At 39.2% G+C, this 144,179-nt stretch overlaps 1 protein-coding gene across 1 annotated transcript; it reads left to right on the top strand.

Moving 5' to 3' along the window:
• The first annotated feature begins 35,082 nt into the window (after positions 1 to 35,082).
• Positions 35,083 to 114,806, top strand: SPINK5 (serine peptidase inhibitor Kazal type 5). The gene is made up of 33 exons (XM_036749763.1): positions 35,083 to 35,191; positions 39,596 to 39,621; positions 50,325 to 50,455; positions 51,374 to 51,437; positions 54,451 to 54,578; positions 56,172 to 56,259; positions 57,668 to 57,795; positions 60,150 to 60,231; positions 61,515 to 61,642; positions 63,392 to 63,458; positions 64,502 to 64,629; positions 66,656 to 66,740; positions 67,414 to 67,541; positions 70,334 to 70,400; positions 70,609 to 70,736; positions 72,956 to 73,022; positions 77,649 to 77,776; positions 78,167 to 78,233; positions 82,216 to 82,343; positions 84,101 to 84,203; positions 84,608 to 84,735; positions 85,221 to 85,267; positions 86,511 to 86,673; positions 88,820 to 88,874; positions 91,419 to 91,546; positions 93,753 to 93,828; positions 98,033 to 98,121; positions 99,172 to 99,274; positions 99,481 to 99,608; positions 99,972 to 100,062; positions 100,688 to 100,818; positions 102,527 to 102,614; positions 114,627 to 114,806. The coding sequence occupies exons 1-33, from the start codon at positions 35,083 to 35,085 to the stop codon at positions 114,804 to 114,806; spliced, it is 3,387 nt and encodes a 1,128-aa protein (XP_036605658.1).
• Positions 114,807 to 144,179: the final 29,373 nt, after the last annotated feature.

Here is a 144,179-nt window from a genome sequence, read left to right as displayed (position 1 = left end):
CACCAGGACTGTAAGACCTTACTGCTGGTCTGCTGTGGCTATGGAGCCTCACCACTGAACTGCACCAGGACTTGGGGCTTCACTGCTGACTTGCACCTGCACTGGACTGTGCTCCTCTTTTATTTGAGTGAGACAGAATTTTCCTCCTGACCTTCTAAGTTGTCTTCAGTTAGAAAATTATTTCCCCCTGTCGTTTTATTGGTTCTGCCACTCCAGAATTCATTTTGAGGCATTATTTTGTAGTTGTTTGGAGGTGTGCATGGGAGAATTCAGGCAAGTTCCTGCCTTACTCAGCCAAGTTGGCACCACCCTCATCATCAACATTACTTAATCATCTGCCACCATACAATACTCATAATTTGCATTGACAGGGGCCAAAGGCGGAATTCCCATTTTCCACTTTGGTGGTTAGATAGGGGACCATATCATACATAGCTCTGAATCAGATATTAGAAACCAAAAAGTACAACAATATATCATTAAAGTAATTAAGCTATTACTTGGCAAAAGGTGGAAATATAGTGCTAGAGATAGCTATGTATGAAATATAAAGGGTTGAACCTTGTCTCATGTAAAAAGTCTCATAATGTCAAGGTCCTGAGAATATGGCAATAAATCCTTCAACAACCATTTTTTAAGTGCCAGTCACGTAGGCCTGTTAGGTGGTACAGTGGACAGAGTGCAGGGCCTTGAGTTAGGAAGATTTTAGTTCAAATCTGGCCTCAGATACTTAATAGCTGTGTGACCCTGGGCAAGTCACTTAATCCTATTTGCCTCAGTTTCCTCATCTGTACAATGAACTGGAGAAGGAGATGGCAAATAACTTCAGTATCTTTGCCAACAAAACCCCAACTGGGGTCAACAAACAACAAACAAAATAATTCAGGTACTATCCTATGCAGTAGCTCATAGAGGGCATTCTGAGGGGCATAAAAGTCCTACATCCTAGTCTCTTCTCTTCCACTTATTAACCATGTGTTAGAGCATGGCCAAGACAATTTGTCTCTCTGGGCCTCAGTTTCTCCATCTTTAAAATGGAGATAATGAAATTGAATCATTCATGTATTAAATAGAAACTATGTGTAGTGAACTATGCCATGTTCTATCTACTCTAAACAGGAATGCCCACTACATTATCCTTGATGGGAACAGGAGAGGTGTCCTTTAGACTGTACTTGAACACTTCTAATGATTAAAAATTTGCTACCTCACAAGGCAATCTAAAACATTATTAGACAACTCTGATTTGTAGGACATTCATCCTTATTCTGAGGCTGTTGTAGCTGTATCTGATTCAGATTGGTCTACTTCTTCAGATTTGGAAATAGAACAAAATAGACCCGTGTAGACCCTCCAACAGTTAACAAGAAGGAGGTTTACTTAACCATGTCATGGAAAGGATATTTAGCAAGAATACAACATTGATTCAGTTGAAAAAAGCTTCCCCACTTTTGTGTTGGCCATGCTGGTATGCTGGTCCCAAGCTTGATGGAGAAGCTACCTCTGCCTCCATGTAGGATGCCTGTTGTCCTAAAGACAATAAGAAGTTGTACAGAAAAGCTTAGCCTTACTCCTGTGAACCAATTAAGTCTTAAGGACTGTTTCAATAACTTTTAAGGAAAAGTAACTTAGCCTATATGACAGGTATTGGTTTTTCCACATTCCAGTCCTTACTGGAAAGGTTCCAAGATCTTCTGCAGTATCTTCTACTGTGTCTGTGTTCTTATTTAACTACTATTCCCAGAGATATGAGAAGCCTGGTATACGCCTTTTAGCTAGGCCTTCTCCTTCCATGGGATCTGTATTGTGGATGGGGGGATTAAAAATCTTCATCCCCTTAGAAGCCTCTGTTGAGGAACTGCTTGCCCTCTTTTTTTTTTAAAAGGTACTCTATGGACAGTTTCTTGTTGCCAAAAATCAAGCCACTTTCCAATACCATCCTCCCCCATGGTTATCCAAGTTCTCCCTTCAGTCAATAAACATTTATTCAGTGCCAGTTATGTATTAGGCACTATGCTAAGTGTTGGAGATATAAAGAAAGGCAAAACGACATTCCTGCTGTCAAGAAGTTCACAATCTAAGAGGGGGGAGAAAATATGTGAACAACTATGTACAAATAAGATACATACAAGATAAAGTGTGATAATCACTATGGGGAAGGCACTAGCATTAAGGGAGATCAAGAATGGCTTCTTGTATAAGGTAGGATTTTAGCTGAAACTTGAAGGAGATCAGAGAAGCAGGATTGAGATGAGGCAGGAGGGAATTCACTTCCTTGGAAGGAGCTATCCAAAGATCACTGGGTTCTGTACTGGTAGAAATGGAGAGGAATCTGATGAATTTTCCAGATTATTTTAAGGAAAGGCTTATCAGGGACCTTTCTTTGCCTCTGCTCATGCCAGGGACCACTTGGGATCCCACATGGCTGCCCATTCTGCTGACACCAGCGCTTGTACCACTGCTTGTTGGGGCCCATGCTGTTGCCCACTCTGCTGCCTGTGCACCTGATTCATACTGCTCCCCTGTGCTAAGCTAGGTGCTTGTCATGGGTTCTGCTGCTACCCCCTCCTCCATTCTATAGCCTGAACTGGGGTTCACTCCCCAGTGACCCCCCTCACATACTTCTTACTACAAGTTCCAGAAGAAAAGTCACAGTTGACAGGAAGAAGAGTATAAGGTACCTTTCCCTCTTGGCTCTGCTTCTGACTCTGCCTTTCCAGTCTTGGATACCATGTCTCAGCTGCCATCTCATTCTGAAACTTCCCTTAAAGTCTGAGGCCTCCTCACCCAGAAATATCCATATTTTTCTGCAGCCTTGTCACCCTGAAACATGCCCACCTCCTCCCATTGATTAGTTTCACCATGGTGTCTTTGATTTTGGGGAGGAGCTTAGCATAGCCAACCTTCATTCTCCTTCCTGTTCTCCCTCACTTTTTCAACTCCCTTTCATGTATTATCTTCCTCCATAATGATGTAAGCTCCTTGAGGACATGGAATGTCATTCTTTTTTTTTTACTTTTGTTTATATCCCCAGTACTTAACACAGTGCCTGACATATTGTTCAGTCCTTTAGTTTGTCAGACTCTAAATGACCCCATGGACTTTTGTCCATGGAGTTTTCTTGGCAGAAATACTAGAGTACCATTTCCTTTCCCTGGTGTCTTCATTTTATAGATGAGAAACCAAGGCAAGTAAGTGTTAAGTGACTTACCCAGGGTCATATATTTAGTAAACATCTGAGGCCAGATTTGAACTCAGTTTTTTCTGACTCTATGCCTGGTGCTCTATCTACTGCACCACCTTGCTGCTCTACCTGACATGTGGTAAGCTCTTAATAAATGCTGGTTGTCTTACCTTGCCCCTCCTTTAAAACTTTTAAAACTAATGTTACCCCTCCTCCTTCCCATCAACTCAATTAACTAGGATGTATTTGTCACATTAGCCTCAATTCTATAAAGATCTCTAGGGTGGTGTGACCTATGCTTAGTAAAACTAGAATGGTTTCTTGATGTTCTCTCTCATCCTATCATGAATTAAGGACTATGGCCTTATTCTGAGAGCACTGGGTTGGGGGTAAGTTTATATAGAATCTCTATCTAGTTCAGTCATTTACACACCAGTATATACAATATTCTTGACTAAGCTCATAGGAATCAGAGGATTTAGGGATAGCATGGACCTCTGAGATGACTTAGTCCAACACCCTAATTTTATAGATTAGGAAGCTGAAGACCAGAGAGTGTAAATGTTACAAAGGAGTCAATAGCAGAGCTGGGATTGAAATGAAGTTCATTTGATTCCAAAACCAGTGCTCGGGCCATTATAATTTAGCTGACTTCATTTGGTGCATTAAGTGTTAAAGAAAAACAAAGTCATCAGAAGTGGTGATCCATTATGACAGTGGAATTCCAGGAAGTAGAACATTAGATATTTAGGAGAAAGGGAGGACTTCATGAATTTATTTTTCGTTATCTTGATGTAAGAGTTTTGTAGGTGGGACACTAATATGTGGAAATGTAGAGAGACACACTACTATGAATTAATATGTGTGGTAGCTCTAACAATCTTGGGAAGTAGCCTAAAGGAATGGAAATAGGCTTGAACATGGAGCAAAAAGATATGGGTTCTCGTTATGTCTCTGTCACTAATTTTGAGACTTAAGCCAAGTCCTTTCCCTTCTCAGGGTCTCAATTTCTACATTTATAAATTGAGGATGTTGGACTACATTATCCTTAAGGTCCCTTTAAGGAGACATTCTATGTTTTAAGGTCCTTCCTTCCAGCTCTTACATTCTGTGTTCCAGTGTTCTAAGGTGCTATTGATGTTCTGTTTTTCTAAAGATAGATGTTCTGATGTTCTATCTTTTAATATTCTGTGTTCCAAGGGCCCTTGAAGAGCACATATTTTATGTTTAAAGTCCCTTCCATCTTTGACATTCTCTGTTTTGTGTTCAAAGGTACTTTTTCAACTCTAATATTCTCTGTTTCATCCTATAAGGTACTTTTCATCGCTGCCATTCTATGTTCTATGTTCTAAGGTCCTCCCCAGCTCACATTCTAAGATCCTTCCCTGACCACATGTATTCTGAGGATTCATGTAGTTATAACATTCTAGGTTTCAAGAACACTTGACAATCTAGAATTGTGTTCTAAAGCCCTCTTTGACATTCCATGTTCTAAACTTTCTTTCATAGTTTACACTCTATATTTTCTTTTCTAAGTCCCCTTTCAGCTTTGATATTATTTTTTTTTCTATCTTCTAAGGTTCTTTCCATATCTGGCATTCTATTTTCTATATTCTGAAGTCCCTTTTAGCTCTGGTAGTCTATGTTTCACATTCTTATGCTTTATGCTTTAAAAATCTTAGGAGTTCTGACAACCTGTGTTTTAAAGTTCTTTCTATCTTTTGACTTTTTAGGTTCTAAGGTTCCTTTTAGCTTCGACAGTCAATGTTCTTGGGTCTAACATTTTATGTTCTAGGAGTGCTTACAACTCCAAGGTTCTATGATTTTATAAAAATTAAATATATAATGTTTTTCTCCATTATCATGACTCTGAAAAAGCCTTATCACAGCTTCTAGCTCCCGCTTAATCCAGGATAAGCAACTTCAAAGCCTGTTTGCATTGACAACATTCTGCCACTGTTTTATCAATATCTGGGTCTCATTTACCTCATTCCTAAAAATGTTGCGTTTAACTCCAAGGGCCTTCTGAGCACAGAGTTTCTGTGTGTGTGTTCTACCACAATTTGTTAGAATTAAAGTGTAAGAGTTTTGACCTACATCTGTTGCTATGGGATGACAACAAAGCCAGGACCTACAACTTCATGTAACACAGTGAGAGAGTTTACATGACAAGTCTAGGCAAATTGCATTTTATAATGGGATTGCATAACTAAAGAAGCAGAAGGTGTTTCTTTTTCCTCCCCTAAGGCAAGCTCACTGTATAGTAGACCCTCCCACCTCCAGAATTCTTCTTGCTTGAGTGAGAGGTGTTACTCACCTGGGTCACAGTTCATAACTTATTGACAGAGAAATTTAAAATAGGACTCTCGCCTGTTTTGAAGATTCACTCTACCTTTCTGTATTGTTTCATTGCTTGGTCTTGGTAGGTCCTGCGATGATCAACTCACTGATTCATAAAATGTTAGAGCTGGAAGGGACCTTCAGACCTAGGATGATAGAGCTGCAAAAGGTTTTGAAAACATAGTGCATTGGAAGAGGCCCTACAACATACAATAAATGCCAGAGATCTCAAGGCCTCAGAATATATAACATGAAGGAGAAGATTCTTTAGAACACAGAATGGTACGGTCAGATGACAAACAATTTTAGAATGTAGAATGTTAGAGTTTCGAGGGACCTAAGAGGTAATTAAGTCCAATCCCATCATTATACAGTAGAGGTAACTGAATCTCAGAGAGGAAAAGTGATTTATCCAAGGTCATGAGTATCGCTGAGTGAATTACCTTTCAGTCTCTTGTTCTTTCTCCTAGAATAATCTAACTTCACTTGCCCTCCTTCGTATTTTCTCATTCTCCTGAGGATCAAAGTATTTTCCCTCTGATGTTTGTATTTCTACTTTCTTATCTTCAATTAATAGTAACTGACACTTATACAGTATTTTGAGGTTTGCAAAGTGCTTTATGAAAACTATCTCATTTAAGCTTCATAACTACCCTATTAGGCAGATGTAACAAATTTATTGTTCCCATTTATAGATGAGGAAGTGGAGTCTAAGAGAGGTTAAATGACTTGGCCATGGCCATATAGGCAGTGGGATTTGAGTTACTCTCTTGACTCCAAATCCTATTCATTAGCCTAGATGCCATTACATACAGTTACTGCTGCACCAGTCCCAGCTATTGTTCATGGATTGACAGCTAGAAAAGTGCTCCTCTAAAATCTTCCTCTTCGCAGACATCTGTTTTGCAAGATATCTTGTCTATAGTAGTCACCTTTTATGCGTTTTAGATTTGGCTCAAATCCCCTGGGGCCTAGGAAAGTGGAAACTGGGAAGCTGTCCTGTCAGGAGCTTGGAAGCTAGACACTGGGGAAAAGAAATTTAATGTGAGAGAACAGAATGAGAATTTTCAGAAATAGCTCTGAGCTGTAAATCAAGGGCATTGAATTCTAATTGAGGACCTGCTTCTAAGTTGCCATGTGAACAAGAGCAACCAACTTTCATACTCTGGGCTCGTTTTTCCATGCTGTCTTTGAAAATCTATGGTACCTTGGTCAACTCATTCAACCCCATTGTGCCTCAGTAAAGTGAGGAGGTTGGGCTATATTTAATTCGATTCAACAAACATTAAGTGTCTAAGATGTACAAGGCACAGTGCTAGGTGCTGATGATGTCAAGACAAAAAAGAAATGGTCCCTGTCCTCAGAATGATTCTACTTAAGGCTAGGGGATGGGAAAGGAGAGCCACAATATGTGCTTAAGTAAGGGAATATAAAATATGTATATCCATACCAATATCTATATTTCCATCTATGTATCTATTTCTAATCTCTGTCAATCTACAAAGCACTAATAAGTGATATCAAGAGGGAAAGGGGGCTAATGACTGGGGAGATCAGAAGAGGTCTCATGGAGTTGTGAGAGGACCTAAACTCTACTTAAGAAAGCTGGGGATTCTAATCAGTCAGTTGATAAGCATTTATTAAGTGCCTACTATGTGCCAGGAGCTGTGCTAAACTCTGGTATGGAGAGAGGCAAAAGATAGTCCTGCCCTCAAGGAGCTTCTGACGGGCAGAGATGAAGATCAAGACTTTTCTAGATATGGGTGGAGGGACACTGTGCGTGAAGGCAGAGTTGGGAGATGGAATTCTCTGCTCAGAGAACAGTAGGTCAGTTTGACTGGAATAGGGAATGTATGAGGGGACTAGCATGAAATGAAAGTGGAAAATTTGGTGGGGACCAGATTGTGGAGAGGTTTTTAAAAAAATTATTATTTTAATGGTCTAGGCTTAAGAAAGTGATGAAAAAGAGTAATAATTAAATGTAAAACTATGTCATGCATACATTTCCTCCCAGAGTGCTGATTTAACTAGCACACCATTGATTCTCCATCACTGGACATCTTCAAGTAAAAGCTGGTTTATCACTTGGCGCATATATGGTGGGAATTCTTTTTCAAGAGCTGATCAGACCAGATGGCCTTTGAGGTATTTCCCAACCTGAGAAAACTTGAAAACTCTTTCTTAGAAGGAAATGCTAATAAAGTAGATTTTTATAATTGAGGAATAGTTCTGTTTTGCAGATGGCTTTTGTACAGTGCACATGTCTATGTGTATGTACGTCAAGGAAAAAAAAAACCTGAAACACTTGGCACTAATGGTGATGAATGTATGAAACTGATCAAAGGAAATTACTCCATTTCCTTAAAGCCAAGGAATAGATATTTATCATCATATGCTTATAGCTCTATTGGCAATAGCTGGATGATGTTACCAAGAACTGAATTGGCATCTTCCCTTTCTTTCACAGTCCTGAAGATACGCTAATATTCCAAGTTAGGCAAATGCTAAGTGGGCAGCTGGACACTTCTGACAGTAGCTGTAGATCTGATATATTTAGTTTAGTGATACGAACTAATAGGACCATAAATCAGTCAGTAGTGAGAATTACAAAATGAATATTTATGGAGAATTTTAAGTATAAGGCTAAGGATTTTGTATTTAAAATGATATGAGCATTAATTTAGAAATGGAACGGACCTTTGGGATCAGCTAGTTCAGTCCCCTTATTTTACAGGTGGAGAAACTGAGACAGAGATTTGCCCAAGGACACAAAGATAAAAAGTAGCAGAACCAGAATTTGAACTCAGTTCTAACTCCAAATCCAGCTCTCTTTTCACTACAACATTGCTTTCCTAGAGTCAATAGAGAAGTACTGAAGATTGTTCAGTAAAAAAAAAAAAATGGTGCAGTCAGTGTTGTGTTTTAGGAATAACAATTTGGCAGCTATGTGAGGGATGAATTGGAGAAGGAAAGACTGGAGGCAGAGAGGCCAATTATGAGGTTATTGCAATAGTCCAGGCAAGAGGTGATAAGAGCTTGAACTGCAGAAGGGGCCATGTGAGAAGAGAGAAGGGGACAAATGTGAGAAATGTGGAGATCCAGTCCATAAGACTTGGTAAAATTTTAGATGTAGTAACTGAGAGGAAAGAGCCAAGGATGACTATAAGATTGGGAACCTGCATGAAAGGAAAGACTATAATAAATGACTTCCTAGCTTCCTTCCAGTGATAAAAACTTGGTCCTATAATTTTTATTATGGGGAAGGAATGGTTTTAAAATTGGAATAAACCAGACATGCAACAGATGGAATATTAGTTTTACAAAATCACCTAAGAGAGCTATTGAAGATTCTTGAAGTGGGGTGGGCTGTGATCAGAACTGTGTATGATGATGTCTCTGGCACTGTATGTAAAATATGTAGGAACATTTACAGATTAGAGAGAGGCTGATCAGGAAAGCTGGCATTTATTGTTTATGCCTATTTTACATATGAAAAAACTGATTCATTTCCCTAGTATTACAAGTTTGTTAATGTTTATCTTTTAAACACCTCACTGTCTATTTTCCCTTATCATGTGCATTGTTGTAAGAAGGTAAAATTGGGTTTTTGAATTGTGTGCAACCAGAACACAAACTATGATAGTTCATACTGAATTAGAAAGACTTTGAGAATGGTGGCTGGTAGAAGGCTGTGTCTGTTCTGCAAGATTCAGCCTATCTGTCTGTCTATCTGTCTGTCTATCTGTCTATCTATCTATCTATCTATCTATCTATCTATCTATCTATCTATCTATCTATCTATCTGTCTGTCTGTCTGTCTGTCTATCTGTCTATCTGTCTATCTATCTATCTATCTATCTATCTATCTATCTATCTATCTATCTATCTATCTATCTTTGGCCATAGCAATAGAGACTATTTGTTAAGATCTGGTGATGGGCTGGCATTATCTTTGCCAATGGAGAAAATGTGGATCTTTCAAAGTATTAAGGTCAAGAAATGGGTTTAAGAGCTGTGAATTGTCATGGGTAATATAAAGCATCAATTTATTTTTCCTATTAAATATTTCATAATTTTATGGTATTGAGGACTAAAAAGAAAAGAAAGGTAATCTAGGTAATAGGAAGAGTTTTAGGCTTGAATTCCAGATACCTAGGTTTTTAGTCTTTGCTCTGTAACTTATTAACCCTATGACCTTGGTTAAGTCACTATATTTTATGGAAATAATTTTATTTATAAAATGGAGGTAATTTAGTACCGATGGTTAGCAAGTATCCTCTCTAAGAAAGGTACCATGCCAGATGCTGATGCTATGGAGATTTTTAAAAATGACAAAGCCCCTGTGATAACGGAGTGTACATAAGATATACAAAGATCATGTGGTATTGTAATAAATGCACTATATTTGAAATCAAAAAACCTGGATTCCATTCTTGGTTCTTTGACTTACTATCTATATGACCTTGGGCAATCATTACAACTCCTAAGGACTACATCCACATATTAAAAAAAATAGAGGAGTTGGATTAGACAGTTTTGAATGTTTCTTCAGAGCAGCTGGGTTGCACAACTGATTTCTTATGGGTTCCTAGGGTCAGGACGATTCCTCTTTCTGAGTTCAAATCTGGCCTCTTGTGGTGATAATGTCAGTGAAGATCTTTCCCACCCATTGAATAGGCCTCAGGTGGGGGCTGTTAAGAGAGGCAGGCCTATACCTTTGTGATGCCAATCAGTGATTAAAGATCTTTCCCACACTCTTTTGCCTGTTGGGCATGAAGTCCTTGGGCCCTGAAAAGAACATATACACCCAGAAGGTAGCTATTGAGAATCAAGAATTCAGAAGTCAGAAGAGAAGCTAGACTTCAGAATTCAGACCAACAAGGAGTAAGAACTCCAAGTCCACAGAGCTGCAGAAGAGAGTGCTGAGGGGAGAGTGGAAACCAGAGAGCTGCAGACCAGAGGACTGAGGGAGTAGAGGACACAGGCAAGCAAACAGCTAGGATTCATGAGTGATTGTTTATGGGAAGGCCCTAGCAGGGGGGAAGGTTACAGGATGACTTGGCTCTTTCCTGTAATACTGTGTTTTAATCTCCTTGTTGCTACATTGATGTGGGCTTGCTGGTTTTGGAATACAATTACTGCTATATCAAATTGGAATTACTGGTTCTGGGATCTGATTCTTTGGTGCCTAAATAAATGTTATGCTTCCTCTGTCTTCTACCTAGAGAGTTTTATATACTTTGCGATTCTGAACCATACAGGCATGTTCATGGTCACCCTCCAGGTCATGAATCTTGCCTTACTGATATGTTTGGTGACTAGGATGGGATCGCAGGGTATAAAATCTCTATTTAGAAGCAGAAGGAATTCAGAGGAAGAGGTGGCTATTCCAGGGTGGGAGGACCCATCTTATTCCTCCCTAACAAAGGAGAAGGCTGAAGGAGCTGTACTCTGTGAAAACTGGGAACCAAGGCTACAGAGGGGAGACCCTAGGGATTTGGAAAGGTGCCTGCGAGAGATTAGAATTGAGCCAGGGGAAGAATTGCCAGCATCACAATCTAGGCAAAGCTGGATGATGTTATCAGCCTACTGGCTGTTATAGGAAAGATTGAAACTAAGTGAAAGAAATGGGGGTACTGCTATACCACAGCAAGATGGGGAATCTCAGGCAGTGGGAGAACAGGTTATTGCTCAAGAGTCTACCGACTCAAATGAGAATTTTGCCATTAATATGGCTAGAAGAAACAGGAGGCCAATGGGTCAAGAGTGCATCTCAACTCAGCCCAGGTCGAGTCTGACTGCCAGCCTTGTCCTTGCCATAGTGACAACGGAAGGGAGTCTGGAGAAAATGAAACAATATCAGGAGCTGAGGTCTGAAATGCTACTATCGTGCATAATGTTCCTCACACAGAGAATGAGAGATTGTTACATATTCAGACAGAAGTGTGTTCCATACTGTGAGGGAGGACGGAAATCCAGGATGGTAATTCAGTTACAAGGGAAGTCTTGGAAGATTTTTCAGAGCAAGAAATCACAGACATTTTGAGTAGATTCACCCAAAGAATGGGAGAATCATTAATATCTTGGATAGTGAGAATCAGTGATCAAGGGACCACAGGAGTATCTGTTGATTATGCGGATTGTATGAGATTCATAGATATCAGCCAGAATCCTTTTATTCAGCAAGCTTTTAGGGATTATCATCTGCAAGGACATGGCAACAGTATGACTAACCTGTTAGCTTTAGTAGCTGAGAGATGTAATAAAAAATATCCTGTTGATTCTATGTGGCCCACTGGAAATAAACCTTGGTATTCACTTAGGGACTGTACCATCAAACTAAAGGAGGAGGTAATGAAGACTGCTATTATGACAGGAATCGCAGATACATACTATGATGCTCCCTTGGGAGTCTCCCATAGAAATTTAATAGTTAAGACAGCTCCTTCAGCTTATAAACACCTGATGTTGACTCTGCTATTTGGGGAAGTAGGGAAGCTTCTTTCAGAGATGATAGATAAGATTTCACAGTTAAATGACTTTGGAGACCGGGGAAGAGATAGATTTCCTCGAGAGAGAAAAGTGAATAGCCAGCAAATTCGGAGTCAAAATAAAGTGACAAGAAAAGAAATGTTCACAGCTCTTTTGAGAACAGGGGCAGATTTTGAAATGATAGATGATATTCCAAGCGATGAACTGTATAGAACGTACCGAGATAAGGGGCTTGATAACAGATGGAATAGAGAATTAAGAACCGCCCCTATAGATGCCACAGATCCTGAACCCTCATACCCAAGTGAATCACATCTTCAGGAAAACTAGGAAATTCATCAAGCCCCAGTCCAAATTAAAGAAATACACAGACTGGATTACAGACTCCACATTAATCTGACCATATATTGGATAAATGGTTCAAGTATGGTAACCAGGGCATTAATATACACTGGGATAGAGGGCATCCTTATCTATGGAAATCCTGACGAGTTCAGGCGTGGAACTCCTATTACCATCACAGGATTAGGAGGGGCTGACATATCAGTCAGACAAGTTAAACTGATTATGAAAATTGGACAATTGCCCAAGAAAGAATATACTGTGGTTATTGTGCCTATTCCTGAATACATCATTGGAACAGATATATTGAATTGTATGACCTTGAATTTACCTGAAGATAAATACCAATTTGCCATGAGAAAAATAGGAGTTTATGCGGTTTTAGTGGGGAAAATAAAGATGGATCCAATCACTTTGCCTGAACCTTCTGAAGTACTTACTTTGAGGCAGTATCGTGTGCCAGGTGGGCAAGATGAAATTGCTAATACTATAAAAGAATATATTGAAGCAGAAGTGTTAGTCCCTACAACCACTCGATGGAACAACCCTGTCTGGCCAGTTCAAAAGTCAGATAGAATGTGGAGGATGACAGTGGACTATAGACAGTTGAACAAAGTGACTCTTCCCTTGTATGCTACTGTTCCAGATACTGTTACTTTAATAGAGACAATCCAGAAACATGGGGGGACTTGGTGTACAGTTATTGATTTGGCCAATGCCTTCTTCACCATTCCAATAGACTCCAAGCAATGGGACCAGTTTGCTTTCACTTGGCAAGGCCGACAGTATACGTTTACATGCCAGCCACAAGGATATCTTCATAGCCCAACTTATTTGCCACAGGATTGTAGCTGAACATTTAGATGAATTAAAGTTACCTGGTATACAGCTTACCCACTACATAGATGACATCATGATACAGGGAGAAAATGTAAAAGAAGAGAAGAGTTTGACACTATTAATTGACCATATGAAAAGTAAAGGATGGGAAATTAACCCTGCAAAGGTTCAAGGGCCAGATCAAATTGTAAAATTTTGGGGAATACAGTGGAAAAAAGGACTGTGAGAAATTCTCCCACAAGCTCAACAAAAAATCTAGGATTTTCCCACCGCTACTAATAAGAAAGAGGCCCAAAAGTTCATAGGGCTATTTGGTTATTAGAGACACCACATCCCACACTTAGAACAGATTTTGAAACATTTGCATAAAGTTACCAGGAAGAAATATGAATTTTATTGGGGACTTGAACAAAGCAGAGCTTTTGAAGAAGCAAAGGCTGCTATACAATTAGCCCTAGATTTATGGCCTATGCAAAATGGACCAGTGGAATTACAAGTGACTGTGCAAGATGGCTATATAAATTGGAGTTTATGGCAAAAACAACAAAGACGAAATGTACCTTTAGGATTTTGGTCGAGGAAACTACCTTCATCTGGGATGCAATGTACGCCTTTTGAGAAGCAGTTGTTAGCTGCATATTGGGCTTTGGTGGAAACTGAGCAACTGACTCTGGGCCATGAAATGGTATTAAGGCCTGGCATTCTGATTATGACTTAGGTAATGAGTACCCCAGCTTCCCACAGAATTGGACATGCGCAAGAGGTGAGCATAATCAGATGGAAGTGGTATATAGAATAGGCAAAAGTGGAGTTTCTTCTCTACATGAATCTGTGGCGAACATCAACACTGAGGGGAATGAAAAACCCCCTGAACCAAAGTAACAGTTGGTACAAGCCTCGGTAAAATGGAATGATGCATATGATGGCCTGAGGAACAGAAGAAACATGCTTGGTTTACTGATGGGACAGCAAAATATTTGGGACATAAGAGACATCGGAAAGCAGTAGCCTATAACCCATGTACTAGACGAACTTTGGAAAGCACTGAAATAGGTGGAAGTAGTCAATATGCTGAACTGATGGCAGTACACCAGGCCATCAAAACAGAGAAAGGAGGACAGAGTTACATATTTACTGATTCATGGGCAGTAGCTAATGGGTTAGCTACATGGATGCCTATGTGGAAAAATCAGAATTGGGAGATTCATGGCAAACAGGTTTGGCGTAAAGAATTATGGAAGATATGTGGGACATATCTCTGTTTACGAATTTGTCAATTTTTAACGTTGATGCTCAAGTGACCCTCACCACATCATAACGTGACTACAATGCACATACCGATAAGGTAGCAGAGATTGCTATTGAATGTACTTTCCCTACTCCGACCCCAACTGATGATCCAGTTTTAGCAAAATGGGTCCACCAATCAGCCGGCCATTTAGGGATCCAGGCCACACATCGGTGGGCACAGGTTTGAGGTATTAGTATCTCTCATGCATTGTTAAATAACAGAGGAGGGTTTTATATGCCAATTAGAAAAAGAAAGAACTGTTCCTAGGATAGTAACTGGTGAAATAGCAAGGGGAAAAGTTCCAGCCCAAATCTGGCAGATAGATTATATTGGACCACTACCCCAAGATACAGGATGTAAATATATGTATATGTGTTGACACCTACTCAGGTGTGCTAGTGGCTTGTCCCCAGAAGAATGCAACTCAGAAAAACACCTGTAAAATCCTAGATATTGTAAGTCTATATTATGGAACTCCAACGCAGATTCAAAGTACAATGGGTCACATTTCAAGGGTAATGAAATGAAGAGATATTGTGTATCGAATAATATAGAGTGGGTGTATCATATTCCATATTACCCACAAGCATCTGGGTTAATTGAAAGAATGAATGGATTGTTGAAAAAACAGTTGAGAAAGTTAAGCTCTAATAATTCATAGCAACATTGGAAGGATAATTTATTTACTTCCCTATGTAACTTGAATAATAGGCCTTTTGGAGGAAGTACACCTCTAGCCAGAATGACGACCCCAAATCTGCAGATTAGAAAAGAGCAAACACATGAGATCGAAAATACTGAATTTTGGACTGTGAGGGAAGATGTCCCACTACCATGTCCAGGAACATCTGATTCAGCAGGATATGATTTACATCGTATAGAGAACTTTAGGTTGAGTAGAAAAGAGATTAGAAAAACCTCTACTGGGATACGTGTGAGAATCCCTAAGAGTCACTTTGGACAGATATTACCTAAACCAGAATTAGCAGGTCAAGGAATACATATATTGGCTGGAGTGATTGGTTCTAATTATCAAAGAGAAATTGTTGTGACACTCCAGAATTTGGGTGAAGAACCTGTACAGTTTTGTAGAAATGGTAGGATAGTTCATGTGATCATTATTCCTTGTAAAAAAAATACCCATTGTGAAAACTGACTCTCCTTCCAAAATAACTAGTAGAGGAACAGAAGGGTTTGGTTCTATTGATAGAATAAAATTGAGAGCTAAGGTTTGGGTAAAACAGAAGCCAGATGATGTTCCAAAAGCTACAGAAATTGGTAGCCTATGGGAAGGATGGTACTGTAACAGTTGTTTATTCAGGAGAAGATAATTACCAAATTGTGCCTTTGACTCATATATTTTACCATGCATAGGGCTATGATAGTGGGCTCATGGACTCCAGAAGCATGGCTAATGCCAACAAATGCCACAAGTCACTCAGAGGGAATGTGATGTTGTACTATTAAGAAGTGGAAGTTTGCATCTGGGGGAGAAAAGCCATGAGGACAATCCTAGTCTGTATCTAGGATGGGATCCTCCTAGCTTCATTTTCCCATTGTGTTCCCTTGTACATCTGGGGAAAGGCTGTGAGGACAATCTTAGTCTCTATCTAGGATGGAATCCTCCAGGATTAGTTTCTTCATTGTTTTCCTTTTGAAAAGAAACATTTCCCAACTGAGTTTGGCTATGAGGTTGAATTGACATTGCATAGTTGGAGTCTCAATAAAAATGGAGGTGGCCTTATTTGAAGGATAATAGCCCATATTTGCCTACTCTTTTTGGCCTTTGTTTTGTTTAACCTTTTTTGCCAGTTCTGTCTCCTCCAGGATTAAGTATGCTATGCCTGTGGAGGAATGATTGCTTAAGCTGGACATTACTCACTGTCCATGACTGTGCTGTGTCATTCCTGGACCTGGCATCAATCAAGTTCCAGGTGCTAGCTTGCTAAAGAACTGACCTCTTGAATGGGACTCTTGACCTCTTGGGGCAGGGACAGCTCAACACCCAATTTCAGCAGGAAGAAGCTATGGAAGACAAGACCTTTACCCCTTAGCCCAAGATTTTGAGCCCCATTCGATTGAGGAGGAAATGATGATATTGTTCTGTATACTTATTTTTTGTACTATCCTCATTGTATTGTCATACTGTTATGGTATTTTGGCACCAGTTTCCCTTTGACCTATGTAATGGATACAAAGATATAGGGGACAACAGCGAGCTGTGTATCCACTCTGGTGAGGAGATGTTATGTTAAGTGTTTTGCAAATGGGATGTGTTTGTTGTTAGGGGATTTTGTCATACTTAAGAAATGTTAATGCCTATTCAGACACAAGTGGCCTATGTACTGAATGTGAAAGATCTTGGGGCCAAATGTGATAATAATGTGAGTAAAGATCTTTCCCACCCGTTGAATAGGCCTCAGGTGGGGGCTGTTAAGAGAGGCAGGCCTATTCATTTGTGATGTCAATCAGTGATTACAGATCTTTCCCACTCTCTTTGGACTATTGGGAGTGAAGCACTCAGACCCTAAAAAGAACATATACACCCAGAATGTAGCTATTGGAACCAAGAATTCAGAAGTCTGAAGAGAAGCCAGACTTCAGAATGCTGCCCAATAAGAAGAAGTAAAGAACTCCAAGTCCACAGAGCTGCAGAAGAGAGTGCTGAAGGGAGAGTGGAGATCAGAGAGCTGCAGACCAGAGGACTGAGGGGGGAGAGGACACAGAAAGAAAAACAGTTAGGATTCATGAGTGATTGTTTATGGAAGGCCCTAGCAGAGAGGAAGGTTACAGGATGACTTGGCTCTTTGCATGTATACTGTGTTTTAATCTCCTTGTTGCTACATTGGCATGGGCTTACTGGTTTTGGAATACAATTACTGCTATATCAAATTGGAATTACTGGTTCTGGGATCTGATTCTTTGGTGCCTAAATAAATGTTATGCTTCCTCTGTCTTCTACCTAGAGAGTTTTATATACTTTGCGATTCTGAACCATACAGGCATGTTCATGGTCACCCTCCAGGTCATGAATCTTGCCTTACTGATATACCTCAGACATTTACTACCTTGTGACCCTGGGCAAATCACTTAATCCCATTTACCTCTGTTTTCCTATCTGCAATACGAGCTAGAAAAGAAAAAGGCAAATTGCTAACTATAATAGTATTCTACCCAAGAAAATGCCAAATGGGTTTTATGACAATAAATGACAAAGAGTTTGATATGACCGAAAAACAACTGAACAACAATAACAATGTTCCTTCTAAATCTAAGACTTGTGATTCTGTGAATCCTATAAAGATTAGGAAAAATGGTGATGTATATACAAAAGGTTAGAGTCGCCTTTGAAATTTCATCTATGGAAGTGGAATGAGTGAGGGAACCAGAATACTATTTATGGAAAAGGAGCCACCTAAATTGCCCCTAAAAGGAGGTAAGGGTTCAATCAAGTAGAAATAAGGTGAGATTGGGGAAAAGACATTTTGATTCACAAGAGTGCCTATAAAAAGCCATAAAATTAGAATAAGATTGGGAAATGACTAGTAGTTGAGCTTTCCAGTAGTGAAGGAAGAGTAATAGATGATAAGCCTAGAAAAAGTAAATTGGGGCCAGATTCCTGAGGGTCTTGAATAAATGATGCATTGTTGTTTTACAGTATAAGAAATGGGAAGCCATAGAAAGTTTCTGAGCCAGTAGTCAAAGCTGTATATTATGTGAAGCTAATGTATATTATATTGAAATGTGGTACAGTTGAATGAGTATTGAATTTGAGTTACAGGACTTGGGTTCAAAACAAATCAAATCATTTAATCTCTTTAGGCCTCCCTTAACTCATCTGTAAAACTAGGAGGTTGGACCACCTGCTCTAGCCAAGCTTTTCATCACTCTCCCATCAGAACTTGACTCTGACATGAACTTTTGCCTTATTTTGCCCAGAACCAAAACATCATATTACTTCCAAACCATGCTGCTACATGTGCGCTCTACTTCCCACCCTCTTCTTAATCTCCTTTATGTGTTTTAGTCATTGTTCAGTTGTGTCCAACTCTTTGTGACCTCATTTGGTCTTTTTTTGGCAAAGGTATTGGGGTAGTTTGCCATTTCCTTCTCCAGTTCATTTTACATATGAGGAAATTGAGGCAAATGGGATTAAGTCATTTGCTCAATGTCACACAGCTAGTAAGTATCTGAGGCCAGATTTGAACTCAGTTCTTCCTGACTCCAGGCCTGACACTCTATCCAAAGCACCACCTTGCTGCCCATGAGGTGATGTTTATAAACTCCTTAAGGAAAGAGGTATGCTTTTTTCCCTGAATTTGTACCACTTGCTGGTACAAATAGAAGAATGCTGGGCACATAAATGGTTTTTCATACTTTTTTTGAGCTGAAATTTACTACTCTGGAACTTTCAATCATAGTTCCCTTGGGGACCACACAGAAGTTTAATCACCCCTCCACTTGACAATCTTTTAGACACATACTTCAAGGCACTATTCATTGTTATCAACGTTGTGCTGGAGCCACCTTGAACCAGCTTGCTTGAACCCATGATTAAATTTTTCAGATTGAGCATTTATAACTTGGAAATCATCAAATGTTAAAATTCAGAGATTGAATTATTGCCTTGTTGGTTGTATAAAGTTATTAGAAAATGATGAAGAAAATGTTAACAATGTAGATTAAACTCAGAAGTGTGTCATGGGTACATTTTTCCCCCCAGAGAGCTGGATGTTGAATGTTTACCAGAACACCACTCATCACCATTTTGCCTACTCCTTCCCTCCCTCTCAAGTTTTCTCTTCTCCACATTAAATGTCCTCATTTACTCCTAGTCTTTTTGCTCTGGGCATCCTTTAACTTGCCAACTCTTTTCCTAAAATGTGGAACTAAGAAATGATTTATTTTGAATGAAATGTGACATAACCAGGACTGGGGACAACAGAAATTTCATTTCCCTCAGAAATTATACCTCTATGTATCTTTAAAGTCTCATGAAAAGTATCATTACATAGTAGATAGAGTTAATTTAGGAATCAGGAAGACTTGGATCTAAGTCCTATCCCCAAACACAGTTTGAATAAGTCATTTAACTTGTGGTTGTATGGCTGTGGTGGTTTGTCCTTCATTCTCAAAGAGGACCATGACATCAGGGAGATGATGACATGACTTGCAATTGACTTCGATTTATTGAGGGAGGCTGTGCAAAGTCACCAGCCTCATTTTCTCCTCCAGAGCCATCTAGATCCAGTGGCCAGATATTGATCAGGACAACTGTCCCTGGTAACTCTCTTAAGATTCAAAGTTGCATATTGGTTGCAGATTTGCATTGGTAGAGGAAGTTTCCTCATTGTCAGTTTCCTACACCAATGAAGGAAGGATATATTTGGAAATAAGGGTGATGTAAAAACAAAATAGCAATGATAAAAATGTGTATATATATATATATATATATATATATGTATATATATATATGTTTATCATCATATGTATTAAATAAAAATAAAGGATTGGATGCAAAAAATGTTGCAGACATGGAATCTTCAGGACTTGGTAATGACTTTAATATGAGAAATGGAGAAGGGGGAAGAGCAAAAGAGAATGTTGTTTTGCAGTGTGGGAGACTAGATAAATGGGAAGTACCATGGGGGAAAAAAACAGCAACAGTGAAATCAGGTGGAAGAGACAGTTTAGAAAGAAGGAGCAAAATGTCAGATTTGAGTTGAATGTTTGAATGTTGAGTCTGAGGTATCAGTGAGACATTCAGGCTGAGATGGTCCATAGGTCATTGGAGATTTTAGTCTGGAACAAAGAGTTGTTGTAATGGCTAGAGAAAAAAAAACTTGGACATGATCTATGCAGAGGTACTATTTAAATCAGTCAAAAAATTTGTTAACTGCCTACTATGTGCCAGGAAGTGTGCTGAATTCTGTTGATACAAAATCAAAAATGAAACAGTCTCTGCACCCAAGGTGTTTCAATTCTATTGGGAGAAGCTGGGCAGGTATAGGGAGGATTAAGAAAGGCTTCATCTAGGAAGAGGTTCTTGAGCAGAGCTTTGAAGGAAGCTAGAGCTTCTAGGAAGCAGAGGTGAGGAGGGAGAACACTCCATGCATGAATGACAAACTTTGCAAAGCCATAGAAATCTATCAGTCAACCAGTAGTAATAATTCTTAAAATTTAAATCTCACTTTTTAATTAACAACCATCTGCCCTCTCTACAACCTACCTTTTCTCTGCCAGAAACAACAACGGACAACAGCAACAACAAAACAACTCTAACAAATAAGTATAGTCAAGCAACTCATATTCCCACATTGGCCAGGACCCCAAATTTGTATCCCACTCTATGTGTCTAGTCTATCACCTCTCTGTCAATAGGTGAGCAGTATTCTAAATCATCGGTTATCTGGAAATCCTTATTCTATCTAAAAGTCTGATGGGTAATATGTTCCATGTTCTTCTAATTTATTTATATCTCCCTATATAGGTAAATCGATCATATATCCATTTTGACCTTATCTTGGTAAATGGTGTAAGATTTTGGCCTATGCCAAATTTCTACCTGGCTGCTTTCCAGTTATCCCAACAATTATTTTAACCAAATGGTCAATTCTCATTCCACAAGCTTAAATCTTTACATTTTTCAAGCACAAGGTTACTATAATCATTTACTTCTGTGTACTGTATGTCTACTCTATTCCACTGATCTGTTTTCTATTTCTTAGCCAGTACCAAATAGTTTTAATAATTACCACCTCATAATACAGTTTAAGATCTGATACTGCTAAACTTCCTTCCTTTATGTTTTTTATGAATTCCTTTGATATTCTTGACATTTTTTCTTCCAAATGAATTTTATTGTTATTTTCTCTAGCTCAATAAAGTAATTTTTTTGGTAATTTAATTGGGATGGCATTGAATAAATAGATCACTTTAGGTAGGTTTGTCATTTTATGTAAACAGTATTTCATTTTTCCAATTACATGTAGAATAGGTTTTTTTTGTAAAAATAGTTTTTAACATATATTTTTATAAGATTTTTGAGTTCCAAATTTTTTATCCCTCTCCTTTCTCTCTCCCCTTCTCAAGACAGCAAACAATCTGATATAGGTTATACATGTACAATCATCTTAAACATATTTCCCCATTAGTCATGTTGTAAAAGAAGAAACAGAACAAAAGGGGAAAAACCATAAAAAACCTAAAGAAAGTGAAAATAGTATGCTTTGATCTGTATTCAGACTCTATCAGTGCTTTCTCTGAATGTGGATAGTATTTTCCATCATGAGTCTTTTGCAGTTGGTTTGGATCACTGTATTGATGAGAAGAGCTAAGACTATCATAGTTGATTATGGCATTATGTTGCTGTTATACAATGTTCTCCCATTTCTGATTACTTCACTCAGCATCTATTCATGCAAATCTTTCCAGGTTTTTCTGAAATCTACTTGCTCATTGTTTCTTATAGCACAATAATATTCCATTACATTCATATACCACATCTTGTTCAGCCATTCCCCAACTGATGGGCATTCCTTCAATTTCCAATTCTTTGCCATCACAAAAAGAGCTGCTATAAATATTTTTGTATGTGTAGGTCCTTTTCCCATTTTATGATCTCTTTGAGATACAGACCTAGTGGTGGTAATGTTAGGACAAAGGATATACACACTTTTATAATCTTTTTGGTCATAGTTCCAAATTGCTCTGCAGAATGGTTGGATCATTTCACAACTCCACCAGCAGTTTATTAGTATGGCCTTCTTTCCATAACCCTGACAATATTGATTTTATCTCTTTTGTCATTTTTATATAGTCATTCCTCTCTCCCCTAAGAAATTTAGTAGTATATAAGAAGAGAGACAGAAAGGATAGCAGCTGGATAGAGTGGAACTGGGAATATTTGTATGCAGATGGAAAGGAGCTGAGATAGTGGCAAATAAAGAACATTCATGACAGAGGGTAGATGTCAGGTAGAGAAAAGACTTGAGGGAGGCAAGAGGGGGAGTCATCAGGTTAGAGGGTTTTGCCTTAGTTAGGATTAAATATATCACTTAGTCTGTAACTAGAGGCAAGACAAGCTTGAGTGATGCTGGTGAGACATTTAAGGAATTGAGGAACTTGTGTTATTTAGCTCCTGATTCATACAGTGAAATAAGAGGCCATTAAGATGACCTGGTCTGCTGTATGTGGAACTGGGAGTGAGGATAAAGGTAGGGAAGGACAGGTTTAGAATAGACAGTTTGGGAGAATTAATGGAAAATTGAATGAAAAAGCATTTTAAAGCTGCTTTTTTGTGTGCCTGGCACTGTGTTACATGTTAGGAATACAAAGAAAAAAAATGAGACCATCACTGTTTCAAGGAACTTAATTTTTTTTGCTTGTTTATTTGTTTGTTTGTTTTTTGGCAGGACAGTTAGGGTTAAGTGACTTGCCCAGGGTCTCACAGCTAGTACATGTGTCAAGTGTCTGAGGCCAGATTTGAACTCAGGTCCTCCTGACTCCAGGGCCGGTGCTCTACTCACCACACCACCTAGATGCTCCAAGGAACTTAATTATAATAAGGAGAGATAACATATATAGTGAAATGGTAATCAAGGAAGGCTGTTTTGGTATAGGAAGTAACAGAATGGTGAGGGGAACAGTAGTGCAGTCAATTGATGATTCTTTTATAGAAGTAATTGTTATAGTGATTGTACTACTTTTTCTAAAGCAAGAGGTAGGTAGAGGAGTTTGGGGAAGAGTACCCATGATAAAATAGAACATGACCAGGGTGAAGAAGGATGGTTGGGTATGGGGCTGGATCAAGACAATAAGATATGACCCTGAGATAACATGGTAGCATAGAAAGGGTATTGCTCTGGATACAGAGTACCTGGGTTTAAATCTTCCTCTGACACTACTTGTCTGACCTTGGCTAAATCATTTAACCTCTTTGGGGCTCATCTTACTCATCTGTAAAATTAGGTGATTAGACTAGATGGCCTCTGAGATCCCTATCATCTTTAGACCTATGAATGCATGAACCTCAGAATAGAGTTCTAGTTTGGAGGGTACAGATCAGAGTGAAATGTATGTTTGTTATATGACCAGGGAATTGGTGAGGATTGAGTACTTGTCAAACAATCCAGTAAAGTTATAGGCCATGAATTTATAGTGGGTGAATTTATCTCAATTTTGTGATTTTTATCAATTGGATGTTCTTATTCACCCTGGAGTAGATAGAAGTGGAGAAATCAAATTGCAGGAAGTTATTCAGAGATAATGATTTATAGGCAGGAAATAGTGGAAGATTGAGAGTTAAGAGAATCTAGGTAGGATGGTAGCTGGTGAAGAACCAAAATGGCAGACAGTAGAATTAAGGCTGGGTAGAGAGTCCAGAGAAACAGGGCAGCTAGGAGAGGGAGGAGGATAGGAGAACTGTAGTTGAAGACTGAAATTTCAAGCTTACTGATTTTGGAGGAAGCTTTTCTCAGAGATCATGTATTCTTAGGTTTGATAGGGCTAGTTGTAGCTGAAGTGGAAAAGGAGGTCAGAAGAAGTTGAGGAATTAGGTGGTCAGGTTGTTATAGGGTTCATCAGTGTAAATACATGAGTCCTTGAGGATGAGGTGAGGCAGTAGATTTTGAACCATTTGGAGGTTTATGATGATGATCCAAGGAGGTTCACCAGTAAATAATTATAAATAATATTAAACTATATGGTGAATTCACAATATACTTTTTGTTGCTGTTGAATGGAGTTTCAAGAACAAAGAGAAATGTTGGGAACCATTGAGGTAGGAAATAAAGGATAGAAATGCCATGAGGAATTGAGAATACCCCTTCAGGAATACCAGCTCAATCTCTGAGAAGGTTGGGAAAGTGACTTAGAGCTTGGTAGATGACTGCAGTAGAAATGAGGAGATCTTATATAAATGAATTGTACAGACTTCAAAAGAGGAAAGACAACTAGAGCCTGGTAGCAGAATCATACCCTAGAAGTAGTAACGGGAAGAAAAGAATATGCTTACCCTGTTTTCTAGACTTCTGATTTGCGGGAAGTAGAAGAAAGTTGCCTCAGGAGAGAGATTTATAAGGGATGTGATGATATTCTATTTTCTGTATTTTAAGGTTCTTTTCAGCTTTGACATTCTATATTCTAAGACCCTTTCCAATTCTGACATTCTATATTCTATGTTCTAAGATCTCTTCCTGCCACGAAATATAGGATTCTAATCTCTTCTGCATAATACATAGTACCAAATGCATAGAGCATAGCACATAAGGAATGGAGGGAGGAGAGGATGCCCATCGAATGGTAGAAATTCCAGTCCTATTAGTGACAATAATACTGTGTGTGTCTGGGAGAGGCCTAATACCGTGGGAACTGACTATTGGCTCTGGTAGTACTCCATGCTATAGCCCAGCACTGAAAAGGGAGATGAAGGAGGCATTAGAGAGGGGACTCTCTCTTGGTGTAAAGCAGTCCTTCCCACCCCATCTCCTATTCCCTACCCCTCAATTGTGGTCTTCCTCATCAGACTCCTCTTCCTAACAGGGTAGGGGAGGGGATCATGCTTAAAGCAAGGTGGCCCAGTTCAGTTTCACCGCACACCAATTAATTAGGCACTGAGACACACTGGGGTGTGGTGATACTGGAGTCTGATTCCCCCCACACCCTGAGTGAGCATTGGCTTGGCCTTCTGCCTTCAACCACTCTAACAGCCCTGGCATCTCATATTGCAACCCCACCCATAAAACAATTCTCTGTCTCTGTATCTCTCTGTCACAGGATCTCTGGATATATCTCTCTGTCTCTGCCTCCCTCTCTTCTCTTCTCTTCTCTTCTCTTCTCTTCTCTTCTCTTCTCTTCTCTTCTCTTCTCTTCTCTTCTCTTCTCTTCTCTTCTCTTCTCTCTCTCTCTCTCTCTCTCTCTCTCTCTCTCTCTCTCTCTCTCTCTCTCTCTCTCTCTTCCTCCCCCCTCTCTCTCTTTCTCCCTCACTCCCTCTCTTAGTTTTTGCTAAAAAAAAATGATCACAAATGAAAATTTGGCAGAGAGTTTTCCAGCCAGGTTTCTTTCAGTTCCAGTTGCTGCAGCAGAGTGAGCTGGTCTGACAGTGGGAGAGTATACATGTTTATGTAGGGGGAGGTAGAAGAATGCAGAAGAATGAATTTGCTCCAAATACATAAGGGATTTACAAAAATGTAACTAGCTTGAAGTCAGGGATTTAAATAGAACTTGGGGAGAATCAGGATGGTTCATGAAAGGTGGCATTATACAGTGGAAAAAATACTGTTTGAAATTAGAGGATCTGGGTGGTGGCTCTGCTACTTAACATCTGTGTGATCTTGGGCAAATTAACTCTCCTGGGCTTTAGTTTCCTCGTCTGTTAAATGAATGTATTCCACTAGATAACCTTTGAGGTCCCTTCTGGGTATAAATCTATGATTTATGCAAGGGGAAGAGGACTCATCTGGGAGTCGGTATACTCGTATTTTAATCCAAGGTCTGCCAATATTTGTATAATCTTAGCTACATCTCTTTTTCTCTGTGCATCTTGGTTTCCTTGTCTGGAAGATAAATAAATTGGGCTCGATGGTCTCTAAAGACCCTTTGTGGACTAACATTTTGTGATTCTGTATTCTGCTCAGATTTGGAAAGAGGACAAGGCAACTATTGCCCCCCTCCCTCTTCTGGATGTTCTGCATCTTTTAACACCGATGAAATCATGTTAGGTTTGTTTGGGCTATGAGGTCATGCTGTATACAGTTACTATTTCTAACAGTTATTAGCTCAGAGTTCTAGAGTACTTTAAAGTTGATACAATGATTTCTTCACAATATCCCTCTGAGGGAGGCAGTGCCAGTCTTTTTCTTTTACAGAAAAGGAAAATAAGGCGATATACTTGCTCATGATTTTCACTTAAGTATTGGGTCTTGCACTGGGATTGTGTCATTATTTCATGGATTGTCATGTTGGAAGTATCTGCATATCTGCATATTGTAATTCATTGTTACTGACAATGATGTTGACTTTCTTTTCAAATCATTTTTTGGAAACATACTGATCAGTTGGTCATCAATTAGCATTATTAAGGGCTTACTATGTGCCAGGCACTGCGCCAAGCACTGTGGACACAAAGTAAGGCACAGACACAGTCCCTGGCTTCAAGAAGCTCACATTCTAATGGGGTGGGGGACCACATGTAAATAACTGTATATTCAAATATTTATATTGAGTAGATAGAAAGTAATGGGGTTGGGGAATGGGGAGGGCAGGAAAAGATCTCCTGAAAACGATAGGATTTTAGTTGAGTTCTGAAGGAAGTCCAGGAAGCTAAGAAGGTCAGTATAGCTGGATCACAGAAAATGTGGAGGGGAGTAAAGTGTAAGAAGACTGGAAAGGTAGGAATGGACCAGATTATGAAGAGCTTTTTAAAGCCAAACAGGACTTTGCATTTTATTCTAGAGGTAATAAGAGGCCAATTAATTGGGGCAGAGTATGTGCCATGGTTATGCCTGTGCACTAGGAAAACAGCTTTGGCAGCTAAGTGTAGTAAGGATTAGAGTAGGGAGAAACTCGAGGTGGGAAGACCCACCAGAAGGCTATTTGCAGTAGTACACATGAGAGATAATGAGATTGATGAGGTGGTCATGTGATCAGAGAGAAGGTAATATAGATAAGTTAGAGATGTTGTGGAGCTATGTAGAAATAGCAAGATTTGATGACACATCATCCCAACAGCAATTCTCCTGTTGACAGCTTCTGGAAGGACTTTTCAGCAGTGTGAAGACACTACATTATCACAGTAGAGGTTGACATACTTGGATCTCCTTCCTACTTGGCCCAGCCAAGTTCATGTCTCTAAAAATCAATCAGTGAAACTCTCCTCTTATGATTTCTTGTGATGACTAGCCACCTAATAAAAATAATAATAACCATAAATAGCTCTGGCCACATAATCAACAACTGTTGTAATATCATTCCATTCTATTCTAAGGGCAGCCCATGGAATTGCTTATCTCTTTAGCTTTTGGGCCTGTGCCATAAACACAGTCGATTGCATAAGAAGGGGCTGAAGAATCAAGTTGTGAGAAGAGCATTACAAGGAGATGGTGGTAAGGCAAGACCTGATCTACCCAGTGCTTTACAAATGAGAAAATAGATTGGTATGTGTTTAGAAGGGAATAGAATCAACAAACTCTATGAATGGAAAAGGACCTCAAAGGTCTATATGTCCAAACCATTCCTGAACAGGTATTCTTTCTGCCTACCTTTTTCTGGATAAGTGGTTATCCAATCTCTACTTGAAGACCGTTGAATGATGGTGAACCCACTACTTCCATTCCACTTTGGGATGGCTCTGGTTGTTCGGGATATTCTGTCTTTATATTGAACTAAAGTTTGCCTTTTCACCGCTCTATCCTGAATTCCTCCTGGGTCTGTCTCCTGGAGCCAAGCAGAACAAGGTGAATCCTTCCCTAAACACTACAAATGCTTGAAGATAGTTAATTCTTGAAGTAGCTAATTCTTCTCTTCTCTAGGCAAAACATGTCTAGTTCCTCTGTTAGATCCTTGTATGGTAAATATTCCAGTTTTTTTTTCTTTTACTACCTTGGTTATTCTCTTCTGAGCACACTTCAGATTGTCTGTGCACTTATAAAAATGTATCACCCATCATTGGACACGATCTTCTGTTAGGATTGCAGCAGAAGGCACTATGACTACTACTTCCCTAATTCTGCACACTATTTAAATTAACACAGCTCAATCCCCAGCATATTAGCTTTTGGGACTACAATGTCACACTGCTGACTCAACTGAGTATATAGCCTACTGGAATATAGTGATATGGAGGAACAGTAGAGAGGAGATGTCAGAGAGGGCAAGAGAAGAAAAAGGACAGATAAATTCCATGTTGACAAGTCATTTAAGGCTATGTTGCAAGCACAGCTTTTCTGGCCCTGATGGCTGTGTGTGTATGTAAAGAAAGTCTCCTGTAATGGAATCACAGGATCTCAGAGTTAAAAGGGACCTTACAGGTCAACCATTACCTGGAAAGGAATATCTTCTATAATGTCCTTAACAATTAATAATCTAGCCTCTACTTGGAAACCTCTAGCAGTATAGAACCCATTCCTTCCCAAGATTATCCCTTCCATTTGGGGAAACCCTTAATTATTAAATAGTTTTTCCTTACGTGAAATACAAATCTGCCTTTCTGCAGCTTCTGCTTACTGCTCCTCTGGGTCCTGACAGAACAGGTGTTTTTCATATGAGAAGCTTTTAAATACTTCAAGATAAGTATTATGTCCCATTCCTTTAGTGTTGTTCTCTTTTTCTATATCAGAAGATTATTCATCCCCGTGCTTATTACTTACAAAGAGCTGTTTCGTTTATTTTTAGAATTGTTAAGATCATTACCTCATATCTCTTTTTTTGTATTGACTTGGCCTACATTATTTGTGATTTGGGACCATTTCATATAAGATTGGGATTTCTGGAGTAAATGAGATATTGATAATGATGATGGTAGTGGTGGTGGTGGTAGACATGAAAACATTTAACTACTCAGCTTTGCTTAAACATATTCTTTGCCCAGGGGAGTGTTTTCTTTCCTTTTCTATTTTTTGTCTGGGAAGGGAAGGGCATTCATTCAATTAATAAATCAAGAAGCATTTATTAAGTGTTTACTATGTGCCGGTCACCAGCAGCTGGAGGACTGGGAAAAACCGCCTTTAGCAGAGAGAACTTGAGCTAAGTCTTAAAAGAAGGGAGGGAATCAGAGGCAGAAGTTAAGATGGAAGGCTTTCCAGGCATGGAAGCCAGCCAATGCCAAGGCTTGGAGATGGAATATGGAACATAATGAATAATGAATAATGTCACTATGGTTGGACATTAGAATATAGGGAGTAATGTCTAATAAGCCTGGAAAGATAGAAAGGGTCAAGATTGTGTAGATAAAGATATTACTAGAGGTCTCCAAGCACAGGCTCAATAATGAATACTTGTTGAGAATTCTTTCATTCATTCAACAAACACTTAATAAGCATCTACTACATGTAAGGAAGGCACCACACCCTCTTCTGGAAATACCAAAAAATGTTCTAAAAGATATAATTCTTGCCCTCAAGAAGCTTATAATCTATTGGCAGCAGGGTGTCTGTGGGATAGATATGACATGTTCATAGGTAAATATCATGCAAATTGGTAATGATGGGGGCAAAAGGAAAGGTCCAGACAAAATGTTTTTAAAAAATTTAGGAGACAAAGAACACAGTGTAGGGGAACAGGAAAGACTCACCAGAGGAGGTGGTCTCTGAGCTGAGCCTAGAGGAAATACAGTAAACAAACAAACAAATAAATAAACATATAATGAACAACTTTTTTAGAGAAAACCTTAAACAGCTTAAAAAAAATCCTACAGAAATACTCTTGGAACAAACTAGCAGTACTTCATTAAACAATAGTAAAGGTTGATAATGGGAATATGATAGCAGATTTTTCAAATATAATAGAAAAGTCTTTTACATACAGATGGAGCTTATAAAATGTCTAGGATCCAATAATGGAATCAAAAAACCCTCCATAGGTGATATATACATATATATTTATATATATATATATATATATATATATATATATATACACACACACACACACACACACACACACATATATATATATATATATATATATATATATGAAATGCACCAACAATATGTCAATAAAGAAGCATCTAACCAGTACCTAAGTCATGTGGATTTGTTTGTGCAAATGGAGTTTAGGATAGGAATTTAAGACATGGTGATCAATGTAGGTTATGGAAGGAAATTGGAGAAACTGCGCAACATAATATTGCAGCCTATACTATTAGGTATATACTAAATACATAGCAAAAAGTGACCTAGTGGCTAGAATCGTACACCAGAAGTTTGGTATCAGTTTGGCTGAATTATAGAACATATGGAGGGCAGAAAGTGCAACAAGGTTTGAAAGGTAGCTTGATATTGAGTTGTGGGGGTCTTTTAAAACCAGATTAATGAGTTTGTGCTTTATCCTAGAGGCAATGGGGATATGCTTCAAGTTTTTGATCAGAGGAATGACATGGTCAGACTGGTGCCTTAGCAAATTATTTTGGCAGCTGTGTAAAGGGGAGATTAGAGAGGAGAGAGATGAGAGGCAAGGAGGCAAGCCTCCAATAAGAAGGCTATATCAATGGTCCAGGAGAGAGGTAATAAGGGCCTGATAGGAGTGGCAGCAGTGTGAGAGAGATAAGAGAGAACATGTGAAAGATGAGGAGGTAGAATCAATAGGATTTCACAACTAATGGGACTTGATGGGTGAAGGTGAGGAAAGAATTGATGACTAGGGTTTTGAATCTAAATGGGAGGAAAGATGCTAGTACAATCACTAGAAATAAAGAATTGGAGGGGGGCAGATTTTTTCTTGAGAGGAAGTAGGATTTGAGGGAGATGATGAGTTCAGTTCTGAATATATTGAGTTGGGTGGGGTTGGTGGGAAAATCAAGTGAAGATGTTCAGTAGTCTATTGGATATGTGGGTTGCTGTAGCTCAAATGAGAAATTAGTGCTGGAGATGATTCTATTTATATGCATATTTACATACACATGCAAATATACATACATATGTGACTATATGTGTATATGTATATGTATAAGTATACATGCGTACATATATAGGGATAGGGATTGGAGACACTAATTAGGCTTGTGAACTCATTTATATAGGAAACTTCCTTTGTGAGAACACTCTTACCAATGCCAATTGGTACTTTCTTTGCAATTTACAGTCTTAGAGAGTTGCCTCGAGAACTGAGAAGTATACATATGTGTGCTTAGATGCATGAAGCAGTATGAGCCAGGCAAGCCAATCACCGTCTTAACCACCATTTCTCCCTTAAACCCTGATGGAGACAGCTCAGTACTCAGAATCCAAGAGCCTTGGAAAAAGCAATGCTTTTGATCCATTGCATGTAGCCATCATCTTGGGAAGCGACTCCTCTGGACATGCAGCCTGGCAACCAGACACATATATTGAAGATTCAGAAAAGAAAGTTCTTGCATCCAAAATCCTTGGCATTGTCAAATGGTTCATCAGAAACTGATATGATTTTATCAGTAGAAATGATATTAAAGGAGACACATTGCCATGTTCTTTGCTGCTGCACTGTAAGGACCATAGGCTTTTCTATATGATTGAAACTGAAACCTTCCACATATGTTTTCTGCTCTTTTGGAACATGAGGTCCTTGAGAGCAGGGTATGTCACACTTTTCTATTTGTGTCCCTAGCATTTAGCAAAGTGCTTTGCTTATAGTAGGTATTTAATAAATGCTTCATTCATTCATTCATTTGTTCATTCCTTCATTCATTCATGTATATATGTGTGTTTGTGTACATATATATATATATATATATATACATATATATATGATGGAGAAATGAGACAAGCACAGTCATGATATGTACTAAGCACACATAGATATATATTCATATTTGTAGATAGATAGATAGATGAAGGCTGTGATTTAGTTGAGTTAGGAACTTCTGAATAAGGTAACTCCTCTCTACTAATGCTGATTGGCATCTTTTCTGCAACTTATATCTTAGATAGTTACTAAGAACATGGAAAGGTTATGTGATTGACCCAGTGTCACACAGCTAGTATGTGTTAGAAGTAGGATCTGATCTCAGGTCTTCTCGGTTCCAAGGCTAGCTCTATCCATTATGCCGTGCTTTCTCTGGAAATAGAAGGCAAGATCATCTGCTGAGAGATAAGGAGTGAGGATAGAGTTGGAAGCATCTGGCTTAGAATAGCCATTATGGAGAACTTGACAGAGCCACTCAGAGATAAATAGGATTCCTATGTAGCAAGGAGGGTTCAGCTGAGATTGGACAATACAGATTTGTAGTAGACCCAGTCAGCAATTTCATGTGTTACTGCAGTAATGTCATTGATTCAGAGTAGGGACAGGAATAATTGGGGTTGAGAAATAGTAAGGAGTGAACAGTGGGAAGGACAAAGGGGCAAGGGATTCAGGGGTGGAGGACAGTTCTTTTTTAATGCTTAACTGTAAGGTCAAAACTGGGGCATGGCAACATAAAGATCACTGGACTTATAGTTAAAGGAAGGACCAATTCAAATCCTGTCTATAGAACTTTGGGTAAGTTACCTAACTTCTCTGGGCCTCAGTTTCTTCATCTTGTAAAGTGAAGGGGTTGGATTAGATAACTTCTCAGGTTCCTTCTAGCTATGATCCTTTGATTATGACGATGAAGGAAGGAAGGCAAGATCAGAACAGGGGTGAAGGGACTAGGAAACACATAGAGACTGTGGTATCAGAGGACTATGATGAAATGTCAGGAATTTTGTAGAGAAGGTTGTGTTAGCCATGCTTGAAGGTCTTTTCTGGCTCTGAGACACTACGATTCTGTAATTTACCTTTTCCCTCTCTTTAATGAGACAAAGGGGATCTTGCTCAGTATCCAGTCATTTAACATCTGCCATGGCTACTCCCTAAACCTGACCTTGATTTTGACCCCAACCACCTCCCCAACCCTCCAGAGCCTCCATCCCATCCCTGGGATTTCCAGACTCACAAAAAGATTAGCCCAGTGCTAAGTGATTCACCTCTGGATCCACAGCATTCCTGAGCTAAAATGGAAAGAACCCCAGAAGTATGGTCCATCTGGAACATTCTTCTAATAGGCAGATTCTCTAAGCATTCTCTTCTCTGAGAAAAATGTCTTAGTTTGGTCTGTCTTAAAACAAAAAAAATTGTTCACTTTTGGAATTTTAAAAGGCATTTACACCCTCTATTCCAGTCAGAAGAAAAGCAGCTCCCACAATCTTTCCTCATAACTTAGATTCTTCAGTCAACCAATCACCTTACAGACATCGACTCTGCTCTCCTCTTAGGCATGGCTTCCCTCATTGGAAGTGAATTGCTGTGTGCACATCTTGGTGGTGGTGAGGAGGGTCTAAATAGCAGATTCAACCAGTCCCAAAGGGAAAATTAATTTCACAAGCATTCAACAGTTACCATTTAAGAAACAAGATATATTTGTTCTACCAAACATCAAAAAATTCTGTTCAGGACTGAAAGAAGGGGCTTTAGGATAAAGATCTGCTGTTTTAGGGTTTAGAAAATATAATCAGAGAAACATAGCAGTGAAAATCCTGTTGCTTCTTACCTATCCGTATGCAGAGTGACTGATTCAGTCACCAGTGACTGAAAATTGGAAATGATCTCAGAGGTTATAAAAATACAATTATAGAACACAGACTGTCAGAGCTAGAAAAGATATTGGAACATCAAATGTGAGAGCTGGAGGGGACACTGAAAGATAGAATATCAGAGACTGAAAGAGACTATTCAGCTGAAAGTCTTCATTTTACAGTGGAAGAAAAGGGAGAAAACAGAAATCCAGGGAATAGTACTGACTCTAGGATACGTAACAAAATTAATGACAGAGACAAGGCTCCAACCTCTGTCTCCTAACTCCCAGACTGGTATCTTTCCCTTATGCCAACCTAAGTTTCAATAGTAATTTCACTGATGTCCTTCAGGCACTGGTTTAGTGGAATCAGGCTGGCAACAAAGTGATAAGAATCTTGTCATTTGAGCAATATCCTATTTAAAGAGGGCAGATGTTTCAAGTCCATGAGAGTCCTTTTTAATGAAATAAAATCATGTGTTTTAAAAAAGAGAAAGACACTATGGCATAGTGGGAAGAGACCTATCCTCTGAATCTGGAGATTTGGGTTCTAGTGCCACACCTGCTGTGGTATTAATCTGGGCAAGTCTTTCCTTCTTGCTGACAATTATTTAATCACTAGGGCCATTTCCAACTCTGACATCCTGTTTTCTCATTTCTCTTCCAGAACCGACAATGTTCTGAGGCTCTTTCGAAACATAGCATTCTGACATTGTATATTCTAAGGCCCCTTCTAGCTGTGACATTCTATGGTCTCAGATCCCTTTCAGGTCTTACATTCTCTGCTCAAAGGCCCCTTCCAGCTCTCACATTCTCTGATTCTCACAATGAATGGTAGGTAGAGTCAATGGCATACATTGACTAACTTTATTCTTTCTCTTGATTTCTAGGATTTTCTCTTGCTCAAAGTCAGGGCCCCAAAGACCTTTACATAGGTGAAATTTAAGCCATTGAGCATCCCTTCATTTTAGATATGAGGAAATTGGATCTCAAAGAGGAACAGTGGTTTGCTCTAACACTTGTCCAGTTGATGGGAAATGTGGGACTAGAATCCAGGTCTCCTGACTCCCAATTCAGGCCTCTTTCCTACTATATTTATATTGCTGTCCAACAGCACAAAACCCCTCCATTATAGGGAAGTTGCCACTATCTGTTCGGGATCTGCTATTTGGGCATGATCTCAAATATGTTCTATGCCATGGAAACTACTGTGCACATTCATCAGCAGTGCTCTCAACAAACTGGTTTATATTGTTAATGATGGCTTTCAGAGGAAGGATGGTGCAACCCTAAGGGGGTGGAGCTCCTCTTGTATAAAATAATTGACTCCCCATCTGCCTTGTTCTCTGTCAGAGCATCCGGTTAGCGATGCAATGTGCCAAGTCGACTCATAGACGCTGCCTTGCGAGACCTGTCTTGACAATGAAGAGTTGTGCTGTTTTTGTTCTACTCATCCTTGCCTTGGGCTTCATCTCAGGTAAGTGCCTTTTTGCCTGCCACCTGTAGCTCTATCTACCTAGGATAGGGGTTCCATCCATAGTGCCGCCCACAGAAGGGACTTTATAGGATCATAGGACAAAGAGTGGGAAAATATTAAGGCTTGTTGTGAAGATCCAATGAGCTCATTCACCTAAAAACATCTTGCAAACTTCAAGGTGCTATACAAATGCCAACAGTTGCTATTATTTGAGGCATATCTAGTCAAGCCCCTTAACTTGACAGAGGAGCAAGCAGGGACCCAGGGAGGAGAAACTGTTGGTTGAATTGAATTACCCAAGCTCAATCAGTTAGCCAGCAACAAAGCCAGAACTAGACCCTGGATTTTCAGAGCTTGGATTCAGTATATTTTATCCTGTCCTACAAGGTCATTCATTCCTCTAAGGTCATTTACTGGTACTCCAAAGCTCTTGAGTTCCTTTTTCAAATTTGTCTAACTCTTAAGTAAATATTGAATTTAATTCAGTCAGAAACTTGGAGATAAAAAAACAAAGAGTATTTTTTATTTTTGTTTGTTTTTGGCAGGGAAGGTGAAGGGGGAGATGTGGCATTCCTTTTCCCTTCCCTTCCCTTCCCTTCCCTTCCCTTCCCTTCCCTTCCCTTCCCTTCCCTTCCCTTCCCTTCCCTTCCCTTCCCTTCCCTTCCTTTCCCTTCTATTTTTTTCCTTCCCTTTCCTTCTCTTGTTTTTCCTTCCCTTTCCATGATTTTTCTTTAGACCTTGTATACCACATTCTGCTTACTCTCAAATACCTTTTCAGTTTTCTTCATGTTATTGCCCTCTCCTTGGCTATCTTTGCTGCCATGAGGAAAATAAAAGATCATCAAATGGTTCTAGGATTAGGTCTGGCTCAGAGATTATTGGTGGTCAGGGAGAAGGTCTTTGAGTTGCCCATACCTTGAACTGGATGTTGAATCATGTCCATTGATTTTACAGGAGGTGGGGTGTGGGGGGTGGGGAGGGTGGGGTAGGATGGTGGCTCTCCTTTTGAAAGATCATCCTGGGAATAGGACAGATTGGTCTAGAGGAAAGGGGATGGACAAAGTAGGAGGTGCCAGAACCTTTGGCACTGGGAAAGTGTGAAGCATTGTGCTGAAATATAGTGAGCCCTATATAAAAATGATGCCTCTCTTGGGGCAGCATTGCAATCTCCCACTCTGGAAAGAATGGAGGACCAAAGGAAAGTATTGAATCCCTGACCATCTTTGAAAACTGAGCTTAAATGCTATTAACCATCTTCAGGAAGCCTTTGTTGATCCCTAGTGGTAGTAATAATAGTTACTCACATAGCTCTAACATTTTAGAGGCTACAAAGTACTTTCTCTGTCACAATCCTGAGGAAAGACTAGTGCAAGTATTCTTATGAAATGGAGGTCAGGGTGATGGATTAAAGTACTAGGTTTGACATCAGTCCAATATGTAAATCCAGAAATGTAAAAATCATCGTAACAGTTTGTAGAACTCTCATAACAATGCAGGGTAAGACCTGGGAAAGAAGCCAGCACTTCAGCTCCTATTAAGGGGCTAGATCGGGGTGGGAAACCTGAAGCCTCACAGTTCTCACTGTTCTGTGAAGTTTGGATTTAGTCAAAGGGCCACACTTGAGGATCTAGTGGGCTACATGTGGCCTGGAGGCCGCAGGTTCCCTACCCTTGGGCCAGAGTGTCCTGGGAACACCTCTGTCTCCCCATTTTGTATAACTTTTCCTTCTTTTGAAGTTCTGCCCTCCTTGGCTTTTCAAACTTTCTTGCCAATAAGAGTGTGAGAAAGCATGGGGATGGGGCTCATCTGGAGGGCCCTCTTCTAAGCTCAATTGCTTGTGTTGAGATATGAGACCAGAGGCAGCTGTTCTAAAAAATTTGGTTCCCCCAAGGAAAGCCAGATTTCATCAGCCTGGCTGAAAGAGAACTGGACTGAGAGTTAAGATGCACAGGTTCTAGGCCCTGCTCCAACACCCCATTCTGGACCTTTGTTTCCTCTATAGTGATGATGATGAGGATGATAGCAAGCACTTATGTAGTGCTTTAATCTTTGCCAAGTGTATTACAAATATTATTTAATCCTCACAACAACTCTAAGAGGGAAATGCTGTTATTATCCCCATTTTAAAGTTGGGGAAACTGAGGTGGACAGCAATGAAGTGGATGACACGTTCTCTGGGACACAGCTCTGATAATTCTACTCCTTACTAGCCTTGTAACTGTAGGGAAAGCCACTTAGTAGAGAGGAGACAAGAATACTCACAGGGAGTTATGAAAAAGTATTCTGTGAGCCCTAAATTAAAGCATTAAGGAAAGGGGAGCCATTACTGTTATTCCACATTTATACAAGAGCAAGCAGAAACAAGGTATAATCTTCTCAAGGGAGAAACTGAGGCCCAGAGTGGGAGTAGTACTCACTTGCCCAAGGTAACTTAAGCTATCAATGGTAAACTCAGAAATAGAACTCGAGTTCTTGAACTCCAACTCCGATACGCTTTACTCAAATAAAGGACAAACAAACCTCGTGCTTTGTAGTGACCTTATTTAATAATTACCCTCTTTATCTGGTATTTTAGGTTTTACAAGGCTTAATAAGTATATAGTACAAGTATCATCATTTCCTTTTTATAGATGAGGAAATTAAATGACTTGTCCAAGTCTACTGGACTAGGGAGTTCCGGAATAGGACTTGGACCTAGGATCTCTGTGCCACACTATGTTGTTTAGCTGTGGATAGGTCTGGGATTGATGAATCTGCCATTAGGACACAGGTCCAGATAGAGTTTAGAATGCATATCCTAACTGAAACAGAAGCTATCTTATGCCTAGGTTTTGTTGTTCAGTTGTTTTCAGTCGTGCCTGACTCTTCATGACCCCATTTTGGATTTTCTTGGCAAAGATACTGGAGTAGTTTGCCATTCCCTTCTCCAGCTTGTTTTACACATGAGGAAACTGAGGCAATTGGGAATAAGTGACCCACCCAGAGTCATATAGCTAGTAAGTGTCTGATACTGGATTTGAACTCAGGAAGATGAGTTTTCCTGACTCCAGGTCTGGCACTCTGTCTGCTGTGCTATATAGCTGCCCCTTATGAATAGGTGGGAAGCAGATATTTTGAGTGATCTGTGAGCTTCGAGCCTACAAGTCAGTCATGAACTTTGAAAAAGAAAAAAAAATGACATAGTGGAGAGGGTACTGTAATAGAATTAGGAAGAACCAGGTTTGTGTCCCAACTATGTATTATATCTGTGACCTTATTCAAGTCTCAAGGTCATATACTTAGAGCTGGAAGGGACTTTAGAAATCTCTTTTATTTTATAGATGAGGAAAGTGAGGCCAAAATGTTATGTGACTTGTTCAAGGTCACGAAGCTGGCAAATGACAGGATGTGAGTTTCAAAGTTGGTTACTCATACTCCAGATCCAAGGCTCTTTACATTGCCATTATGGGCCATAGTTTTCTCCTTTATAAAAATAGTGGCTTGAAGTCATAGATGTACAAAGTCCTTTCCAAATTTAGAAATCTATAAGTTGTTAGACTGCCTTAGGAATAAGACTAATCTCTTGGAATAGTGCTTACATTTTAAAGTTCCATGGAAAGAGGGTATTATATGTTCACAGATATTTCTGGGCCATACATTCATTCTTTTAGCACCTACTAGCTAGAAGACACTGCTCACTACCCAGGGAGTATATACACACATATTAGGTTTACAGTATATATATATACATATGCATACACATATATAAATATATATGTACATATATGTATGAGACTCCTGTCTGACCTCAGGAGATAATTTTGCTTTTATTAAGGTTTACAGAGCATTATCCTCACAATAACTTTGGTGGAAAGTGGTATAAATATCATCATGCCTATTTTACTGATGGGAAAACTGAGACTTAGAGGAGAATACTGATTTGCTCAAGGTTACACAGCCAGGAAGTATCAGAGCTAGGACTCAAATTTGGGTCTTTTGATCCCAGGTCTAGGGCTCTTTGTACCATGTTACAGTGTCTCTTGAGAGGATAGAAAATTTGAAGTATAGATACAGATTACTGTAATAGAAATTTGAGTATGAGAAATTCTTAAGAAGAATATGAAGTGCTCTGAAGTTGGATGAGGGAAAGATCACTTGAGATAGGTGGGGGAGTTGGAAGGAGTGAGGAGAAGCAGCATGGAACTGGGCCTTGAAGGTCGGTTAGGTATAGTTTCAACAACCAGAGAAAAGGGAGGGGAAGAGAATAGGAGGAAATGCTAAGGGGTTATCTGAGAGTTCTTGCTATACTGGCAATACTCACTTTGGGGGAGTGGTTGGCTGTGTTCAGAAGCTATACTGTCTGTGAATTATGTGCTTTTGATGATTTAATTACCTTATCTTCTGCATCTCTGCTTTTTTTCCCAGATGTTGCCAGTGAAGATGAAATTCAGGTTAGTCCAGCTTTTCCTCTGTTCATTGATTCTATTCCCAGCTCCCTGAAGACGAATGATTGGTGATGGACACCTGGGTGTTAGCACTATTCATCCTACTGAGAGGTGCTAATGGCCTGCATCAGAAACATAAACACAGATCCTTCACGAATGATTCATGAACATACCTACACAGGGCAAGAAGGGTGTCTGCAAGGGTTAGGTCATAGGTCTGAGAACACAAAGTGTTAAAACTAGAAGGGAACCTGGTACATAGAATCTAGAATATTAGAGCGTGATGGAAACTTACCATGCAGACAAAAGACATTAAAGCAGGGTATATACAGCCTTAAGACACACAGTATAAAGTATCAAAGAAAGATGGAGTCCTAGAACATAGAACATAAACCTAACACTTCAGAGGTAATAAGGTTTTCAGAATATAGAATGTCATAGTTAAGAGGGATCTTAGAACATAGAATGTCAGAACAGGGAAGGACCTTACTATATAAAATGTTAAAGTTGGAAGGGACTTTAGGAAATAAAATGTCAGAGGTGGAAGGGACCTTAGAATATAGCACATAGAATGTTAGAACTGGGAGGGACCTTAGAACACAGACTCTCAGAGCTGGAAGATATTTCAAAACACAATTCCCATTTCTATAATGATTTCAGGTTTATAAAATGGTTTCTTCACAATGGCCCTTTTCAGGTAGATATTAGCATCTTCATTTTACACATAACGAAAGGAGGAAGTTCAGTTACTTGCTTGGGATTATACAGTTTGTAAGTTTCAGAACCAGGATTTGAATCAACTTCTCTCCCTTGAGTCCACACTCTACTCCCAAGATCACAAACCCTCTTAGAACATACAATATTTTATCATACAACCCAGAATGTTAGAATGGAAAGCAACCTTGAAAACAAGGTGCTAGAAATGATAAAGATCTTAGAATATTAGAGTTAATAAATGGCTATTGTTGAACTGAGTTAGAATCCTTTGACTGATCATTTAGGTCAGTCCATTTTAGAAATGAGGAAAATGAGGACAGTAGAGGTGGAATGCTTTGTTCAAGGTCACACAGTAAGTGACAAAGAGGAGACTCAGATCTAGATCTCCAGATTCCCAGCTAAGGTCTATTCCCTCCCTAGAAGGTGAAACTGCTAGAGGAAGGATCATAGTCTTCTTCATGGATTTTTTAAAAATTGGTTTTACTAGTTTATTTCATTGAAGTTATTAGTTTGAGTTAATTTTGAATTTTTAGTTTAGTTAATTTAGACTCTTTAATAGTCATACATTTTTGGTGCTACTGTTAATAAAAAGAGAAAATGTACATGTTAAGTTTCACAAATTCAAAAAAAAAATTAAGAAGTAGCATATTATAGTTGAAAGCACACTAATTTAGAATTAGAGGTTCTGGGTTGAAGCCCTGCCTCAATCATATACTACTTGTTGTGACCCTGGACAAATCACTTAACATAATATGTGAACCTGGGCAATATTATTTCTCCTATTCCACATCTGTGATATCAGGGAATTGGAGTAGATAGCCTTAAAGACTCTTTCCAGCTCTAAATCGATGATTCTTTGATCTTCTTGAAAATGTTTTCTTTCTTTAAGACACAAGAGATCTGCAGATGACTCCTTTCCTAAGAAGATAATGATGATAATAATACTAGCACTTAAAAGTTTGAAAATCACCCTCTTCACAGCCACCCTGTCAGACTTCTAGTAAGCATTACTGACTCTGTTTTCTAGGTAAGGGAATTGACACTCAGAGTGGTTCAGTGACTTGCCTAGGATCATACAGCTAGTATCTGAGACAAGATTCAAATCCAGATCTTTGGATTCCAAGTCCAGTGTCCTTTGTTGCTATGGTCTCAAAATAAAATTCTGTATTTGTTGGTAGTTTATAACACTTGTCTATTCAGTGACTATTCCCATAATCTTTTTTTTCTTTTTTCACAAGGAATTGTTCACCTGATCAGATTAAACAACTAGGAAGGTTACATAATAAAGGGTGGGGCAGCTTACAAGCCAGTATAGTCTAGTCTTGGAAAATCAAACTCAGGTCATATAACTCTCCAAGTGTGGACTTTTCCAAGCCCCTAGATTAAGTGCTTATGCATTCTCAACCATGTCTTCAGTGACGGGAAAATGGAGACTTGGTAAAATATTATGCCAAATCTCAGGAACAAAACAATCAGAATCTTATCGTGTTTGGGGGAAAATAAAGTATTTCTTAAAATGGTGGTATAGTGGAAAGAACTTTGGATTTTATTCAACCCAGAAGTTTTGGGTCGAATCTTGGCTCTGGCACTTACCAGCTGTGTTATTGTAGCGAATTACTTAACCTCTCTTAGCTTGACTTTTGTCAGGTAGAGAGAGATGCTAACTCTCCTTCTCCATCCAAGGTGAGACCATCTGCACAAACTCAGGAAGATTTTTCTGTTTATTGGAGAGACTAAAATTGGTTTATTTTGTGCTCTTTTAATAATATTCATTTCTATCATTTTTAAAGTTTGCAAAATGCTTTCCTTAGCCCAGAACTGTAAGGTAGATAGAGAAAATGTTATTATTTATCTTCATTTCATAGTGAAAGAAAGTGATGCTCAGGGAGGCAAACTTATTTCTAGAGTCATAGAACTTATAACTAATAGAGAAGATCTAGTCCAATCCCTTAATGTTAAAAAAGGGAGGAAATGGAGTATCCAGAGAGGGGTCCTGACTTATTCAAGATCACGTGGGTAATTAGTAGCAGAGTTGGGACACAAAGCCTGGTTTTATGACTCTAAATCCATTGTGGTTTCAATGATGCTGTGCTTCTTTCTGGGCTACAGGAAGTAACAGTCTTTTCCTCCTCAGAAGTCCAGGAATTCTGTCCTGATTGATAGCAGACTGAGATAAGGACAAAGGAAAGGTCAGAGAGAGACAAGATATTGGGGAGGAAGGGTTAGTCAGTCATTAAAAAAAAGCATTTATTAAGCACTTAAGTATCAGGTACTATGTTAGTCCCAGAAGATACAAAGTAAGGCTCAAACTCAGGACCTGCACTCAATTGCCCTCATTGAAATGGGGTGGGAGGGACATGAAGTGCAAATAACTATGCGAATACAAAAGAAATAGAATGTCATGTGTTAGGTCATTCTGCCTGAAGAAAATCAAGGAAGCCATTGTAGAGGAAGTCCCTTTCAAGCTAGACACTGAAAGTAAGAAAGGATTTCAAAATGTGGAAGTTGAGAGTTAGGGAGAGTAACATGGAAGATATTGTGAACAGATGCATAAAGGTGGTAGGCAATGTTGGGTACAATAGGACAGGAACATTGAGTGAAGGAATATGAGATCAGGCAAAAGAGGAAGGCTAGAACCAGATGTAGAGCCTTGGAATGCAAGGATTCAGAGGTTTATACTTGATTTGCTAGGCATGTTAGATTTGGTGGATTGGTTGCTAATTTGGGAGTCAAAAGCCTGGATCTGAATCTTGGTTCTGCACCTTATTAGATTTGTGACCTTGGATAAATCTCCTCCCCTGCCAGTCCATCATCTATAAAATAACATGTGAAGCCAGATGATTCTTAAGCTTCCTGATCAGTGAGGAGCAGTGACACATTCTCTGACCTATGCACTATTAAGGTGACAGGTAGAATGTTTAGCATGTATTGAGCAGTGTGTGTGTGTGTGTGTGTGTGTGTGTGTGTGTGTGTGTGTTGAGAAGTGGAATAAAGGCAGAGAGATACATTCAGAGCCTGTTAAAACAGTCCAGGAAAGAGGTGATGGAGACCTGAAGCAGGATAATGATTATGGCAATGGAAAGAAAGAGATTGAAGTGGGGGACCAACTCCCCCAGGGAGGGGTTCAGGTGGTATTATCTTTAGTCATTCTCATCTCTTCCTAATGAGCAAAAAGGCATCCAAGTCTGTTTATACTAATGAGATGAACTTGAGGGATCCTCACAAGTGCCTTCAGCCCAATGAGCTCTACACCCTCCCCACTTGGGTTCCTACTCTGGAACCGTCTCTGGAACCTTCCTTGGTTTCCTAGAAAAGCCCATTCCTCCTCTGTCTGACTGGACCCTTGATGCACCCCTAACAATGCAGCTTTGGGGAAATAAATACACACACACACACACACATATACACGCGCACACACATACACACAAACACTTGCTCCAGGACTCCTCTCGCTTGTTTCTGGCTCCCATTTGTGCAGTGCCTCACAGTTTACAATGAGCTTCCTGTGATGGAGGTTGCCCAAATGTGTATTAGCATATCACCAAATGAATATTAGCATTGACGGGGACCTTAGAGATCACTAAGTCCATCTTCCAAATTTTGAACCCCAGAGAGGACCTGTTGAAAGTCAGCTGGTAAGAGGCAGAGGTGGGATTCAAACCCACATTTCCCACTAAACCATGCTTCCTTCCTACTCTCCTCCATCCCCCTACATTTCCCTCTGTCTTTCCCACCCACTTCCTACTATTCTCCCTCTCCCTTTCCCTCATCCTTCTTCATAATTTGGACCTTTCTCACTCTCTTTCTTGAAGCCCTATTTAACAGATGAAGAAACTGAGGATCAGAGAGGCTCCGAGCTTTGCCCAAGGTCATGAAGCTAGTAAGGTCAAAGTTGAGATTCAGACCCCGCAGGCTTTGTGGCTTCAGGGATCTACGATGAGTAGTTAGGGCTGGGTACCCTCAGATGGGCTATTGCATTGAAATAATCATCTTCCATTGCAATGTTTCTCAGGTGTGCCTCATTGTCTCTGTTTCTAGGAGATACTCAACTAAGACTGTGAACCCCTTAAGGGGACAGACTCTGTAGCATCAACATTTGCCTCCTCCTCAGCCCAGGGCTCTGTCTGCACTGACAGAGCAGGTATTAAGTAAATATTTGTTGAATTGGACTGATTGCATGGGATTGTTTTGTCTAGCCAGGTTTATCAAGTTCGATTTTTAAAATAATGTCTTTGTTCTACATTCTCTACTATGCAGTTCTGCTCCTACAATCCTGAAAAATACCCTAAGCAGTCGAAAAGGAGAATATCATAAGGTTTAGAGCTATGTGGGACCTTAGAGATCATCTGGTCTTGTATCCCCATTTTACAGAAAGGTAAACTGAACCTCAGAGAGGAGGATGAATGTAACTAAGGTCATACAGGCTTGAAGTGGCAGAGCTCAGGTACAAATTCAGGTATAGTTTCTATGGAGTGTTCTTTCCCTTGTTAGTGTGATTTAGATATCTTTAGAGATTCAAATACTGCAGGTATCTTTTAAAAGGATAAAAATGATGTCAACAGTGACAGCTTCCAGGGGGACAATTTTAAAGTTTAGGTTATAGAATATGCCTAAGAAATTAAAGAAGAAAGGATACATATGTACAAAAATATAGAAGTTCTTTTTGGAATTGCTTTTGGAAAAGGACTAGAGACTAAGGGAGTGCTAATCATTTTGGGAATAGCTGAATAAATCAATCGATAAACATTTATTAAGCATCTACTATGTGCCAGGCATTATGCTAAGTGTTCAAAATACAAAAAGAGGCAAAAGATAGTCCCTGCCTTCAAGGAGCTCACAATCCAGTGGGGGAGACAACATGAAAACAAATAAAAACAAAGCTAGCTATTAACAAAATGGGTAGGAAATAATTAACAGAGAAAACATATTGGAATTAAGAGGAACTGGGGAAGGCTTCCTGTAGAAGGTAAGATTTTTGTTGGGACTTAAAGGAAGCAGGGGATGTTAGCAGTGGGAGCAGAGGAGAAAGAGCATTCCAGGTATAGGGGATAGCCAGAGAGAATGCCCAGAGCACAGAGATGGGGTGTCTTGTTCAAGAAATAGTCAGGAAGTCAGTGTCACTAGATCGAAGAGTGTGTGTTGGGGAGTGAGAAAGCTGGAAAGCTAAGAAGGGGCTAGGTAATAAAGGGCTGTGAATGCCAAATAGACCATTCTGTAACTGATCTTGAAGGTAACAGGAAGCCACTGGAATTTATTGAGTAGGGGACTGACATGATCAGACCTGTGCTCTTAGGAAAGTTATGGAATATGATTGTGCTGTAAGAAAAGGTGAATGGGATGACTTCAGAGAATCCTGTGAAGACTTGTAAAATTGATGCAAAGAGAAGTGAGTAGGACCAGGTGAGCAACTTATACAATAACAACACTTTAAAGACAGGTTTCTCTCTGGAGAAGATAAAAGTATGTTTTCAACTAGGAGATGTTTTGAATTAACATGAGAGGAGAGGCCAGAGGAGACTGTGTTTTAAGTAATTGGATGGAATCAAATATAAGTTGATGTATTTCTCCAGTGTGTCAAAATATGGAGGGAACCAGACCTCTCCAAGATTATATTCATGGAGCACAAATTCTTCCTCAAAACAAACAAGCAACAGCAACAATAACAAAAAAACAAACCTGTGAGAATAGAGCTGCCAAAGACTACTTTGGTCATATAAGCACGTTCTCAGCTTAGTGTGGAAAGCATCTTACAGAGAGACCAGTCACTGGTTTATTAATTTTTCCTCTATAAGCACAGTGAATAGATTGCCTGGCCTGGATTCAGGAAAATCCTTGATTCAAATCCAGCCTCAGATATTTATGACCTTAAGCATATTACTTGACCTTGATTTTCCTCCATTTCCTCATACATAAAATGGGGATAATAATAGCCCTTTTATTTCAGTGTTGTTGGAAGGATGAAATAATATTTTTACAATACTTTGAAAACATTAATGCACTGTGTAAATGCTAGCTGTTGCTGCTGCTGATACAACAGCAACAGCAGCTACCACTACTATCAATGACAACAACTAGAGAGGTGATGATCTGTGTGAATTAAGAGTATATGCACACAATTTGATCACATGCACTCTACCTTTTAACATATAATGGAGGGACTTCAGGACATAGGATGTTAGAACAATAAGAGACATTAAGATACAGCCTACTGGAGCCTGGTGTGATAAAATCAAATAGGCAAGTCCAATATGACTCTACATATATCCATGTTCTGAGAGCAGAGAAGAAAGTTTTTCCTTCATTTCTTATCAAAGCCAGAACTTTCTTGGTGACCTCTGAGACAATAGAAAACACATCGGCCATGTAGGTAGGCAAACTGGGTTCTAGACCAGGTGCTGCCATTGACATGGGAATGTACTTTGTCACAGTAACTTCTACCCACTCTCCACCCTAAGCATACCAAAGTCAATGGCTCCAAGGAGCAATGCATGGGTGTGTCAGTGTGTGGGCCTGGATCAACCCTTGTGATAGGTGGGTGACATTCATGTGAACTGGGAACAATGGCCCATATAGGGCTCTCTGGGTAGGGGTGGAGTGGTGGGAAGGATGATTTAGCGAATGGTCTCGACTGATTATACTGGGTGCCCCTCCAACAAGATTGACTCAGTGCCAGGTCAATACTCATATTAGGGAAAATTGACAGCCAGAAAATTAATTGGAAAGAATGGGAGATTCTAGCTTCTTTTAACTAAAAGCTCATATTTTCAACAGTTTGCTTTGTACTGGGAGGGTCAGAAGGCTATGGAACCCGGTTTCTTAGGCCAGAAAAGCAACTGCTCAGCATTTGGGTATTTTTAAGTTTACTCACCAGATATTTCCACAGAACCAAAGTTCTCTGCATATCTTGCTGTGCTTGTCTACAGTGGGAAAGTGGCTTGATTGACTTTATCTCATTAACCCTACAATTCTTATGAAGTGAGTCACTTATTACCATTGTCTTATATGATGAAACTGAAGAGCAGAGAGTTTAAGTGACTTCTTTAGTTTATGTCAAAGTGAAGAGTAGAATCAATTGATAAAGATTTATTAAGTACCTAGTATATGCCAAACACTGTGCTAGGTACTAGGGGTATAAAGACAAAAAATGAAACAGTTGCTGACCTCAGAAAAGCTTATATTTTATTGGAATAGTAACCGTCCTTATGAGACCTCTGACTACCTCTCTATCTGGCAACTTGCTGCTTCTCTTGGAGTCTCAGTCCCCCCCGCCCCAACCCCGCTGAAAAATGAGGGAGTTGAATAATCTGGCTTCTAAGGTCCCTTACATCTGTGACATTCTGTCTTCAAAAGTCTAAAATCCCTCCCTGCTTTTGGCATTCTATGTTCCATGTTCTAATGTCCATTCCAACTCTGATATTCTGCATTGGAATGTGGTCTCCAGATATAATATTCCTTGATTCCTGTAACTTGATCTCTAAAAACAACAAAAGATGTTAAATGACAAGGATTATGCCTCTTTGTTATTGTTTTTATTTTTTTTTTTTGCCTGTGCAGTCATGCAAAACACATTTCCATATAAGCAATTTTATAAAAGAAAACAGAAAAAAACAAGAAAAATAAAGTAAAAAAAAAAAAAGTATGCTTTGACCTCCATTCAGATTCTGGCAGTTCTTTCTCTGAAAGAGAAAGTCCTTCATCATAAGTCCTTCAGAATTGTCTTGGATCATTGTATTGCTGAGAATACCTAAGTCATTCGTAGTTGGTCATTTTATAATATTGCAATTATTGTGTAAAGTATTCTCCTGGCTCTGCTCATTTAACTTTTGCATCAATTCATATAAGTCTTCCCAGGTGTTTCTGAAAGCATTCTGCTCATAATTTCTTTTAGCATAATAGTATTCATCACAATGACATACAACTTGTTCAGCCATTCCCCAATTGACAGCATCCCCTCAATTTCCAATTCTTTGCCGCCACAAAAAGAGCTGTTATAAATATTTTTGTATATATAGATCCTTTTTCCTTTTTCTTTGTTCTCTTTGTGAAACAGATATAATTATGGTATTGCTGGGTCGAAGGGCATGCACAGTTTTACAGTACTTTGGGTACAATTCTAGATGCTCTTCAATATGGTTGGATCAGTTCACAACTCCACCAACAGTACCATGCCTCATCTTTAAGTAGGTAAGATACCTAGGATTTTCTTAGATTGAGGGGATATGCTTAATAAAGCTTTTCCAGGAAGGGGCCATACAAAGTAGAGGAAAGTTTTACATGTGAAGGACTATATTTGAGTTGGATTTCCTGCAGTAAAAGGATTCCTGAATTGGGAGTCAAGTAATCTGGATACCAGTCCCAGTTTTGTCCCTTAGCAGCTGTGTGACTTTAGACATGTCACCCTCCTCCACTGAGCCCCATTGTCCTCAACTCTAAAATAAATAGGATTGTACTAGATGACCTCTTAAGATTCCTTCTGGCCCTTAAAAACAAAACAAAGAAAGACGACAACAACAACAACAGGCTTCTAACTACAAGGTATGGTCTGACTGCCCTGTAAATAAGAAAATCTGGGCGCTAGTCTCAGCTCCTTCACTTCCTGACTGTATGTATGACCTTGTACTAGGTTCTTCTTTGTTTTTCCTTATCTTTAAAATGAAGACAATCGTTTTTGAACTGCCTGTTCAAAGGGGTTGATGTGAGGAAAGTCCTGAACAAACTGCCCAGCACTCTATTATTATGTGATTCAGTCTTGCTGGGGCAGGCTGACCTTCTCTTTTTTTTCTTTTTAAATTTTATTTTAGACTCAAGGGCCAGAACACAAATACAGAATAGAGAAAAGGAACAAAACATATCATAAACTTAAATATTGAAACTTAAATACAAAGAAAGAAAAAAAGCATGTTGTGTGCATAGCACAATGTAAGAGAGGATTCAAAATATGTAACAATAGATTTTCATTTCAAGAAAGCTATATGAGAAATAATACATGTTGTGCTGAGAATTGTCCAGGCTGACCTTCTCAAACAGGAACAAGAACGTTTTTTTTTTCTTTTCCTCTTCAGATGGGCATTGTAGGGAAATCATTTAGAATTTGAATGCATTTTTTTCCTAGATAAAAAGGCAGCTGAGGCCTTCTGAGTCTGAACCTGGACAGTGACTATTTGGTTCATCTAGGATCCCCCATTATACTGCAAAAGGTCTAGCCCTGAGGAACAGCAGGAAAGACTGACGCATGCTGTAGCCAGACCTCTTACAAGAGAAAAGTCTAGGGCTCCTCTATTTCACCGGAGGCTATTTTCAAATTTGAGTTTGTTCTTAGTCTTGACTTTGTTTTATCTCTTGCATTTATTTCATTTCTTGGGTTAGTTTTTGTTCTAACTTTTAAAATTGGCCTATTTTTCGAGTTTATTGTCTCTCTTCCTTTTTTCTTCTCCTAAATCAGCAGTTTTAGTCCACATCTTGTACTTAGGTCTGAAGTTGATTTTGTTCTAGCTCTTAGGTTTATTCTATTTTTTGATTTATTTTAATTTCTGGTTTTATTCTGTATCTTGGGCTAAATTTTGAGCTTGAGTTTTCTCTAGTCCTTTAATTTTTATACCTCTTAACTTTATTCTAATTCCTAGTGTTAGTCCACACTTTGTACTTATATCTGAAATTGACTTTGTTCTAGCTTATAGGTTTATTCTAGCTTCTTGCTTCAACTCTTGATTTTATTCTAGAGCTTAGACTAATTTTTGAGCTTGACTTTGTTTTAGCTCTTGAATTTATTTTAGTTCTTGGATTTACTCTAGATTTTGGCTTTATTCCAGATCTTGGTTTTGTTTTTGAGCTTGACTTTTTCTAGCTCACTCTACCCCTTGGGATTTGAAGAATTTGGTGATTGAGGTGTTAGACATCTCATGCAAGATGATATTAAGATATTAAACTGTCATGAAGGCATAAAAGTCAGAGTAAGACTGTTGATGTCAAATCTCCTTTCTTCTACTTTCCAGGACCCATGCAGTGATTTCCGGCAATTTGCAAATGAAGAAGGGAGGCTTGCCTGCACAAGAGAAAATGACCCAGTTCGTGGTCCCGATGGCAAAACCTATGGCAATAAGTGTACCATGTGTGCAGAAATATTGTGAGTACAGAAGCAATTATGCAAATAGGAGAGGAGGTGCTTACAGAATCATGAAGGATCTTTTCTTGGGAGATAATTTCATGTGGTCCATTCTGCAACTAAGATGAGAAAATCTAGAGGGAGGAAGATGATTACTGACTTTGTGTGTCACAGAAAAGAGGGAGTAGATTTGTCCCATGTTAACCCCAAACAAGAACTAAGAGCAGTGAAGGAGACAGAATTTAACTCAATGGAGGCAAGAACTTTCTAACATCTGGGACCTGTCCCCCAGTGGAATGAATATTTTTCTTGAGCCCCTAAGCAATAAAGCATTTATTCAGAAGATGGATGACAACTTTCTGGAAATGTTGTGGAGGGCATAGGATTCACTGATGTTCAGGGTCCTCCTTTAAGATTTTATTATTCTGCTTGAAAAAAAACTCCTAATTGACAATCAAGGAGGTGGGTTTATACAATAGCTTAATTTGGGGCCAACAAAATTCAGAAGGGGAAATAAATGAAATAGGAAATGATATTAGGTGGCTTCTCCAAGTCATTGCAGCCACTGAAACCTATGACTTTACCCATATTGCCTGCAAAGCTACTTGCCAGTTTTAATTAAGTATGGTCTAGGATTGGGGTTCTTAACCTAGGGTATGTAGACTCCCAGAGGTCCAAAGACAGTTGTTTTATTTTAAGTATCTATGAACTCCTATGGATGTGAAAAAAATTACATTTTTTCATTAACTTGTAACTAAAATTTAGCATTTCTTTCAATTATAAATGTAAACAACGAAAAAATCATTTGAAGAAGGGATCCATTGATTTCACCCAACTTCCAAAAAAGCGAAGAACCCCTGGTCTGTCATCAGCATTTTCTTTTCTTTGCTGAAGGGGTTTGATTGTGTTTCTACATAGACCACTCATTTCTCCACACAGCCTGAAAGAAGCTAACGACAAAGCAAAGGAAGATGACAAGAGAACCCGCAGAGATGCTGAAAAGGTGAGTACTGCCATTTGTGGCATTTTACAGTTTCTAAAGCACTTTGCTCATAACACTGGTAAGGGAGGGAGGTAGAGGTGGTACTTTTAGCTCTCCTTTACAGATGAGGAACATTCAGAGGACAGAACTGACTTATATAGTCACATAGCTACCAAACATCAGAACCTGGATTCACCTCAGGTTGATTCCATATGCAATGCTCCCTCCAATGTGCTTGGCCACTTCTCTTGGTGTTTTGGAATTAGCAACAATTGGAGAACACTTCCTATGCCTGCTTCATGAACTAAGCAATTGTGTTCACATGTTTGTTTATCATACATAACATCTTTTCCTTCAAGGTGAAATCATCTGGAAACCATTTCCAGAGTGTTATTAGCTAAATTTTGAGTTCTGAATATGTTTTCCTTTTCATGCTCCACATTTTGCTTTATTTTCTTGCTATTTTGTTTTTCAGGAAGAGTATATTTGAGACTGTATGTGTATAGCAACCAACTGAATTCCTGTTCCTGTCACTCTCTGTATGAGGCCTCAGTTACAAAGTACATAGCATAGATTCATAGACTATCAAAGCCTGAAAGGAACCTCAGGGATCATTTAATTAAATCCCCTCTTTGTACTGAAGAGGAAACTGAAGCCTAGGGATGTTGTGGGAGTTTATGTCCTTTGTTCTAATATTCTGCATTCAAAAGTCCCTTCCACTTCTGATATTTTATGTTCTGTGTTGTAAGGGCTGACATTCTATAGTCCTTGCTCTATATCCTAATGACCCAACAGCTCTGACATGCTGTGTGCTAAGGTTTAACAACAATCCATCTTTTATATTCTAAGGGATGACAGTCTATCTGTGTTCTAAGGACTGACATTCTATAGTCTAAGGACCCTCTAGCTCTGAAATTCTATGTTCTAAAGTCTAAAGATTGTTTAGATTGTATGTTCTAAGGACCCTTCTTCTCTGACATTCTAGCCTCTATTTTTTAAGGACTGGCATTCTGTGTTCTATGTTCTCAGGCCTTACATTCTGTGTTTTGATGGTCCATATTTTGTGTTCTAAGATCTGTGTTCTGAGGGATCCTCTTGTTCTAATGAATATGGACTCTTTGACATTTTCTCTGCTCCCTTTTTTTTTGACTCCTTGGTTATTGGCAACTTTATGAGGCATGCACACCTGATTATAATAAGTGGGCTGTCTTACAGACAGCTTAATATCTATCACCAAATTAGCTTGTCAGTGGGTTGGCCACAAATTGTTTTAGAATGAATCATGCCTTATAAACAAGATTATCATTGTTCCTCTGATGGGAACCAATGATCATGAATGTTATGGCTGTGTTTGGATACTCAGGTGATTGCCTTCTGCATAGGAACCTTCAATGAAGGAAGCATAGCCATTACTCTACAACAGATAAATGGATCATTTGTAGGTCAGTTCAAGTCAGGTTTATACCTATCCCTACTCAGATGTTAAGGACTACTACTACAGATGGTGCAACTCTATTAGAGAGTGAGATATAGTTGTAGGTTGTAGATATAACCCCCAAAGTGAAGAGTAACAAAATGGAGCAGCAGAAAGAGCCTTAGACTTCCAAGATGGAAGAGACCTGACCTCTCTGAGAAGAACTTTCTTCCTCTGCAGCAATCATGAGTTAGACTAAAGGTTCTCTAAAATTCCTTTCAACTCTGACATTATATCATCCTCCAGTACTGTGTTAGCTAACAGATGGGTAGAGACAATCCAGATCCAAAAGTTTTTTTGATCTGTTCAAGTCATGGCTATCAAGAGAAAACCAACTACCAGGGAATCTAATATAGAGAATGGTAAAGACTTGTATTTGAGTTAAAACTTTCAACTATGTAAGAATACTGTGGGGAAGTCTGGATAGACAAATGTTTAAAAAAAGAGACCTGGGAGTCTTAATGACTGCAAATTTAACATAAATCAGCAACATGGTGTGGTAATTAAAGATGCCAAAACATTCTTAGGCTTCTTTGAGAACACAGCATGGTGTCCAGAACAAGTGAAGCGATAGTCCCTTTTCTCCTATATACTGGCTAGACCAGTTTATTTAATTTTGGATGTAATGTTTTAGGGTAAGCTAGACTGTATTGAGAGGAGGGCAACTATGTTGAGGCAGCTATTTGAAACCGTGTTGCAAAAGGAGTGGTTTAAGGAACTGGGGATATTTAGTCTGAAGCAGGGAAGGTATAAGGATTACATGATTACTATATTCAGAGGGTTATTATATGGAACATGAAGGAGAAGAAAGATGAATGGGGACAGTCATAGGGAGGCAGATTTAAGCTTCTTAAACAGAAGAATTTTCCGGCAATCAGAGCTGTCCAAATGAAGGAATAGATTGCATGGTTAGGTAGTAAGTTTTGCATCACTAGAAACCTCTAACCAGAAGCTGGGGGGATCACCTTTCGAGTCCATTGTACAGCATTCCTTTACATCTACTACCTGGACTAAGTTTCTTCTGTTTATCTGTTAGCTAGTTGGAGAGAGTGCAGTGAATAGAGTGCTGGGCCTGGAGTCAGGAAGACCTGAGCTCAAATGCAGCCTCAAACACTTACTAGCTTTGTGACCCTGTGCAAGTCATTTAACATCTGTTTGCCTCAATTTCCTCATCTGTAAAATGGAGATAATAAAAGCACCTACTTCTCAGGGTTGTTGTGAGGATCAGATGACATAATAATTATAAAATGCTTAGAAAGTGCCTGGCACATAGTAAACACTACTGTATATATAAATGTTATCTGTCATCACCACCACCACCACCACCATCATCAACAGCTATGATGGGTAGGTTGTAGATATAACCTATGGAATTAGAGGAGCTAGGATCAATGGACAGATCCCGTGTTTTACAGACGTGTGACCTTGGTCAAGTTGCTCCATCGCTCTGAACTTCAATGTCCTTACCTGTAAAATGATAATGATGATAACTTCATGAATGTTGCTCAAATGAAAAGGACACTATTACTCATATTGGTCTTTTAAAACCTGTTTTTGAAGGAATTTTGCAAAATCTTTGAAAGCCAAGTGAAGAATGGGATACTTCCCTGTACACGAGAAAAGGATCCTGTCCGAGGTCCTGATGGAAAGATACATGGAAATAAGTGTTCCTTCTGTTCAAAATTCTTGTGAGTATGGAAATTGTTCTTTAAAACAGCTAAAAATATGGATATAAAGACAGAGACACTGTTTGTAAGGTAGTGTTTCCCCATTACCCTTCCATACTTTCCCAGGCTTTAAAACTTTTATCACAAATGTTCCTTACTCTAATATCCTCACTCAGTCTTCACTTCTCCAATCTAAACACCCCTTAGTCTATCAACTGATTCCCACAAAACATAGTTTAGAATCCCTTCTTCTGGACACTCCAGGTTGCCAATGTTCTTTCTATGCATGAGATACCTAATCTCTCTCTCTCATTATTCCTTTATCTTGCTTATTCCTTGATCCTACATCCTGGCCTATGAGCCTCACAGTATTTCTGAGAGGCCAGAGAAACCTCTGTAGCCCGAAGTTATAATACAAAAGCAGCTCTGTAGTGATCAGGGCTACAATCCTGAGAGGTATGTTTTATTATAGGATTATTGGCTGTTTTCCAGGAAAGAAAGCTGGGCCTCACAGAGGTTAAGTGACTCTTCCAAGGTCATCTAGAAAGCTCATGGCAGAACTAGGACTGAGGTCTTACTTTCTTGATTGAGAAATTGAGAAATGTCTAATCACTTTATTTTTATAGATGAGGAAACCAAGATCCAGAGAGAGAAAAAGGCAGGTTACATAGAAATAAGTGGCAGATCTAAGACAAAACCTAGGTCTTTGATAAACTCACTGTCTTTCAATAGGCAAAGTTTCAGAGTTTGATTCTATTTTTTTCTTTGGGGGGCACTCTGATTTGTTGGGTCAGATGGAAATAGCAAACATCTGACTATGAGATTCTCCATCAAAGAAATGTTGATGATCAGTAGCAATGGCTGACTTTAATTGTAGACTATCACATATGCCACCAATAACTCTTCCAAGTATGAAGCTTCTTCATTTATTTGGAATTAACCTGGCATAGAAGAAAGAGCCCTAGGTAGTTTTAATCAATATGGGTTCCATCCCTTCTCTACAACTATTTTTTTTGCACTTAGGTACACTTTTCCTTTTTTGAGCTTCAGTTTCCCTGTTAGTAAAATGAGTGAGTTGAATGAGATGATGTCTAAGATTTCTTAGAGATTCTCTAAATTGAATGCAAATTTTGGAAGGTGCAAGGAGGCAGACTCGGGTTTAGCATAAGCAAGAACTTTGCAACAATTATAACTGTCCAAAAATGAAATAAACTTCCATGTTACGAGCAGAGACTGGAGAGAGATTCTGTAATGTGATTTCTGCTCACATAGATCCTCAACTGTGGCGCTTTGACTGAATCCAAACAGAACAAATCCTCCTAATAAAAGAATTTATTCTGTAAAACTTGGACTTTCCTGTTTCCTTCAACTCTTAATGTCATCCCTCCCTCCATAACCTTGTAATCTTGTAATGTTTTGTCATCTATTGACCTTATACTGTATTGACCTTATCCTTTTTTGTATTCATTTATTCTGCACATACTTATATATGGAGAGGTTGTCTCCTTGAGGGTAGGAGCTAGAACATAGTAGGTGCTTAGTAAATTCTTGCTAATCTTTGATTCAGTATATTACATTGGCTTTGGTGACTAAATCTTGTCCTCTCTTCTGCAGCAAAAAAGAATATGAGGAGGAAAAAAAGAAAACAAATGGAGATCTTAGGACATCTGAAGAGAAGCAAAAATTTAAAAGAGAAATTGAGGTGAGGTTGAAATCATACACAGGCCCTTATTGTAATTTTTCAAAAGTCATTGTTTTATTTTTCCAAGGGTAAGGAGCCCTGTACTATCAGTTGATCTGGAGTTTAGACCTGGCTCTGCCATTTTACTGCCTGACCTTAGTTAAAAGCCTACCTCTGCTTTACTCTTTGTACAACTTCGACTCTCTGGGGCTCAGGTTCTTTTTATGTGAAAAGCTGGAATTAAACTAGTTGCATGTGACGTCTCTTTCAGCTTCAAATCTATGATGCCATGACTTAGGTGACCTCTTCCCTTTTCTTGGTCTCAGTTTCCTCATCATCTAAGTAGATATAGTAATTCCTGCCCTCCCTGCCTTCCAGGGAAGTAGAGATTGAATATGTAAGTACTTTGTAACTCTAAAGCAACTGAAAAATGCTATTTAAATTCAAAGTATTATATTCTTTGTCAAGATTGCTAATAATGGCTGTCTGAACATTGTTCCTAAAATTGTAGTAATAACAAAGGTGATATTTCTGTAAATCCTTTCTAGTTTAATAATAAAAATACTACTACTAATAATAGCTAAAATTTACATAGCACTTACTATCTGCCAGGGACTGTGCTAAGTGCTTTATAATTATTGTATCATTTGGGCCTTACAATAATCCCGAGAAGTAGGGGCTATTATTATCCCCATTTTGCAGATGAGGAAACTGAGGCAAACAGAAATTAAATGACTTGCCCGGGGTGACACAGCTAGTAAGTATTTGAGGCTGGATGTCAACTGAGGTCTTCCTGACTCCAGGCCCAGAGTTATCCTTTGTAATTCTTCTACCAATGCTGTACTGGTGGGCATTCCAAACATTGCTTACAGAGAAAGAGAGTAAGACTCTCAGAGAGAGGAAGTCACTTGCCTAGGGTCACATGGCTAAATAAGGGGCAGACTGTGGAGTTAAGAGTCCAGGCCTCATGTCTTTCAGTCAATGGCTTTTTCTACTACACACAAACATAGGTGATAATTTATTTAAATTTATTCATTATTTATCCATCTACCCAACCATTTATTAAGCATTCATTCATTTATTTATGCTGTCAACTTTGGCCGCAACACAGAGTGTGTGGTAATAACATAAGGTTGTATATTAGCATAACATCAGATTGTGGGAGGGCCTTGAATAGCAAGCAGGGAAACTGAACCTTTGCTTGGCAGGCAATAGAGAGCCACTGAAGATATTTTTTTTTTAGCGGGAAGATGTTATCAGTGCCTGAGGGGGTAGGGAAGAAAGCATAGGGAAAATTGAGGAAAACCCTGATATTCCTTAATTAGTCTTGCCTCCAATGGTAAGTGCATTCCAGATGCATGTTTTATATCTCATACATATTAAGAATGAACAGGAAACTGAAAGCCAGGTATCTGTCTTCCTTCTGCAGGCAATATGCAGTGAATTCCGGGACCAGATAAACAATGGCAGACTCTTTTGCACCAGGGAGAATGACCCTATCCGAGGCATTGATGGCAGGCATTATGGGAACAAGTGCTCCATGTGCAAAGCCTACTTGTGAGTAAGAAGAGGGGCAGCAGAAGCTCTGCTTCAGGTTCTCTGGGGACAGTCCCTTTGGATAAGACAAATCTTTATTTCCATTCTCTGATTTTTCATTTCCTAGCAGTATTCTCTGCCTGGAAAAACAAATCTTTCCCAGGATTGATTTGTTTTCTTTATAAGCACATATTGGGATGTGAAACTGAACACAGTGTTTTGGTTTCGTTGTAGGATAGGACTCTGGACTAATTTTCGGAGAGTCTTAGAAACTTACATGCTCAAACGTTTTGTCTTTTATTTTAATTTGTATTGATAGCTTTTGGTTTTAAGTCATTCTCATTTCCATATATAGACTCCCCTCCTTCCTACCCATTGGTCCATCCCTTGTCATTAAGAATAAAAACTAGAAAGGCACAAAAGCAGTTTCATAAACCAACCATTAACTGAGACTAACAATATATGCAGTTTTCTAGAATCATAGCTTCCCACCTCTGCAAAGAAGGGAGGGAAGCACATTTTCTAGAGTGGAGGACCAAGCTTCTTTGTCATGAAAATTACAATAGCATTCAAGGCTTTTTTTCTTTTTCTTTCTGTTGTTCTTTCTATTTGTGTTATTGTAGTAATTGAGTGTAGCTCTCTTGGTTCTGTTCCCTTCATTTTGGATTGGCTCACACCAGGCTCTTCATGCTTCTCAGATCCATAGTGTTACTAGAAAACATCTCCCCACCCCCCTCACCTCCGCCACCACCCAACACACACTCACATTGTATTTTGGACTGTATGACTCTTTTTAATTTCTGTCTAATGGGGACTCAGAATTGTACTAACTCAAGTATTATGTCTATTCACACTTTGTAATCATAGACCCAGACATTCCCATTGCAATGATTGTCTAGACCCATATTTCCCAATCACTGCAACAGCTATACACAAGACTTATTTACCTGCATCTAGAGGCATCCTATTCTATTTTCATGCCTATGTTCCTGCAGCATGGGCTCAACACCAGATCCTGGAGGATCACCCACTGACAGAATGCAGACTAACCACTGTCTCAAATGTTTGGCCTGAGCCCATTCAGACACATCCCACCCTAATCCTCTGGTGTATTGAGTGGGTGAATGCTCTCTGAGACTCCAGGGGACCACACCTAGATGTACTCACACAGAAGCATGAATGAATACACATCTTGTATTTGTATTCACAATGCCTGTGATACCTCAAAGTTCACACCAAAGATACATACATATCTGAGGTCCACACACTTGAGAAATTCTTCAGACTCACAGTTATAAAGCTAGAGACACTTTTCAATCCCTTCCTGGAAAGTGTCCCCAGACCTGCCTTAACTACTTGGACCTCAAATTCTAAGGTCAGGGAAAGGTCCTGATAATTCTCCTATAATCCTAGAGGATGGAGGAGTTGAAGGGGTTGATTTCACTTAGCATGCAGGTAGGAGGCTATTTTGCTTGTCCCACAGTTGCCAAGCCCCAACTTTCAGTATGTTAGAATCTCAGAATGACAAAATTCTAATAACAGATTCCTAGAACTGAAGACTCAGAACTAAATCTTTATCTTTCAGGGCCTTATAATCTCAAGCCCTTTAAATTCCTAGAACCTTAGAACCTTGACCTTCTTAGACTCTTAGAAACACAGAACTTGAAATACTTACTACTTTTAAATATTTAAAAAATTCACCCTTAGGTTCTGAGAATTTTAGAGTCTCTAAACCCCAAAGTCTGAGAGGCAGAAATGACCTTAGAAATGACCTAGCCAAATTTTGAATTGGGGTGGAAATTGCCTATGCACCATCCTTGACTGAGAGGCATTTGCTTCCTGATTTAATACCTCCAAGGTTGGGAAACTGAGGACTGGCAGTCCAATTGGCTGAACAGAGCTCACTGCAAGCTAGCATTTGTATGGTGCTCTAAGTTTTGCAAAGCGCTTTATGTTTGTTAACTCATTGGATCCTCATGATAACCCTATGAGGTAGGTGCTATTATTATCCCCATTTTACAAATAAAGAAACTAGCACATAGATGTCAAGCGATTTACTTGCTTAATGCCAAACAACCAGTAAGTGTCTGATGTGGGATTTACACTCAGATCTTCCTGGCCCCAAGTTCAGCACTTTTCCCCATTGCTCTTAGGTCTGCCCTCTGGGGACAAGCTGGTTCTCTCTAGATTCTAGTTGGAGCAATGATATATGGAGAAAGGTGGTGACTAGTAGTATCTCATTGGAGATCTCATTGCTGAAAGGTCCTGATGGTGACCCTGCTGAGGGATGAGGGTTGACAAATAATGTTGAAGAGTGAGGAAAAAAAAGGTATTTCCATGTTTAATAGAGCTCTTTTTCTTTCTCTGCCTTACAGCCAAGCAGAAGATGAAGAAAGGAAAAGAAATGAAGAAAATTTAAGGAGTAAGAGAGAATCAGCAAACACTGCCTCATTTGCGGTGAGTGACAACAAGCCACCCAGTTAGACCTCCCTGGATTTTGACTCATGTGGTCTCATTGCAGACCAAAGTGCAAGTCACCTTGAGATCAGGGAGGAGCATCAACACTGGTGAAATACATATGTGTGCATAGAGCCATAGCGTCATAGGATTTGGAGGCAGGAGGGACCTTTGCAGTCATCTAGTTTAAACCTCTCACTTTAGAAATGAGGAAACATAGACTCCTATAGGAAAAGGGACCTACTCAAGCTCACACAAGTGATTCACACAAGAGTCACGCAAGTGTCACACAAGACAGGATTCAAATTCAAGGCCTCTAATTCCAGATTCATGAAGCCTTTCCATAACACCTTGCTATCCCTTTGAGTATTAGGCAAACCTGATCACACACCCTACATTCCAGCTAAACCGGACTATGGGGTACTGCTCCCCAAACCTGTCCAAAGGCCTCCATCCTTCCAGGATTTCCTTTGCTTGTCTCTAGCTCCAGAGGCCTTATACACACTCCTTGAAGCCCTGCTCAAATGCCACCTCTGCTGGGAAGTCTTCCCAAGCCCTAGCCCTAGGTAGAAGAACCTTCCTTCCTCTGAACTAACATTTATCTCCTGAATTATCCTAGAAAAAAATAATAGACCAGAAGAGCCTTAAAGATGATTGAGCCAGCCCCCCCCCCCCCCATTTTATAGTAGAGGAAATTGAGACCCAGAGGGGTATGGCTTACACAGTCAGAAAACCAATCAATTATAATAGTTTACTTCTTTTTTTAACATTTTAAAATTTATAATGAACTTTTTCACAACAACCTTGGGAAGTAGGTACTGCAAACAGTATTCTCCTCCATTCACAACTGAGGAAACTGAATCTCAGAAACATAAAGTGATTTGCCCAAGGCCACATAGACAGTAATTGTTAGAGATGGGATGAAGGCAGAAGAGGGACAAGAACCAATTTAAAACTCATTTAATTGCATCATGCTACCTTCTCCCTGTCTCTTTTTCATACTTAGGAGCACTAAAAACTTCACAATAGTAGGAGTACAAGTTAAGTGGACCTTTGAAAAACATAATTTGACTAATGAGAGAGACACAGTTTAGTTCTAACTGGGCGCAAGGTGATCTTGGAGATAATTCTCTGAGTTAGGGCCAACAGGTCTCCCTACTGACATGAACCTTATTCGTTTAGCCTTTCATCAAGTTAAAAAAAAATAGAAGGGGAGTTCACAGTAGAAAAACAAACAGATAAACAAACAAAAATACTCAACCTCCTTCCTTTCCTGCGGATAGGAGCTGTGTAGTCCATACCGCAACTATATGAGGAATGGACAAATGGCGTGTACAAGAGAGAACGACCCCATTCTGGGACCAGATGGCAAAATGCATGGAAACACATGCTCTATGTGCCAAGTCTTCTTGTGAGTACAATGAGGGTGCTGAATTAGGTGATCACTAAGGTCCTTTCCAGACCTAACATTCCCATGTTCTGTGTTCCAAGGTCCATTCCATTTCTGACATTCTCTGTTCGAAGGTCTAAGATGTCTTCAGTCTTGACTTTTTATATCTTAAGGTTCTTTGTAGCTCAGACATTCATTATTTTATGTTCTAAGGTCCTTTGCAATCCTGATATTCTAGGTTTTAAGATCTTTTCCAATTTTGACATATGATGTTCTATGTTCTGAAGTTCCTTCTGGCTCTAATATTCCATGATTTGTGTTCTAAGTCTTTTCTAGCCCATACAGGTTAAGATCCCTTTTAGCTTGAACTTTCTATATGTTATGTTCTAGGTTTTTATGTTGTAAGGTTCCTTCCAGGATTTTAATTCAAAGGCCTTTTCCAGCTCTGGCATTTAACATTCTGTATTCTAAGGTCCCTTCTAACTCTGACATTTTGCTGTTCTAAAGTCTAATAATACCATTCTTTGAATCTATGAAGAAGATATTTGTTTGGGGCTTTAGGAAATTCTAAGACTCAGACCTGGCTTGGATAAAAGTTGCTTTTGGGGCACTTATCTGGCAAATAGGTCTACATATTCTCTCCCCTCTCCTCAATGCCTTTGGCAAAGGTTGTCTGCTTCTTTGGATGAGAAAATTCTTATCTGTGACAGCCAGGGCTCCTGATAGGCTGAATGGCCCTGTGTGAGGAATCTGTGAAAGGGGCAGAGTTGTATGAGTGGGAGTGTGCCAGTGGACTGGCTATCAGCGATGAATGTTCAGTGTACAGAATCAGGATAACAAAAGAATTTTCAAACAGTCACAGTGGAGTCAAAAGGGCATTCAGTGGTTATGTAGTCAAAGATCTGGCTTTGAGTCCCAGCTCTTCAGCTTCTTCACTGTGCCAATCTGTTAAGCTCTTGAAATTCCTATTTCCTTATCTGTCAAATGGGCCCAATAATATTTGAGAGGAAAGTCCTTTTTAAACCTTAAGTTGCTATATGGATGGAAGTTAATAATAAAAATACAACTGTGAATTAGGTAATACAAAGATATTATCCCATACTATTGATATAGAAAATGATGTTAAGGGAAAGGGACTTCTGTAAGGTCACATAGCCAGGATTTGTGTCCAGGTTTTTTGAAATTAAAATTTTACATGCTTTCTATCAAAACTGGTTGCTTATGAAGCATGGCCCTAAGCTAATATGGACTGTACTCCAATATTGAGCCGTTTCAGAGAACCTAACCTAAGAAAATGTTAGGTTGGATAGTATATATTCCCTCATGAACAATTTTCCTACACTTGGACTGATCTCTCTTTGTCTCTTCATCTCTGTCTCTTTCTTCCTCCTTCTCTCTCTCTGTCTCTTTCTCTTTGTCTCTGTGTCTCTTTCTCTTTCCTTCTTTCTTTCTCTCTTTCTTCCTCTCTTCCTTCCTTCCTTTCTTTTTTCTTTCTTTTTTCTTTTTTCTTTCTCCTTCTTTTTCTTTCTTTCTTTCTCTTTCTTTTTCCTTCCTTCCTTCCTTCCTTTCTTTCTTTCTGTCTTTCTTTTTTTCTTTCTCCTTCTTTTTCTTTCTTTCTCCTTCTTTTTCTTTCTTTCTCTTTTTTTCTTTCTTTCTTTCTTTCTTTCTTCCTTCCTTCCTTCCTTTCTTTCTTTCTTTCTTTCTTTCTTTCTTTCTTTCTTTCTTTCTTTCTTTCTTTCTTTCTTTCCTTCTCTCTGTCTCTCTCTGCAGTGAACAAGAAGAAAAAGAAAAGGCAGCTGCAGAGGCCAGTGTAATAACAAAGAGAGAAGCTGACAAGGTAGTTACACCAACAATGCTGATAGTGGGATGATGAGGAAAGGTGGGTGGCATGAGGTCCTGGAACTGGGGTTCAAAGAACTAGGAAGGGAGGAGAGGGGTAACAGGAGGAAGAGTTAGTTTCTGAACAGAGGAGAGGAACTCCATCTTCTAGGAGGGCAGGCTTGGGTTTCCTTTTTCAGACTCAGGGACTTATCCTGTTCGGCTGATGGCTGCTCCATGGTATGAACCTTAGTCCATAATAATAAACCAAGGCATTTCAGCACCATAACCCCTGTGGTAGAACAGAAAGGGCTTTATAACTGAAGTCAGGAGCTGTAGGTTTGAATCCTGACTCTGTCATTTGTAGTCAGTTTGTCTCTCTGGGCCTCCATTTTTTTTTCCTTTCTACAATGAGGAGGTTGGATTAGATAGATTCTAAATTATTCTGTGATTCTGGGGCAGGGCCTAGGCAGAACTAGGTCAAATGATCATGGTCTAGAGCTAAAAGGGACCTCAGAGGCCAACAAATTGAACCCCACTTATTTGACCGATGAGGAAAATGAGGTCCAGACAGGCTAGGGGACTAGCCTGTCATACAGATTCAAAGTCATATAGGTAGCAAATATTAGAGGCAGAATTTGAACACAGGTCCTCTGACTCTATACACTATACCACACTGTCTCTCTCCCCTTTTTCTGGGAGTTGGTAGGTATTTGTCCTAAGAACCAACCAGGGAAGCTTTTTCTGAATGCTCAAGAGGAGGTAGCCTGGGTCATGGAAAGAATACTAGGTCTAGAGTCAGAAGCCTTGGATTTTGAGTTATGTCATGGATTACTTTGGGCACATCACTTAATAATTATGTGCTTCTGGTTACTCATTTGTCAACTGAAGGGGTAGACTAGGTGATCTCAAAGCATCCTTCCAGCACTAGTTTCTATGGAGCATATGAAGCCAAACTGGAGGGCAGAGTATCTGGGGAAGAGAAGAAGGTTGTTTGGGAAAGGGAGAAAGAGGAAACCAGGAGAAACCTTTACCCCAGAAGCATTCTCTTGGTTTTCACAGGATCTGTGCAGTGAATTCCGAAACCAAGTGAGAGATGGGAAGCTCATTTGCACCCGGGAGAATTCTCCTGTCCGAGGCCCTGATGGCAAAATGCATGGCAACAAGTGTTCCATGTGTGCCGTTATCTTGTGAGTATTTGTGTGATATACTTCCCACTCCCCCCAAACAAAGGGCATGACAGAAAACTCCGAACCCTAGCTTGGTGCTTGATGGATCTGGAAGAACTTGAGTAGTATAGTGAAAGAGGAATCAAGTGTCAGGAGACCTGGGTTGGAGGTCTTATTCTGTCACTAACAGACTGTGTGACCTTGTTTCTTCACCTATACAATGAATGATGGGGCTGGGTCTTTAATGTTTCTTCCAGTTCTGATATTCAGTGTTCTCTGTAGCCTAAGGCTCCCTCCAGCTTCGACAATCTATGTTCTTCAAAAAAGAAATAATAAAGCTTTCAATGATTTAGTTTTTACCTAATCTATATTTCCCAATATATCACTTCTCTTTCCCCTCCCAGAGAGCCATTCCTTATAATAAAAAGTAAAAACGAAGGGAATTGTTCTTAAGCAAAGCTAACCAACATATTTTATGAGCAATGTTCTAAGGCTCCTTACTTCTCCTTGTTCTATGTCCTATGGCTCTGTCCAGCACTGATATCCTTTGTTCTAAAATTCCTCCTGGTTTCTGACTCTTTAACTCATTACAGTGGTTAGGACACAGCAATATAGATTCATCAATGACAAATCCTCCAAATGTAACCTGAAAATTAGCTCCAATTGAACAATATAAATTAAGAGCATAACATTGAAAATGAAAATGACTTCAAATAAGGTCTGTTTTCTATTGACCTCAACAAACTAATACAGCAAATATTTGTTTTTCATGGTTACAAAATCATAACCAAAAAAACAAGGAACAAGTCTACAAATGTGAACATGATTTGAAATCACTTTAGGGAAACTTTTTTTCTTCTATCAAGGGCTATTGATCCACACAGTGAAGTGAAAAAAAAAATTCAATGGCAGATGACAATCAAAAGCCACATATGAGGAAAGGATGATGTAATTAAATTTTAAAATTTATTTAAAGAAAAAATGAAATACTCAAACTTACATGCTTTTTACATTAAGGAAGGGAACACACACACACACGTGTGTGTGTGTGTGTGTGTGTGTGTGTGTGTGTGTGTGTGTGTAAGCCATAAATTGGAAAGGTGAAAGGAAAGAGAGGTCAAGGGAAGTAAAGGTAGGGTAAGAGGACAAGAGGAGAAAAGGGAGGAAACAAAATCAAAAAGGGAGAGAAAGAAGAGAGAGGGGGCAGAAAAGGAGGCTGGAGAAGCAGGAGAGAAATGGGCAGAGAAAAAATTTTAAGTGGATTTTGAGGTGAAAATATTAATAATCTCTTCTTGGGACAGCATCACATTCACTTTTAACAAGTGACCTTTGGCTATACCTGAATACAGAATAGCTCAAATTTTGTAATACTTTAAAGTTAGTAAAGCACTTTCCTCACCTTACCTAGTGAGATAAGTTTTAAAAATAAGATTAACTCCTATTTCAATATGGTTTTTAGGCCTTTCCTCCCATAAACCTTGAAGGGTAGGTAGTATAAATATAATACTCATTTTATAGAAGAGGAAACTGAGGTTCGGAGAGGACAAGTGCCTGGCCCAACATCACATATCAGAATTAGGACTCAGAGTGATTCTAAATCAGGACTCTTCCCACAATGGTACCCTGTTTTCCAACTAATTCCATTAAATTAGCATAAAATGTGAATCAGCCCATTAAACACTCCTCATAGCTCTTCAATCCTCTAGAAACTGTTTTGATGGAGGAAATTTTTCTCTTACCTGCAGCAGTGAGCATTCACCAGTAATACTCCTTCGGTGAGGTGAAATCTTGCCAAAGACTCAATCTAGCCTGAAATCAGTCAGGCAATCAACAAATATTTATGAAGCACTTAGTATATTCCAGACACTTTGCAGAATCAAAGAAAAATAGCTTCTGCCCTCAAGGAGCTTAAATTCTAATGGGAAAAGGGGTTGTCTGCTCTGACTTTAGGCAATTTAGTAACCAATAGTTTGGCGAATACTCCACCCCTGCTCTCTAAGACAAGGTGACGTTCAATTCAACCTCTGGCTTTCTCTCCTACTCACAGCAAACTAGAAGAAGAGGAGAAGAAAAAAGGAGAAGAGAAGGAAAAAGTGGAGGCAGAAAACAAAGTTAAGCGAGAAACAGTGCAGGTAATTCCTTTCACACCCACTGTCTCTTCAGTGTATCCTGAAATAGCTTTTTTTGGAGAGCAAACATCTGAACCCTAGGGCTTCTTCCTCCCACTCTGGAATCCATCAATCCTAATTCACAACTAAGAAAGGTGAAGTTTTGAAATAATATTCCATTACAGTGGTGGTGGTGGTGGTGGTGATGGAAAGTTACATAGGTCCTCCAAAAAAACCAGGCTTGGTTATCCTTGAAGATACAAAATTAATTGATGGAACTGACTCAGAGGGTCAGGCTGTTGAGTCACTTGGGTCTCCTTGAAAATGGAAACTAGTTTCAAATACTCCAGCCTTGCGGCTCTGTGTAGTTTGTTTGGGGGCCTGGGATTAAGAAGGGAGTGTCTAAAATTGAATTCTCACTTTTGGGTTCTAGGGCAGTTGCTTATTATAGTGGAATGAGAATTAATCTTAGAGTTAAGAGTCTGGCTTGCAATCCAAGGTCTTTTACTTTTGTGTGACTGATGGGAACCCTTTCTGAGCCTCAGTTTCTTCATCTGTGAAATGGAGATAATAATACTTCTAATCCCTGCCTCATGAGCTTGTCATGAGAAGTGTACTTTATAAACTTTAAATTGCTGTAGAAATGGGAATATAATAATTATTATTTTTGTTATTATTATTATCCCTCTATGACCAGGAGCTGTGCAGTGAATATAGAAACTACATAAGAGATGGCCACCTTGCCTGCACAAGAGAGAATGACCCCATCCTGGGCCTGGATGGCAAAATGCATGGCAACACGTGCTCCATGTGTGAAGCCTTTTTGTGAGTATGGGCTGAGTTACTAACAGAACTGGAAAAAAGGAGGGACTAACTTCTAGAGTTTGGAGTGAGGTGGGGTTCCCTAGAGTTGCTTACACTCAGTCTCTTCAGTTCTCCTGCTACCTTGGCTGAAAGCAAAGGCAATATCCTCCATTGAGAGGATCTGGGACTGTGATAATCCATTTCTGTGTCAGGTACCCAGTGCTTCTGAGTCAGGTATCTGGGTGGTAGCCAGAGCTGGCTCCTAGAATTTCAGAACTTCATCTATCAGCCAGTCCTCATCATTTTATAGACAGTGAAACCAAGTCCCAGAGAGCTTAAATGGTTTATTCATTTGAACTCAGATGTCCTGATACTAGAACTGGAGATTTCTCTGTTGCATTATGCAAACCCTAAGTATTAGCAATACCAAAGCATCAGCTTTCTGCAATGTATAGGAATTAAGGGGGGGGGGGTCGTCTCTAGTCTTCCTGATTTATGTCTTGCCACTGGACCCAGATGGCTGCAGAGGAGAAAATGAGGCTGGTGACTTTGCACAGCCCATTCTCACTTAAATCCAATTCACTTGCAAGTCATGGAATCATCTTCCTGATCAGTCCTCTTCAAGAATGAAGAACAAACAACAACAACAGGAATTAAGATAACCCCCAAAGTTGTTAGATTACCTGCAGGATGGAAATTTTGGCAGTTAGCTACTTCTCCAAGGACATATAGCACATTCTGAATTGGCCCAGGAGAGAACAATGGAGACATGACTTATTAGAAGGGAGACAGACATCATAGGTTTCCTATGAATGTTCTGTTATTTCTATAGCACTTCAGGGTTTACAGATTGCTTTTCTTCCCCAAAGCCTGAGGGTTAAGAAGTACAAGGATTATCATCATTTCAATTTTATAGATGACTAGACTGAGGTACAAAGAAGTAGAATAATTTATTAGATCATGGAATGTAGTACACCAGAAGGGATCTTAAGGATCACTGCAGCTAAGCCATTGACTTTGAGAAGCAGTACGATAGAGTTGAAATAGTCCTGGACTTGGAGTTAGGAAGACTTCTGCCTTCAAATGCTACCTGAGACATTTATTAGCTATAGGACTACCGACAATTCATCTAATTTTACAGTCTCATTTTTCTTTTCTTTTTCCATATATTTTTATTTATTTATTAAATATTTTTCAATTACATGTAAAAAACCCACTCATTTTATAAAAAAAAATGATTTTCAAATTCCTTCTCCCCTGCTCTTTCCCTTCCCCTTGAGAAGGCAAGCTATAGGATATCAATTATACAGATCTTTTTTTTTTCTAATCTACAAAATGAGCATCATAATACATGCAGTAACTACCTCACAGTTTTTTTCTTTTGGTGAGGATCAAATGAGATGATATATGTATAACATTTTGCAAGCTTTGAAGTCTTATGTAAGTATCAATTATTGTGTTTGTAGAGGGGGAAAATGAAACACAGAATAAGAAACTGACTTGCCCAAAGTAAGAAAGTACTGAAGCTAGAACCTGAGTCCATGTCTCTTGGCCTTAATTTCAGCTACTTTCCACATCCTCAGGATATTTGTTAATCCAAACTCTATAAGAGAACAGGCTTTGTCTTTCTCTAATACTAAGAGCTTTTAGAGACTATGGCTTAAAGAAATGTTGCCACAAGAAAGACCATTTCCCCTCTTGAGCAATAGCCCTGTGCTCAAATGACTCTTAACATTTATTTATTTTTAACATTCTTTTATTTTTTTAATTTGAGTTCTGATTTCTCTTTCTCTCTCACACCCCTCCTCCACCCATTGAGAAAGCAAGAAATGTTATGTCAATTATACATGCAAAATCATACAAACATATTTCCATATTAGTCGTATTACAAAAAAAAGTGAAAAAAATTATGCTTCAGTCTGCATTCAGACTCCATCGGTTCTTTCTCTGGAGGTGGATAGTATTTTTCATCAATAAGGAATTGTCTTGGATCATTATAGTGCTGACAATAGCTAAGTCATTTATAGTTGGTCACTGTATTACATTGTTGTTAATTTGTACAAAGTTTTCTTGGTTCTGCTCACCTCACTCTGTATCAATTCATATAAATCTTCCCAGGTTTTTCTGAAAGTATCCTGCTTATCATTTCTTATAACACGATAGTATTCCATCACAATCACATACTACAATTTGGTCAGCTATACACCAACTGATGGGCATCTCCTCAATTTCCAGTTCTTAACCACTACAACAAAAGCTCCCATAAAATTTTTTTTGTACATATAGGTTCTTCTGCTTTTTCTTTAATCTCTTTGGGATACAGACCTAGTAACAGTATTTCTGGGTCAAAGGGTATATGCAATTTTATAGTCCTTTGGACATAGCTCCAGACTGTGCTCCAGAATGGTTAGAGCAGTTCACAAAACCACCAAGAGTATATGTGTCCCAATTTTCCCATATCCCCTCCAACATTTGTAATTTTTCTTTTCTGTCATATTAGCTAATCTGATAGGTGTGAGGTAGTAGCTCAGAGTTGTTTGAATTTATATTTATCTAAATAATAGTGATGTAGAATATTTTTAAAATATGACTATAGATAGTTTTGATTCCTTTTTTTGAAAACTTCCTGTTGATATGCTTTACTATTTATCAATTGACCAATGACTTATACATATTCATATAAATTTGGTTCATTTTGAGTCATAAAAATTTTGAGAAATAGCCTTTATCAGAAAAGCTTCCTGTAAGTTTTTTTCCCCAGTTTCTTGCTTTCTTTTCAGATAGATCTTCAATTCTGTTTTTTTTTCCCCTAGCCAACAAGAAGCTAGAGAAATGGCAGCTACAGAGGCAAAAATAAAGGCAAAGAGAGAAGCAGACAAGGTACTTATCAAAGCAACATGGGTGTGGAGTGAAAATTCTTGCTATGATGATCCCCCACTCATATTTTTCCATGGGGAAGTGTCTATGGTCAGGGAAACTAGATGGATTTGAAGGCTGATCAAGCTCTGAAGAACAGGTGGAAGCAGGAGGGAGGCTGGGGAAGCAGAGGAGCTTGGAGAGAATGGCAACCTTACTTTGTTTTTTCCAGGCTTTCTGCAGTGAATTTCGGGCCCAAGTGAGAAATGGGAACCTCATCTGCACCAGGGAAAATGATCCCGTTCAAGGCCCTGATGGAAAAATCCATGGCAACAAGTGTTCCATGTGTGCCAGCATCTTGTAAGTACATGTGCTTGGATCCTAATAAACATGAGAGGAGCACTTTGGTGGGGATACCACAGAGGGAGGGCATTCCTTTTTACAAAGGCATTGACCTTTGACCATCCTTACAAGTTCTTGATTCCAGAGTTTTGAGTGATTTGCCCAGGGTCACAAGGCAAGTTGTAGCGGGGAGTGGGGTAGAAGAGGGGCTTGGTGATCAGTTACAGATAAGGGGAAATAAAGAACAGCAATAAATATGTTAAAAGTTGCACACACTGAAGAGAGGGGAAGATATAGGAGGTGTAAAAATATGGAACAATTTGTTATTATTTTTAAGCTCTCTCTGACACATGAACACAAATAAAAACAAAGTCCGAGATAGAAATTCATGGCTTCTTATTCTTCTCTTTCTTATTGTTCATGTCTCAAGAAGTCTGTGATCTTGATAAGTGTTGAATTTATAATATACATGCATACATAGGCATAATATGTTCACATATATATGTATATGTATACAGATACACATATATACTTGCATGCATTAATACAGTGAGTTGGTATGCAAAGGAGAACATGAATCTATGATTCAAGACACTTGACTCTAGGTCCAAGGCTGTTATTTCATCAGAATTAGAAAATCTATAAATAACTAAGTGCTTACTGTTCCTTTTGGATCATACACACAAACACACATACATTATTAAGAACTACTGACTCATGGAGAAAATAATTAACAGTATATCAAGGCAACATCAAGTAAAAAACAACTGAATTTAATGATTTAAAAATGTTTTTGCCTAATGACACGTAAAATACCCAAATCTCTTGCTTTTTTACATTATGATAAAAATTTCAAATTATGTATAGTATGCATGTATATGCATGTATGTGTGTATACATACATATTTATCTATTATCCTATCCAGCTTAGCAGGAGAGGAAATTTGGAGTCAAGGACACAGAGAGGAAAAAAATGGGAAAAGAAAGAATAAGGGGGAAAAATCATTTGCTGATATTCAGTCATGTCTGACTCTTCATAACACTTTCTGAGGGTTTCTTGGCAAAGATACTGTTTACCGTCTCCTTCTGCTCATTTTACAGATGAGGAAACTGAGGCAAACAGGGTTAAATGACTTGCCCTGGGTCACACAGGTAGTGTCTGATACCAGATTTGAACTCAGGTCCTCCTGACTCCAGGGCTGGTGCTCTATCCACTGATCCACCTTTGACTCTAGTGTCACCCTAGAATCAAACAAATGAACATTTATTAAATAACTTCCTTGTATAAGATGATATGCCAATTACCAAAAATAAAAAAGATAGTAGTGACAGAATTTCTGGGTTGGAAAGGACCACTGAAGCTATCTGGTCCAATCCACACCTCTATAGAATTCCTGCAACATCTTCCAGTGGTCATCTAGTTTTCCCTTAAAAACCCATAGTGAGGGGGAAGCCCACAACATCTCGATTACACCATTATACTTTCAGAAGGCTCTTTGAGAAATAATGTTTTATAGTACCAATGTATAAGCCATTGCATTGTGGACCTCAAACTATATTAAAAATAATAATCATCATAGCTATTTGGTACTAGTTTTAAAAAATACTAGAAAAGAATATTAAATGAATTATCGTAAGAGGGATCAAAAAGAGATGGGAAGGGAAAATGAAAGACAAGAGTTATATTAGTTATATGATAAATTATATATTGTATTACTAGTTATATAATAAGTTGTGAGAGAAGAAAAGAAATGGGGGGGAAGGAAAGAAAGAAAGAAGGAAAGAGTAAAAAGAAATAGAAGAATATGAGAAGAGAAAGAAGGGAAGAACATAGAGGGCCAGAGAATAGAAGAACAGAGAGCAGGCAATCAGGGATAGAAGGAAGAAGAGCCATAGTGGGTTCTTGGATAGATGGATTAGCAGCTCTTAGGACACCCTGCTATTCACTTCAGATAATCTCACTGTTCATCAAACATTGAACTAGCTGAATAACCAACTGCTGCTCATGGCTCATCAGGTGCTCTAGTTCTCAAACCTCTAGAGTTTATGGAGAAAAACTAGAAAGAAACTATTGTCTAGGCTGCAGCAATCATGGCTGGATCAGTGTTACTCTTTGGTATTGATATAATCCCAACTAAGCTCCATCTGGCCTTAGGCAAGAGGTTGTTGGAAAGAAGAGATTCCCTGGGAAGATGGTGGGCCAGGATTCAGTTTCTCCCTTTCTCTCCTATGTGCAGCAAACTGGAAGAAGAAGAGAAGAAAAAAGCAGATGGAGAAAAAAAGGTTAAGAGAGAAGCAATTCAGGTAATTTACTTTCACATCCTACCTTTCTTTCCTTGGGGAACCTCCCATAAGGAACAGCCACCAGCTGTGCACAGGTAGCCTCCTTTACTAACTGCATCTCACCTCTGCCATTGATGACCTTTGATGCCCATGGATCTTAGAAAGGTCAAGCCTTTCTCTTTTAAATGAAAGGAAGTTTAGTATAGTAGAACACTGGATGGGGAGTCGGAACACTAAGTTCATATCTTAGCTCTGCTACTTGCTATGTGAACTTGAGCAAGCCTTTTTCTCTCTCTCAACCTCAGTTTCTTCATCTGTAAAAGAAGGGAGTTTGGCTAGATGACCTTTAAATTCTTTTCTGGCTCTAAATCCTACTAAGCAGATATTTCAAATACACATGTACATAAACTTTTTTTTTCCTTGTTAAGGCAATATGCTTTTAGCTTTGTTATTCATTAGTCCATAGGAAGAGAATTTTAGATGGGTTATCTGGTTCTATCACTTTACTCACATGGAATTTAAACCAGAAAGGTTGTAGTTTTTCTAAAGGTCATTCAGGTAGTGAGAAGCAGAAATAGGATTTGAACCCAAGTCTTCCAGTTCCAAATCTAATGTCTTTCTAGGTCATGTTACACATAGTACCTATAATGGATAGATCCCTGGACTGAAAGTCAGGCAATCTAGAAAGAAATTTCAACTCTATCCCTCTTTAGTAATGAAATTTTGGCAAATCCTTTCCTTTCTCTTATCCTCCATTTCCTACTCTTAACAAGCACAGTGTGCATGTGTATATCTATCTATCTAGATATATACATACATATATAGATATAGATATATATGTGTATATATATGTATATGTGTGTGTATGTATGTGTGTATGTATACATATACACATACATATAATGAGTTGGTATTCAAAGGAGAACATGAATCCAGGATCCAAATTTGTGATTTCATCAGAATTAGAAAATCTATAAATAACTACATATTTGCTGTTCCTTTTAGATCATGGATGGAGGTGTACACATACCCACACACAGTCACACACATATTATTATTATTATTAAAGACTACTGACTCATGCACAGGAGTGTTGTGATGATCAAATGAAATAAAAGGTGTGAAAGTAATATAAAACCACAAAGTGCTATGTAATTATAAATGATGAGCACAACTACAACAAAAACAATAATTATCCCTACTACTAATAATAACTTTAATATCTCAAAAGACCTATGATTTTGTCAGTGCTGGTATTCTTTTTACTAACACAAATAACAGCCTTTCCTTCCTTGCCTTAGTAAAGTTTTCATGAGTTTTTGTTAAGTCAAAAACCTTTCTCCCCCTAGTGGCCAATTTGTGGTGATGAATATTATAGATAGCATCTAGCTAGGTTGGTCCTCAGACAACATTTTGCGGGATCTGTATTTAAGGCTTCCTACTTTGAGAGGATCTGTTAGAGCTTATATTCTTTTGGTATAATTCTTTGATAACCTGTTGACCTCTCCATCTTAACATGTGACATTCACTGGAGGAGGATGTCGGGAATTGGTGGATGGAATGATGCTACCACTGCTGATAAATCCAGAGGACCGCTTTATAAGTGCTTGTATCAATAATCCAGCTAGCAGCTTCTGTGGGGGTGTAAGATCCATCAACAACCAGCACCCAGAAAGCAGCCAACACAGGTCCTTTTGATCTGCTTTACTTAAGGAAAGCAATGTTAAGGGGTTAACAATCTTACTTTAATCCAGCATACAAATAACATCCACCTACTTCAGGGGAAAAATAGAATTCGTAGTTATCAACATCTGGGTGTACAGCCAGGGAGCTCATTAGAACAGCTGGCCCAGAGTCACATGCCACTCCTGCTGTGGCTCAGAGCTCCTACCAAGAACACTAACCTTTGTGCTTATATATCCTGCTCAGGGCCGGAGGGCCCTGACCTCACCCAGGCTGGGCATGGAGAAGTTCCCCACCCCCAATATCACATCAGATACAAATCAATGGCTCCCAATTGTCTCAGTGCTGAAAAATACAAAAACATCCCACTTTATCTGCCCCATTCAAACAAAGGCCAGAATCATTAAAGGTCAACAGCAAAAAGTCCCACCTTAATTACTATTACAGTGCTGGAGATAATATTATTAGTCATCCGATAAGTTAATCAAATGTTAATATTCTTCTATGTCAACTGTTTCAAGGAAAATTATTGCCCAGTATATGAACCATGGTAATACCAAAGTTCTCTGTCACACAGCTGATGATAACAATGAGCACTTATATAGAGCTTTATGTTCATATAATACTTTATATCCAGTATATCATTGTATTGTCTCAGGTCTGGTAGGGAGTTGTGCCCTGGAAAGGTGACAAAGCAGAATAGGAATTATTATTATCTCTATTCTATACATAAGGAAACCAAGACACTGAGGGTTTGTGTGGCTTGCCTACGGATAATAACATTATGCACTTAGAATTGAAAAGACTTAGATGTCATCTGTACAAATCTCCTCACTTGTACAAGTGAGACAAGGTTTAGTGGCTGCAGCCAAGATCACATGGGTAGGATGTGGCAGAGCCTGGACAACCCACATCTTCTCTTTTGTTGGAGTTGGAGAATGGCCTAGGGCTTGCTGGAGAGAATTACTCAGGGCTCACCAGAGTTGGAGAATTAGTTTGAATCTCACAGAGAGTAGGTAATCCTAAGGGAGTATTGGACATAGATCATTTGCCCTGGGGGTTTACATACTGCTGGTGGAGAATTGCTTTCCTAGAGGCACAGAATTACTTTACAGTTACTTGGGGCAAAGACAAACAAAAAATCAAAAATCAAAAACAAACAAAAACCACTTAAAATTTCAGTGGGGTAGAAAATCCCTCAGCGTTTCATGTGTACCAGAAACAGGACATTGCTTCTGGTTTGCTGGTGAGAGAGAGTTGCCTGGAGTGTACTAGGTAAAGCATTTCTTTGAGTTCTGGGGGCTTGAAGCATGCAGAGAATTATTTGAGGCAAGAAGGTAGTTCAGTCGATAGAACTCTGGGTTCTAGTTGTAGATAGAGTCAGGAGGACTTGAGTTCAAATTTGGCTTTGGATTCTTACTCTTTGTGACCCTGATCAAGTCAATTGTCTCTCTGTGTCTTAGTTTCTGCATCTGTAAAATGGGAATAACAGTAGAACCTACCTCCCAGGGTTATTGTAATAATTATGATATTGTAAAGTTATTGTAAGGATAAAATGTGATAATATCTATAGAGTACTTTGTAAATAGACATTTATAATAGACCTACTATGTGCCAGATACTGTGCTAAGGGCTTTTCATAAATACTATCACGTTTAATACTCTAAACAAACCTGCTAAGTAGGTTCTATTATCATCTCCATTTTTTCAGTTGATGAAACTGAGGCAAACAGGGATTAAGTGACTTTGTAAACTTTAAGTGCTATTTAAATGTCAGTTATTCTTAGTTTCAATTGACTGGGAAACTTGAAATCAGAATCACAGTTCTTGAGATGAAAGGAAATTTAGAGGTCATCTAGTCCAGCGGTGTCAAACTCAAATAGAAACAGATCCTTGCTGCTGCATATTGACTTTTGAAAACCACAGATAAACATTTTCTATATTGTGTTACATTTTTGTTTATTTTGTTAACTATTTCCCAATTTCATTTTAATCTTGTTCTGGCTAAACTTAGCAGTTTTGCTTGTTGCCCACTGGCCTGGAGTTTGACATCTCTGATCTAGTCCAAGACCCTCACCCAAAAAAGTGACTTGCCTAAAGTTACAGGGGTAGTGAGTGGCTGAGGCAGAATTTGAACCCAGCTCTTCTGACCCCAGAATCATTGGGTTTCATTTTGTTTTTCACTATAACCAATTGGGTCAGAGGATTATTTTGGGTTTTCTGAAGAATTGTTGAGAGTGGCAGAGGGTGGATGATGACACAGAGTTCAATGGTGACAGAGAATTTCATTCCAGTTCAGGGTAAGGCATAGGACAAGGTGGGGAAGTGCTCTGAGTTCACAGGAGATAGGGAATTGCAGTGGATAGAACTTTTAAGACTTTCCTATATCTATAATGAAATATACTCAAATTTCACTCATTCTGGAAAGACAGTTGATTGGAACTTTCTTAGAGCAAAGAAATACTCAAGGTTTGATGAGGCTGATCTTAGCTCAGGGTTAACTGGAGAAGGAGAATTACTCAGGTCTCACTGAGGGGTGCGAAATTGTTGGGGAGTTCATTGAGGGTAGAGAATTTTCTGGGTGAGGTAGAGAAAATCTGGAGTTTACTGGGGAAAGAAAATTATTGGGTAATTGTAGAAAGCAGAAACAAGCCTTCAACTTATCTGTAATCCACAAATATAGATCCAATGTGCTGAGATTCTTTGCCTAACAAATCAAGGATTAACTGAGGCAAAGAGTGGATCCGTGGTTCTCTGGGAGACTCAGTAGCCTACATGGCCATTCTGGACTCTTCTAGTCCTTTCCTAGTCCATGGCCCTGAGCCAGGGACTTGGGTTCAAATTTAGTTTGCAAAAAGCAGACTGTCTTGCTCTATCTTGCTCAGAAAGAACAACTTGGATATTAATAACCAGTACCTATAATTCAATATTGAGCCTTCTCTTCCTTCTTTCACCCATGGCCAGGAGCTGTGCAGTGAATACAGAAACTATGTGAGGGATGGCCACCTTGCCTGCACCCGAGAGAATGATCCCATCCTGGGCCTGGATGGCAAGATGCATGGCAACACATGTTCCATGTGTGAAGCCTTCTTGTGAGTATGAGAGTCAAGAGATGTCTGTAGAAGAGCTTGTGGAGATTGGGGAATGGAAGTTGGGAGGAGCAAGGGGCTGGTGGAAAGATACTCTGTATTATTTGTTCCCTTTCCTTTGTACATTTGCCAAGGGCAGTCATTGTAGACTGGGATATGTAATAGACGAGGGTCTCAGAGCTTTCAAGAGATTTGGAGATTTTTTCTTGGATGCCCAATAGATACTTGTTTGCTTATTGTGAATGTTCCCTTAGGCAAAATCTAGCAAAGCCCAAACCTATGTTTGACCCCTTTGTTCTTTTCCTTCAATGTCAAACAGACCATTGAAAGACCAGTCCTCTTCTCTGACAGCCATCCTGTACTTGAAATGATTCCTCTTTCTCTTTCTCTCAGCCAACAAGAAGCCAGAGAGAAGGTTGCTGCAGCATCCAGAGCGATCGCAAAGAGAGAAGTTACAAAGGTAGTTATCCAGGCAATATTAGGCTGGAAATAACAGGCCAAGGCTTTGGATTTTCCTGCCATGATGAAACTTCACGGAAGTACAGAGGTAGAGAATATAAAATATCAGAACTTAGAACATGAGGAACATGAGGTCTCAGGGTTAGAAAGATCATGGACTGGGAGTCTATCAAGTCAAATTCCTTCATTTTACAGATGAAGAAACTAAACCTCAGGGCAGTTAAATGGCAAAGTCCCCTAGACGATATCAGATATGGGGTTTGTAGAATTATAGAACTAGAGCTGGAAGGGGGCTCAGAAGTTATCAAATTGAAATCCCTCATTTTATAAGTGAGGGAAATGAGGTTCAAAGAAATTGCCAAATATTATACGAGCAGTAAGAACCACAAGTAGGATTTTTACCCAGATCCTCTGGTTCCAGAGTTAGCATTCCTCCCTTTGTACCACGTTTCCTGAACTGGAAGGGGACTTGAAACAGAACATCAGAGCCAAAAGTGAGCTTAGACCTGTGAAAATGGACTACTGAAGATGGAAGGACCTTTAGAATATAGTCTGAGCTGGAAGGGATATGAGTACGCAGAATACTGAAACAGAAAACATTGAATACCTTAGTTGGAATGAAAGAAAGAATGAATGAAACACTCATTTATTAAACACTAATTTTTTGGAAGCACCAATTGAAGAGAAGTTCTCGCTCTCTTTTTTTTTGAGGGAAGAAGGCAGGGCAATTGGGGTTAAGTGACTTGCCCAAGGTCACACAGCTAGTAAATGTGTCAAGTATCTGAGGCCGGATTTGAAGTCAGGTCCTCCTGACTCCAGGGCCAGTGCTCTACTCACTGTGCCACCTAGCTTCCCCTGAAAAGAAGTTCTCAAGGAGCTCATGTTTGAATTGGGAATGGTAGTACATATAGCAGAGTTCAGCTGTAGGGTAGATGAAAAGGCCTGGGGGTCCTCAAGATGTATATAAGGGGCTGATAAAGCCCACTGCCCTTAGTATAAATCATAGTGCTTGCCCCATAGGAATATCCCACAAACATTAGGAAGGCAGAGGAGGGTCTAAAGGTCAGAATAGAGAGGTTCTTCATTCCCTCTGACAGGGATAGGGCTGGAGGCCAGGAGAGTGAAAGAGTAAGGTACATCAGCAGGAAAGTTGGGGACTCGGAATGTTGAGGTTTAGGGGTGCTGGGATCTTGAAATAGCAATGTGTGGATCCTGGGGGAATGAATTTGGCCTAAGCCTTCTTTCAGCCAAAGAAAACAAAGTTTATTAAAAATCTACCATATTGGGTAGACTGTTAAGGCATCTGAGCATTTGTGTCATCAATGCAAGCGGGCCAGATTGAATCTGAGCACTTTCATGCAAACAAGATGGATCTTATATACAGAAAGACTAAGGGAGGGATCTAGGGATGGCCAAATAGTCTGAGAGGATTAGGGGAGGGGTTTAGGGAGGTTCTTGATGAGAGTGGCTAGTAGGCTGAGGTGACTAGAGGTCAGTGGCAGGAACCAAGACAATGGGATTAAGGGTGGGAAGTAGCAGAAGACTATCTGGGGATAACAGACAATGAAGGGCTAGGGTAGGGTAAGGTAACAGAGAATTGGGCATAGAGATAATGAAAGGCTCATAGTCTTAGGAGAACACCAGATCTAGTGGGAAAGTTCAAGGAGAGCTCAAGGGGGTTCCAAGAGCTCTACCCTAGCAAGACCAGATGGCCTTTCAGGGTCCTTCAGGTTTTAGATCTATCCTTCTTGTATTTGCATTAGGACATAATCAGCTACTAATACCATATGAATAAATGTAAAACAGTAGAAAGAGTGCTGTATTTTTAGTCAGAGGCTGTTGGTTCAAAACCCCCTATTTTGCCTCTTAATGTCTCTCTGATCTTGGGCCAATCACTTAATTTCCATTGGTCTTAGAGTTCTCATTTGTAAAATGGACTAGGTTGACTTCTAAAGTCCATTAAGTTACATATGAGGTCCTAGGGAGGAAAGATTATTATTAACTTGGGTGGAGGGTTTGTCAGGGAAGGCCTCTTACAAGAAGTGTCCATGCTACCTCAGTAAAATTATTCCCACTGTCAGCAAACTCACACCAATCTTCGTTGCCACCTTCTAGGACTATTGCAATAGTCTCCTAATAGGACTTCCTGCCTCCACTCTCTCTACACTCCATTTCATCTGCCATGCAACATTAGACACATGTCCTTATGCAAAGATCTGATCAAAAAGTGACTATGGTTCCCTATTGCCTACCAAGTAAATCTCAACCAAGAGTTCAAGGACTATGACGATTAGGCACCACCACCCAACCATTTCAGCTTTATCTTTGTTTACTTCCTTTCCCTCACTCAAGCCAAACGACTTCTTCCTTCCGCCTGAACAAACTACATACTATCTTCTCTCCATGTCTTTGGTAATTTCTTTCCCTTTTCCTGGTATTTTTTTCCCCTCACTTCTTATCTATTGAAATCATTCTCATAATTTGGAGTTTATCTGAAGTGTCACCTCCACTACAGTGGCATATCCCCAGTCAGTAACAATATTATCCCCTTGGCCTTCACATAGCACTTTATTTGAACCTGTCTAGTGCAAATACCATATAATATTAGGCATTAAACTTTTCTTGGTGTCTTATGCCTCTACCAGACTATCTACTCCCAGAGGGAATATCTTATCTCAACTTGTATCTAAGTGAATTGTAAAGTTTGGAAGATGTGCAGGGCACCAAATAAATGACTATTGGATCAGACTGAAATCAGCAAGATAAAGATGAGTCATGTTAGATGAGGCTAAAAATGTAGGCTTTGAGGGAGCCTTGAATGTCAAATTGAGGAGTCTGACCTTTATACTCCAGGCAACAGAAGCCTTTGTTAGGTTTCTGAGAGTGGGGAGAGATGACATAAGAGAAGCCCTCAGATTGCTCCTGCAGACAATACAACCCTGTAAGAGAACATTTTATTGAAACTCATTTCTAGAGAGAATTTCTAGAGGGCAAAAAAGAGAAAGAGATAGAGCCTAAAAGAGAGTCTAATAAAGCTGTTTTAAAAAATTTTATAAGGACAACTTTTGTACTTATATCACCTTTGCTTCTCAACACAGCTCTAATCCCTCCCTCTCTGGAGAGCAAAGGGGGAGGAAACAAAGCAGTTTAACAAAGTGAGCTAATATAGCAACTGAGTTTATGCATTTCCTTATCTTTCTTCCAGGTCAGGTGTGGTCTTTATGATTGCCCAATTCAAGTTTCAGGCCCTTTATGTTTTGCTGTTCTAAAACTCTTAACTTGTCCTATGGGAAACACCTCCTTTTTTTCACATGTAAATGGAGGGAGGGGTTGCCAATTTTTATGCCACAGGTCTAGATAATCAGAGAGCAAACCTTCACACACACACACACACACACACACACACACACATACATACACATACACACACCCCAAAAAGCAATAAACAAAAACCCTTGATGTTATGAGACAGTCTTTAGATGGTAATCATTATGATAAGAACTCTATCTAATTCTAATCACTGATCACTCACAGACAATTCCCTCCAGTGGCTGTGTAGAATCACTGGGGTTCACTAAGTGAGTTAAAGGTTGGACATTTCAAAGCTATGAAGTGGTTGAAAACTTATTAGACCTGAGAATTGGCATGGGTGTGGGTGGGGGGAGCTGAGCTTTAGTCCAGGTGTTCTTCCACTGAGCGCTCCTATGGCCCTGGGCAGGTCATTTTTGTTCTGAAAGGTCTCAGGGTTTCCTCTGCCAAACTAGGAAGCAGGACTAGACTCTCCTTAGTGTCCTTTTTATAGTGAATGCTTTATCTCCCTTCCAGCTCTGGCATTCTGTTTTCTGTCCTAATGTCCACCTAAGGTCCACTTGAGTGCTGATATTCTATAAGTCCATTCAGAGACTGAATGTTTGTAATCTAAGTTATAAAGTTCTAGGAATCTCTGAAATACCAAGGTCACCAAGATTCTCTTCTTTTTGTAGCATACATGTGATGAATTTCGGAGTCTTGTGAATAATGGGAACCTTTACTGTACCAGAGAAAATGATCCTGTCCGGGGACCAGATGGAAAAACACATGGCAACAAGTGTGCCATGTGTAAAGCTTTGTTGTGAGTAGACACAGGGAGGAGCTGGAGGTGCTGGTGCCTCTCTGTTCTCCTAGTCAAAACTCAGGTGCTCAGTGACTTGATTCCCATCACTTTCTATGCCACTTCTCTCCACCAATAAACTCCCCTACTGATCTTCAGGGAAATACAAAATAATGGAAAAAATACAAATACATACATATATACATACATGTGTGTATGTATGTCTGAACAGGGGATTTCTTGGGTGTATGGCACTCTCCATAAGGAAACTCCTTCCGCCAATGTTGCTTGACAGTTCGTCTGCAATGTGTAGTCTAAGAAAGTTACCTGGGTAGCACTTAGATGTTAAATGGCTTGTCCATGGTCACAAAACTAGTATGTGTCGCAGGCAGGACTTGAATTCAGGGCTTCCTGACTCCAAAGCCAGACCTCTGCCCATTCTGCCATGTTGCATCTCAGAAATAAGAATAAAGGTATGGATTTTACAATAGCCCTGGTAAAGCAATGGACCATAGTGGGAAAAACCACTGAATCTGGAGTCAAGGGACCTAAATTTGATTTCATAGTTATCTGAGGCAAGCACCTTAACTCTGTAGGTCTCAATTTCCTCACTTATAAAATGAGTTAGTCAGTCAACAAGCATTTATTAAATGCTTCCTATGCATCAGACATTGTGCTAAGCTCTGGGGATACAAATACCAAAAAATGCAAAAACTAGCCCTTGACCTCAAGGAGTATAAATTCTAAAGGGGGAGACACCATATCAATAACTAGGTACATATAAGATATATTCAGAATAGACAAAGATGGTATGAATAGATAAAGATGATATGAAAGAGGAATGGGAATGCATTAGCCGCTGGTGAGACTGGCTCCTACAGAAGGTTGGAATTTGAACTGAGTCTTGAAGAAAATCAGGTAAACTAAGAGGTAGAGGAGGCAAAGGAGGAGGCATAGGGAATGGCCAATACAAAGGCACGGAGCCTCACAGGTATTCAACCATGTACTCCACCTCCAGTCAGTGTAGTTGGAATGTAGGGAGGTGGAGGGGAGTGAGGTGGGAGAAAACTGGAACCCTAGAAAGGGACATTTAAATTGATATTCTCTAAGGTCTCATGGCTCTTAAGCCTGAGATATGGTAGGAAGTAAAGGTTTTATCTACATTTTACAGATAAGGAAACTAAGGCTCTAAGAGGTGAAATGATGCAGATCTTTCCTTTACTCAATGCTCCTCCAATTCATAGTGGCCACTCACCCTAATGTAGCCCAAAAAAACATAAATACAGTGATTATAAAGTTGGTTTGTTGTTGTCCTTTTCTCTTGAAGAGGACCAAAATGATATCACTATGTTAGAGTCAAGTTACAATGTGTCTGACTATGGCTGATCAGGCCAATACAAACTCAGAATGCTCTACTGTAGGTCAGGCACAAATAGTCCATGTGAACCTTTGGGGTGGATTCTCTAAATCTGAGCATCTCTCGTTTCTTTTGAGCTATTTCAATTCTGCTTTGCTCATAGAGCATACCACCTTCTCTGATGAGGGCATGCCATGCTGGGTGATCCTATGCCAATGTCTCCCATGTCACATAATCAATTGCAAAACTCTTAAGAGAAAACTTGAAAGTGCTCTTGTATTGCTTCTTCTGACCCCCACTGGAGCACTTGCTCTGTGTGAGTTCACCATAAATTATAAAATTACCCCCTAGATGTATGGGTCAACTATCTCCAATGTGCATTTCACACTTTGTAATCTCTCTCCCATTTTGTACTTTCCAGCCAGAAAGAACATGAAGAGAAAAAGAAAAAGGAGGATGAAGACAGAAAGAAAAAAGAAGCTGAAGGAAAGAACGAGAGGGGTGGTGGAGCAGGAAAAGCCGAGGTGAGAAGCATCTTTCACCAAAGGAATTCAGCTTTTTGGATTCAATTGACCTAACTGTATGAGAATAGAATTCAGTTCAGAGCCTGCCGAGCAGGACTGTATGAAACCTGGATTCACTCACTCATGCAGTCATAAGGTCAAAAGCTGGAAACCATCTTAATTATCATTTAAATCACATTATACAGAGAAGAAACCCTAGTACTTAAAATCTAAAAATCAGTAGCTCTATTTTACAGAAAAGGAAATTTAAGCTCAGATGTCACCAAGGGTCACCCGGGGCACCTCACATACTTCCCTCATCACCAACTTGGGTATTTCTTCCTAACCACTGCATTTAGCAAACTGATTAAAGAAAACAGTCAATGACTATAGCAAACTTAGCCTTTCTCTGCTTACTATTTCAGGACCCATGTGCCGAGTTTCGGGAAGAATGGAAAAAAGGAGGTCTCAGCTGTACCCGTGAGAGTGATCCTGTACGTGATGCTAGTGGAAAATCTTATAATAACAAGTGTGCCATGTGTAAGGAGTATCTGTGAGTATCTGAACACATTTGCTGCAGGGAGTTGTTGAGGGTAGAGGTTAGGTGTATGTGGGGTTACTTCTCTGGGCTCTGGTAGGCCATCCTTCCTGAACTTTATGGGTCTGATAAGTAAAAGGGCTGATATTGGTTCATTCCAAGAAAATGCTTTCTAACCATTGGAGCTCTCCCCAAATGAAATAGGCTAATTATGGAAGTAGTGATTTCCCTTCCCAACAGTTAAAGCCATCTGATGATGGCACGGGCTGACTCACAAGATTATAAGCTCCCTGTTACAGGATTTAGATGTTCCAGTAGAAGCTCAATAAGCCATCATCAGAGTACCAATGGTGGGAAAGTAGGAATGCCATCACTGGGTGGGGTGTTGGACTAGATGACTTATCAGGCTTCCCTCTATTTTTTGAGCCTTTGATGTTCTGCATTCCTTGATGATCTGTTTGTATTTACCAGACAGAATTTCTCCCCTCTATCTCTTCTAGGGCTAAGGAAGATGAGAACAAGAGAACTGCCAATTTCAAGAACAGCAGTGGAAAAGTAAGTATTCCTCTGACAGCGGTAGGGGTGGCCTTTGCATAAACTTCCATCCATCTTAAACCATCTCAGGCCAGGTCAAAGATGCATGAAATAAGGCTGGCTAATAGGGATACTTTCCTTGGAAGGCTAAGACCTGGAAAAGAGATAAAAGTATACAGAAGTCACATTAAGAGCAGATTCCTCCCAGAAATTTTCCTAATCAATCAACAAATATTTATGCATAAAGCACTTACTTATGTACCCAGGCAGTGGGAACACAAAGACAAGAATCAAACATTCTTCACCCTTAAGAACCTTACATTTGATAAAAGGGTTTAAGGTATGCCCATCCAGTTACATACAGAATATACACAAAAGAAATAATCAGTTAAAGGGAAGGTGCAAGCACCTGGGGCATCAGGAAAGGTTTTGCACAGAAGGCAGGACTAAAGATATCACACTAAGTTTAAGGAAAAAATCTGAACTGCCTATTCCCAGGAGTCACAGAAGCATAGCATCAGACTATTTGAAGGGAGCTCATTGGTCATATAATCAACTGGAGGTTTCCTTCATGAAAGAAATCGCTTTGTGGACACCAGTTACTTCAATTGTAAAATGTGGTGGTTGGCCTAGAAATCCTCTAAGGCAGGGCTGTCCAAAATGCGGCCTCAGTGTGATTCATGCCACCCACCTACAAGCATAGACATCTACATAAATGCTTTAGTAAACAAAGCTGAGCTACCACAGAGCTCTCACTAAAATGGCAAATCAAAATACATTGTCTATTGTTTTGATAAAAACCTAAGGTTGAACAGCCCTGTTCTAAGTTATCTTTTAGCATTGACATGCTAAGGATCCATCCAACTCTAAATGCTGTGATTTTGTAAACCCCACTCCAAGGAAAGTGGGGACACCACACCTCGGTAGTTCAGGACTAAATCTCTGCTGACTGACATACTGGTCTTCTTTAAGTTCAAACTAAAATCCCATCTTCTATAGGAAGCTTTTCCCAAGCCCTCTTAATTCTAGTTCCTTTCTTCTCTTATTTGCTTCGTATTTATGCTGTTTATAGCTCCTTTGTACATATTTGTTTGTCTGCTGTCTGTCCCTTACAATGTGAGCTCCTTGAGGACAGGGATTGTTTGTTGCTTCTTTTTGCATTATCAGTGCCTAGCATAGCACCTGGCACACAGTAAGTTCTTAATAAACGTTTATTGACTGACTAAATTCATCCTAGATGTGAAATTCTTTCTGAGACAGCTGGGCATTTCTCATCTGCCTTTCCTTACAGGACAAGTGTGATGAATTCCGTAGCCGGATGAAAGATGGGAAACTGATTTGCACAAGAGAAAGCGACCCAGTGCGAGGCCCTGATGGCAAGACCCATGGCAATAAATGTGCCATGTGTAAAGAAGTGTTGTAAGTATAGTAAAATGGTGACTTCTTGAAAAGAGGAGGCTCAGGCTGTTCCCAATGTTCAGTTCCTATCTGCTTAGAGCTAGTTTTGAGCAAGGGCTAATGGAGAAGATGAAACAGCTCAATTCCATTCAATTTGGTTAATATTTCAGAAGGGCCTTTCATGGGTAAGGTCCTGTGCTCAGTGTGAGGATACAAGCAAAGATAGGACATAAGGCCTGCTCTCAAGGAGCCTCCAATCAAATGGGGAGAAGGGCAAGAACACAGAAAGTTGAGAAAAAAGGGAGAGTAAGACAAGTGCGCACTTAGGGCAAGTACTGAGGGCCCACGCTTTTGGAGATCCTGGGTTGGGCACCAAAGCAATGTAATATAGTAGATGAGGCGGCTAGACTTAGAGGAAGAAGAAAAGTGGTGGAGTGTCAGCTCCAACTTACTAGTGACGTAACGCACCTCTTTTTAGAACCTCAGCTTACCCATCTGCCACCTGGAGATGATGATAACTGTGCTACTTATTTCACGGGGCTGTTGTAAATTTTAAATACTATAGAAATTGAAATTTTTAGCAACAATAAGGTTTTGTTCCTCATGGAACAAGGTCTCATGGCCTAAGTGGAGACTATAACAGATGCATTCATTGGGCAGCTAGGTGGTTCAGTGGATAGAGTGCCTGGCCTGGAGTCAGAAAGACTCATCTTCCTGAGTTCAAGTCTGGCCTCAGATACTTCTTAGCTATGTGACCCTGGGCAAATCACTTTACTTTGTTTGCCTCAGTTTCCTCATCTGTAAAATGAGATGGAGAAGGAAATGGCAAACCACTCCAGTATCTCTACCAAGAAAACCCCAAATGGGGTCACAAAGAATTGGACACGACCAAACAATAATGAATACAGACATAAATAATAGTGACATAGGTCATTCAAGATGTGCCAATAGCCAAGTACAAACAAAGTAACGTGAGTTTAGAGGAAGAAAAGATCAGTCCTACCTGGGGTAAGATGGGAAAGGTTTTTTAGAGGATTTCATTAGAGTGACATCCTAAAGGATCCAGTTCAATCCTATAAGCCTTTGCAAAGTGCCCCTCTATATATAAGGCATTGTCCTAATTTCTGGGGTTACAAAAACAAAATGAAAAACAATCTCTGCACTGAGAGAGATTACATTCTGTTGGAGGGGGTGAAATCAAATTCACAAAGATCAATAGATACAAAATAATTTGAGATTAGGAAGATTCAAAAACAAACCAGTGTTTGTTATTGGAAAAGTTTGTTTCAAGAGAGGTTTTAGGTAGGAGATGTTACCAGAACTGAAATTGAAAGGAAGTCAGAAATTCTACCAGGTAGAGGTGAGGAGGGGGTATATTATAACAATCAATAACTCAGGAAAGAAAAGGAGGTAGTAGATGGAATAGCAAGTAGGCCAGAGAGAAGATGTACTAGGCAGAAGGGATGATACATAGAGGGTGGAAAGCACACACAGTGTTCCAGGCCAGTGTTCAGCCTGGCCTGAATACAGTAATCAGAGGGATATGATCAGAATTAAGGTCAGAGTGGGAGGTTTTGGCAGGTTGTAGAGATAATTTCACAAAGATAAAAAGAGTATGAGAGGGTTGGAAATTGTTTTTGAATCTGTAATTAAGATGATCATTCAATTTATGTCTAGAAGAGATCTTAGAGAACATGAAATCAATCCTCCCTCATTTGGTAGATGAGGAAACAGACCAATTGCCAAAAAAAAAAAAATATCTCATTCAAAGTCATATAGCTAGTAAATAGTAGAATAGGGGTTTGAACCTGGATTCTTTGACACTAGTATTATAATCCTTCTGCCTTCAAATGCGATGATACTATATATGGGTAATGGCATTAGAAATTAATTAAAGTACTACAAAAATTAGTTTAACTCAACCACTAGAAAGCTCAAGAAATATTTGATCTAGAGCTGGAAAGGATCCTAGGCTAACTTCCTCTTTAGAGAGGTAAGAAAATTGAGGCCCAGAGAGGTTAAGTGACTGGCCCCAGTACCACGATAGTTAGAAGAAGGCCTGGGATTCAAGCTTAGGCCATTTGAAGCCAGAATGAGATCTTTTTCTACTGTACCATAGTCCTCTCTTTGCAGGAGCCAATGCCCTTTTTCTCCCTCTCTCTTACAGAGAAAAGGAAGCTCAAGAAAAGAAAAACAGTGAAGATAAAAGCAACAAAGATAAGGTAAGAGTCAGCCCACTGTGATTTAATGACTCAGTGACCAAGAGCTAAAAGTGGCAAATATTACCTATATCTTCAGGCCATTCATATGGACATAAACTTCCCATTTTAGTATTCTAGAGAATTGGCTGGAGGCTAGTACACACACACACACACACACACACACACACACACACACACACACATGCACACACGCACACATGCACACACACACACTTCAATAACTTGGGAGATAAATTAGGTGAAAGTATTAGCTCTGCCATTGACAGCACTCTGAGACAGCAATTACTGGGATAGGCTGATGTCAATAAAGGAAGTATCTGGAGACCTGACCTACAATTCTAGCCTGACTGCAAACTCACCATAAAGCTTTGTGCTTGTCACTTCTCCTTTCTCACAGTCAGAGGTGAAAGAAACAGCAATGATTATTTAACTTAATAGTTTTACTTCATAGATAAATAAAGTGAGATCCAGAGAGGGGCATTGACTTATCCCCAAGATTCTGCAACTAATTAGAAGCCTGGGTTTGAATGGCTCTGTCAATAAGTCCTAGTTAAGTGTTCTTCCAATTTCCCATGATGATGACTTAGCCTTAATATAAATACTGCTAGCTTCATTTGACCAATGAGAAAGCTAGTATTGTGCAGATAGCACCTATTCGGCCATCTAGAAATTTAAGCAGTGAACCTCATGATGAGTCTAAGAGACAGAATGTTCTGGTGGAAAGAGTGAATTCAGAGTTTGAGAGCTGGAATTAGCTGTTTACTAACTGTTTGACTGGGGTAAGTGCCTTAACCTCTTTGGACATGAGTTTCCTCTGATATAAAATGACTGAGTTGCACTAGATGAGCGTTAAGGTCCCTTGATGCTCTCTGATAAGGTGAGCTTAAAAAAAGAAACAGTGAGACTGGGGAGTCTTTTTACCCAGTATATGAGCGACATCTAGTGTTCACTGTGGAATAGAGCAAACAAATGTTGGCCAACATGTGAGGATGTTAGCAGTATTAACAACTCATGCTTCTGCAGAACGTTGATGTTACAAAGCATTTTCCCTTCAACAATACAGACTGGTGAAGCACTAAATTAAGGTGGAAAATATGTTACTTATGTTCATCTTCTTGATGCCAGCATAGGAAGATGGGGGCTTCCCCCAGGATGCCCTTCATGCTGTCAATAAAAAAGACTGGAGTCCATTAGGTATCAAGGTGCAATGGAAAGAGCACTGAATAACATGTGGGGAGAATTGGGATCTAGTTTCAATTTTTCCATGAACTCCTCTTGGAACAAGTCACTTCGCCTAGCTATAAGCTTCAGATTCCTCATCCATAATAGTGACATGGTTCAGTAGATAGAGGGGTGGACCTGGAGTCAGGAGGAACTGAGTTCAAATTTGACCTCAAACACTTATCATATGTATAACCCTAGCAAGTCTCTTAAGCTCTGTTTAATCTCAATTTCCTCATCTAAATAAAATGGGGGTAATAATGGTACCTATCTACCAGGGTTGTTGTGAGGGTTAAACTTAAGATAATTGTAAAGCATGCTTAGCACAGTGCCTGGCACATAGTAAGTGCTCTGTAAGTGTTAGCTATTATTATCTTCATCATCATCATCCTCATCACTAGAGACTTAGACTGGACAATTTCCAACGTAGCTTTCAGTTCAGAAACCCTATTTCCTAGGCTCTAACAACCTCTGCTAGTGGCAAAGAGGTATAGCCAATGCTCCAGGTGTTGGAATTGTAGTAGGGAATACCGGAGTTCAAATCCCAGTCAGTCATATAACTATGAACAGTGCACCAACCTTTAGAACTTCAGTTTCTTCCTCTGTAAAATCAAGATAATGATACTTCTAGAGCTACACTGAAAACTTATTGTGGTACTTAAATGAAATTATGCATGGAAAATGTTTTATATAATTATTACATGATGTGACTAGTGATTATGTGTTTATATGTATATAGACACACACACACACACACATATATATATGTATATGTCAAAGATATCTCTATCTCTCTATCATGTATTGATCCTAATTTTTGGGAAACCCTGGAGGGGAGATATTTATATAGGTATCTATATAGCTATATCTCCAAAGTGTCATATCCCTAAAGTCTTGGTTCATATACTTCTAGGTAAATATATTTATGTACATATGTATGTATGCATATATGCATGTATATGTGTATATCTCTCCTCAGGGTATGTATGTCTAAGTGTATATATGCACATATGTGTGTTTGTACATATATATATATACATATAAATATATATATAAAACACATATACCACCTGTTACACCTTATATAAGCATATAGCAAAAATAAAGAAACAAATATATATATACACACATATGTATATACACATATATACATATATATGCATATAGGCTCTAATATATACATATACATTATAATTATATGCTTTACATAGGATATATACAGGTGGTATACGTATTTATGTTATCATACTCTAAAACCAGCCCAGTCATATTTGAACAACTCAAACTTACCCAGAATCATAATGTATTTTCTTCTATCAACAGGACCAGTGCAGCCAGTATCGCAGTCAAATGAATAATGGAAAATATGTCTGCACCAGAGAGAATGACCCCATTCAGGGCCCTGATGGCAAAACCCACATCAATAAATGTGCCATGTGCCAAGCTGTGTTGTGAGTAATGGGGTCTGCAATGGGCTCATGATATAGTACCAAAGTGACTACCTTGGGCAAATCCCTATCTCTCTGGAACTCCTTTTTATCATCTGTAAAAAGATAAAGCAGGATTAGATAATCTTTAAGGTCCTTTCCAGTTCTGAATCAAAAATTCTATGACCTTTTGTTACAATCAAACATGCTGGATGCCTCATTTGGCTACAGGGTTTATATCCATGACTATGTATCTACATGGTTCAAGTGTTTAATGGAAGTTGAATTTCATTAAGAATTTCTAAAATGGACATGCATCTGGACAGAGTCTTTGCTTTTTATTGTAATTATAGTAAATCTAGGTCTAGACAAATTAATCTGGAGAACTGAAGCTGCCATTTCACAATAACCAATCACAAATTTCCTGGGACTAGGTTAATTGAGTGTACTATTTACATTGATTTATTTACCAGATAAACCCTTAATTTGAAGAAGTAGAAATGAGCTTTAATAAATGTGATGGGGAGCTACTAGAAGCTTCAACTTATAAGTTTGTCAACCCATTTGACAATGTCAACCTTTCTTCTGAAAACCTGACACCTAATTTTGGTGGGTTCCCAATAGGCAGGTGGAACACAATCTTCACTACCCTGCTCAATATCCTTCCCTTTCCACTCAGTTGTGAAAGAAAATGTCTTCAAGTAGGGAGGGGGCTGACCTTCACAGCTGGACCCTCAGACTCCATCTGTTCTTTTCAGGGGTACCTCATAGATCTGAACTGATGTTGGGATAGTACCATTCATTCCACCTCCACTTAAATATGTAAAAAATGCCCCATAGTACTCCTCAGTTAGGAAGACAGCTTGGGTTCTCAGTAGAGAAAAAGTGGGAGAAAACAACTCAGCAGAGATAGCAGCATATGCTGGAAAAACTTGCTTCTCTATGGTTCCCATTAAAACTCTGACCTTATGTGATCAATTCCATGTTGACTCGGTCTATCAACAAAGTTGCTTGCAGCTGCTGTGGGGCTATAAGACTAATAACTCCAGCACACAAGAGGGCTGTTAGCATAGGTTCTTTGATCTACTTTTCTAAAGGAAAGCAATTTAAAAGGGGTCAACAATTTAAATTTAATCCAACATATGTACAATTCACTTAATTAAGGGGAAAAGTCAGTACCCTGAACTTCAGAGCAAACAGAAATTACAAGCAGAAATTATAAGCAGAGAAAATAATACAAATCAGCAGACAGGGCTTCTAAATGTCTGACCATAGCAATAGAAACATAATTACCAGAGAGAGAAGCACCAACATCTGGGTTTCCAAAGCCAGGGTGCTCCTTAACAGCTACCCAGAGTCTCATCTGGGTACATCACACCAACACTCTTCCCATGAGTGAGCCCCAAAACAAAATGCTAACCTCAGAGTATATATACACTTCTTCAGGGTCAGAAGGCATCACAACCCTCGTGACCCAGGCTCATGTGACTTAGGCTTCCATGTGACTTAAGCAGGTCACGTAGACCTATTAATGAGTGGAAAAGATCTTCCCATCAAACAAAAAAATACATTAACAATACACTCGGGTTTGTCAGATGTTGTTCATTGATGTCTGGAGAGACTCCAAGAATTTGGATACAATCAGAAATTTACAGTTTTGGTCTATTGAATGAAAATAAGACACTCATTCATTTCCCCTGGATTTCCCCATAGTGAGTGGGAAGAAGGGGTCTTCAAATCTCTACTAGCAGAGCACAAGCTCTGGCACACGATACCCAACTAGAAAGTCTTTGAGGGCAACCCTAATGAGTTCAGGCCATACGTGGGGTCTAAGAGCCAGCTGAGGTAAATGCAGAGTGATGTATCACTAGAGAACTGACTGGTCACTACATGTAGATTTTTTTGGGTGACAACAACTCATGGAGACTATTAACTGAGGCACAGATGGACTGTAGTGCATTCAGAGATGGAACATCCACACCGATGAAATTATAGATGATAGGATTAGAGCTAGAGGGGACCTGAGAGGCCATCTAGTCTGAAGTCTTCATTTTATAGATGAGGAAACCAAAGACTAGAATAGCTAAGTGATTTGTCTATGGTCATGCAAGTGGTAAATGTCAGAATATGTTTGACAGTATTAAAGATTCTATTTGACAGGGATTAGGATGGGAGAGAGTTTTGACCAAAATACACACAGTACTGATAAAGACCATCTTTTCTATTCTAGGGAGAGAGAAGCCAATGAAATGAAAAGAAACAAAGAAGAAAACAAGGCCATTGAGAATAAAGTAGATGGTAACAAGGTATTTATCATCCATTTTACCAAATCACAAATGGACCCTTCTGACCTCAGGCCTGTGTCTATCCTTACTGCCTGCTGCCAATTATCTGTGATGTTGCTCTTTAATTAGAGCCATGAATAACCCTGGTATTGTCACTTTTTCATATCCCAGTGGAAAGTTGCTTTCTGGTTTCAGGATTCACTGGCCATAAGAAAAGATTCCCTTGATGGGACTCTCTAGACCTTAAAAAAGGAGTGAGCAGGAGACGGGATGTCTCTTCAGCCTTTCCTTCCAGTTTAGTAGTGAATAAATGAATGGATGAATGAATGAATGAATGAATGAATATAAAAGCATGTATTAAAGGCTTACTCTCTGTAAGGTTGTGGAGCTTGGGTTTCAGGTTCCTGCGGAATAGTGTGCTATTTTTGCATCTTCAGTTTCTCCTAGAGAAGCAGGAACGCGTACATTGAAGAACACAGGCTTAACTTTGTCCAAGCCTTCATTTGCCCTTTGACCTTATACATGAAAAAAGACATTGCATACAATGGTACCCTCTAGATAATTAAGATAGAACTAAAATGCGGTAGAGTAGAATGAGCCCTGAATTTAGAGTCAGAATTTGGGGTTTGAGTCTTAACTGATGCTTTCTAGTTTTATAACCTTGGGCAAGTGAAATGTATAAACCTTTTAGGCTTCAGTGTCTTCATCTGTAAGACAAGGAGATAAGGGGGTAGAGTAGCTTAGCTTTCAGATTCATTCTAATTTTATAATAGTCTAATTCACATGAAAAGAAAAACTCCTCTCCCTTTTCTTCTACATACCTTCACATTTTTCTCCTCTGTATCATCCAGATCTGTCCAACATATCCTTATTTGCACTGAGCCAACCATGTCTATTGTCATGGATGCCAATTCTTCTAGCTCAGTTTTTGAATTTCAACAGTGATGTAGAAATAAAAAGCTATTTGATCAGGCAAGGCACAAACGGAGCAATGAGGGATAGATAGTTAGCTCAGACCAGAGCAGATGTTCCCATAATGTGCTTTATAACATCCTGGTGCGTGGCACAAGGTAAAAAGGGATTCTAAGAGAAATGTTGCTATGCTCATCATAATTTTATATTCCTTCTTTTCCCATCTAAAATCAATCAATCAATAAACATCTATTTAACTACCTACTATGTACCAGGTATTATGTTAAATGCTGAGGATACAAAGACAGAAATGAAACAATTCTTACTCTCAAAGAACCAACATTCTCTGAAATAAAATTTGTTCTAAACATGTTTATTAAACACAGCAAGCTTTCATTGTGAAAATAGACTTAAGTTCTATTAGCCACTTACGTGACTCTGTGGAAATTACTTAATCTTTCTGGACTTCAGGCTCCTCAGCTATGAAATGAATGGGCTGAATTAGATAATCTCCAAGATCCCTTTAAGTTATAAACATATGGCTTTATGATCATTTGTAATACCACTAATTTTCTCCACCTTTCTTTATTCAAGGACCAATTGATTCCCTAATCAATCAATAGGTCAAGAACATTTACTGATCACCCACTACATTCTAGGCACTGTGCTAAGCAACAAGGATACAAAAACAAAAGTGATTAAGTCCCTGCCCTCAAGGAGTTTACAGTTTGTATGGGGAATATAACATGCACATATATAGGTTTATGCAAAAGAGAGTCAATATCTATACAAGATTATTTTGGTGGAAAAACACTAGTAACTGGGGGTGGCAATCAGGAAAGTCTTCATATAGAAGACTGTGCTGGAGCTCAATTTGTAGAAGGATATTAAGAAGGAATGCATTCAGGCCAAGGGGGTTAGACTGTCAAAAGGCAGAGAAGCAGGAGATGGGTGCTATAATATGAAGAAATGTAAGTGGGGCAGTTTGGGTGGATAGTAGTGTTATGAAGAGATGTAAATTATAGTAAGGCTGGAAAAGTAACACGGGGTCAGGATGTAAAAGACTTTAAATATCACCCTGGGTTTGTTTGATCTTGGTAATTGGGAACCAGTGGAGTACATAAGGAGAGCGATATGGTCAGACCTATGCTTGAAAATTTTACTTTGGAATATGTGCAGAGGATGGGCTTTAACAGAGAGAATCTTGAGGAAGGGAAATTAACTAGCAGGCTATTGAAATAGTTCAAACAAAAGGTAGTGAGGACTGGAACTAGGGTGGTGGCCATGTGAGTAGTGAGATCAAATCTAAAAGAGATGTGTAGAGAGAGAAATGATGAGATTTGTTAACTGATTGGACAATGAGGAGAGGCAATGGTGACACCAAAGCTAGGAATCGTCATGACTGGAATGATGATAATTCCCTTGGCATAAATGGAAGAAGGAGGAAAGTTTGGGAAAATGAGTTGTTTTGAACATGTTGAGTTGGAGATGCCTAGTGTGTGTCCAGTTTAAATTGTCCACTAGGCAGTTGATGATGCCTGTATTGAACTCAGAGGAAGAATTAGGACTGGACATTTAGATGTGTTAATCTTCTACATAGAGATGATAATTAGCTCCATGTAGGCTGAGCCATAATAATAATAATGGTAATAATAAGAAGAAGAAGATATGGACAGAGAAGAGGATCCAGGAGAAGAGAGCTTATCTTTCTACCTCCTGGGGTACATCTATACTCTACTAGAGAGTATAATTTAGTTGAGTCCAGCAAAGGAGACTAGGGAGGAGTGGTAAGATAGGCAGGAGTAGAACCAAGTGAGCATAGTATTACAAAAACCCAGAGATCCACTATAGAGCATCATTTATTGTTTCCATTAATACATTTCTAGCCTCATCTCTAACCCTGGGGGAGACAAGTGCAAACACCTATGTACCTACAAGATATTTACAGTGTAAATGGGAGGTAATCTAACAGGGAAGCCATTGGGTGAGGGAGGGTAGGTGTGGGAAAGAGGGACCAGAAAAAGTTTCTTGCCAAAGGTGGAATTTAAGATGAATTTTGAAGGAAGTTAGGGAAGTCAAGAGGCAGTGATGAGGGCAGGGAGAGCATTCCATAAATGAGGGATAGGCAATAAAAATATAGTGAGAAGATGGATTGTACTGTATGAGAGACAGCAAGAAAGCCAGTGTTGCTGTATTGTAAAGTATATGGAGGGGAATAAAGTGTAAGACAACTGAAAAAGTAGCAAGTATCCAGGCTATTAAGGGCTTTAAAAGCCAAACAGAGGCTTTTATAGTTGATTCTGAGGGTGACAGGGAACCACTGAAGTTTATTGAATAGTAGGGTAACATGATCAGTATTTTGCTTTGGGAAGATGATTTTCACATCTGTATGGATGGAGAACTGACATTGAGAGAGATGATTCACTAAGCTATTGCAATAGTCTAGGCATGACAAGACGGGGGCCTGCTCCAGGGTGGCAGCTATGGTGGGGGAAAGATGGGGATGGACATATAGAAGAGATGTTGTGAAAGTATAAACAGTAAGGTATAGCTATGTGGGGTGAATGCAAGTGAGGAGTTGAGGATGATCCCGAGGTTGCCAGACTGAGTGACTGGGAAGCTGGTGATGCTCTTGATGGTAATAAAGAAGTTCAGAAGAGGATAGGATTTATGGAGAAAACTAAAGAGTTTGGTTTTGGACTTGCTGACTTTGAGATGCCTACAGGCCAATTGCGGAATGTCAGCTGGAAGGCACCTCAGAAATAACCAGGCCCAATCTCTACCTGAACAACAGTTCCCCTGAACAATAACCTTCAATGTGTGATGGAAAAATCTCAAGAAAGGGGATTAGAGGTTGGAGTAGGGGTTTGGCTACTACCTCACAAGTCATCCCATTCTGTTGCTGGACAGGCCTAATCATTCTTCCTTCCTTTTATTGATATTGAGGCTGTGTATCTGTAAATGTTCCCTATTGCTCCTACTTCTGTCCTTTGAGTCCAAGCAGAAGAGGCCTAATTCCTCTTACTCATAGTCCTTCAAATACTTGTAGACCTGTCCTTTCTCAGTCTTTTCTTCTCTAGGTTGAATATCCCTACTTCCTTTAGCCAACTTTGTAATGGTATGATTGAGGCCTTTTGACATTCTGTTTGTTCTTGGAAGCAATGGACTCCAGATGTGGTCTGAGTAGGGTAGAGGACTGTCAAACTTTCACTTTCTCTGTACCAGATGTTTCAGTGATCCTAATGCAGTCTAACATCGGATGGAAGATTCAATGATCAGACCACAGTGGTAACATGTTTCCTTGCTTTGGCAGGACAAATGTCACAATGCCCAGAACCAGCGGAGCAGTGACAGTCATGTGTGTTCCAGGGCTGCTGACCCTGTTCAAGTTGAAGCTATTGTGTGAGTAAAGGTTTTTATGGTGCTGCTACCATCTTGGAAAATGGTTTAGTAGCTATCATTGTTGTGGGCAGATAGGGTTGTAAGGCTACAGCCTAATATTCATTTTTCTCCTTGTCTTAAAGGCATAATTAAAAGGAAACAGAATTTTCCATTCTTAAAATGTCCAGGGATTTGGAAGTAGTAGTTGATTTTTCCATGGGAATTAAAACAAACAAAATTGTCTGTAGAAAACATTAGAAAAAAGGTGAGCCGGGATATTGAGATAGTCATCTTTATTATTGAGTAGATGTAAAAACCTCATGGGACTTGGTGATACAGATGGACAGATGGACGCTGAATTTGCTAGATGACTACCCAGTTTAACTGTGTAGTTATTGGCTTTGAGAAGCCTGAGCCAGGGCTTCACAAACAGTATATGGTGATCCACTAGCTGATCTGGAAACCTTACCCTGTAGATCTGAAAAAAAACAATTGAAGTCATCACTCTTGTTTGCCCCATCTCATACCCCAAATTAGGATCCCCAATGAGGAGGGGGAACTACCTTTCCCTGCCCTTCTCAGGTACTTCCCCTTTTTCTAGTCTCAGGCAGGGTTTGGGTTGCCTGGGATTTAGCTGTCCTGAGTCTCTGACATTGCAATGTACAAAACTGCTCAAGGACAAAAGGTATCATCCCTTTGATCAAACTCTTGACCACTCCCTCTTAGTCAGGGTGACCCCTCAAGGTCAGAGACTGTTTTAAAGCTTCTTCTTTCAGGATCACAGATATAGAGTTGGATAGGCTCCTATAGGTCACCTTCATGACCTTTGAAGTCCCTCCCATCTCCAAATCTATGATCTTATGATCTGTTAAGGCCCAAAGGACTTATGAGCTGTGTTAACCGTTTGAGCATCCCCAATGACTAAATCACAGATGTTTTGACCTATTGAGGAAGTTATTTGACCAAAGGGTTTAAACTGGAGAAATGTTTGCTTAAATTAAAATTTTTAATGCTTAAAAAGTCAACATAATGCCCTTAGAGATAATTTTCTCTCTCATTTTTCCTTTCCAGGAAGAATGAAGGTAATGAAAGGGAAACAATTAAACTCACTGGCCTCACTGAAATGGATCCTTTGGAACCTCATAAAAAATCTATACAGCCTTCAACTTTTAGGGTAAGCTGGGTCAAGAAATTCATGCTTTTCTCCATTTTCTTGTGGAAACCAGTCCTAATAGGTTTTCAGAATGATCATTTTTTTTTTCTTTACTGACCTGCCATCTTAAAGTAGGATTCTGAAAGTGCCAAAGCATATGAGCCCAGGCCATATATAAATCAAGGTCACATTCTTCTTCTCCCCACCCCCCTCGCTTTTTTTACTAGGAAATGTGCCAAGAGTTTCAGGACTTTATAAGAGGTGACAGCCTCATCTGTACACGGGAGAATAAACCTGTTTATGATGCCAGTGGGAAATTCTACAGGAACAAATGCGTCATGTGTAGAGAAATCATGTGAGTGAGGATGAATGCATGTGCCAGGTCTATCTTCTGTTATAGTCTCTGATACCCTTGTTTCTCAGACTCAAGTCCAACAGGTTACTGACCCTTCAAAGTAAGCCTTCCTTTGAGCCTGTCCCTTCTTCTAGCTAACTTCCTCCTCTGGCTCCTAGGATGTAAGCTCTATTTCCATATCTGAGCTTGTCTTCAAAGGATGGGTTGAAATTGCATATATACCTATATCTAAGTCAATATCTATCCATCTATCTGTCTATCTAGATATACGTGTGTGCATATATACACATGTGTGTGTACATACGTGCTATAAGAATCAGAGTACCTATTCAGAACACCTATAATTTTCTTCCCATTCTAAAGGAAAAAAGAAGCAGAGGAGAGAAATAAAGAAAAACTACATATCCACTCTGTGGAAGAAGATGAAAAGGAGAATAAACCGTTTATTTCTGTGGTGAGTATAACTGTTGAAATCTACCTCTCCCCTTCTTCTGTTGTAAAATCCTAGGACCATACCTTAAGCTGCTGACTTTCCAGAGAATATATAGGAAAAAAACCCTGAGACAAACTAGTGGTGTTTCCCTAGGTAGCTTTTGCAAGGAATTGAAGAAGGCAAAGAAATTGCTTTGAGGGACTAAAGAGAGATTCTAGGATTATCTGCAAGCCGCATGTTTCTGTCTGTGCTATCTTCAGACCTAAATTATCTACCAGGTTCACAAGATTTATGTTTAGGGCCTTCTAGAATGAACAGAAGTTCAGCAATTAGCCTTGAGTTATTGGCTTTCTGGGTCAAGAATTTTTTTATTTTTGCCCATTAAGAGGGAGTTGGGGAACCATATTCCAACTTACAAGGAAGAAAATGAAAGACTCAGACAGATAAGGGCATTCTTTGTCTGACGTTCATAAGGCCTACGTTCAATTTCAGAAGGCCTGTTCCCTCTCTGTAACCTATAAAACAAACTACATGCTTCTTTTCACTTCTTCTTTTAAGGGGTGCTCAGAAGAGAGGTGATTCAAACTCTGCCCTTCAAGAAAGAGGTCACATACAAAATAATTGTTTTCATTTGGTTCCTTTTCAGGAGTCTGATATGTGCCGGCAATACAGAGTCATTCCCAGAGTGGGCTACCTGTGCCCAAAGAACTTAGATTATGTGTGTGGTGAGGACGGCAAGACCTACAATCACCCCTGTTTGCTGTGTCATGAAAATCTGTAAGAACCGAACTGTAGGACAGTCTCAAACACCCTGAAACTTTTCACTGAGACCAATTCCTTCTTTCCTCTCCTTTTTCCCACTCCCTTTCCTTCCTCCTTTTCATTCTTTTTTTTTTTTCTTGAGGCAGTCTGAGTTAAGGAACTTGCCCAGGGTCACACAGTTAATAAGTGTCTGAGGCCAGATTTGAACTTGAGTCCTCCTGATTCCAAGGCTGGTGCTTTTCTTTCTTTCCTCTCTCTGCTGTGGGAGGTCAGATGGAAAACTTCACATACCTGGAACTTTGAAACATGCTCACTATCATAGACGGAGCAGGATTATGTACTGGAAAGAGCGCTGGGATAGGAGTCAAAAGCTTATGTGTTAATGTAGTCCTGGCTTCACCACCAAATTGGTATGTGACTTTGGGCAGGTCACTTTCCTTCTCCGAGACTCAGTTTCCTCATCTGTGGAATGGGAATAGTGATCCTTTCACTGCCTCCCTCAGCAACTGGACTGTCATGACAATCCAATGATATGAGCATGCTTAAGGCAGAGGAATAGTGGATTGGGAGATAGTTTTGAACTTATGAAGACCTAGGTTCAAGTTCTGCTTCTTGCCTTGGGTTCAAGTTTTGATACATGCTGGCTATGTAACCCTGGACAAGTCACTTCACTATACCTCCAGGCAACTCTATCAGGTCACAAACTACAGACTAAATGCTCATCTGTATCATTAAAAATAATTTCCATAAGAGAAATTGCCCACATTGATGAAATAGCAGGTCCAAAGGTGTGGGGCAGGGGTACTAAAACACAATTATATGTATATGTGCAGATAATGTATGAATGCATCTGTATATGTGTATATATAATATATGTATTGTATAATGTGCATACAATTCTATATGCATACATGTATATTCACATTTAGTGTATAGCATATATATTATATATACACACACTTGTACATACATGCACACATGTATATCTAGAGTTATATATGAATATACACATATAAATATACTATATATACATAATATATCTTATTGCTATAGATATATTTGTATATATGGTGACATGCTTAGGATATATATATATACACACATATATATCATATATACATATATACAATACATGCATACATTATACACACACGCATATATGTATATATATATATATCTCACTAAGATTACAGAGCCCTTGACTAATCATTTAATTCTCATAGCAGACCTAGCAGGGATAATAAAAACATTACATAAAAGTGATTTCTTATTAATCATTAATATATTTTGGAAGGCAATTTTATTGTATATATTTCATAGAAAAGGAAACCAAGGTTCTCAGAAGTTGTTACTTAGCCAAAGTCACACAGAAGGCAATGGCAAAACTGGAACTAGAATCTCAGTTATTTGACTCCCAGTCCATTGTATTACTAGGAACACTCAAGGAAATATTCTAGGATGCTGTCTGGAAGAAAGCAAAACCAAGGTAGAGAAGAATATATGGAATAGGTAGTTGGAGCACTGACCAGTTCATCTGCCACATCCCTATCCTACCTTCCTTCCCCTAAGTCTTCTGTTACATGAGCCTATGAACATACTGAATTTAAACCTTAGCTCATAGTGACCCCCCCACCTCTCTCTCTCTCTCTCTCTCTCTCTCTCTCTCTCTCTCTCTCTCTCTCTCTCTCTCTCTCTCTTTCTCTTCCTTGTCTTCTTGTTTCAGGATACATGGAACCAACATCCGAATGCTGAGGGAAGGGAGGTGTGAAGATGGGCCTTTAGGAACACTTCCAGCAAATTCTTCAGGCATTGTAAGTAGAAATATAGGGAATTAGGGTTTAAAGCTGAAAGGATACTTAGAATTAACCTAATCTGACCCCTTCATTTTATAGAAGATTAAACAGAGGCCCAGAGAGGACAAGCAACTTTCCCACCAAGTACACAAATATCAGATCCATCATTTTACTTTGTCCCTGCCTCGACCCTCAGCTTGGACTATGTAACCCTGGACCTTCAGGAAACTGAAACTTACTTCATTTAGAGGAGACTCACAGTTTTCTCCTCCCAGGGAAGGAAGAGGCCCAGATCTCAGAAGTGGCATATGTCTCTAGCCAGGCCAGAACAGAATTCTTTGTTAGACAGAATTTTATATAGTAGGGTGCTAGAACTTAGAGGGGCCTTCTAGTCAACCTCCCTTATTTTACAGAGGTAGAAATAGACTCAATGTGGGGACAGGCTTCTATCATGAGACCCAACTACTAGGTCTGGATCTAATTCAGACTCACTATAAGATCTTAGTTACATCATTTCCCCTCTCTAAAATTTAGTGCTCTCTTCTTAAAAAATAAGGATTTGTCCTAAATGCTTTCCAAGGTACCTTCCAGACCTGATAGTCTGTGTTTATTCTGATGCTGTTTTCAAACACGGGAGAGAGCCAGGAATAAATAGAATGAAAAATAGAACAGAGAGGAGACTGGCTGGCACATATGTTGGATTTCCTCCTGAGTTTATAGTCTCTGGTCTTTGTCATTTCTTCCAGAATAAATGAGTGATGAATCAGTCGAAACCTTGAGGGAAAGGTTCAAATGATCAGCCCTGGAAAAACTGCCTTCACCTTTCTGTATATATAAGGAACTCTTCTGAGCACGTATTATTTACTGTGCAGAACAATCCTGAGCTGCTGGGGAAAGGACACACTGATTTTCAGTCTTCCATCCTTCTCTTCCCGGACTCTATGATCCTGGTGTAGAGACACATGCTGCATTCAGCCAGTGCTCTGGGGCCCTTGGTCACGGTGCTGTCTGTCCATTTGCTTGTGCAATAAAAGTAAACTTCGCAGAATGGGCATCCTACTTTTTGTTTCTGATGTGACATGAGTACTTAATATAATTATTCTAGTGAAGGCAAAATAGCTGTTTCTCTGATCCTTTGCTAAGAGGGAAACTTGCTGGGCAGGCTATGTGAGGTCATTCTCATCTCTGTCACATACAGGCATAGAAAGAGTCATTATCCACTCACCTCTATTCTAAGTAGTCATGGCTATCCCATTTCACCTCTATCCTTCATGGGAAAGGACTCATTTTGCAGATGAAGAAACTGAGTCCTATAAAGTTCGAATGTTGGGATGTAGCCAAAGCAGTATTTAGGAGAAAATTTATATCTTTAAATACTTACATCAATAAAACAGAGAAAGAGAAAATCAACGAATTGGGCACGCTATTAAAAAAACAGTAAAAAAGAACAAATTAAAAATCCTTAATTAATCACCAAATTAAAAATCTTGAAAATCAAAGGAGAGAGTAATAAAATTGAAAGTAAAACAAAACCATTGAATTAATAAGTTAAACTGGGAGCTGGTTTTATGAAAACAACAACAATAATAAAATAGATAAACTATTGGTTAATTTGATTTACAAAAAGAAAGGAGAAAGACAAATTCCAAAATCAAAAATGAAAGGAGTGAATTCACTACCAATTAAGATGAAATCAAAACAATTATTAGGATTTTTTTGCCCATTTATATTCCAATAAATCTGAAATGGAGGAATACATACAAAAATATAAATTGCCCAGATGAACAGAAGACGAAATAGAATACAAATAACCCTATCTTAGAAAAATAAATTGAATATACTATAAACAAGCTCTCTAAGGAAAAACAAAACCAGAACCAGGTGGATTCACAAATGAATTGTAACAATTTTTTCCGATACTATATAAACTATTTGGGAAAGTAGGCAAAGAAGAAATCCTACTAGATTCCTTCTATAACACAAATATGATGCTAATACCTAACCCAAGAAGAGGAAAAACAGAGAAAGAAAACTATAGACTAATTTCCCTAACGAATATTGATGCAAAAATTTTAAATGAAATACTGGCAAGGAGATTACAGCAATATATCACAAAGATCATACACTATGACCAAGTAGTATGAAGGGCTGGATCAATATCAGGAAAACTATCAGCATAACTAACTATATCAACAACAGAACCAAGAAAAAAATCATATGATTATCTCAATAGATACAGAAAAAAAACTTTTGAGAAAAAAATCTTACTCATTTTTATCAAAAACATTAGAAAGTATAGGAATAAATAGAGCTTTCCTTAAAATGATAACTAATATCTATCTAAAACCATCAGCAAGCATCATTTATAATGGGGATAAGTGAGAGACCTTCCCAATAAGATCAGGGGTGATGCAAGGTTGCCTGATATCACTACTATTGTTCAATAGTGTAATAGAAGTGCTAGCTATACCAATAAGAGAAGAAAAAGAAATTGGAGGCATTAAAATAGGCAACATGGTAACAAAATTATCACTCTTTGCCAATGATATGATGTTATACTTAGAGAATCCTAAAAAATGAACTAAAAAAACTAAGTGAAACAATTAACTTTAGCAGAGTTGCAGGATGGAAAATAAACCCATATAAATCAGAATTTCTGTATATTACTAACAAAGTCTGGCAGAAAGGGATAAAGAAATTCCATTTAAAATAACTGCAGACAATACAAAATATTTGGTACTCTACTTGACAAGACAAACCCAGCAACTATGTGAACACAATTACAAAACCCTTTTCACAGAAATGAAGACAGATCTAAAAAACTGGAGACTGAGCCAATATAATAAAAATGAAAATTTTACCTAAATTAATTTACTTACTCAGTGCCATACCAATCAAATTACCAAAAATTATTTAATAGAGCTAGAAAAAATAATAACAAAATTCACCTGGAAGAACAAAAGGTCAAAAACATCAAAGCAGTCAGTGGGGAAAAATGTGAAGGAAGAAAGCCTAGCAGAACTGGATATCCAACTGTATTATAATGAGATAATCATGAATATGTGGCAGCTATGTGGTGTAGTGGATATAGCATAGGGCCTGGAATCAGGAAGACCTGAAATAAAATCTGGCCTCAGACATGCACTAGCTGTATACCCCTGGGCAAGTTGCTTAACCCTGTTTGCCTCAATTTTCTAATCTATAAAATGAGCTCAAGAAGGAAATGGCAAACCACTCCAGCATGTTCGCCAAAAAAAAAAAAAAAAAAAAACAAAACCCAAAACTGAAAATGGTATCATGAAGAATCAGACATGACTGATACAACTTAACAGCAACAAGAAATGAAAACAATCTAAGACTGGCTAAGAAATAGAGTGATGGATTAGAGGAATAGATTAGGTATAAAATACATAACAATAAATACAATACACAATAATAAATGGCCATAATAATCTAATGTTTGAAAAAATGCAAAATTCCAAGCTTTTGGGAAAAAATTCATTATTTGACAAAAATTTCTGGGAAAACTAAAAAGCAATTAGGTAGGCATAGACCAACCTCTCCTATTGTATAACAAGGTAAAATAAAAATGGGTAAATGATTTAGACATAAAGGGTGATAGCATAACCAAATTAGGGGAGCAGGAAGACATTACCTGTCAGATCTATGGATAATGGAAGAATTTATGACCAAAAAGAAGACAGAGAGCATTACAGGATGCAAAATGAGTTATTTTCATTACATTAAATTAAAAAGCATTTCCACAAAAACAATGCAGCCAAGATTAGAAGGAAAGCAGGGAAATTTTTTTTTATTGTTTGCCTTTTTCTTTTTTTTAATTTATTTTTATTTTTAGTTTACAACAGATGGTTCTACATAATTTTGAGTTCCAGATTTTCTCCCCTCCCTCCTGCCTCCCTCCCCAAGATGGCATGGAATCTCATATAACTACCACGAATGACTTCGCATTGAATTAATTTATACACTAGTCAAGTTGCGGAGAAGAATTACGACCAATGGAATGAATAATGAGAAAGAAGAAACAGAACCAAAAACAAAAAAAAAAAAAAAAAAAAAGGGGAGAGAAAAAGGCAAGCATGAAGTGTGCCTCAATCTGCATTCAAACTTCACAGTTCTCTCTCTGGATGTAGATAGCACTCTCCATTGTGAGTCCTTTGGAGTTGTGCCTGCACCTTGTGTTACTGAGAGGAGCGAAGTCTGTCAGGGTGGGTCCTCACAGAATCCATATATCTGTGGTTGTGTAACAGTGTTCTCCTGGCTCTGCTCTGCTCACTCAGCATTATGTCGTGTAGGTTTTTCCAGGTTGTTATGAAGTCCATATCATCCCCATTTCTTATGGCACAATAGTATTCCATTACCTTCATATACCACAGCTTGTTCAGTCATTCCCCAATTGATGGTCATCCCTTTGATTTCCAATTCTTGGCTACCACAAAAAGAGCCGCTATAAATATCCTTGTACATATGGGTCCTTTTCCCGCTTGTGTGATTTCTTTGGGATACAGCCCTAGAAGTGGTATTACTGGGTCAAAGGGTATGAACATTTTTATAGCCCTTTGGGCATAGTTCCAAATTGCTCTCCAAAATGGCTGGATCAGCTCACAGCTCCACCAGCAATGTAACAATGTTCCAATTTTCCCACATCCTTCCCAGCATTTATCATTTTCCTGTTTTGTTATTTTAGCCAATCTGACAGGAGAGATGTGGTATCTAAGAGTTGTTTTGATTTGCATTTCTCTAATCAGTAGTGATCCAGAGCATTTTTTCATATGCCTATAGATAGCTTTAATTTCTTCCTCTGAAAACTGCCTGTTCATATCCTTTGACCATTTCTCAATTGGGGAATGGCTTGTATTCCTATATATTTGTCTCAGTTCCAGCAGGGAAATTTTTACAGCAAGTTTCTCTGATATAGTCTTCATTTCTCAAATATACAGGGAAGTGAGTCAAAGCTATAAAAATAACAGTTATTCCTTAATTGATGAAAGATCAAGGGACATGAAGTCAGTTTTCAGAAGAGGAATTAAAATTATCAATAGTCATATAAAATGCTTTGAATTTCTACTGATTAGAGAAGTGCAAATTAAAACAGCTGTGAGGTGTCACCCACCCTACCAGATTGGCTAATATGACAGAAAAGGAAAACAACAAAAATTGGAAAGGATATGGAAAAATTGGGACATTAATGCACTGTTGGTGGAGTTGTCAAATGATTCAACCATTTTGGAGAGCAATTTGGAACAATGCCCAAAAGGCTACACAAATATATAACCTTTGATGCAGCAATACCACTACAAGGTTTGTATCCCAAAGTTCAAATGGGAAAAGGTCCTAGATATACAAAACTATATAAAGTAACTTTTTGTGGAAGCAAAGTATTAGAAACTGAATGGGTGCCATCAATTGGGCAATGGCTGAACAAGTTGTAGCAAATGATTATGATGAGTACTATTGTACTATATGAAATGATGAGCAGGACAGCTTCAGAAATACCTGGAAACACTGATGCTAAATAAAATGGGCTGAATCAGGAGATCGTTGTACACAGTACCAGAACTAGTATACAATGATCAACTGTGAATGAACTATTTTCAGAAATACAGTCATCCAAGACAATTTCATAGGACTTATGGTGAAAAATGCTATCCACCTCCAGAAGAAGAACTGATGGAGTCTGAATGCAAATAAAACTTACTTTTTCTTTACTTTTTTTATCTTGCCTGTGTTATCTTTTGCAATATGGCTAAGATGGAAATATGTTTTGCATGATTGCACATGTATAATCTATATCAAAGTGCTTACCTTCTCAAGGAGGGAATGGGAAAGAGAGAATTTAGGATTGAAAAATTATTTTAAAAATGAATGTTAAAGTTGTTTTTAAATGTAATTGAGAAAAAATAATATAAAAACATTTTTAGAATATTAAAAAAGGCACCTTTCTAAAATACAGGTCTGATCATGCCATCCCACTATTCAATATAATCCAGTTACCACCACGATCAAATATAGAAGCCCCTATTTGGCTTTTAAAGACCTTCATGTACATTTTCTACTTTTCCTTTTTTCTTGCCCTTTATTCTCTACATGCATTACAATACAGCAACACTGGCTTTCTTGCTGTCCTTCAAAGATACAATCCATCTTGTGATTCTGTCTTTTCACTGGCCTTCCCCCAAGTCTGGAATGCTCTCCCTTCTCCCTTCTCACTGCAACCTCTTGACTTTACTGATTTCCTTCAAGACTCAACTTAAATTCTACTTTCTGTGAAAGGCCTGTCCTGATACCTCCTCTCTCCCCAACCTAATGCCTTCCCTCTGAGATTACTTCCCATTCAACACTTTATATCTTGCACATACCTAGATGTTTGCATTTGTCTCTTCCAAGATAAGAAATGTGATTAGAAATGTACTGGTGGAAACCATAAATGATGTTCTTTGGTGGGTCTCTGGGTTTTTGTGACATTGTTCTCACTTGGTTCCTTTTATATCTGTCTGATAACTCTGTCTCAGTCTTCTTTGTTAGATTGTTAACCAAATTATACTCCCTACGTGTGACTGTATTCCCAGGTTCTACGAAGATATCCCTCTTCTCTGTCGACACACTTTCTATTGATGATATCATCAGCACAAATGAAGCTAATATTCATTTCTATGAAGAAAACTAACAAATCTATATACTAGGCCTAGTTCTTCCCCTGGACTCAGGTCTGATATTATCAGCTGACTATTGGACAATTCATACTGGTCGTACAGTAAATATCTCAAACACAACATCTCAGAATAGAATTCATCTTTCCCAAATTTATGCCTCTCTTATGCACTTTCCACTTATGGCAAGGGAACCATCATCATCCTAGGCATGGAGATTCCTGCTTTGATGTCATCTTTTCATCTCCTCATTGACTCAAAAAGGATTTGGAAAAGCAAGTAAGAGAAGTAGAGGAAAAATAGGGAAGAGAAATGAGAGTGATGCAAGAAAACCATGAAAAACAAGTCAATGACTTGCTGAAGGAGACCCAAAAAATACTGAAGAAAATAACACCTTAAAAAATAGACTAACTCAAATGGCAAAAGAGATCCCAAAAGCCAATGAGGAGAAGAATGCCTTGAAAAGCAGAATTAGGGGACGGAGCCAACATGGCGGCTGGAAAGCAGGGACTAGCGTGAGCTCTGTACCGAGTCACTCCAAAAACCTACAAAAATGGCTCTGAACCAATTCTATAACGGCAGAACCCAAAAAAGAGCAGAGGGAAGCAGGGCTCCAGCCCAGGACAGCCTGGATGGTCTCTGGGTGAGGTCTATCCCACACGGAGCTGGGAGCTGGGAATGGAGTGGAGCAGAACCCAGCCTGAGCAGCGTGGACCAACCAGACCAGAAGCTGGGCGGAGGCAGCCCTAGCGCCCTGAATCAGTGAGCTGCTGTGGTTACCAGACTCCTCAATCCACAAACACCAAAGACTGCGGAGAAGGTTAGTGGGAAAAGCTGCTGGAGTGGAAGGAGTTCTCGGTTCGGCTTCCAGCCCCGGGGGCAGCAGAGGTGGGACAGCTACAGCTGCTGCCGCTTCTGGCCCCAGGTCCATCTGGTGGGAGGAATTAAGTGGTGGATCAGAGCAGGATTGCACAGCCTGCTGAAGAACTAAGCCCAGTCTGGGTTGGGGGTTCTTGGGAAAGGAGTAGTGCTGGTGTGACAGAGCTGGCACCTCCCCCCCAAACGTGGAACATAGAACTCTGTAATCTACAAGCAGTCATACCCCACTGAAAAACTCAAGGGTCAAGTTAGTTGGTTGGGAATATGGCCAGGCAGCGAAAACACACCCAGATTCAGTCTCAGACTTTGGATTCTTTGTTTGGTGACAAAGAAGACCAAAACATGCAGGCTAAAGAAGACAACAAAGTCATAGAGCCTCCAAGAAAGACATGAACTTGTCGCAGGCCATGGAAGAGCTCAAAAAGGATTTGGAAAAGCCAGTTAGAGAAGTAGAGGAAAAATTGAGATGAGAAATGAGAAGGATGTGAGAAAACCATGAAAAACAAGTCAATGACTTGCTAAAGGAGACCCAAAAAAATATTAAAAAATACACTGAAGAAAACAACACCTTAAAAACCAGATTAACTCAAATGGCAAAAGAGCTCCAAAAAGCCAATGAGGAGAAAAATGCCTTTAAAGGCAGAATTAGCCAAATGGAAAAGGAGGTCCAAAAGACCACTGAAGAAAATACTACTTTAAAAATGAGATTGGAGCAAGTGGAAGCTAGTGACTTTATGAGAAATCAAGACATTATAAAACAGAACCAAAGGAATGAAAAAATGGAAGACAATGTGACATATCTCATTGGAAAAACCACTGACCTGGAAAATAGATCCAGGAGAGATAATTTAAAAATTATTGGACTCCCTGAAAGCCATGATCAAAAAAGAGCCTAGATATCATCTTTCAAGAAATTATCAAGGAGAACTGCCCTGATATTCTAGAGCCACAGGGCAAAATTGAAATTGAAAGAATCCATCGATCGCCTCCTCAAATAGATACCAAAAAGAAATCTCCTAGGAATATTGTTGCCAAATTCCAGAGCTCCCAGATCAAGGAGAAAATACGGCAAGCAGCCAGAAAGAAACAATTTGAGTATTGTGGAAACCCAATCAGAATAACCCAAGATCTGGCAGCTTTTATATTAAGAGATCAAAGGGCTTGGAATGCGATATTCCGGAGGTCAATGGAGCTAGGATGAAAACCTAGAATCACCTACCCAGCAAAACTGAATATCATGCTCCAAGGCAAAATATGGATTTTCAATAAAATAGAGGACTTTCAAGCTTTCTCAGTGAAAAGACCAGAACTGAATAGAAAATTTGACTTTCAAACACAAGAATCAAGAGAAGCATGAAAAGGTAATCAAGAAACAGAAATTGCAAGGGACTTACTAAAGTTGAACTCTTTTGTTTACATTCCTACATGGAAAGATGACATGTATGATTCATGAGACCTCAGTATTAGAGTAGCTGAATGGAATATGCATATATATGTATATATATATATATATATATATGTTTATGTATATATGTAAGTGAATGTGTATGTATGTATATATCTGTGTGTGTATACATATGTGTATTTATGTATGTGTATATATATATATATATATGTATAAAAGAGAGAGAGAGCAGACACAGGGTGAGTTGAAGATGAAGGGATGATATCTAAAAGAAATAAAATCAAATTAAGGGATGAGAGAGCAACATACTGAGAGAGGGAGATAAGGAGAGATAGAATGGGGTGGATTATGTTGCATAAAGGTGGCAAGAGGAAGCAGTTCTGTGGGAGGAGGGGAGAGGGCAGGTGAGGGGGGAATGAGTGAACCTTGCTCTCATCAGATTTGGCCTGAGGAGGGAATACCATACATACTCTGTTGGGTATCTTACCCCAGAGGAAAGAAGAAGGAGGAAGATACAAATATAAAAGGGGGGGATGATGGAGGGGAGGGCAGATAGGGGTGGAGGTAATCAAAAACAAACACTTTGGAGAGGGGACAGGGTCAAGGGAGAAAATTCAATAAAGCAGGATGGGTTGGGGAGGAGCAAAATATAGTTAGTCTTTCACAACATGAGTATTGTGGAAGGGTTATACATAATTATACACATGTGGCCTATGTTGAATTGCTTGACTTCTTAGGGAGGGTGGGTGAGAGGGAAGAGGGGAGAGAATTTGGAACTCAAGGTTTTAAAAACAGATGTTCAAAAACAAAAAAAAGTTTTTGCATGCAACTAGAAAATAAGATATGCAGGCAATGGGACATAGAAATTTGTCTTGCCCTACAAGAAAGGAAGGGAAAAGTGGATGAGAGGGGAGGGGGGTGATAGAAGGGAGGGCTGATTGGGGAACAAGGCAACCAGAATATATGCCATCTTGGAGTGGGAGGAAGGGTAGAAATGGGGAGAAAATTTGTAATTCAAACTCTTGTGAAAATCAGTGCTGAAAACTAAATATGTTAAAAAAATAAATTTAAATTAAAAAAAAATTAAAAAAAAAAGAAAAGCAGAATTAGCCAAATGGAAAAGGAGGTCCAAAAGACCACGGAAGAAAATACTACCTTAAATATTAGATTGGAGGAAGTAGAAGTTAGTGACTTGATGAGAAATCAAGATATTATAAAATAGAACCAAAGGAATGAAAAAATGGAAGACAATGTGAAATATGTCATTGGAAAAACCACTGATCTGGAGAATAGATCCAGGAGAGATAATATAAAAATTATTGGACTACCTGAAAACCATGATCAAAAAAAGTGCCTAGATATCATCTTTCAAGAAATTATCAAGGAGAACTGCCCTGATATTCTAGAGCCAGAGGGTAAAACAGAAATTGAAAGAATCCACTGATTGCCTCCTCAAATAGATACCAAAAAGAAATCTCCTAGGAATATTGTCACCAAATTCCAGAGCTCCCAGATCAAGGAGAAAATACTGCAAGCAGCCAGAAAGAAACAATTTGACTATTGTGGAAATACAATCAGGATAATACAAAATCTAGCAGCTTCTACATTAGGGATTGAAGGGCTTGGAATATGATATTACAGAAGTCAAAGGAGCTAGGATTAAAACCAAGAATCACCTACCCAGCAAAACTGAGTATAATGCTCCAAGGCAAAATATGGATTTTCAATAAAATAGAGGACTTTCAAGCTTTCTCAATGAAAAGACCAGAGCTGAATATAAAATTTGACTTTCAAACACAAGAGTCAAGAGAAGCATGAAAAGGTAAACAAGAAAGAGAAATCATAAGGGACTTACTCAAGTGGAACTGTTTTGTTTACATTCCTACATGGAAAGATGCTGTGTGTAATTCATGAGACCTTTCTCAGTATTAGGGTAGCTAAAGGGAATATACATACATACATGCATATATATATATATACATACATACATATATATATATATATATGTATATATGTAGACAGAGGGCACAGGGTGAGTTTAATATGAAGGGATGATATCTAAAAAAAAATAAAATTAGGGGATGAGAGAGGAATATATTGAGAGAGGGAGAAAGGGAGAGACAGAATGGGGTAAATTATCTCACATGAAAGTGGCAAGAAAAAGTAGTTTGTTGGAAGGGAAGAGGGGGCAGGTGAGGGGGAATGAGTGAATCTTGTTCTCGTTGGATTTGACTTGAGGAGGGAATAACATACACACTCAATTGGGTATCTTAGCCCACAGGAAAGGAGGAAGGGTATAAAAAAGGGTGGATGATAGAAGAGAGGACAGATGGGGAGGAGGTAATCAAATGCAAACACTTTTGAAAAGGGACAGGGTCAAGGGAGAAAATTGAATAAAGGGGGACAGGATAGGACATGGAATCTTCAATATTTTTTTTGAATTTCTTTATTTATTTTTAGTTTACCACACATGGTGCTACATAGTTTTGAGTTCCAGTTTTTCTCCCCTCCCTCCCCCCTCCCTCCGCAAGATGGCATGGAATCTCATATAACTGTCATGTATAACTTCGTATTGAATTAATTTATGCTCTAATTAGTTAGTCTTTTACAACATGAGTGTTGTGGAAGGGTTTTGCATAATGTTACATGTGTGATCTATGTTGAATTGCTTGCCTTCTTAGGGAGGGTGGGTGGGGAGGGAAGAGGGGAGAGAATTTAGAACTTAAAGTTTTAAAAGCAGATGTTCAAAAAAAGTTGTTTTTGCATGCAACTGGGAAATAAGATATGCAGTCAATGGGGCATAGAAATCTGTCTTGCCCTACAAGAAAGTAAGGGAAAAGGGGATGGGGGAAGTGGGGTGACAGAAGGGAGGGCTGACTGGGGACCATGGCAATCAGAACATATGCCATCTTGGAGTGGGATGGGGAGCGTAGAAATGGGGAGAAAATTTGTAATTCAGTATTTTGTGGAAATCAATGCTGAAAAATAAAAAATTAAATAAATAATGAAAAAGGAAAAAAAAAAGATAATCCTACCTCAGTGCCAGCAAAGAGATCTCTTCACTCCTCCTCTGATCAGTTGCTTCGTCCGCCCGCCATATGTGTGCCTGGAACTCTGGAAGCAGCAGCTGCTGCTGCTGCTGCGGCTGTCACTGCCACCTCCACTGACCCGGGGCTGGCAATTGACTGTACTCTTCTCTCAGCCAGGTCCCACAGAGTTTCTCCACTGACCTTCTACTTTGTCTTCAGCATTTGTTGATTGAGAAGTCTGGAAACTGCTACAGCTGCCATCGATTCAGTCCCCTGAGGCCTGCTATGCTTCAGTCTGTGCTGGCATGGCCCTTGCTGGACTGTGCTCCGGTATGATAGACCTTCCTGTTGGAACTGTGTGATAGACCCTTTCTGTTGGCCTTCCAGGTTGTCATGGTCTGGAGATTTGTTTCACTCTGCCATTTTGTGGGTTCTGTAGCTCTTGAATTTGTTTAGAGTAGTTTTGTACAGGTATTTGGAGGTGTTTGGAGGAGAGCTCAAGCAAGTCCCTGCTTTTTCTCTGCCATCTTGACTCTGCCTCCTGGCTTCTCTTTAAACTTTTCATATTTTTTTTAAATTTGCATGATTTAAAAAAATAAAATATTTTTTAAAATGATGCATCTTAAATTTAATAATTTATTGTAAATTTGTAGGTTTTTTTCCTCCATTAAAATTAGGATGGCACAATATTGCATCATGTAACCGTATAATAGCATATGGTAAACAAGTCATCACATGCACATATTCCTAATGATGTGTACTAGAGTTCTTGATGAGACACAAAACCCTTGCTGGCCAACACTTGCTTTACAACCTTGCATAGACTAAGTCTTTATTACATACTTTTATATTCATTCCCTACTAAACTAGAAGGAAAGGCTCAGGTTATGTCTCATTTCCTGCTCACTCCCCCCACCCCCTTTTTTAAGGTCTAGAATGTCCTATCAAGATATTCTTTTCTTTCATTGGATTCTCTCTCCCTAAAAGAGGGAGAAAAGGAGTGTACATGGTCTTTACCTGGATGTATTTAGCAAAAAAATTCTTCAATCTTAATTTCTATCACATGGAATCTTCAATATTTTTTTTGAATTTCTTTATTTATTTTTAGTTTACCACACACAGTGCTACATAGTTTTGAGTTCCAGTTTTTCTCCCCTCCCTCCCCCCTCCCTCCCCAAGACGGCATGGAATCTCATATAACTGTCGTGTATAACTTCACATTGAATTAATTTATGCTCTAGTCAAGTCGTGGAGAAGAATTTTGACCAATGGAATGAATCATGAGAAAGAAGAAACAGAACCAAAAAAACCCCCCAAAAACAAAAACTAAAAAGAAGCAAAAAAGGCGAGGATGTAGTGCGCCTCGATCTGTATTCAAACTTCGCAGTTCTTTCTCTGGATGGAGATAGCATTCTCCATCGTGAGTCCCCTGGAGTTGTCCTTGCCCCTTAGGTTGCTGAGAAAAGCGCAGTATGTCAGGGTTGGTCACTTATGTGACCTTAGAGAAATCACTTAACTATTCTAGTTTCTGGCTTCCTCTGCTATAAAATGAAGAATTTGGACTGAATGACTTCCAACATCCCTTCCAGCTCTATGATAATGTTATCTATGATTTTATCCATGTAGATGTTCCATCTCCCAATGTAAAACACAGTCCATTTGTGCTTCAGTTAACAGTCTGCATGAGTTGCCATCACCAAAAGAATAACCCTGGTCTTACCATTTTTTCATGCCCCAATTAGTGGAAAGTAGTTTTCTGATTTCAGTATTCACCAGTCATAAGAGACCAGGGTTATTCATGGATGTAATCAAAGAGCTACATCATAGGTAATTGGCAGCAAGCAGTAAAGATAGACACAAACCTGAGGTCAGAAGGGTCCATTTGTGAACTGGTAAAATGGAGGATAAGTACTTTACTGTTATCTCCTTTATGATCATTAAGATTGCTTTCTTCTTGGGTTCTTTTTCTTTCATTGGATTCTCTCTCCCTAAAAGAGAGAGAAAAGGAGTGTACATGGTCTTTACCTGGATGTATTTAGCAAAAAAATTCTTCAATCTTAATTTCTATCACATGGAATCTTCAGTATTTTAAAAAATCTTTTTATATTTACCACTTATGTGACCTTAGAGAAATCACTTAACTATTCTAGTTTCTGGCTTCCTCTGCTATAAAATGAAGAATTTGGACTGAATGACTTCCAACATCCCTTCCAGCTCTATGATAATGTTATCTATGATTTTATCCATGTAGATGTTCCATCTCCCAATGTAAAACACAGTCCATTTGTGCCTCAGTTAACAGTCTGCATGAGTTGTCATCACCAAAAAATATCAATGTGTTGGCTAGAGAATTCTTTGGTGATGCATCTCTGTACTTAGCTCAGCTGGCCCATTGTCGTTCAGTCATTTTAGTTACATCTGACTCTTTGTGGCTCCTTGGACACTATATAGTCTCTATTCACGAGGCCTGTACTCAAAGTCCTACCAGTTAAGTAGAGTGTGCCAACGGAGCTTTCAAGACCTTTTTTTTCCTAACAAAGTTGGGCAAATTCAGGAGAGATGAATGAATACTTTATTTTATTCAGTTAGATCAGAATTGTGAAAGTGAATTTCTGATCAGATCCTAATTCTTGGAGTCTCTCCAGACATCATTGGACAACATTTGACAAACATGAGTAAAAACATAATTGATCCTATGAGCTCAGGGTTTCTATGGGAGCCAGAGAGAAGCAGCTCTTTCCAGTCTGTGTTGCTATTTCTGTTGAGTTGTGTGCCCCTACTGTTTCTCTGCTGAGAAACCCAAGTAAGCTTCTTAATGTAAAGTAACATATATGTAGAAGTGGAGGTGGGGAAAGGGGAGCTACTTTAGCAGCAGTTTCGTGCTTTGAGATACTCTGGAGAAGAAGAGTAAGAACAGTGGCTGGTGGCTAGGGCTTCAACTCTGAAGGTCAACCCCCTCCCTGCTTGAGGACATTTTCTTTTGCAACTGCGTGGAAAGGGAAGCTTATTGAGCAAACCAGTGGAAGATTGTATTCCACCTGCTTTTGGGGAATCCCACCAAAACAAAGCATTGGGTTTTCAGGAGAAAGATTGACAATGTCAAATGAGTTGATAGATTTATAAGTTGAAGCTTCAAGTAGCTCCTCATCAAGTTTATCAAAGTTCATTTCTACTCCTTCAATTTAAGGGTTTATCTGGTAAATAAAAGCGATGTATATGATACAATGATCTAACCCGGATTCATGAGATTTGCCATTAATTACTGCAGATAGCAGCTTCAGTCCTCCAGATTAATTTGTTGAGACCTAGTTTTATTATAATTACAAGAAAAAGGAAATCCCTTTCCCAAATTCATGGCCATTTTAGAAATTTTTGTTGAAGACCAACTTCCATTAAACATTTGAGCTTTGTAGATATAGTCATTGATGTAAACTCTGTAACCAGATGAGGCATCCAGCATGCTTGACTGTACCAAAGTTCATAGAATCATTGATACAGAACTGAAAAAGACTTTAAAGACTATTTAATCCTACTCTATCACTTTACAGATGATGAAAAGGAGGCCTAAAGAGATAGAGACTTTCCCCAAGGTAGAAACTTTGGAACTATGTCATCAGCCCATTTATAAACCCCATTACTCACAACATAGCTCGGCTCATGGCACATTTACTGATGTGGGTCTTGCCATTTGGGCCCTGAATGGGATTGTTCTCCCTGGTGCAGACATATTTTCCACTGTACATTAGACTTTGATATTCGCTGCACTGATCCTATTGATATAAAAAATATGTTACCATTCTGAGTGAGTTTGAATTGTTCAAATATGATTTTAGAGCATAACATATACCTACCCTATACCTATACACATACACATACATATACATGTATGCATCTTATATATAGGACACAACAATATACATATATACACCCAGAGGAGAGAGATCCAGCTATCTCTCTAGCTAGTTAGATACATATATAAGCCCATATACACATTTGTTCATTCATATACATATCTATCTAAGTAGATGTGCACAAAGATTACATTAAGATTATTTGTAACGGGACATACTTGTGGGAGATATCGATATTTATGGAGATATCCATAGTCACTCTGGAGGGTATAGATGAGATACAGATGTATATGGTGATATAAATGTAGATAGATAAAGATATAGATATCTCCCTCCTGAGTTTTCCAAAATTCAAGATACACAGATGATAGTGATATACAGATTAGCTACAACTATAGATACCTTTGAAATATGCATATAAGTATATATGTACATATTATATATGGGTGTAGGGGTGTGTGTATATACACACACATTTTCCTTTGAGCCTTATAATAACCCTATGAGGTAGTTCTAAATGTATTATTATCTTGATTTTGAAAAGGAAGAAACTGAGGCTCAGAAGATTGGTGTCTTGTTCATAGTTCTATGGCTGATAAGAATTTGAACTCAAGTCTTCTCAACTGCAAGTCCAGCACTTGAAGCATTGGCTACAACTCTGTGCCTCCAATAAAATATGTTAGAACCCAGGAAACAGGGTGTCTGGAGATCGTCTAGTCCAGGCTCCTTATTTTGTAGATAAAGACGCTGGAGCTCAGAGAGAGGTGAAATGATTTATTCCAGGTCACAAGAGGAGTTTGGTGGAAGAACCAAAACTAGAACCCAGTTTTCCCAAACTTGTCATCCAGTGTTCTTTCCATTGTACTTTGGTACAGCTCATGGATTCCAGACTTTTCTGTTGACAGAATGAAGAATATTCCTGGGGATGTCCCCATCTTCCTGTGCTGGCATCAAGAGGATAAAAATAAATTAGGCTTTTTAATCTTGATTTTGTATTTTGCCTGCCTGTATTATTGAAGGGAAAATGCTTTGTAACCTCAATGTTCTATGGACACATGAGTTGCTAATACTGCTATTACAATCACACACTGACCAACCTTTGTTCTGCTCCATATTGAACACTAGATGTCGCTCATTGCTTGAGTGAAAAGGCACAATCTCACATTGTTTAATATGTTAACTGCACCTTATAGAACAGCAACAAAGAGATCTTGGGGCTTATTTAGTGAAACCCAGTCATTTTACATCAGAGGAAACTCAGGTACAAAGATGAAGACACTTGCTCCAGGTCATACAGTAAACAGCAAAGCCAGAATTCTAAGTCAGTGTCTGAGTCCAAATTCATGTCTTCCACTACAACGTGCTCTCTCTTGGACTAAATACTATCATAATTGCTTAAATTCATGAAGAGCTAAATAGGTTAATAAGTGCTATTTTCACAATAATAGTTTTCTCATCAATAAAATCAGGCTAGTAATGTTTACATTCGGGGTAAGTTGTCATCATGGGAAATTGAAACAACACTTAACTAGGACTTATTGACAGATCCATGATTCAAACATAGGTCTTCTACCTAGTTTCAGAATCTCAGGGACAAGTCTTTGCTTTTCTCTGGGCCTCATTTACCTTATCTATGAAATAAAGCTATTAAACTAAATAATCCCTAAAGTCCCTTTCAGTGCTGAGTATGTGCCAGAACTGAGTTCAGGTCTCCACAGCTTTCTTTATTGATCCCAGACTGTCTCAATAGCTAGCTCTGCCAGTTACCAATGATTCAGCTAATACTTTGGCCTAAGCTACTGACCTTATCTCTCTTTTCCTTCAGAAACCACCTCTGAATCACTGAAGTGGGTGTGTACCAACCCTTGGCAGGAAACTTGTGTCCAAATGAATGGGTTGAAGACATACATACATACATGTATGCATGTGTTCAATTGCTTTTAGTCCTTTCCGATTCTTTGTGACCCCTTTTGTCATTTTCTTGGCAAAGATACTGGAGTGGTTTGCCATTTCCTTCTCCAGCTCATTTTATAGATGAAGAATCAGAGGGAAACAGGGTTAGGTGACTTGCCCAGGGTCACACAGTTAATGACTAAGGCTGGATTTGATGAATCTTCCTGATTCCAAGTTTTCCTGTGCCACCTAGCTGTTATATGTCTGTATATATCCATCCATCCATACATACACACATACATACATACATGCATATGAATACACACACATACATAGTTTGTTTGTTTTACTAGCCACTCTCAGCTGTGGGTCACTGAGTCACTAAATCACAATGGGCTGATCTTTGTTGATGTTTTCTTCAATTCTTTTCTTGTCTTGAGCTTCCTTTTTTTCTCTGTAAGACAGAGAGAGAAAGGGGGCACTGGTTCCTGCAAAGAGAGGAGTATGGTGCAGTAGAAAAAGATCTCACTGTGGCTTCAAATGGTCTAAGTTTGAATCCCAGGCTTCTTTTAACTGGCCTCTAGGGCCAATCACTTAACCTCTCTGGGCCTCTATGTCCTTATTTCTAAAAGGAGGATGTTGGCCTAAGGTCATTTCCAGCTCTAGATCAAATATTTCTTGAGCTTCCCAGTGGTTGAGTTAAATTAATTTCTGTTGTGCTTTAATTTCTTTCTTCATTTTTTGCTTTGGAGGCAGGGAGGCAGGGCAATTGGGGTTAAGTGATTTGCCCAAGGTCACACAGCTAGTAAGTATGTCAAGTGTCTGAGGCTGCATTTGAACTCAGGTCCTCCTGACTCTAGGGCCAGTGCTCTACTCACTGCACCACCTAGCTGGCCCACTTTAATTAATTTCTAATGCCATTACCCATACACAGTATCATCATATTTGAAGGCAGAAGAATTGTAATACTGGACCCGGAGTCAAAGGATCTAGGTTCAAGCCCCTACTTACTAGCTATGTGACTGAATGAGATCCTTTCTGTCTATTGGTCTGTTTTCTCATCGGTAAATGAGGGAGGATGGATTGCATGATCTGTAAGGTCTCTTCTAGATATAAATCAAGTGATCATGTTAGGTACAGAATCAAAATCTTCTGAGAAGCATGAAAAGCCTTGTGTGAGCCAATGCAAAATGAAGTGAACTCAACCAAGAAAACTACATATTGTAACTACAATAATGCAAATGGAAAGAACAAGAAGAAAAATGTGAATGCTATTGTAATTTTAATGACAAATAAGAATTTAGAAAATTTACTTCTTTCCCTTCTTTGCAGAGTATTTGAGAAAATGGCACATATTGTCAATCTCAGATGATGTGTTATTTTTTTTTCTGATCTACTCTTGCGCCTTTCTAATTTTTATTCTCAGTGATAAAGGATGGATCAATGGGTAGGAAGGAGGCAAGGTTATACTTGGAAATGAAGGTAACATAGAAGCAAAAACTCCCAGTACAAATTGAAAGAAAAGACAAAAGTTCTGAGCATCTAACATTCTAAGATTCTTTGAATATTAGCCCAGGGTCCTACCCTGCACTAGAAACAAAATACTTCCTGCAGTTTCAGATCCCAATACATTCTTACAAAAAAGGTCAATCAATCCTGGGAGTGGGTTACTTTCCCCTGGCAGAAAATAGTGCTAGGGAAATGTGAAATCAGAGAAAAGCAATAAAGGCTTGTTTCATGCGAAAAGACTCTTCTCCAGAGAGCCTACAATAGAATTCCTGCTACCCCTCTTCATACTCACAAGAAGGCTTTGCTCATAGAACACTTGCTTCTACAATGCTTCCCATCAAAACCATGGATTGGGTCAAACTCTCTCCTACAGAAGAGTCTGCCATTCCTCATATGGTACTGGAATTCACAGTGCCTGAAAAGGGAAGGTAATGAGATCTAGCTTTTGGTTTTCTGTTCATTCTTTATATGCATGAGATATTGGAGGGGAGGCAAGCTAAGGGATAGTAGAGAAGTCTTCACTAATTCACTCCATACTCACCTCCCACTCCTGCAGCTATTGGCAATATCTTTGCTCAAAAATCTCCAGTGACTCTCTATTGCCTCCCAAGTAAAGTTCTAACTTCTCTGCTTGGAATTCAAGGCCCTCCCCAATCTAGTATTACAGTACCTTACAACCTTATGCTATTTCCCTATCCTCTGTGCTGCCAAAATGGGCAGCTTTTCCTGTGCCTATGTATCCTGGACTATCCTGTCTCTGTCCCTTTGCTGACACTATTTCCTAAATTTAGAATAATCTACTCTCCCTCTTTACCTGATCATTTCCTACCCATCCATCCCTTTAAGCTCAATTTAAATTTTACCTCATCGAACAAGACTACGACTTCCCTCTGGCCTACATGGAAACAGTCTAGGATGTTGACTCCAAGGAACTTGGGAATGGCAGTGCCACTTAGATTACTGTCTCTGTTTCTAATCGAAGCCTCATTGTCATTACTGAAAAGAGCAATCATTGTGGAAAAGGAGCCCACATCAACAACACAAACTATTGACCATCTACCACTGCCTGGCAGGCAAAACCAAATCCTTTGTTGAGGCAGCAACCCTCACAACATTAATCCTGTCTCAGCCTGGACCAGGCAGCCTAATTAACCCAGGGAGCAACTTCCATGGAAAAGAGATCTAGTGACTACTTCTGTGGGTGTTACAATAACAGCTACTGAAAACCCAGAAAAGAATGTTCTTGTCACCTGAGACCTTGGCACTGTCCAATGGTTTAGCATCAGAAACTGGTATGATTTTACCAGTGGAAATTAAGGAGGAGACATTGCCACATGTTTTATAATTGCATCCCAAGGACCTTGCAGTTTTGTCCTATCTAGTAGCTTATAACTTGGATAACATTAGAGTGGCATGCTTATCAGATGTTCAGAGAACAAAAAACTTGAAAGGTCAGTTAGCAAATTGAATAGCAGAGTAGGATCCAAAGAGATCTTGACAGGCTAGAATACAGGACAGAATTTGCTTAAGATAAAATTTATTAAGAGCTTTCTTTGCCCATAAATGAATCTATCCCAGAGTCTCTTTTCCTGTTCCAGGAAATGACCTTTGAGTGTAACAAAAAACTCCTTTTCCCAAGGTCCAAGAAAAACTTCTTCTTTAGTATGTTTTAAGGACATAGCACACATATATAAGCTAATCCTTAAAACTCGAAGCCTCATGTAACCTCCAAAAAAAATAACAGTACCTTTCCCCAGAAATTAGTCAGTCAATAAGAATTTATTAAGCATGAAGTATGGGCCTGTCACTGTGCTAAAGACTGCAGAAACTAAAAGAGGCAGAAGAGCATCCTTGCCCTCAAGGAGATCACAATCTAATGGAGGAGGCAAAAAATAACCAATATATACAAACAACCTATATACAAGAAAATGAGGAATAGTTAAAAGAAGGAAGGCACTAGAATTAAGAGATTTGGAAAGGTTTCCTGTAGAAAATGGAATTTTAAATGGGCATTGATGAAATTGAGGGAAGGCAGTAGATAAAAATCAGGAAGGAAAGCATTCCAGGCATCCTTCATGCCTGAAAAACTACCCAGAGCTAAGAAATAATCTTATTTGTGGAGGCCACTGTCACTTTACTGAAGAGTATGTGACAGGAGTAAGGTATAAGAATCTTAGAAAGGTATAAGTTGAAGGGTGTTAGATTATAAAGGGTTTTAAACACTAGAGGTTTTTTAATTTGAACCTAGAGTTAAAAGGGAACCAGTGGATTTTTTTTTTGAGTAGGGAGGTGGACCAATGCAGGGGGAAATAATTTTGGTAGATGAATGGAGTAGGGAGAGACTTGAAATAGGCAGACCCATGAGCAGGCTATTGGAATATTCCAGGTATGAGTTCCTTCACTAGATAGAGTAGTGGCAGTATCAGTGGATAGAAGGGGGCATATTCAAGAGACATTGCAGAGGTGAAATCAACAGGCCCTAGCAACAGATTGGAAATGCCTTGGGGTAACAGACAGTGAGGAGTTGAGGATGACACCTTGGCTTGGAGTGTGGGGAATGTGAGGACAGTATCGACCTTGGCAGTAATAGGGGAATTTGGAAATTTTAAGGGGAAAGATAATGAGTTCTGTTTTGAACGTTTTAAATTTAAGATATCTATTGAATATTTGATTAGATATGTCTGAAAGGAAGTTGGAAACGTAAGATTGAAAGTCAAAAGAAAGACTGGGGCAGGATAGGTAGCTTTGAGAATCATCAGCAGAGAGATGATAATTAACTCAATGGGACCTGATGAAACCACCAAACGAAGTGATGTGGAAGGAGAAGAGAAGAGGACCCAGTACAGAATCCTGTGAGTCACTTATGGTCAGAGGGTATGTTATAAATGAGGATATAGCAAAGGAGCCTGAGGAGCAGTAAGATAGGTAGGAGGAGAGAGTAATCAACAATGTCAAAGGCTGCAGAGAGGTGAAGAAAAATTAGAATTAGGAAGATGACATTGGATTTGGCAACTAAGAGATCATTGGTTACTTTGGAGAGAATAGTTCTGGTGGAATGATGAGGTTGGAAGTTGTATAGTAAGAAGTTAAGAAGAAAATGGAAAAAGAGGAAGTGGAAGCACTCCACTTCTCAAGTAGCTTAGCCATGAAAGCAGAAGAAATGCAGTCTAATAGCAGGTGGAGAATAGAAGGATTAAGTTAGAGTTTTTCGAAGATGGAGGAGATATGGGAATATTTGTAGGTAGCAGGGGAGGAACCAGTATACAGGGAGAGAGTAAAGATAAGTGATAGAGTAGGGATGACAGAGGGGACAATCTGTTGGAGGAGACAGTATAGAATAGGATTTGTGCAGGTAGGGGGGTTCGCCTTGATAAGGAACAAGACTACCTTTCCAGATAGTGGCAAAAGCACGTGAGTGATATGAGGTGAAAAAGAAGGTAGAAAAGAGAGCTCACGGCAAATAACCTCATTCTTTTTGTAAAATATGAAGCAAGGTTTTCATCTGTGAGGGTGAGAGGAAGCCATAAGATGTTTAAAGAAGAATGAAAAGGTTTGGAACAGTTATTGTGGAGAGTGGGATAATGAGTCAATAAGGGAGATGTAAAAGAATTGCTTAGCAGCAGCAAGGGCTCAGTTGAAACTGTACAACACAAATTTGCAGGGGACTCAGTCAAAGCAGGCATGTGCATTTGGAAGCACATTTGCAGGGGCAGTGATTGCAGATAGTAGGAGCGATCCATGGCTAAGGCTTTGCAGGGCACAATCAGTGCTATGATTAGGGGGCCAGAGACTCAGGAGAAGAGAACAGTATAGAATTGAACTAGTTCACCAGGGGGTTGAGATGAGGAAAAGAGAAAGCAGCTAGGGTAGGGATGATGGGCTGGGAGAAGGATCAAAGGATTGGAGATCAAAATCCAATCCAATAAATCCAATCCAATCCAATAAACATTTTTTTTAAGTGTCTAGATGTGCCAAGCACTGTGCTAAGTGCTTAGGATATAACAAAAGGAAAGACAGTCCCTGCCTTCAAGGAGCTTGCAATCTAAAGAGGGAAACAACACAAAAAAAATGAGGTAGGAAAAGGAGGATGGGATGGGGGTACCCTGTGAAAGGACATCTTGTTCCGTGGAGTTGAAACCAGACAAGGCAGCAGATGTGAAGTAGAGTGACTGAGAGTTCAGTTTTTGCCCTCTATAAAGGAAGTCATTGGGAAGAGTTTGGTGCTCTGTCTTCTAGCCCTGCAAAGAGAGAGTATAGGAGACTGAGGGAGATAGAGTCAATCAAGGTTTGAGTTTGCAGTATGGTGGTGATGGTAGAGTGATGAGTTTATCCTGGGAGGGGAATCTTGTTTTATGGAGTTGAAACCAGGCAGGGCAGCAGATGCAGAGTGGGTTGAAGAACTCCATTATCACAGTATGAATGAGCCATAAGGTTTAGTAAGAGAAAGATAGATGAAAAAAGAATAGGTTGTGGTCAGATAAAAGATTTCAAAATTTTTGAATACAGAGGCAGTGTATTTGTGGGTGATGAAGAGATCAAGGGTATAACCATCTCTGTGTGTGACTGGGGTAGGGTGGAGGAGTAGGTTCTGAGAAGTGAGTAAATTGAAAAACTGAGAGAGTGATTAGTGTATTTTAGGAAAAGTCATTATGTATGACGAAGTTCCCTGGTATGAGGGCAAAAGTTGGGGAGGAGAGAAAAGTTTTGAGCCAGTTAGTGAACTTGCTGAGCAAGGAAGGGGAGTGACCTAGAGGTCTGTAAACCATAGTTACTAGTATTTTGATTGAGTGGCAGATATGTCTCAAAGAAGGAGAAGTGACTGGCTGATAGAGATTAGGGGAGAACTGGAAATGGCATTGGGCAGCAAGGAATAGTCCAACTTCCCTGCCTCAACCAATTAGCCAAGAGGAATGGGTAAAAATGCATGTAGTAATGGAAAGGGTAGACAGGGAGATTGTGCAGTTAGGGGAGCCAGATCTCAATGATTGGTAGAGGATGGAAGGAATGGGAGAGGAAAAGATTTAGGATGAAGGGAATTTTGTTGCTTATGAAACAGACATTTCAGAGAGTGCATTTGAAGGGGTAGACAGCAACTTGTTTGGGACTTTGGAGTGGTATGAGGATAAGGAATGGAATAGTGGAAGAAGGAGTATGAGGTATAGATGATGATTTAGGGGTCATAATTACTGGGATGTGTAGGGTATGGCCATGTGTGATATGTTAATTTTTGGATGAAAGCTATTACTCCTCTTCCCAGTGGAGGCTAGAGATTAGTGGGAGAAGAGGGCAGCATAAGAAGGAAGACACATGGTCAGATGGGAGGTGCTATTTCCCTTCTCTTCCCTCCCAGTCTGGAGATTAGGCAGGAGACAGTCCCCCCAGGACATTGAAGTCCTGCTCTCCAGTGATTTTCCACTTTTTCTTCCTTTAGAGGACAGGTGGAACAGGAGGTGGAAGGTTTTAAGGTCAAAGGGAAGGTTGATTCTCTTCCCACTGGAAGTTCTTGACATAGAAGAAGCCAAAGGTCAGGCAGGAAGATGCGGTTAGGAGTGAAAGTTAGCCTTGTTCTGGGGCAGATGAAAAGGTCATTCTGCCTGCTCCTAGCAACTTGTCCTCAATGGAAGCTCAGCAAGAGGTGGGAGGTTCAACGTCAGAGGAAGGTGTTTCTCCTCTTCTCAGAAACTCAGAAAATCTAATGTCAATCATAATCTTGAAGGTAAATGAATGGCATTAAGGCATGACAAAATGGTGGCATCCAAGTGTAGGAAATTTATCACAGGATTAGGTGTCAAAAGGCCTGGGATGGAGTCTCTGCTTATTCCACTTGATTGCTTGGTGACACTGAACAGGTAGCTTACCTTCTCTGGGATTTTGTTTAATCAAATGAGAAAAAGAAGGAGTTAAATTAAGATGATCTCAGATGTCACTTGCAGCTCTAAATTCTGTCATCATCATCTTCATAAACATGTATATAGCACCTACTACGTGACAGGAACTGTGCTAAGCACCTTATAATTATTATTTCCATATCCTCACAGTAACCTTGAGAGATAGATGCTATTATTATTCCTATTTTGCAGATAATAATAGTAATATTAACAGTAGCTAACATTTATATAGCACTTACTAAGTGCCAGGCAATGTGCTAAGCACTTCACAATTATTATCTCATTTGTTCCTCACAACAAGACTGGGAGGTGGGCACTATTATTATTCCCATTTTAGAGATGGAGAAACTGAGGCAAACAGGTTGAGTGACTTGCCCAAGGTCACATGGCTAGTAAGGGTCTAAAGCTGTATTTGAAGGCAGGTGTTCCTTACTCCAAAACTGGAGCTCTCTCCACTTCATTTATTAGAGAACTGAGCCTGAAGTCAGGAAGACTTGAGTACAATTCCATCTGCAGACATTTAAGAGCCATGTGACTCTTGCCAAGTCACTTAACCTGTCTGCTTGAGGTTCCTCAGCCATGACATTGGGTTAATAATAGCACCTACTTCACAAGTAAATATTGGTAAAAAAAAAAAAAAACAGCACAGTACCTGGCACACAGTAGGCACTTAAAAATATTTGGTCCCTCTCCTCATCCCTGTGACTAGATGGTATTACAAAAACCACTCTAGATTTTGAAGTAAAAGATTGAGCTTTTAATCTGGTTTCTGCTGCTTGCTACTGACTTGAATTCTTATTCACCTTCTTTTCCGTCACTTGACACCTTATTTCCTTCAAAACTGGACTTGGTGTCAGAAACACCTCAATTCAAATCCTGCCTCAGACACTAATGAGTTGTGCGACTCCTGTACAAGACACGTAATCTCTCTCAGCCTCAGGTTTGGCATCTATAAAATGGGCGTAATAATAGAACCTATTCCAAGGTTACTGTGAGGATCAAATGCTAAAACATTTATAGTGCTTTGTAAACTCTTGAAGTGCTATATAAATGCTGCTGACTCCTCAACCCTCAAAGCTTTCCTTTGCACTCTGCTAATCATAAGGGTAGATGAACCAAACAGGCACCAAGGAGAAGGCAGTGCAATGGAACATCCCTGGGGTTTGCTTTGGGTCCCTAATATCTTGAGGAGCAGCTAGACGGTACAGTGGATAGAGGATCAGGCCTGGAGTGAAGAAGACTCATATTCCTGAGTTCAAATCTGACCTCAGACACTTACTAGCTGTGAGACCACAGATGAGTCACTTTGCCCTTTTTACTTCAGTTTTCTCATCTGTAAAATGACCTGGAGAAGGAAATGGCAACTCACTCCAGTGTCTTTGCCAAGAAAAGCCCAAATGAAGTCATAAAGAGTCAGCCATGATTAGACAACAACTATATCTGATACTTGATAAGTCAGCTACTAAATAAGATCTTGCTGATGAAAAGAGTGCTGGAGCTATAGCCACAGGGCCTGGTTTCAAATTCTGTTATTTATTTACCTTTCTGAATGGGTCTCAGTGTCCTTATTTGTTAATGGGAAGGTTTTTGACTTTGTGATCTTCATGGTTCCTCCTAAAGCAAAATATGATTCAATAATCTTTATTTCTTAAGAATACCTTAATGCTAGAATCAGAGGGTCTTAAAAATAAAACATGTATTATATTATATATGTATACATACACACACACACACACACACACACACACACATATATATATATATATACACATATGTGACTGAAAAAATAATTTCATGGAGGAACAATGCAGTAGAGAGTGTAGAAAATTGTATTAGCAGGAGAAGTATGTTTGAGTCCTGGCTCAAAGTCCAAGTTCTCCTAGGATCTCAGTCAAGCTAATTTCCCATGTTAGGCTTCAATTTTCTTCCATGTCAAAACAGGCAATAAGGTTCAGTGAAAAGAAAAAATACTCTAAGCTCAGATTCATAAGAACTGGATTCCTGTCATTTCTTACCTTGGTGACTTTGGACAAGTGATTCAACTTCTCAGGATCTCACTTTGCTTAAAAATAATGCAAGAGGGTTCAGCTGGATTATCTTTAAGTTAGTTACTTGCAGACCAACATGTCCGTTTTTAGAGAAGTGTCAATAGGTCAGTAAAGATTTCTTAACCACCTACCATGTTCCGGGCACTGTGCTAAGGGCTGAGGATGCAAATACAAATAAAAACATAGACAGTAAAATCTAATAGAGGAAGACAGCAGATAAAATGAAGCTGAAAAGTATGTGTTGGTGGGGGATGGACAGGAGGGAAGTGTTACGGGCCGAGTTAGAGCTGAGCCCTGTCCTCTTCAGACCTCCAGGCCCAGGGGCCTGCTGAGATAAACTCGGGGCTTTGAGATGTGGGTGGAGCCAGGAGGAGGGGTCTCGCCTTTGTTGCCTCCCTGGCAATTCCAGGTCTTTGCCTGGACCTGCCTGACCACATGGAACTTCCGGTTCTCTGCCTGGGCTTGCCAGAGCACATGGAGCTTCTGGTTCTTTGCCTGGACTGCCTGACCGCAGGGAGCTTCGGGTTAGCACAGGAAGAGAAGGGGAGGAGAGTAGGCGGAGTCGGGGCGGTCCTAGGACCCAGGTGTATTGAGTTTCACCTGTCCTTCACCCATGTAACCAAGAATGTACCTACATCACTAAAGATATAAATGTGCTGCTTGCTGAAATACTAAATGGAGTCCTTCACCATCTTGCCCCATTCATTGTCCGCGAGATCAGGTCCTTTGCTTAGGCAAAGGCCTGGGGCTTGGGGGGAACCCCGAGTATAGTTGCGAGGCTTCGGGAGCCCGTAACAGGGAAGAGTTTCCTGACATAGGAACATGATAAAGAATTCCAAAGAAATCCAACAGCAGTGTGCCTGATGGGGAAAGTAGAGAAAAAAAGCACCTCAAGTAACAGTCCTGGAGCCCAAGGCTCTGCCCTCCAGTCAGAGGATTCAATCACAGGGACAGCAATTAATGATGAGATTTGAGTATCAGGTAGATTCAATCTTGCAACATAATGAGAATTCCCAAAGGTGAGTTTCCTGAAGAATGAAATACGTGAGATTGTTTGCTGTCCTTATGAAATACTTATATATCATTTTGATAATGTATATGAGGATAGCTAAGTTTCCATCATATGGCAAAATACTGGCTTTCACTGGGTCCAGAAGGCTTGGATTTGAATTTTTGTTCTGCTACTTACTTTAGGCTTTAGGCAGGTTTGAGTTTTGGCTTCCTTTTCTTTAGATCATAGAGATAGATTAGATGACATCTAGGAAATAATCCAACGAAGAATCATATGACTCTGCGAACTATGCCTAGCTTTTAAGAAAATCCTGCTTCATTTATGAGGCACAGGATTCAAAAAGGGTCCACAAGGTATTTTTAAAATTCAGGGCCCAATGAGGTGGCTACTGGGACTAACAAGGTGAGGATGCTAAGGTCAGTGCGCTGGTGGAAGGTAAAAGCTAATCAATGAATCAGAAAGCATTTATTAAATATTTCCTGTGTACCAGACAATGTGATAGGCACTGGAAATACAAAGACATACATGAAATTTAGTCCCTGGCCTCATGGAGTTTATATTCTGTTGGGGAAGAGGGTATGTAGATGAAGTTGGGTTGGAACATTTCTCATGGAGTTTTGTATGCATTTGTAGATGCTCTGACTCCTTGTTAAAGAACAAGTATATTCCCTGAAGATGGGGATGAAAGTTTAAAATGATGAATAACTGAGGCAAGAGTAGTAGTCCACACTATTGTCTATAATTACAGAAGAGAGAGAGCTTCCAGAATCTTTTTGAAGCAGTCCTTTTTAGGAGGGGAAACACAGACTACTCCAGTTCTCCCTTGGGCTTAGGAAAGGAAATTTCTCTATCCTTCTCTTCCCCTGCAGAACTTGTGGCTACAGAGGTACAGGCACTGTACTAAACTCTGGAGATACAAAGAAAGGTTAAAAAAACCCACTACTTTCATTCAAAGAGCTCACCTAGTACAAAGTGAACAAATGAATGATGTGGGGAAGCCATTCTTAGCTACTCCTATTGGTGAAAGCTCACTCTTCCCTCAAGATACATCACATATTATCTGTGACTTGTGATTGTCTGGTGTACAGAATGAGTACTTCAGTGTTACTGTATAAATGAAATATCAGCAAAGTTTTATATTGTTCTTACGTGTGGAACTTTGTTTTGTTGAGTCACATTGTGTCTAACTCTTCATGACCTCATGGAGGAGTCCATGGGGTTTTCTTGGCAGAGGTACTGGAGTCATTTCCCATTTTCTTCTCCAGTGTGTCCCCAAATCCAAAAAGGGTTAAATGATGTCAACCAGACTAGAATCAGCCCCCTAACCAGTGGGTGACCAGAACCAAACAAACAGAACACGTTAGAGGCAGAAGAGGCAGGACACAAACAAAAGTTTAATTTCAGAGTGAGGAAAATGCTGTATGCATACAGAAGCTCTCCCCCCCACCCAGAAGGAGGGATTAAGGCTGCTAAAGATGGGGACACTTACATACATGAACGGGGTTGGCCTGCAACATAATCATTTTTAGATCTTAAGATAGTTCTCATAGTTGGCATTTCTTGGGACAATACAGCCATTCTTGGGTGGCATGGAAAAAGTCATTGTCTCAAGTCTTAGGGGTTGTGACCACCTTGCCAGGGACAGAGTCAAAATTCTATGACAAGAACAGGAGTACAGTACTTGTCAGTGACAAGGAACAGGGATTGTGGATGTACGATGGATGGCCCTGGGAAAAAGGGGGAGCTAAATCCTTCATTGAACACCTAGTACTGGTCCAATGAATACACTTTGTCAGAAGGTGATATCATCCTGAGCACAAAGGATCATTGTTATGCAAAACTCAGGGCATAGCCTTCTTGCTAGGCCTTACCTTTGGGAAACAGGGTATCTCCAAAATATTTTGAAAAATGACTTGCCAAGGGTAACACAGCTAGTAAGTATCTGAAGTTGGAATTTGAACTCAGATCTTCCCAGACCCAGTGCTCTATCCACTACAACACCTAGCTGCCCTTTATGGAACCTAGGCATCATTTTATGATAAAGTTTAGGAAATCAGAATAGAAGGGAAACTGGAATCATGATTATTTATTTTATTTTCGTTCCTCAATCTGTCTTTGGGTAACCAGGAGTCCACAGTGGAAATCATATTTGCTAGTGTCTTAAGGAGTGAGTGAAGGGTTCTGAACTTGCATTTACATTTCTGGTTCAGAGAGTATGCAACTAGTAAAAACATTGGATAAATGCCTCATACCGTATACTCACAGTTAGACAGAATTCTCTAACAATAGATCAGATGTTTCACTTTCAGGCCTGGACCCATAACAATAAAACAACCACCAAAACCATCCAATTGAATGTTCTTCTATGTGCCTAAAACTCCCAGGGCTGTCTCGATGCACACTCAGAGTAAGGACAAAGAAATATAAGGAAATGAATGTGTTTGGGTAGATCACAGATGTTCCTTACATCGAGAGATAGGGAAAAAACTCAAATCCCAGGGGCTATTAAAGCCTAGGCCACTTCTTCTGCTGGTTGTGGAGGAAGATTTAGGATCCTCCTTCCTGTCCCTCCCCCCACACCTTTCTGAGAGGGTTCTTATATTAAAAAATAAATTTCCCAACACTTATGATTTATTTTTTTGTATATGCATACGGACACTGGTAATATCAACTGGCTGTCACAGTGTTAATTAGCAGCATCTGACCTACTATTAAAAAACAAAAGCCAAAACACTATGGCCTAGCTTGGTCTAACATGGAACTTATTACTGACAAATAGGAAGGGAAGTCAGATTATTAGAGTTTTAGACTAGATGGTTGATTGACATGAGCCACTTTATTTTAGCATATCAGCTATAGTCTGAAATAAAGGAGGCAGGGGACAGAGCCAAGATGGCGGCTGGGAAGCAGGGACTGACTTAAGCTCTCCCCCAGATGCCTCCAAACACCTATAAAAAATGGCTCTCAAAAAATTCTAGAGCCACAGAACCCATGAAATAGCAGAGGGAAGCAGGGCTCCAGACTAGGACAGCCTGGATGGTCACTGGAAAGGGCCTATCACACGGAGCCGGGAGTGGAGCAGAGCAGAGCCCAGTGTGGGACAAGCCAGGACCAACCAGACTGGGAGCTGGGTGGAACAGGCTGTAGGGCCCTGAATCATTGAGCTGTGGCTGTTACCAGACTTCTCAACCCACAAACGCTAAAGACAACAGAGCAGGTTAGTGGGAAAAACTGCTGGGACAGAGTGAAAGGAGTTTGTGGTTGGCCACCTCCCCAGGGGGCAGAGGTGGTGTAGCTCTGAGGCTGCTTCCAGAGCTACAACTGCAGTTGCTTCCAGCCCCAGGCACACCTGATGGGAGGAATTAAGCAGTGGATTAGAGCGGAGTGCAAAGCCTTCTTGGCTATGCCTGAATCTGGGCCACAATCCTGGTTGGTGGCTCTTGGGGGAGAAGGAGCACTGGTGTGGCAGAACTTGCTGTGTAGAAGTAGCTCTGAAAACAGCAGCATGGTCCCTCAAGCTATGGACAAAGTACACTCTATTCTATAAGCAGTCATACCCCTATAGAAAAGCTCAAGGGTCAAGTAGCTGGCTGGGAACATGAACAGGCAGCAAAAATGGTCTCAGATTGAGACTCAGACTTGGGAATCTTTTTTTGGTGACAAAGAAGACCAAAACATACAGCCAGAAGAAATCAACAAAGTCAAAGAGCCTACATCAAAAGCCTCCTAGAAAAAAATATGAATTAGTCTCAGGCTATGGAAGAGCTCAAAAAGGATTTGGAAAAGCAAGTAAGAGAAGTAGAGGAAAATTTAGGAAGAGAAATGAGAATGATGCAAGAAAACCATGAAAAACAAGTCAATGACTTGCTAAAGGAGACCCCAAAAATACTGAAGAAAATAACACCTTAAAGAATAGACTAACCCAAATGTCAAAAGAGCACCAGAAAGCCAATGAGGAGAAGAATGCCTTGAAAGGCAGAATTAGCCAAATGGAAAAGGATGTCCAAAAGACTACTGAAGAAAATACTACCCTAAAAGTTAGATTGGAGCAAATGGAAGCTAGTGAATTTATGAGAAATCAAGATATTATAAAACAGAACCAAAGGAATGAAAAAATGGAAGACAATGTAAAATATCTCATTGGAAAAATCACTGACCTGGAAAATAGATCCAGGAGAGATAATTTAAAAATTATTGGACTACCTGAAAGACATGATCTAAAAAAGAGCCTAGATATCATCTTTCAAGAAATTATCAAGGAAAATTTCCCTGATACTCTAGAGCCAGAGGGCAAAATATAAATTGAAAGAATCCACCTATCACCTCTTGAAAAAGATCCCAAAAAGAAAACTCCTAGGAATATTGTCACCAAATTCCTGAGCTCCCAGATCAAGGAGAAAATACTACAAGCAGGCAGAAAGAAACAATTTGAGTATTGTGGAAACACAAGCAGGATAACCCAAGATCTAGCAGCTTCTACATTAAGAGATGGAAGGGCTTGGAATATGATATTCCGGAGGTCAATGGAGCTAGGATTAATGCCAAGAATCACCTACCCAACAAAACTGAGTATAATGCTCCAAAGCAAAATGTGTACTTTCAATTAAATTGAGAACTTTCAGTGAAAAGACCAGAGCTGAGTAGAAAATTTGACTTTCAAACACAAGAATCAAGAGAAGCATGAAAAGGTTCCTCAATAGTGTGGGAGATCTCTCATAGAAAAAAAAAAAACCAAACTAACCTGGACAAAAAAGATTAAGTAAACAGAATTTGAAACTTGTTAGACTAAGTGAAATCCACAACCAAAAAAAAGAACAAAAACAAAACCCTGGATCTATTTCAATTAATTATAGAATCAAAATATATACATTTGTTTGAAAAAAAAAAAGAAATAAAGGAGGCAGCAAGGCAGCACAGTGCAAAGATCTGGGTTCAAACCCTACCTTCTCACTGACTGTGATCCTGGACAACTCACTGAAGCTCTCTTAACCTCAGTTTCCTTATCTGTAAAATGGAAGTAATAATAGCACTTATTTCACAGGGTTGTTGTGAAGATCAAAGGAGATGATATATCTTGATGCAAGCCTGTAAGTGCTATACAATTGCTAGATCTAACTATTGTTTTTTATTATTATATAGATGTAGGTATATTTCAGCTACTAGACTGGAACCCTGGTTTGGTTGTGCTTACAGATAGCTTTTCCTAGAACAAACCTCTTAACCAGTCTTCCATAATCAAAATCATTTCCTTCTTATCTCCTTTCTAATTTGTACTGTCTATATCTATTTGTACATAGTTATTTGCTTGTTGTCTCACCCATTAGATTATAAGTTCATTGTCAGCAGCAACTGTTTTTTGTCTTTCTATCTCTAGCACTTAGTATGGCACCTGGATCATAGTAGGTGCATAGTAAGATTTTTTTTTCCTTAACTGACAAAGCAACCACAAATCTCCAGGTATTTTTTTTCTCCCTTTAGGAAATCATGTTGTCCAGCCAGTTTTAAAGCTCTTCTGTCCAAATGTTTGGACATACTTGGTAGTTGCTTGGATTCCACATTATTTTATTTAGCCACAGAGAGTTTTGAATATTTTCCCTGGGCTATCTTCCCGTCTCTTGGATTTGAGGTCCTGTTTTGTCTAAATTGTTGCAACCTTGCTATCTTCTTCTTTCAGAAGAGCGTATCAATTCATCAGCTGATCCAATTTTTCATCCAAATGGGCCACGGCTGGCTGCAATGGGGGAATAATTTTCTGATTGGACTCTGAAGAATATGGTCTTTATTCATCTTTAATGTGGGTACTGAACAGCTGGCAGAATGAGAGATCAAATCAGAAATTGGTCCAAAGGAGTGTCTCTTTTAATAATAATAGTATAACAGCTATCACTTATATAGTGTCTTCTAGGTGCCAGGCACTGTGACAAGTGTTTAGTAAATATTACCAGATTTGATCCTCCCAACAGTCATGGGAGATAAGTGCTATTAGTATCCCCATATTATAGGTGAGGAAACTAAGGCAAACATCAATTAGTGACTCAGTCAGAGTCACACAGCTAGTACGTGTCTGAAGCTGAATTGGAACTCAAGTCTTCCTTACTCCAGGCCTAGCACTGTCTGCTGTGTCACCTAGCTGCCTACCCATTTGCATACCTAGCTTCTTGCTGTCTTCCATTTCCTTCCATTTATCTGTGAGAATTTTCCTACAACTTTAACCTTAGAACCCCAGTTTTACCAGATTGTTAGAAGTATTTCTCAAATGACCTAAACCAATGACTCACAGATAAGACTTAGATCTACTTGGGTGTTGAAGCTTAGGTATCCTGTTTTTTGCCTTCTACAAAACAGAATTATTGGAAGTAGTCAACTGCATAGATAAAGATAAACAGGGTATAGAAATTTGTCCTCCTCTGTTTGTTTCTCAATATCTTTATATCTCTCCTAGTTGGAGACAATCTTCCCTTTGGAATAATTTTTCCATTTGTTATTCTCTTTCTCCTAGGTTTGCCTATCACTGTCTTTTGTTTGGCATTTAAAGCTTTTCACAACATGGCCCAAGTATATTCTTTAAAGATTTATTACACATTACTTCTCTTAAAGCATTCCTTGATCTGGTCAAATTCGTCTTTTAACTGTTCCCCATATAGGACACTACATAATCCAATTTTTTGCACTGCACATTCTCCATGCCTAGAATATGCTCTTTCTTCTAATTAACTCCCTAGCATCCTTGTTGTTGAGTCATTTAAGCTATGTCTAATTCTTCATGACCATTATTTAGGGGCTTCCTTGGTACATGAGGAACTGAGGCAAACAGGGTCAAGTATCTTGCCCATAATCTGAGGCCATATTTGAACGCATGAAGATGAGTCTTCCTGATTCTAAGCCCAGTGCTATGCCCACTGGGCCACCTAGCATCCTTATTTACCTTCAAAGTTCAGCTCAAGCATCATCTTCTATGTAAAGTATCTTCTGATCTAATCTCTGATCTACCCTACCTGCTAATGACTTTCCTTCAAAATTATTCTGTATTTATTTTCCATATGCCTTTATATGCAGATAATCCCATAATACAGGAGGACTCTACTCACAAAGAGGGTGTAGCTCTGAATTCATATGGACTAGGGTCACTTATGGGGGAAGCCTGATTCCAGAGAGAAGTGATTTGAGTTTTTCTCATTTCCTTTTGGCTCACTATGAAACAAAATTCTGGTATGACTCACATCTGTGATATTTTCCCCAAATGAAGTTACCAACATGCTTTCTAGAAGTTATTTGGGGTGGAGCCAAGATAGCAGAGAAAAGACAGGAACTTGCCTGAGCTCTCCAAACACCCCCCCCCCTCCAAAAACCTTTAAAATAATGCCTCAAGATGAATTCTGGAGTGGCAGAACCCACAAAAAGATGGAGTGAAACATTTTTGCAGTCCAAGTCAACTTAGAAGGTCAGCAGGCCAGGTCTGTTGCACCTGAGTAACAGTGGAGCATGGCCCAGTGCAGGCTGCACCACTGTAGTCCAGGTCTCAGAAAACCAGGAGTAGGCCTTAGGAGTGACTGAAGCAGCAGCAGTAGCAGTGGCTGCTTCCAGAGCTTCAGCTTACAGATGGTAAGGGGATCAGATAACTGGTCAGAAGGAGTTAACAGGGGGTTTCTTTGCTGGCACTGGGGTCAAGACTCTATTGCATTGCCTGCATTTGCAATGCACTGCTGCATGGCAGTCCCAGGGCTAGGAAGAGCACTAGCATACCAGAATTTGCAGTTCTATGGGAGCTGGGATCCTGGTCATAGTTCCAGGGCAGAAAAGAGTGTTTGTTATTGCTCACAGGCCTGAACACAGGCTAGAAGAGGAGCAAACACACACCTCATGCCACAATGGAAGAACTGAAAGCTTCCAGACTTTTATAACTGCCTCTGAAGACAGCACACAAAAACCATAAAGCTTGGGAAAGTTCCCTCTCCATCTTGGAAAGCATAGCCACACTTGAGGATAGAGTTAAAAGTCAAGAAGTAGGCTGGGAAAATGAATAAAATCCAGAAAAAATTGTGAATATGAGAAGTTTTATAGTGACAAGGAAGATCAAAGGACACACTCAGAAGAATATAACAAAGTCAAAACTCCTACATCTAAAGCCTCAAAGAGAAAAAAATATGAATTGGTCTCAGGTGATGGAAGAGCTCAAAAAGGATTTTAAAAATCAAGTAAGTGAGGCAGAGGAAAAATTGGAAAGAGAAATGAGAGTGATGGAAGAAAATCATGAAAAAAGAATCAACGCCTTGGTGAAGGGGGCACAAAAAAATGCTAAAGGAAATAACACCTTAAAAAACAAAGTAAGTGAAATGGTAAAATAAATAAAGAAAACTTGAAAGGGAGGAAAAAGCCTTGAAAAAAAATAATTGGCCAAAAATGGAAAAAGATATAAAAAAATTCACTAAAGAGAAGAACTTCTTCAAAATCGGAATTAGCCAAATGGAAAAAGAGATATAAAAATTCACTGAAAAAGAACTCATTAAAAAGTAGAATTGGCCAAATGCAAAAGGAGGTACAAAAGTTCACTGAAGAAAATAATTCTTTAAAAATAAGAATTGGGAAGTCAAAGATAATGATTCTTTGAGACATTAAGGAACAATGAATCAAAATCAAAATAATGAAAAAATAGAGAAAATGTGAAAAATGTCATTAAAAAATTGACTTGAAAAATAGATCTAGGAGAGAGAACTTAAAAATTATTGGACTTCTTCAAAGCTATGGTTAAAGAAAGAAGCTAGACATCATCTTTCAAGAAATTGTCAAGGAAAACTGCCCTGATATTATGGAACAAAAGAGTAAAATAGAAATGGAAAGAATCTATTGATTGCTTCCTGAAAGAGATCCCAAAATAAAACTCTCAGGACAGTGATAATTCCAGATCTCCCAGGTCAAAGAGAAAACACTTCAAAAAGCTAGAAAAAAATAATTCAAATATCATGGAGACACAGTCAAAATAATACAAGATTTAGCAACTTCTACATTAAAAGATCACAAGTTTTGAAATATGATATTCCAGAAAGCAAAGGAGCTATGACTAAAGCCAAAAATCACCTACCCAGCAAAACTGAGTATAATCCTTCAAAGAAAAAATGGATATTCAATGAAATGAGGATTTAAAAAAAACATTCTTGATGAAAAGATCAGAGTTGAATAGAAATTTTGACTTTCAGTTACAAAATTCAAGAGAAACAGGAAAGATAAATCATAAGAGTTTCAATAAGGTTAAATTGTTTTCATTCCTACATGGGAAAATGATACTTGCAGCTCCTAAAATCTTCCTCATTACTAGGGCATTAGAAGGAGTATATATAGGTAGGGGGCACAGGTGTGGGTTGAATATGCTGGGATGAATATCTAAAATTAAAAAAATAATAAAACTAAGAGGTGAGAAAGAGGAATGTATTGGGGAAAAGGGGAAAGGGAATTGTATAATGGGATACTTTATCCTACATAAAAGTGTAGTGAAAGAACTTATACAGTGGTGGGTAAGATGGGGAAGGTGGGGGAGAGTGCTTGAACCTTACTCACATTGGAATTGGCTCAAAGAAGGAGTAACATACACACTCAATTGGGTATAGAAATCCATCTTACCCCATAGCAAAGTAAGAGGGGAAGGGGGTGGTGATAGGGCAGATTGGGGTAGATAAAAAACAGAAACAAAACACGTTTGAGGATGGACAGTGTGAAGAGTGAGAGAGAGAGAGAGAGAGAGAGTAGGAAAAATGTGGGGAACATTATGGAGGGAAATACACAGTAATCATAATTATAAAAAAATGTTTAAAGCAAGTTTCTCTGTAAAGACCTCTTTTCTCAAATATATAGAGAACTGAATAAAAAAAACAAGAGCAATTCCTCAACTGATAAATGATCAAAGGATATGAACAGGCAGTTTTCAGACAAAGTAATCAAAGATATCTGTAATCATATGAAAAAATGCTATAAATCACTATAGATTAAAGAAGTGCAAATTATATCATTGTTGGTGGAGCTGTGAGCTGATCCAACCATTTTGGAGAGCAATTTGGAACTATACCCAAAGGGCTATAAATATGTGCATACCTTTTGACCCAGTAATACCTCTTATAGGGCCAAAGAAGTCATAAAAAATGGGAAAAGGACCCAAATGTACAAAAATATTTGTAACAGCTCTTTTTGTGGTAGCCAAATGTAAGGGCAAGCAAAGTGGGACTTTTCACTGTTTTTTATTTTGGAGTGCTTCTCAGCACTCACACAAGCAAGTGCCTTTGATTGAGTCTTGCCTTTGTTTCAATCAAGAATCTTTGATTGAATCAAGAGTCTTTGATAACCTACTTAAGTCACAAGAAAGCCTAAATCACATAAGTTCCAGTCACATGGCTGTGATGCCCTCTGACCCTGAAGAAGTGTATATATACTCTGAAGTTAGCATTTTGCTTTGGGGCTCACACATTGGAAGAGTGTTCATATGATTTGGCCAGATAAGACCCTGGGTAGCCATTAAGGAGGCTCCCCAGCTCTGCAAACCCAGATGTTGGTGCTTCTCTCTCTGGTAACTATGTATGTATTGCTATAGACTGACAGAATCCCTGTCTGCTGATTTCTGTTATTTGCTTTATTTATATAATTTCTGCTTGCATTTCTGTTTATGTTTTCCCTGAAGTTAAGGGTGCTGACTTTTCCCCCTGAACTATGTGAATGATCTATATATGTTTAATTAAAGTAAGATTGTAAACCCCTTAGAAAATTGTAAACCCCTTAGAAAAGCAGATAAAAGACCTTGTGCTAGGAGCCCTCTTGTGTTCTAATGTTGTTGGTCTTGTTGGTCTTACACCTCCATAACAGCTGCTAGTAACATTGTTGTTACTCCAAGAACTGCAAATTGAGAGGGTGCCCATCAATTGGGGAATGGTTGAACAAGCTGGGGCATATGAATGTAATGGAATGCTATTGTGCTATAAGAAACGATGAACAGGTGAGCTTCAGAAAAACCTGAAAAGACTGATGCTGAGTCGAGTGAGCAGAACCAGGAGAACATAGTGCACAGTAACAGCCGCAGTGTGCAATGACTGATTTTGATAGACTTAGTCTTTCTCAACAATGCAAAGACCCAAAACAATTCCAAAGGGCTCATGCCATCCACATCCAGAGAAAGAACTATAGAGTCAGAATGCAGAGTGAAGCAGACTGTTTTCATTTTTGTTTTGTTTTGTTTTTCTTTCTCTTGGTTTCTCCCATTTATTATAGTTATTCTATGCAACATGACTAATGGGAAAATGTGTTCAATAGGAATGTATATGTAGAGCCCGTATCAGATTGCATGCAATCTTGGAGAAGGAAGGAGAAGGGATGGGGAGAAAATCTAATACTTATGCAAGGGAATGCCAAAAACTAAAAATAAATTAATTAATTAAAAAAGAACAAAAACAAAGAGATAGAGAAAAAAAGAATGTGAAATCATGGAAATGGAAATGGACAAAAGGTAATAAAAGCATACTTGGTATCACATCTTAAAAAAACCAAAAACTTAAAGGCTAAATTTTACATTTATTCCAACTGCAAGGTATAGGACATGGATGTGAAACTCAGCCCCCAGGCTTCAAGCAGCCTGAAAAATCAAGCCAGATTAAAAAGAAGTCGGGAAATGTTAAATGTTAACAAAATAAATAAAAGTACAACACAATATTTAAAAAATGCAAATTAGAACAACTTTGACCTACCAAGCCACAATTATCAAATTGGCTAATATGAGAGAAAAGAAAAATGACAAACGTTGGAGGGGATGTGGGAAAATCAAAACACAAATGCACTATTGGTGAAGTCGTATACTAATTCAACTGTTCTATTGAATTGCTCTCAATTTGGAACCATGCCCAAAGGTCTTTAAAACCATGCATATCCTTGTAACAACAATCTGCTAGCAGTTACTGTGGCTATGTAAGACCAACAACAACCAGCACACAGAAAGGACTGTCAACACAGATTCTTTGATCTGCTTTTCTAAGGAAAGCAACTTTAAGGGGTTAACAATCTCAGTTTGATCAAACATACATATTTCATTCACTTAGTTCTGGGGGAAAAGATCAGCCCCCTGAACTTCAAGGCAAATAAAAAAAATAAATTACAAACATCAACAGACAGACCTTGTCTGATGAAATCACAATACACAATTACCAAAGAACCAATGGGTCTGGGTTAGCAAAGCTGGGGGGCGGGTACAACAGCTTGCCCAGAGTCTCAACACTCCTTCCATGAGTGAGCCGCAAAAGTCAAACACCAAGCTCCCCTTAATTATATCCTGTTTGGAGTCCTGAGGGCTCTGACCTCACCCAGGCTGGGTGTGTGAAAGTTCCCAATCCCCAGTATCACACCATATACAAGTCAATGATTCCTGATTGTCTTAGTGCTGAGAAACATTCCAAGACAAGATCCCATTTTACCAGCCCTATTCAAACAAAGGCCAAAATCATTAAAGGGATTTAAGAGAACAGCAAAAAGCTCCATCCTAATTACCATTACAATTCTTTGACCAAACATTACCATTATTAGGTCCCAAAGAGATGTTAAAAAAATGGAAAAGCCCCTGTATGTACAAAAATATTTATAGCAGCTCTTTTAATGGTGACAAGGGATTGTGGAATGTTCACAGGGAAATGGGGAATGACTGAACAAGTTTTTGAATAAGATTGTGATGGAATACTATTGAGCTACAAGAAATGAAGAGCAGGATGCTTTAGAAAAACCTGGAAAGACTTCCATGAACTAATGCAAAGTGAAATGAGTAGAACCAGGAGAACACTGTATAGAGTAGGATTATGGTTTTTAATCCATTCTGCTATCTGCCTCTGTTTTATGGGAGAGTTCATCCCATTCACATTCACAGTTATAATTACTGTGTCTTTTTCTCCATCTTATTTCCTCCCCTGTTTATACTTTTACTTTTCCCTTCTTCCTTCTCCTCCTTAAAGAGTTTTGCTTTTGACCATCACCTTCTTCAGTTTTCCCTCTCTATTAACCCCCTCCCTTATCTTACCTTTTTCCCCTCACTACTTCTTCCCTCCCTTCTAAACATCCCCCTCCCCTTTTCTTTCCCTTTTCCCCTCCTACTACTTGCAAGACAAGTTTTATTTCTATGCTTATCAGAGTATGTTATTCCCTCCTTGAACCAAATCCAATGACAGTAAAGTTCGAACACTGCTCTTCTCCCTCCCTTCTCTCCCACTACTATAGTATGTTTTTGTGCCTCTTCATGTGATATAATTTTCTCTTTTGTATCTCCTCCTTACCTCTTCTCCCAGAACAATCCCTTTGAACCCCTTAATTATTTTTTATGGTCACATCAGTTAATTTATATTGACACCCTCTGTCAATGTATATCTCTTTTAATTGTCATTTTAACTG

Source organism: Trichosurus vulpecula, chromosome 3, assembly GCF_011100635.1.
Source record: "Trichosurus vulpecula isolate mTriVul1 chromosome 3, mTriVul1.pri, whole genome shotgun sequence".
Taxonomy (NCBI): domain Eukaryota; kingdom Metazoa; phylum Chordata; class Mammalia; order Diprotodontia; family Phalangeridae; genus Trichosurus; species Trichosurus vulpecula.
This window is presented reverse-complemented; position numbering and strand designations above follow the sequence as displayed.

What these genes read in the sequence shown, in the direction of transcription:
- SPINK5 (XM_036749763.1), top strand. Translation starts at nt 35,083, where the DNA reads ATGCAATGTGCCAAGTCGACTCATAGACGCTGCCTTGCGAGACCTGTC. An exon ending in TCCTTCTGTTCAAAATTCTT is followed by an intron (nt 54,579 to 56,171) that starts GTGAGTATGGAA and finishes TCTCTTCTGCAG; the next exon opens with CAAAAAAGAATATGAGGAGG. An exon ending in TTAAGCGAGAAACAGTGCAG is followed by an intron (nt 66,741 to 67,413) that starts GTAATTCCTTTC and finishes CTCTATGACCAG; the next exon opens with GAGCTGTGCAGTGAATATAG.